We start from the raw sequence: 127,593 nt of genomic DNA, 5'->3' as shown, positions 1-127,593 counted from the left end.
CAAATCACACACATAAGTAATAAACTGTTTTCATCTATTGTCTAACAGCAAGAGGCTATCTAGACATATAAACTATCTAAGATTAACACATTCATCACTACATCAGAAATTGTATGTTTTTGTGTCCCCTTCATATAATTTTTTTTTTTATGGAATAGGAGGACAAACAAGCGTACGGGTCATCTAGTGCTAAATGATCACCGCCGCCCACATTATCTTGCAACACCAGAGGAATCACAAGAGTGTTGCCGGCCTTTAAGGAAGGTGTACGCACTTTTGTTGAAGGTACCCATGTCTTATCGTCCCGGAAACACTTTGCTTTTACCTATTTTATGAATAATGATTATTGTCATTTGTAATACTCCGGGAACATGATGGTGAATGTGTTAATTAATAAAATTACAAGTGAGCCTTAAGTACTAGTGATGATATTATTTCCTTGATTTTTGTATTCTGCGCCACACCTTTTTGGCCTCTTGATTAATTTGTTTTATAGCAATTTCTTCTCTGTTTCTTATTTCATTTTTCATATATTGCAGTACAAATGACAAAAATTCCGGTAACTGAAAGAGATTTTAAAATTAAAAATATAATTATATTCTCAACATAGTAAAGTTCAATTCTACCATAATTTTGAAATGTATAGAAAATATTACTTAAGGCTATAATGTATAATGCAGTCATATTTTCAGAATCAAATCAACTGGGAACATATATTATTATGCTCTTTCAATACAACAATAAATGGAATAACAACTTTATATATAGATACACATTTGGTTTTGATTTGACACACATTTTTATAAGTACCTACATCTTTCAATATAATTTTAAAAGTTAATTGATTTGTGATTACTCCATTACACATTTAATCTACATAAAATCTACCTACCAAAAGATCATCTTCACGTTTATTGAGTTGAACAAAGGCACAGTATGGTGAGTGACTTTTGTGCTCAGCCCACGGATCATCTTCAGGTTCCCAGCCATCAAGTTGCTTCCCGCAGAGGAAACATTTAACAGCATCGGCATCATGATCGCCAGTAGCAATTGAATAAAACCCTGCCTCGGCCATCTTACGAATATTACATTTGTTGTTATCATTATAAGGCCAATTCTTGAAGGATTTAACGCGTTCGTCTTCTAGAAATAAGTATCGGTTTTCTAATTGCTCCATTACTTGAAAAAAGTCTACTCGGGATGATGGATACTCTTATTCAAATCCAAGCTTCGAAATAGTAATTTTTGATGACTTCCTTTGCCAGACAAGTGCGTTTAATTTAATAATTACTAGACACACTCTGCTACATAAATCACAACGGGCATTTAAAATTTAAATTTGACTTAAACCTATTTTTTTTATGAACTGGTAACGAAGACATTTAAGTATAGAGAATATATTTACTAACTCTACCTAGAGATATACACTATTTACAATTAAATTAAAATATACCGTTGTTTACTAAATTTTGATATTGTAAACAATGCTGAACTGAATTGTAGATTGGTTATAAGCTACTAACTTTTTTGATGGTAGTAAAACGAAGTTTTTTAAATTTATTTTACCAAAAGTTGAACAAGTGTCAACCAATATACAGCAAAATGAAAAATTTTGTTGAGTTCTGGTGGCGAGCTTCATCATGGTCACTTAAATGTCACTGCTTATTGTGGCAATGGGCCGGGTCGTCCCCTACTCTAAAATTTGATCGTGAGAAGGGATGGCTGGCCTACTAATGGTGGCAGGATGATCCTGTTACCAGAAACTCTGCTTAAGATTATTAAAAGTAATTTTTTTAAAGTGAAACTTTTATTACATCGTCTCAAACTTTTTCGTCTATGTGTTGCATGTTGCGTGACGGTCAGGCGGCGCCTCTAGTTCGCAGCAGATGACCGTGTAGTGTATAGACTATTACTCAGTTGTGCCAGTGCTCCACGCTATTTTGTTTGTTTTTTAATATGTGTACATCTGTAACTCTGTTTTTTAATATGTGTAATCCAAATAATTGTTAAGTATTATGTATGTCGAACTCTCCCTGATTAAAGATATTGATTGAAAAGTATGGGAATCAGTCACTCCATGTAAACTGTATATCTATATATACATGAAAAAGAATTGAAAGTATTAAAATTTCATCATTTTTAATCTTTTCAATCAATATTTTTAACCAGGGCTAACACACAGAGTTCAATAAAAACATTAGTTATAGACTTAGGCTACTTTTATTATTTCCCATTATCATTCCAATTTTCCAAGTATAAAATTAAGATTGATTAAGTGATTTTTATACCATTAATGGAATATTATTCCAATTTTTTTTTATTTAAATGTCTATAATGTGATTTTTTTTCACGTTATAGACATTTAAATAATGTGTTGTGCATGTGTTACCGTGGTTTCATAAAACCACACAATCCTTTTATTTATAATCGATTATAAAATCCTCACAAAATACCCTTATTTATTAACAGTGTCTGTGGATGGGCAAGGAGCGGAGGAGCAGCAACTACTGTACTCAATAACTTCTGTTTTGTTTTAATTCACATTTACTTTTTTTACTTACTCGTGGAATAGAAATACTCAAACGTCAAATAGTCAATGCCTTACATTGACTATTTGACGTTTGAGTATTTCTGTTGCATCACGTTACATATATTGTAATTGACTAGCAGTTTCCCGCGACTACGTCTACGTATAATTTCTGATTTCCTTTGAGATTATTTTCCTGCTGAAAAGGCAATCAAACTTATCGATAAAAGTCCTACCGCTAGTAAAAACCGCACTTCATAGTTCATACCTAAAGAGGTCACATTTTACATTTTTATTTTGGAATAAAGAGCTGACAGTTCTATTTTTGCAAACTTCTTAAGAGAACACTTCTCTTTAAGCCGCGCCTAGTATCGGATTACTGGGTCTCGAAATCTCGAGCGATTGCCAATTCCGTGGCCATCTGGAGGGCAAAGCCAAATTGGCTTCGAAGAAGCTGGGCGTCAAGCTGTTAATTATCTGAAGCTGTCTGTATACCGGATAAGTCATTGTAATCGCCTTATATTGGGTCGCGTGAATTTGAAATTTCCATTCTAACTTCTAAGCTATACGTCCTCCCATTGACAGACAGCGTGTACGGATAAGATGAGCTACCGTCGATAAGTTTATTGGGACAGAAAAGTCAACGATTGTTATGATTTTTATCTCAAGCAGGCCACAACCAGAGATAGACTGAATATTGGGTATGGCCGTTAGGATATAATTTTTTTTTATTTAATTATTTTATCATTGAAAGACGTAGGTGTCAAAGGTACTTTAATTATATAGGTATATACTGAACTTCATAACAATTTCATCCAACATTTCAAACCCAATTTCACCCCCGTAGCTTCTACCTACTCCCTAAAATGGCCTACCAAACTTCAATTCAACAATTATTAAATCTTTCTCATACAAAATTTCATCCGCTATTTAACCACCTTTAAGAGGAGATTTTCCAAGATAACGTATAGGTATAGATTTTCATTATTTATAGCGAGTTACCTAAATTACGATTATATTATTACGTCTCTAACTTCAAAAACATAGGACTTTCATACAACCTTCCAACCCCCATTTCAACCCGTTTGGGGTGGAGGATTTTCATAGCATCCTTGTATTGCGCTTGCCCTCTAAAATGAACCTAAATTTCAAATTTCAAGTTGAAATAACTAAAGTTCCAACTTTTCTATACAAACTTTACCACCCTACCTACTTACCCCCCTATTTTACCACCTTTAAAAGGGGATTTCCCAAAATGACTTTTACAGATTTTTGATATTTAAACCTAATAACCTAAATGTCGATTTTCACGTCTCTAACTTCAAAAACACAGGCTCAAAAACAAGTTTCTTGCCACTTCTTCTAATAAGCTCAACCCTTTGCCTTAACGAAGTGGCAGAAGATTCAATAAGAAAATTTTAATTTGACATTCTTAAGTGTCATTTCCGTGACCTACGTATATAGTGATTTTGATTTTATTTTATTTATACACATATGAATTTAAAAAAATAATAATAATATAGCCTTTATACAGATAGTAGAGTTTACATATATACTTAGATACTATTCTTAACTAATTATCTATCACTATCTGTATGCCATCCCTTTCCCCCCCCCCCTCCCCCAACAAAATATGAGAGCGGTCTGCAAAAAGATATATCTCCGACGCTGTTTCTTCTGCATATCAATGATATGTTGAACACCTCCAACATGCATTGCTATGCGGATGACAGCACTGGTGGTGCCGTATACACGGGCCATGCAGGTCTCTCTCGGGAAATCGTCGACCAGTGCCGGGAGAAACTTGTGTCTTCTATCGAGTCCTCTCTCGAGAAGGTCGCGGAATGGGGTAAATTGAACCTTGTCCAATAACCCCCAGAAGACTCGTCTTCTTAATACTGGGTCTCGAAATCTCGAGCGATTGAGAATTCCGTGGCCATTTGTAGGGCAATGCCAAATTGGCTTCGAAGCTGGGCGTCATCAATAGAGCACGGCAATACTTCAAGCCGGCCCACATTTTAGCGCTCTACAAAGCGTAGGTCCGGCCACATATGGAGTATTGCTGTCATCTCTGGTCTGGCGCACCCCAGTATCTGCTCTATCCATTCGACCGCGTGCAACGTAGAGCAGCTCGAATTGTCGGGGACTCAGTGCTCTGTGAACGGCTGGATATCATCCCCACCATCTGGATGTGTGGCGGTCCTCCATAGTGCGGTTTTCAAGAAGCTTTCTCCCTCGTACTACAAAGCTATGGAATGAGCAGCCTTGTGCGGTGTCTCCGGGACGATACGACATGGGTACCTTCAAAAAAAGCGCGTACACCATCCTTAAAGGCCGGCAACGCTCTTGTGATTCCTCTGGTGTTGCAAGAGAATATGGGCGGTGGTTATCACTTAACACCAGGTGACCCGTACGCTCGTTTGTCCTCCTATTCCATAAAAGAAAATCAAGGCAAGACTCTAGCTTTTTAATCTGTCTTTGCGTAGGCGACAAAGTATGAATTATAAATGGTGCAGTGTGAATATGCCTTTACTAGCGGTTCCCTTTGGGATCGCTGTCGGCGTTTAATAAAGTTATCAATGAGTTATCACAACCGACTTGCGTGATTGTGATTGGATAATATTTCTTTCTCACACTAACCAATCACAGTGCAATAAAGAAAATTAGACAGACAGATCAATCTTTTTAACCTACATGCTTAACATAACATAGGTTTACAATTAGATGAGAATTACCTACCATTATTGGGTTATACATAACTAAAGTAAATAAAAATTTTGATTGATTTTTATATGATAATGTTTCTTTCTCACACTATCCAATCACAGGGCAACAAAGAATATTAAGCAGATAGATCAATCTTTTTACCTACATGCTTTACATAACATAGATTTATAATTAGATTAGAATTACCTATCTTTATTGGGTTATACATAACTAAAGTAAATAAAAATTTGGAATGATTTTTATTGTCAGCTGAAGAAAATGCACATACAAAATAACTTGGTCTTCATGGCAAAATGAGAACATAATTTACCTCACAGATGTAACGAATAGCAGGCATAATGCAAATTCTTCTCACATAGTCATTTGTGATGACCTAAAGAATATCTGGTTCAAAGTATAAAGCTTCACCATAAAGTTTCACCGTGTCCTACAACGACTGATAATATTTTAGGAGGGAGTCAGTTTAGTTCTATATTCTGACGGTGGGTGCATCAAGTTTGTACCCATCGATAAAATGTTGGAAAAGTTCAATTCAAATGAAGAAAGTTTTAAACAATTCATATGAATCATCTTTAGTATTAACATCATATTATTAAATTTTATTTTGAGGAAAATTACTTTAATATGGGGAAATTCGATCAGAAAAAATCGATTAGCAACCCTGAACACAAACTATTGCAGAAAGAGAGGCCTATTGACTTCCATCTCGTGCCACTAAGTAAATTATATAAAATAAAACTATTACCGAGAGAAAGGCCTGTGGACTCGAATCCCGTGCCACTAAATAAATTAAAAAAATATATAACCGAGAAGCAAAATCGAGCCGTATCAATTTACTCTTTGTCTTTTGGCGAGAATTATTGTGAACAAGTATTCTTTTATTGCGAATTGAATAGTTCGTGGAGAGGTGTTTAAATTTTTTTACCATTCTTTTTCAAATATTATTTGATTTTGAGATAATCATTGATAGATACTCTGTCATTGTGATATTAAATATATTCTGGACATTTAATATTCTTGTAACGAAATCGAGTGGCTAACGTATATAATTTTTTTACGATTTCACAGTAACCTTGATATTATTCATTTAAATAATTATAAATTAAGTCAAAATTGAAATCACTTCTCACCTCGTAGATTTTTTTAATTAATAAGTTCTAAGTGTTGTAACCAGGGACTTGAAATGTCACGTGCTGTTTTCTAGCATTCATCTGTTGTTTATAACATTTTGGTGAGTAATAAATTTCATGGTTTATTCAATGAATATTTCAATATATTTTTTTTGTAAACAGCTATAACCTAATGATAAATATACCTACTTACCTGTAATATATTTTTGGGTCATATACCTACCTAGTTGGTAATAAATTATCATCGAAGTTCTGTATATTCTTGTGAATTAACAATAAAATGTTGATATTTGAGGAAGGACAGTGATATAAAACAAAATTGTATTTATTATATTCTATGTTTTATTAAAGTATCCTGATACTCCAAACATATCATTAAAATAACAGCCATGAGAGATAATGAAAGAAGTTTCTTATTCTTGATAATAGCAAAAATTTCCACTCAATAATAGATATCAGCCCACAAATTTCTCATAGGCATTAATATCACATGGTTCGGTTATTGTTCCACTTGCACCATACTATCGAATAAAGACATCATTTGCGTTTAACAATGCATAGATAGTGTGATATAGCAGGTAAGGGTCATTCAGGGGCGTGCATTCCATATATGCCTTTAGGCATTGCCTACCTTGTTATGAAAGTATTAAATAAAATAAATAAGTATAGTTCCTGAATATATAATCAAAAATAAAATATTAAATAATAAAGTTGATTAAGTTTAATTTGCTTCAGTTATTCTATAACCAAACTTCTATTGAATACAGACTCATTCAATATTTCCTTACGCTAGATACATATGCTACATTCGTACAGTAGGCAGTCCCAAAAATGCCTATACGACGCAATGAGTATTTCATAGATCTTATTTAGAAAACATGGGAACATGGATCAATAGAAAGAGTATTTTGAAAGTTTTTTTGAAAGAGAGGAAGTGCATGAACAACATCCGGCAGCTTCTATTGAAACTAATATAAATGTTGATGAAAGTGAGATAAGCATGGATGAAATAGTGAAAGCATTGAAAAGTATGAGATTAGGTAAAGCTGCAGGGTATGACAGGATTACCGTCGCGATGCTGAGGGCTGGTCAGGGCATAGTGGCTAGCCAGCTGTACCGCCTCTTCAATTTGTGTTGGCGAAATGGGCAAGTACCATTGTATAAGGGAAATGGGTCACGACAAGACTGCAGAAATGACCGCCGTATAAGTCTTCTCAGCGTCGTCGGTAAATTGTATGCAAAAGTGTTGATTGAAAGAGTTGTGAATGAAACAGACGAAAAAGTATGGGATGCACAAGCGGGATTTAGAAAGGGAATGGGTTGTACGGATCAGGTCTTTTCCTTGCAGTGTATAGCCGAAAAATTTTTGGCTAAAAACAAAAAGGTCTATTGCGCGTTCGTGGTTCTAGAAAAGGCCTACGATAGAGTGGTGAGGAATGAATTGTGGTCAGCATAGACCACGAGCGGTGTGAGCAGTGTCCTCATACGAGCATTGCAATCTCTTTATAGAGATTCTAGAGCTTGTGTAAGGATAAACGGGGCATACACTGAATGGTTTAATACGGAAAAAGGTGTAAGACAGGGATGTGTAGCGTCACTGTGGCTGTTTAATCTGTTCATGAACAATTGCTTGACAGGTTTAAAAGAGAATGACAGTGAGTTGAGAATGAATGAGTTACTCATCAAATGTTTTCTCTATGCTGATGACCAAGTATTACTTCTTCAGCCGAGGAGTTGCAAGAGATGGTAATTGCTATGAATGGAGCTTTTGGTAGAAAGGGAATGAAGATGAATGTAAAGAAGTCGAAAGTGATGGTGCTTGAAAGAGATGAGGTAGTGACAGACTGCAATATCGTGATTGGAGATGAAAAAATTGAACAGGTGAATGAGTTTGTGTATCTGGGTTCTAAATTTACAAGAGATGGAAAGTATGAGAGTGATATTGAAAGAAGAGTGAATGCAGGAAACATGGTGAATGGAGCTTTGCACTCCTTTATGAACAGTCAGAAGGTGTCTAATAAGGCTCGCTTGGCTGTGCATGAGGGGGTGTTGGTTCCAACACTCATGTACGGAAGTGAATGTTGGGTATGGCAGAAGAAACATGAAGGCAGAATAAATGCAGTTGAGATGAGAGCGTTGAGAAGTATGATAGGAGTTAAACTGAGTGACAGGATAAGAAATAGTGAGATAAGGAAACATTGTGGTCTGAAAGATGTTGTGACAAGAATTGAGAAAGGTATGCTGAGATGGTTTGGACATGTCGAGAGAATGAATGAAGAACGATTGACGAAGAAAGTGTATAAGGCCAGTGTGAATGAAAGTGTTGGAAGGGGTAGACCTAGGCGGACGTTACAAGATCAAATCAGGGATGTCTTGAAAATAGGCCAGGTCAAGAGTACCCTAAACCGGAGAGCATGTATGAAAGGTATAATGAAAGTGGACGGAGCAAAAGAAGTATGTAAGGATCTTAGCAAGTGGAAAGAAGTTGTCTCTGCCTACCCCTACGGGAAAGAGGCGTGATTTTATGATATATGTATGTATGTTTGTATTTAGAAAGTATTGGTCACAGTTATTCAGCAATGTATGGGCGGCTAGGTAGGCATACCTATTTACGATTTGTAGCGAGATAAACCGATTAACCCACATCTGTCTCACTCCCTCCATATTAGGAGTTATGGCTATTTTGAGGTCATAAGTTCAAAAAAATTATATAATTTGAGTCTTTATACAAAGCTCCTCTGTGATTTGAGTTTAAAGTTATTTTTTGAAGCCACAAACATTTCAAAATAATATTACTTTATTTAGTGTTTTCAATAATAATTAAAGATATAAATATTATCATAAACACATAGAATTTTAGGTTTGACAGTTAATGATTGCAAAATGGGTGTATACCGCTAGATACCGGTAAAAATGAAAATATGTGTAATCTTAGAATTTTAATAACAAATATTTTTTGTTAAATAAACACGCATGCTTAGGCTATTGAGATAAAATAAGAAAGCAGTTTAAGGTATACTTGTTGTTCCTCGAATGACACAAACTAAAATATTAGGTTGACCATATGGTACGGAAACTACATGCGAAACACAAACAACTCCAGTATGTAGATTTCAAAACCTAGTACTGTCAGACTAGAGCGCGGTTCTACAACTAGTTAGAACTACAGTGCTTACCTTGTTAGAAAAACCAATGCACGCCACTGGGGTTATTTAAATTATAGGATGGATGTAGTAGGAGATATCACAGTTATCTGATGGATCATGTGACAGAGTGACAAGAATTTGACAAAATAATATCAATTTATATAATGGTATGGTGGAGTCCAAGAGACTAAATAGGGATCTCCTGGAGCGTTGTAGGCACGATGGTGTAGGTTAGATGCTAAAAAGAAGAAAAGTTTAGATGTTGTTACCTGTCACTGTTAGGGAGAGTGTGTACAACAATGTTTAATGTGAAAAGCAATTACAAAGGAATACTTAAGTGCCTCATATATTCATTTTGTATGCATTCCATGTGTTTCTGGTAATGGAAAAATATTAATCTGCCGGTTTGCATGGTGGGGTGGCCAAATGAAGGGGTAGAAAAAAACATCTTTTACAGCATCATTAAGCGGAGATGTTATGTGAGCTCTATTGTAGCTCCTGGTCAAAAGACTGACAATTTGGATTTGACCTATTTTTGAAAATGCAAAAAAGTCATGACCGTAAAATACACAAGTGTGTCAGATTATTATATATAGATGGTTCTTCTTAATGTCCTTGACATCCTGACTGATAATATGACAATTGTGTTTAGGAATTCCCTCAACCTCATAGTTTGAAATTTTTGGTTTGAAAGTTTGTGACTTTCCTATTTCCTTATGTAACACTCAAATTGTTAGATTATGGAATTGAACACTTTACTGTATATAATTAACTTACCTTACTCTGATGTGCTCGAGTTGTTCCAAGGATCGTTTTTTTTTTAATTAACTGATCAGCTGGACTAGATGTTCGACCCTACATCACATCACAACATGCAAGTTTGTCCTCTTATGTTATTCCAATGCACTCACATAAATCCGAAAATCCCCGCATTGGCTCCTCTATTACAATGTTTGGCACGATGAATGTTGATTAGTTGACTCAAGTTTGCGCGTTTACCACTTAAAAACCCCATTTGCCGTATCACCGCTCTTCAACAACACTTCCCTTAAAGCCTCGCCTAGTATTGGAATACTGGGTCTCGAAATCTCGAGCGATTGCCAATTCCGTGGCCAACTGGAGGGCAAAGCCAAATTGGCTTCGAAGAAGCTGGGCGTCATTAATAGAGCACGGCAATACTTGAAGCCGGCCCACATTCTAGTGCTCTACAAAGCGCAGGTCCGGCGCACCCCAGTATCAGCTCGATCCATTTGAGCTTGAATTGTCGGGGATCCAGTGCTCTGAACGGCTGGATCACTTGGCGTTGCGTAGAGATGTCGGTTGATTGTGCGTCTTCTACCGCATTTATCACGGGGAGTGTTCCGAAGAGCTGTTTAACCTGATTCCTGCCGCCGCCAATTCCACCTTCGCACGACACGCCACAAGTTAGGATATCATCCCCACCATATGGATGCGTGGCGGTCCTCCACAGTGAGGTTTTCAAGGAGCTTTCTTCCACGTACCTACTACAAAGCTGTGGAATGAGCCTCCTTGTGCGGTGTTTCCGGGACGATACGACATGGATACCTTCAAAAAAAAGCGCGTACACCTTGGTTGGGGTTATGGTGCTATTTTCATTTGAGAATTTCCTACAATACTTCAAAAATTTGTATACACTCGAGTCTTTAAAGCAAATGTCTAAATGGTGTCAGTTGGAAGTACACAATATATATTATGATAATAATTTAAATAAATATTTATAATGACGATTCAAAAGCGCTTAGTATAAGCCTATTTGAATAAAGTTTGACTTTGATCATAAAGAAGTAATGGAAGATTAGAGGCAAGAAAGAACAAAATATGTATATCATGGATGACACCGACTCCAATTACGGAACCACACGGGAAGCACCAGCTTTCAAATAAAAAAAGAATAATCAAAATCGGTTCATCCAGTTGAAAGCTTTGAGTTAACAGACATTAAAAAAAAACATTTCGACAAATTGAGAACCTCCTCCTTTTTTGAAGTCGCTTAAAAATATATTGAGATGCAACAGTAAAATGTTTTCTTTGTCTTTTAATTATTCTTTATGACCTAGGTTACAAATAGCGCGATAACCCTCTTCTTCAGCAAAGATGGTATTAATATTATTACAATAATTACTACCAGAAAAAACTAAACCTTTTTCTTGTGTTCCGCTAAATTTGTAAAGTAGAGTTTCATCTCTTTGCATGTAACAAATTTGTAGAGAATCGATAGTGACGCAATGCGACCCGTTAAAATTGTCCTATCTAGGTAGTTGCAATTTCAGCAGATTTATATATTTATTTAAAACATATTTTACTCAGAGCGTATCTATTACTTTGTATCCAATGTTTTGGTTCGACGTTTGTTTCTCCGACTTACTTTACAAATCTGACTACCACTAAAAGTCTAATTATTTTGTTTTAAATGAATACTTCCTTCGATACTGATTAACAACCACTCATTCGTTTGTTTTTCTGTACGCATGAAAAGGATTATGTTATGATAAAATAAAATTTACCTACAATTGACTTACAACAAATTTCTGTTGATCGCAATACTAAATTGGCAAGCCGAGCTTTTCTTACACTATTTCCTGTGGTAGGTATTTCAATGACCTTCGAAAGGTTGTTCTTTCATTCCATATTTGTAATGACGTATTGTTGTTTTTGGCTTAGATTTGGTAATGAAGATTGACATATTAAAATTAAATTTTCAATACAGATAAAAAAATAGAGGAGGTACTGTACTCTGTTCGATATTGGTAGGTGTACTTTATAATCTACAAGACTAATAGAGTACTCTTGAATACTATTTTTACCACATCTAATTTTTATTTGCATATGTTAGGCAGTAATTTGACGTAAAAGACTTTCTTTTTACAAAAACTACTTTACTTCAGCCAGAAAAATCGATCGCTTCTGAACGCAGCACAAATTTGTGAATATAATGTAAATTTCTTGAGCCAAAAAAGTTTTTAAATTTTTTAATAACTGAAACTGATACTCCATTTTATTAATCTATACTCTACATCTTCCAGAAAACGTTGGCAAACCTTAATACAGAGGCGAACGGCAAACAAAGCAAAAACCGCTACACCAAAGATTCAACCAATATTGACGTGACGTTTCGTAGTGCATAATGACGAATTTATAGAGTTGCAATTAGAGGCAATTGGCAGTTAAGGTCGGGCGCGCAGAAGTCTCTCGAACATTCGAACTCGGTACTTCGCTACATTACTATTTAGAGACAAGATGCGATGGTTACAAAGAGGAGGATGCCTCAAATAGGGCAGATGCTCATAACAATGAATCAAAACATGTAGAGAGACTCGATTGTTATGTTTAGAGCACTGTCAGCGTTAACTCGAGTACATATTGATACTATTTATACCTCACACCTTCTCGGAACGCGCTTTTGTAGAAACTGACGTGATAACGTGACATTGTGCTGGTAAAGAGATATAATATTAAAATCTATTTCTAATACCTATAATTTTTATATATTAAAAGATTTCCTCCTATGCTTTGACTCATCTCGATTCTCGACATATCTCGAACCATAAGGCGTAGAGACTTGTAATTTGGTAGGAATATTCCTTTCGCCGAGTAGAGAGAACGGATTTTACGACATCCGATTTACGATTTCTCGCACTTGACATATTCATACATTTGATAACGCTTAATACGATTCGCCATCCCGTTTAATACGCTTCCAACATATATTTATTACCTCTCGTGGCAGCGGTTAGCGGTCACTGAGACTGTCCATTGATGACAATGTGGCACCGAACAAAATTCAATTAATTGTAGTCTTATTGAGAATGTGAATATCACACAAAAAGAGGCATGATGAGTCAACTATGATGTTGTCAAACGATCTGACATTATCAGCTGTTAATGATTTAAGACGCTATGTTTCTTTGAATCAAAACGAAGATGCACTGCAAAATGCATCAGTAATTTCCGGTCTAACCAAAACAAATGTTTACCAATTAATTTTATAAGTGTATAATTTAAAACCTACATATACGAAATTAGAACATACAATATAATAATATGTAGTAGGTACACTTTATTTTGCCTATCCCGCATAATATCTACGCTCTCTCGCTTAAGACGTGTTTTTGGTTGGGTCCCCTGAAATCGTCTTAAACCGGTTCTACTCTATTGTATAAATTGTATTGTTTTTATACAGAGTGCGTTAAACAATAAAATTTCTTATCAGTTGAATTACGCCTTAAAAGACTGTTTGCTCGAGTTTTTTAGAGATATTTTTATGCTATAAATTTGTAATTCTTGTAATGTTCAAAAGAAGTTTGCAGAACCGTTGTCTCTCACCATAGAGTTTCCGGTTCGGTCCTCGCCCGCCGTTTTCTAATTCATATGTACGTTTATATGACGCTTTATAAGGTCGGTAATGCCCTTGTGATTCCTCTGGTGTTACAAGAGAAAAGGGCTGCGGTGATCAAATACCATCAGATGGTATTTGATCACCGCAGCCCTCGTTTGTCCTCCTTTTTCCTCTTTAAAAAAAAGTCAGCTCACAAACTCGTGTTAAAGTGTTGCTTCAGTGATGACAATGCAGCTTTTATGATCCAATACTGCTAAAGGTTAAGGGTCCTCCCACACGTTGCACGATTGACACTCAAGTTATTCTCAATAACCGTAGTTTTTCTTTTCTATCCGATGTTCATTTACATTTTTTTCTAAGTTTGTCATTTTATAACTACTTTTCTCTTAGCGAAATATGATGATGTACCGCTAACATTGAATGCTAATACGGTAATTTTTAAAATCCCTTGCATGAATGTCGGGCTGTTGGGAGATTCCTAAAGTTGCGTCACATACGTGTAATCCGCACTTTTATAAATAAAACCCAACCCGGCATTTTAGTTTCAATTATTAGCAAAGTTTAACAGAACATGTGGCACGTCAACGTCACACATTGTTCGAGACTGGCTCGAGTACGCCCACTTGGGCGTAGTATTAGTTACCGCTCTTTGCGACTACACCTGCGGTATGTAGTTGGAGCGCAGCGGAAACCTATCCTTAATCTAAGATTGCATTGATATTATTTATTAAAATACGAAACGTAACTCTCTTTCTTTCTATAGTCACTATCTTATATATCTCTCAACTCCCTCTCGCCTAGCCCGATAACACTTTTCGTAACGCTCTCGTCTCAAATTCACCAACTTACTCACCAAGTCAAGCGTACGTAAAGAAGTTTTACTTCAAAAATGAAGTTTTACGTTATCTGTGATACTTGTTGTGTGATTGTACGTTTAAGCTTCCTTCACCTCGGCTGTAAATAAGGGTGTTCTTGAGAGGGTCTTCACGCCCTTGCTAATAGGGTGACTTGGCAGTGTGGCCCACTCGTGTCTATGGAATTTTCCACTCGCAATCGGCTTTTGTATAATCGGTCAGTGTTCCGAGTTTGATTAGAATTAATTCTATTTTATACATACCTGTAATAAAAAATTAGGCGTAACTTCATAGACTTCGATTGAACTAGCGAATAGAAGACCTACAGCCCGATAGTGCGTGAACAATTTTATTCCATGTGTGCTTTAGCTATTGTTATAATATTCAAAATACTATGGAGCTCTTTCTAAGCTTGGCTGACTGCGTATTGGTCTAAGATTTAAGAGCCCGTGGACCCCAGACCTACATTATTTTATAAAACCTGAAAGTTTGTCAGCGCATTCTCACGGTGATATATTTAGAAAAGTATTTAACACACCTTTAGTACCGTCTACCTGCCAAAGCCACTGCAACCCAAACTCCATAAAGGTCCATCGTTCTTACCTGTGTTGGAAGCATGCGCTGATAAACTTTCAGCGTTTATAAAATAACGTAGGTCTGGGGTTCACGGGCTCTTGCTCTATATGACTTACCAGTCGATTCGCTTTCCTTTTCTATTACAGATGTTCCTCTCTCTCGCAAACATTGTTTGTCTGTACAATTTTTTATGTACACTAGTTACACACACAAAGACGCGGAAACTAATGACGTATAGATTACGTAAACACTTTTACGTCATCATATTATTACGATCTTTTCGGTTCGTTCAATTTGAGTTAACATACGGCTTCGATTTAAATAATATCTTTTATATTGGTAGATGCAAAGTGATTTGCGGTTAAAATATTTTCCAGACATAGATTGCGAAGCCACAAACATAATAGCTTTAATCTACTATTGAGTTTCCATTCCAGCGGGCCTACCATGTACTCTTATTGCGATTCAATTGACAACCTAAAATGAACTGCTTTGCTATTGTACCACGACGTGATTAGAGCTATCTAATTTAGGTTCACGTCAAATCAACTTATTAAATCGCAATGATGTCAATTGAATCGCAAACTGATTTAGTTCGTTCATTCATTCGTACCATGAGGTTTTCAACCTAAACTGGATAGCTTATGTGTCAAAGTGCTACTACCTTTGAGGAAAGTGAAAGTGTTGTTATTAACTTTTAAAAAATAGTGAAAGCATACAGAAAATGAAAATTTAATTGATTACATATGAGATTACTGGACTTTTTTGTAAAACAATATACTGAAAATAAATACCGAAAATGAAAATACTAAAGACGAATCAGTAAGGGCCCGGGCTATAGCCTGTTCGCAAGAACGAATTAAAATAAATGTATTCTGTACTCTTGTCAAATCAAACATCAATGGAGGTGCGTTCATTACTCGTTATTTTTACGAAAACACCTAAGCAAACATTTAATTTGATATTCAAAGAACTATATTTATTTATATTACTATTATTTAATAAGTACAAAAAAGGGCATAATGGTTTATAATTTGACGTTATAAAGCCAAAGCCAAAAACCCATGCAGTTCAGTTTAGGTACCTAAACTGAACTGTATGGGAATCACATCGCTTATTAATAGCTGATGGTATGCCCTCAGTAGTATAATTGACATCAGTCATACTATATGCAAAATCTTTCTGACCCGTTTGTCTGTCAGGACTCGATAAGCTCAAAAACTTTCGAACGGATATTCATGCGTTGTGTGCCCGAACATGAAGAATGATGGCCACATGGAAATTTTATTGTATATAAATTCAAGGAAATAGCTAAATACCGATATTTGTAGATAATAACAGTTGCATTTAGACATGTCTACAAATTACAATTATTTATCTTAATTTTGTTTAAATATCTACATTTTTAATTTTGCGAATAGAAGGATAGTATGTATCTATTTAAGTCTTATTAATACTATATTATAGCTACTATTTCTGTTAAGCTTTGTCAACATACAGCGAATGAAAGGCGACGAAAGTTCTTTTCTCTTTCTCTTTTACAGAATATTTCTCTTTCGCATTCTTCGCCTTGGTTGGGTGTATCTGGACAAGGCCTCAGCCGAAAGATTATGTTAATACATACTTTATAATGATATGGTGGGAATGTAAGGAGATGACGCATCCATCATAATTTTTTTTATTTTAAGACAACCTACAAATCCGTTTACCTTACTCCATTATTTGGATCTATATCTTCTGTATAAATATAATGATAGTGGTTATTATTTCACACAATAACTACTTGATAGATTTGAAATTTTAATCTTCATTTAATATACAGTGATTAAAGTTTTAAGAAACAAGTTGTTTTTATAAGCAGCTCGTGCTCAATCGTGTGTGTACGCGGACGAAGTCACGTGTCAGCTAGTCGTCGTTTTTTAACTTAACTAGTAATATTAATGTGAGTGGGGACCTCCGTCATGTCTCCCTCGGTCAGTCATTACCAATGAATCCCACAGCTTTTGCCAGAGACCGTATCCATGTGACCGCGAAACACACATAAGTGTTCCAAACTTGTACTTTACGTCAATGTACAATAAACAAGTAGACTACCAATCGCCTTCTAAAACGTCGTAAAGGATCTCCGATCACCGTTGTATATACATATGTATATTAACTAAAACAGATGACATTAAACATTCATTCAAATTAACACCTTAATTCGTGGCAGTAATGTTCAACATCTATTGAATACGCTCATTAGAAGTCACGCGTGAGACGGACGCGAACACGGGGCAAGAACTTTTTGTTATAACAATTGAAATGTATTTATTTAGCAAAATGATTTAAAACGTCAACTTAGTTACACAACTTTATTAACTTAAAGGGGCATTTACCTGAAATACGACCTTCCTTCCTTTTTAAGTTTGGGTATCTGTTATTTGTACAATTTTTTACTGAACTGAACACTTTGTCATTGCGTGACGTCGTATTCAAAGCGCGGTCAGAGGTCAACGAAAACTCTGCCTAATAGACGCGTAAGCAAAGTATTGCTTCAGACAATTTTTGAGCGTGATTGTGAGTTGACTAGCTGTTCGCCAATGTATATTAAGAAACGATTATTGTATTTGAAAATGTAACCTACTCTGATGACAATGATGTCATCTGCTTTTACGTTGTGGGATCTTTTTGTGTATTACATCGTGTGCATTGAATTAACTCGAGTAAAATAATGAAAGAGTTGCCAGAACTACATATTTATTATATCTACAACTTCGCTGGATGCGTCTGGGATTAGGGCTACAGTCCAGATTTATCCGGATATGTCTGAAATTTTATATTCTATTCCGGTTTGGGAACAATATTCCTGTCACCTAAGTTTAGATGTGTCACTAATCTGCAATACCCTAATTATAATATCTATCCCCATGATATATATTTGTCATCATATTAATAAAAACTGTCTCTTAATATGAATCTTCGAATTAAAGTAAATATGTTAAATATATATTATATTTAAAATTATAGTTTGATCACTTTTTTCTATAGCCTGTAGGCACTGTGGATCTAAATGTCGTAGTTGAGCTTTGGAAGTAGGAAGTAGTCTAGTATCTAGCGTAAGGAAATTTTTTATGAGTGAGTGTTCAATAGAAGATTGGTTATGGTTATTATAAAATAACGGAATCAAATTTAACTAAATCAACTTTAACAGTAGTGCTATATGTATTTCGGTTTATATCGACCTCGATAGGCAGAGAGGCAGTGCCTACCTAGGCACTGCCTCTCTGCTCTCTAATTGCCTATTGCCCCTGGCCTTAATATAAGATCAGTAACATTTTTATATTGTTGGGTGATTAAATTTAGGTGACTGATCTATTATTTTAGGAAAAAATATTATTTATTAGGTCAATGAAAATGCATTTATTATGTAATTATTATTTTAATTTTAAATTAAATGGAATACAGAAATGTTAGGCGTTTTGCCAGGACTCTTTGAAATTACTAAATGGTATTAACTTTTATTAACTATTAAAGCGTGAAGCCCCAGTGTTCGTTGTATAAAACATCGGTCTGTTGAGCACCTGAGTGAGATAACTCATCCAGACGCTTCTGTATACATCTAGATGAAAGTGTTTATTTCAATCTACACGTGGTGGCCATAAACACACTATGAAAGATAATATTGAGATTAATTGCTGATTGTCTCGAACACGTGCTTCGTGTATGCAAATCTTCCGTAATAACTGCGATTTATAGCGGAAAAATGTAAAGGCTTACGTCTAGACGTGTACCAATTGCTTTGGTTTTTGTTGCAAGGCTCCATTCACAAAAGCCTTGAGTGATTGTGCGGATTGGATGTTTCGAAAGCTCCTTATTGCTTGTGAAATAATACATAATTTTGCTTCGCTTAATGCTGTAAATTAGGGCTTTGCTTGTTAATTATTGACTCGGGTTCGGAATACTAAAAACGCTACATTACATTTTATCACTTCTGTTTGTCGCAAAACAATCATTGTGCATTGTAATTTTCCATCACAGTGGACAATTGTTTTGGAGGCAACTGACTGGAAAGTTGATCTGTTGTTATGTCGTCTGGCTGTAGTTCATATATCTGTAAACGAACAAATAAAATAAATGGTCTGGGATGTATATAGATAGGTAGATGCTTTTTTTATGCTAATAAGGGAGGAGACGAGCAGAAAGTTTGGCTGATGGTATTTGATACGCCCATTAAAATGCAGTGCCGCTCTGGATTCTTGAAATTCTTGAAAAATCTAATAATTCAGAGCGGCACTACAATTGCGCTCATCTACTTGAGACATTGATGTTGTCTCATTGCCCAATAATTTGAGCAGCTACGGCGCCTATCAGGCGAAAAAAGAGCGCCGTTGTGGTACTCATAATCTAGCCGTCATTCTGTTCAAAGAAGCCTCCCACTGGTAAATGCCCTTAGACGCCTCTTACGACACCTTTGGGCCTGGGAATTATTGGCCTATTTTTAGTGTGATAACCCTCACATCTAGGATTAATACACAAATAAAGTTTGAAAAACAAAATTTCAACCCACGACCTCTGGCGTTCCGTGCCGGTGCTCTAACCAACTGAGCTAACCACAACCTGAGAGTTGAACAAAGCTTACAATATTCTTTTTATGTCTCGGGGAAGCATCGGCTTACTGCAGATTCTAATTTCGTGACAGATGTAATATCAAATTGCGGCAGTCCGCGAAGACATTCATTAATAGTGTAACTGCGATCAGATATCGCACACTTGTGAAAATTAAACTACTCGTATTGGGACTGGTATTCTATATTCCGTCAACAAATAGTTCGTGCAGATATTCTATGATAGCTGTTTCGATCTGTATTTTGGCCAACTTTTTTCAATCTAATGCCGTATAATATGCAGCTGTTTCTTATATCGATTAAAGTTATGACTATCGATAAAATTGTATTTAAATGTCATAGTGTCATAGGTTGAAGCTACCGGCCCCAAATATTTTTTGTGAAATATTATGGAAATATGGGATTCTTTTTAACGCGAAACTTTGAAGAGTAATGTAACCGAATGTAAGTCGCCGACAGATGTAGATTATGTGACCGCTTATATACGTGTTCGTTGTACCCACGTGACAAATGACAACTTTTTTTTTTATGGAATAGGAGGTCAAACGAGCGTACGGGTTACCTGTTGTTAAGTGATCACCGCCGCCCACAATCTCTTGCAACACCAGAGGAATCACAGGAGCGTTGCCGGCCTTTAAGGAAGGTGTACGCGCTTTTTTGAAGGTACCCATGTCGTATCGTCCCGGAAACACCGCACAAGGAAGCTCATTCCACAGCTTTGTAGTACGTGGAAGAAAGCTCCTTGAAAACCGCACTGTGGAGTACCGCCACACATCCAGATGGTGAAATGATATCCTAACTTGTGGCGTGTCGTGCGAAGGTGGAATTCGGCGGCAGGAATCAGGTTAAACAGCTCTTCGGAACACTCCCCGTGATAAATGCGGTAGAAGACACACAATGAAGCGACGTCTCTACGCAACGCCAAGTGATCCAGCCGTTCACAGAGCACTGGGACCCCGACAATTCGAGCTGCTCTACGTTGCACGCGGTCAAATGGATCGAGCTGATACTGGGGTGCGCCAGACCAGAGATGACAGCAATACTCCATGTGTGGCCGGACCTGCGCTTTGTAGAGCGCTAGTATGCGGGCCGGCTTGAAGTATTGCCGTGCTCTATTAATGACGCCCAGTTTCTTTGAAGCCAATTTGGCTTTGCCTTCCAGATGACCACGAAATTGGCAATCGCTCGAGATTTCGAGACCCAGTATTCCGACAACCTGCTCAGAAATCAATTCTGTTTCATTTAAGACATCTCTGAGTTAGATTTGTATTTTTAAGCAGGGATTCATTTTCTTACCCAATTGAACCGAATCTATATATACTACTGAAAAATTGGCATTTTTGTTAGAAGTCCTCAATGAAGTGGGCAAGAGTCGCCGAACTTATTAAAAAAAGACTCCATTTCACTATCTACTAATTAACGAATAGCCTTGATAATGCTTGAAAAGTCGTAATAGAATTATTGAAAGTATATATAATGTAAGAAAAAAAACAGAGATTTTGACGGCTTGCAGCACAGATAGTGTCTTATATAATTTCCCATTTTAAATTATTACAGTTTTCTGTGAGCTTATGTTACGCAGTAACCATAAAAAAGGAGCGGATAATCCGCGTCCAGCGCGTCTGTAACTTGTATATTGTCTCACAAACTGTGGTCATTGTATTCTTTGAAATATGTTTGGGTTTGTCTGAACATATTATTAAGAAATCTTTTTAATTATGTCCCTCACCGTGAGTGTTTTTTATACAATATGTACATAGTTTCTCACCATGAGTTTTTTTTAAACAATATATACATAGTTTCCTGAAACATATTTTATTGATATCGATTAATTAAAAGTTCCGTAGATCAAAAAGCCAATTAAAAAAATAAACAAAATACATAGTGAATGTGTTCACAAAAATTTTTAAAGCATAACAACATGACATAAAATAATTCATTCAAATTACATTAATAGTACATTATAATAATTCCAGCGCGTCTGTAACAACTGTGGAGAAATTGGATGATGATTCTTTAATTTGGTCGGTCCATCTTATTGGAGAAAGACCGCGCGATCTTTTCCCTTCAGTACTTCTAACCACAATATATTTTGCCAAGCTTACGCTGCCTTTACGCGTTGTTTGGCCAAAATATGAAAGAATACGTTGTACGTATATGGTAGACCAGTAAGTTTTTATTCGGAGCTGGTTCAGTATCGATGCATTGAAGCGTGGTAAAAAAAGCACAATGAGAAACTATTGAAGTGGTGTTCTACATTGCGCAAATAACGTCTATGCGCACATCATGGAAATTTGACTCCTATGTTTATATACACAGAGCAGTATTATTGAAGATTTTGCATTGCACATTTGTTATGGCTTCTCGTTCGCAGGTTGTTATCGAATTAAATCTGCAACGTGCCCGAATTACAAACAGCGAAACATTGTTGTTTTAGTTTAATAAACACAACAGCTTCTATTTTATACAGTATACACCCAGCACTGTGTATCGTCATATATGACCCCTATGGATTGGACCGTGAGCGTACCGAGGAACGCTCGAAATTATTTTATTTTGAACTCCTCAGTGAACGGACTCACGTAGAGTTTAATATGACGCGAGGGAATTAAGCCGCCCCAGCATAGACTTACTATAAACAGCTAGACTCACAATCTCCTATTAAAATCTCGTTAAAAATGTCCGAGCGGCGTTGTTTATACATTAACTTATACAGATAGCATTAAAACATTCATTCAAATTAGCACCTTACTTCGTGGCAGTAATGTTTAAAGTCTTTTGTATACGTTCATAAGAAGCTCATTGATGAAATGCTGGAAATGTGTGAAAGAGATGACTGTCTCTTTCGCACAGTTCATCGCATTTCGCCGGGGATGTATTTTGTTTTTCCAATTCAAATGTAATTATTTAACCAAATGTTTAAAAACGTCAAGTTAGTTACGCAATTTTGTTAATTTAAAGTGGTACTTAACCTGAAATACGACACTTCATCCTTTTTAAGTTTGGATATGCTGTTATTGGAACACTGAACACTTTGTCATGTTAGGCGACACGTGTGACTCAAAGCGCGGTCGAAACACAACTGCACGAAAACTGTGCCCAATAGACCTGTAAGCAGAGTTTTGCTTCAGATAAATCTTGAGGGTGATTGACAGTGTACTTGTTAATTGTACGTCATTGCGCCCAAGTCAGGCTTCATTCCATAGACGTAAATACTCTACAATTCACACCTGTGAGTTAATAAAAAGAAAAAGCTGCAAAATGAGCATTTATTTAGTTAATTGGATAATAAAAATTGGAGAACATATGAAGAATGTATAAGTGTTGACCTTCTAATAATTCTTTTGTTAGTTCAGTTCTTTTGGTAAAAATTTGTTTCTTTCCTCGACATAACAATAGAACGCTCAACAAAAGGTGAGGCTTGCCTATTGTCTCACAAACTGTGGTCATTGTATTCTTTGAAATATGTTTGGGTTTGTCTGAACATATTATTAAGAAATATTTTTAATTATGTCCCTCACCTAGAGTTTTTTTTAATACAATATATACATAGTTTCCTTAAACAAATTTGATTGATATCGATTAATTAAAAGTTCCGTAGATCAAAAAGCCGATTAAAAAAATAAAAAAAATAGTGAATGTGTTTACAAATTTTTTTAAAGCATAACATAACATAACACACATAACATAAAATAATTCATTCATATTCACCATAATAATAATTATTAGAATTCATAGGTTAGTTAGTGGAGATAAAGTGTAAACGCATAAAATTGATATATATATATATATATATATTAAAATACCATGGACGAAAAAGTGATTGCGGAATTTAAAATCGTATTTATTCATATCGTTTGACTTATAGTTTTATAGAATAGGTACTGGGTTATCCAAATATACCTATATATTATGTCGTAGGTTTATACCGCCGTTATATAACAATACTTGTAGAATAGTTATATTAATTATAATTAACCGGTTGTCAATCGACTTCATTTCTTACAATTTAACGGCCTGGTTTTAGTGACATTTCACAATTACATTACTGTCACGGGTACACTATAGTGATATTATAATAAATCTAGTTGTATTACAAATGAAGTTAGTAGTGTGAGACGTCGAGCGTTCTGATTGGTCAATTTTTTTATACGCCATTTGCAAAACTGTAATAGCAAACATTGGAGCGTGTACACAATTTTCCATCTGAAATTTATGTTAATATAGTAGAATAGCCGATTCGATTGTGGTCAACAGTCTAAATTTGTTTTTGAGACCTATAAGTAAACAAAGGCCGATTCGCTTTTAGATAACAATTAGTTGATTACACTAATCCATACCTGATAAAATAATAACTATACAATAAATACAAGAAACAGACCAATCAGAGACGTCCACATATACTAACAACCAGTAAAATTGTCAAAATATGCCTTACAATATCACTATAGTGTACCCGTGACATTACAAATGATTAAAAAAGTATGAATAAAAATGAAAAAGCAATTGCTGGATTTATACATACATTTATATATATATTACTAGCTGACCCAGCAAACGTTGTATTGCCGATATTAAAATCGCGATACAAAAGTAACTGTTGATCGTAGATGGGTGAAAATTTGAAGTTGTATGTATTTTTTAATGCTGACTCATAATCAAACAAATTTAAAAAAAAATCGTGTGGACCACCCTTAAAATTTAGGGAGATGAAAAATAGATGTTGTCCGATTCTCAAACCTACCCAATATGCACTCAAAATTTCATGAGACGATTCTCCTGAAATTTTGAGTCAAGCCGTTTCGGAGGAGTTCAATGTTTAACATCATGACACGAGAATTTTATATATTAGATTTATTCAAATTTTGCAAACTGTGCAGTTCCAACTTGAGCGATATGATAGTTTTCGTTACCCTTAATATTTTTGAAGTTATACTTCTTTAGACGCGTTATGAAAAAAATATGAGAGTGAAATTTTAAGATGCGCCCACATCACTGTAACATAAAAGTAACACGGTGAAATTGTTTCCTAAAATTTTCTGACGTTTACGTCATTCGTTATTTTTTTTCTAGGACAGGCAAAGGGTTCATGCCCATACAGCCGTATTCGTTATTTAATAATTAATTGTCAAAGCCATCTTTGCGTGATTATTACTATATACACACATAAGTACACACATTTTTTTTAATTTCAAATTTCATTTCTGCATGAATAATTCTATGTGATATATTTTTGAGCAGTTCCGCTGTGGCATTATTTCATTACAAGAACAGGAAAAACAAAATAATCATTGTAATGGTTGAACCAAAATATTTAACATTTTGATATCAAATTTTGAATGCATTCTATAATATCTATCTATCATGTTGTCAAAGAGAATAATGATTGTAAATGACGATTAAATACAGTTTGCTCTGTGTTCGTGTAGATTCTGTAATAGCGCGGATGACCTGGTTACACATCCTCTCTGAAGTCCTTTAATGCGTTAACGTACCATCTCTTAGGGAAGTCCAATTCTTCAACCACTTAAGATACATCATCACTGCAAAAGATCTGATTAGATTCATGAAAAGAACCAATCTTAACAGTGAGTTATAGTTAACAGTGGCTATCACAATAGATCACATTGGTCGCAGTGAAACAGGGCTGAACTAAACTGTATAAAGCCATTTTACAAACCATAATCATATATTTCAGTCACAAATAATTTTCAGTGAATTCAAAATAAAATAGGATTTACGGCAAAACTGCATTGTATAGGTACCATGACCTGGGCTTCCCCGGGGCCTAAAATGAATATGGAAGTCCCAGGCTGAAGGGTGTCGTAAGAGGCGACTAAGGGAATTTACCAGTGGGAGGCTCCTTTGCACAGGATACCGGCTAGATTATGGGTACAACGGCGCCTTTTTCTGCCTTGAACCAGTAATGTGTAAGCATTATTGTGTTTCGGTCTGAAGGGCGCCGTGGCTAGTGAAATTACTGGGCAAATGAGATTTAACATCCTATGTTCAAGGTGATGAGCGCAATTGTAGTACCGCTCAGAATTTTTCGGTCTTTCAAGAATCCTGAGCGGCACTGCATTGTAATGGACAGGGCGCTCGTCTCTTCTCTTTTTGTTATAAAAAACATGTGTTTTTGTAGAATTATAAAAAATCTTAAAGTAATGTCGGTATTTCCATTGATTTTTTCTATATATAACATAAATCTTTATCCTATTAGATCTTTAAAGATATAAATATATTATCCATATCCCAAACATAACGTTTATTATTAAACCAAAGGCCTTGTTCATACCACGTGCAAGTACATTGCGTTATCTATCTCAGGTAGTTAGGTAACTTTTTTGTGTCACACATTACAAACTTATTATTTTTTTTGACAAGGCTTTATAAAAACACACCAAGTCTTGATTCAACTTGATAGACCTGGTTCAAAAAAAAAATTGTCAGTAATCGAAAATTTATAGTGTGTATAAATACATCACTTTTTTTATGTATTACATTTTTCCTACCACCAAAATGATGCTTAGTTTTTCTGATATTGATATACAGGGCACTTTATGAAATATCAACAAGTTCGTAGATGCGATGTAATATTATGCGCTTTATTTTTAACATTGTGTTATTTCTGTGTAATATTTAATTTAATGTGTTTTATTTTGTTACAAGTGACATAATATAGTAATAATAAGTAATAAGTGTCCGAATCGACGCACGCACACATACAGACGATATACACGGCTGCTAAGCAATCTTGGGGAGACAAAACTATTGCTGTACGCCGCCGAAACTGGTCGCTGTCCGATTTAAATCAGCTGCGCCGCGCCGTCCGTGTCGTTAATCTTTTTATGTGCACCAACCCTAGCGCTCCGCCCTGCCATTGTTGGCACGTTCTAGTAAATAAACCTCACTTTCAATGTAACTCGATAGGAAATGTTGAACCTAAATAGCTTTAAATCCCGAACTCAAGGAATTTAAGCTTTTCTCATTAAAACCTTTCCAACGATATATTATGGAGGTCTGCAGGGCAATTCTGTTGAATAACTGCAACTGCACTGCTACGTTTGTCGTGCAGTTGCAGTGCTTAGTTGACGTATGTCAATAATCTTCACTGCACTGCTACTGCATGAATCCTGCAACAAAACTGCTACAAGTAATGTTACCATATAATCAAAATACTTTCTACCAATGAATGATTTTTTTTATATAAAAGGGGGAAACGGGCAAGAGGTTCACAGGTTGGGTAGTGGTGACACAACCGCACATGGACATCCGCAACAACATGCGTCAAGCGAGATGCATTGCCGGCCTTAAAGGTGGAAGTATGCTCTTTTCTTGAAGTTCCCCAATTTATATCGGTTTGTTACCGTAAAATTTCAATAGATATGTGATCATTTTTAACCTTTTTTTTATTGTATTCATAAATTAATACACATTTTAAAATAAAACTTAATTAGTTTCGCGAGCCTTAGATTCATGAATCTATTTTAACACATATTTTGGTGGCAAGCACCATCCATTTGCTCTAGAATTTATTAACAACTAACGTACGTGATGGAATGTTTATATTTCTTACTTTGATTCTATGTATGCTATACGCTATATAAAACATCTATATCTAATTAGAATAAGTACCTATTTAAACTAATCTAAAGTGTGTTAATTTAATTGTAATAAAGTTTGAATTTAATAAGATTTAATATTATTTTTATATTTCATTGTTTACTATTAAAAATCCATAAAAGTGATTCTAATAAATTATATGTAACATTATTAAAATAAGTGTACTATCTATCGGCATATCATAAATCCAAACATTATAAATTTTTACTTGAAAATTCGCAAAATTACAGTGCAAATTTGCTTACGCTCTACTTCATTAAGCCTGCAAAATAACTGCAGGAGAACTGCTGTCATTACAGTTCAAATGTCAAAATAATTTAACAGAATACGATTATTTTGCAGTAAGCGTGCAGTTGCAGTGCAGTTTTATTAGTGGAATAGCTATTCCTGCACCGCAGCGTTTATGCAAAATAACAGCAAGAGGCTTGCTTAGTGGAATACCCATATGCCAAATTTGACATTTTAGACAGGCGTGGCGTTGCAGTGCAGTTGCAGTTTTTAGTGGAATATTTCTGCTGAGCCTATCTTCGTTGCTGAGGTATAACATTTCGAAAGTTGTCTTTGTGGTTTATATACAGTGTAGCACTACAGTAGCGACATTGAATTTTCCGGAATGATATTATATACATATTATGTGTTCATTTATTGTCGCCATTACAACGCCATGCTGTTTATAGATTCTTTTGTAGTTGTTTATACAAATGCCATTAGTCTTTACTCTTTACGTTGAGATAAGCTTCCTCTAAACAACTGTCGTTAGTGGGTCGATGTTAATGAGGATATTTTGTCAACGGTTTAGGCACTGTATCCCGTTCTATAGCTAGCTATTCATGCATTCGTTGTATAGCATGTCTTTAATACGCTTTCTTCTTTTCGTTTTAACACATCATTACTATAATAATTAATAATTTAATCCAATATTGTTTTGAGGCTATTCTTATTAATAACGCGTATATTTTTTGATAACCTAAGCAAAACTAAACTAAACTTGCTACAAAAGAGACACAGGTCTCTAGCAAGTTTAATGCGCTTTCGAGCTCCTTTGCAAATATTCCATCCGTTCAATTGTTCATGAATATAACAGTAAAAATACGAGCTTTGGGCATTCCATTTTATCATATCCCAAAAAAAAAAGAAATACACATTTTGTTGCAAAATCTTATCTATTTTTTTCAAATTTTCTTTGAAGTTTTTTACGTAGAATTTTTTAAAGAAATACATAAATTAATAATTAAAACAGGCTGCAGTTTAAGCTCCAATGGGATTTTCCAGCATTTATTATGTTTCTAATTCGAACATCCATACATATTCATAAATAAAAAATATCGTTATTAATAACTAGATTGATAAAATTTTGGAAGGTTGTATCAGCATTAAAATTTAATTATTTTTAAAATCAATTTAAAACTCTATTTTCAAAAACTACCATTTATTCCAAAATTTATACCTCAAGAACAACCTCCTCTTTCGCTTCCTCATATTTTTTGTTGTAACTAATTTCGTTGAAATAAAAAGCCTGAGGACGATCGTTAATCTGTGGTATCATTAAGAAAGTCATTTATGTTATAATAACCTTTACCACATAAACCGATAATAAGAACCGAAAATATTTCCGCTAATTTAAAATGGCTATTTTTTACTCTAAAGCATCCGTCAGTTCTATAGAAATACTATAATGTACGAGTATGTCGACCGGCAGATCTAGTTCGTCGGTCATCGTACTGAGTTCTCGCCATTCACACAATAAATATGTAATTCAGAGTTGTATTGGCCAACGTCGTCTCAATAGATAATCTGGCCATTAAGTAATGAATCGTCACTGTTGCGACCTCCGCTCTTCCTATCAGTGTTGTGACGGCCGTGTACACTGTCAATTGTCGTCGCATTTGTGCTCGCTCTGATTAAAACCTCTTTTCTGACAAACTTTATTCATTTACTAATAATTTCGTTCAAATTATAATAAATATCGTTCACAATGTTAGTGATGTCTTGTGAAGCTGTGTCATGGAACTGCTTGTAAATTTCCCCATGTGAGTGTTGTTTCGTGTTTTTCGTGCTGTGGATGATATTTGTGCAGAGAATGCGGTGATATTTGCTAAGCGGCTTTTGGCAAGGAGGCGATCTGTATCGAGCCAAAATGACGTTACAGATAAAGGTGAATTCTGTTTAAAAAAATATAAATTTGGATTAAATAAAAAATAAATTACTTTTCGGAGATTTTTTTCTGTAATAGCGATATAGAGTCTAGCGACATAAAGTCCACTGGGGAATTTTAATAAAACCGTTATAACGTAGCTTCTTCTTTAATAAAATTTTTTCCTTGATCGTGGTGATGATATATATTTAGTATGTATAACACGTTTAAATAAAAAGTGGCCAAGTGCGAGTCGGACTCGCCGCTGATGGGTTCCCTTGCAGCAAGTAGCATAATATAAAAGTTCTTGTAGTTTGTTGTATCTTTGATCGATGTTTTAATACTAGAGTATTTTTTTAAATTAAGTTCATGATAATACTAGCTAGGACGTATTAAAAAAACTACTTATTAGATGTCATTCAAACCAATTTTCAGTGGAAATTTGCATAGTAATGTACATCATATATTATTTTACTTTTATCATTCTCTTATTTTAGAAGTTACGGGAGGGGGGGGGGGGATGATATTAGAAACAACTTAATATCATTTTTAAAGACCTATCTATATATACCCCATATACCACACGTGTGGGTTTGATGAAAAAAAAATTGAGTTTCAGTTCATCTACTTACCAAGTTTCGACAGTATATGTCTTATAGATTCGGTATAAATAAGTGGCTGTGACATACGGACGGACAGACAGACAGACATTGCAAATCTATCAGGGTTTTCATTGTCATTTGGCTACAGAACCCTAGAAACGTTCGATTTGTTTGCCTCTCGAATCTTAATAAATAAATTTTGATAACTTTCCAAATATTGTATGTTCATTTAGTTATGCCTACACGTACACTAATCCTATTAATTTCTTACAGCAATAAACCTCGCTAAATTACACGCATTTAGAAAGGCGCGTGTTCGTTGAGAAGTTAACGGTTTCACTACTCAAGACGTACAGTGAAATAATAATATTATAGCTTTCCTAACAGTTTACCAAGAAGTAGAAGTCATAAGCCTTTTATCAAAATTACTTAATATCTTATTGTTATCACGGCTTGGTATCACAAGGCTCTTTTTTAGTTGTTTGATTTATAATTTAATTACATGAGCATCTAAGATGTTTTTTAGTATCAGTTATGTATTATGACTTCTACTTGCTATGAATATTAATTCGATACCACTTGTGTACCGTCTACTACTGTTAATTTCTCTATCCTATACATATATGTTCCCATCTCTTTCACTGTTCCGTTGGCTATGTTGCAAGGGCTCTTGAGCAGCTGAGCTGATCGGTTTTTAGTTCGATCGGAGAGATCGGAGTTTCTTATCAGTTCTTCTCTCTATGTAAAAAGCCCCTCTACGAACTATTGTAGCTTCTTGATGTTTCCCATGTGCTGCAATATATTATGTTATTGTCTCTCCCTATGGTACAAAATATCTTATATATAAAATTCTCGTGTCACAATGTTCGTTCCCGTACTCCTCCGAAACGGCTTGACCGATTCTCATGAAATTTTGTGAGCATATTGAGTAGGTCTGAGAATCGGCCAACATATTTTTTTCATACCCCTAAATGTTAAGGGTGGTCCACAATTTTTTTTTTTTAATTTTTTCTGACATTTTTTTTTAGTACTAGTGAAAATTCCTGGATTATCTTATGTCTTAAGGTGACGAGTGCAATTGTAGTGACGCTCAGAATTTGTGTGTTTTTTCAAATCCTGAACATTGTAATTCGCAGGGCGTATGAATTACCATTAGCCGAACGTCCTGCTCGTCTCGTCAGAGCTCGTCTAGTAATTCCGCATATTCGAAAATCCTAAATGGCTTATGGAGTTCGCTAGAACTTTGATAAGTTCTTCGAATATTGTTGTTGGTTTACACTTGTCGGCTTAAGTTGATTCGACAGCGGTTGTATCGATCGAACGTGGGCTAGTAAGTAGAGCAAACAATATGCGGACAACATAAACAAGTTGCGGACTTTGTAGATAAACAACTAGAGAATAGATAATATAAACGACTTAATAGTTGACAATTTTTATGAACTCCAGGCCTACAGTGATGAAATTGTTTAGAAATATCTTAGGAATTTTTGATTTGGATGACTATTTACGACTGGTCAATCAAAATCGGTTACAGTAACAATATATTCGCTTATCTTTTCTATCTAGCTGTATCTCCGTTAGAGATGTTTTTCTTTACAACACTTGTCTTATTCTTAGGGTCATCTATAACTTTATGGCGTGCTATTTCATCTTATATCATTGGCATAGCTAACGATTTATTTCTGATTGCGTTACTACGATGAATGCTTTCGGCCCCATTCGCTGGTAGGCGTCGTGTCCTTCGTTCAATCAACACATTATCACGTGTACGCGCTAGGCAACAGTTACGTAAATCTATACTTACTTACTGCGCTGTTATTGAACGATTGAAACAAATTATTCGTTTTATCATTGTAAATTATCGATTACCCGTAACTGTTAATTGCAATATGAGATTGTGTCGGAACAAATAATAATATGTTCAGCTCTTATCTAAAATTTAGATTTTATTTTAAACATTACCTGCTTTACAAATGGTACTTGATATAAAGTTATAACTGTGAATAAACCAAGAATATGTAAAATGTTGACTATATAGCTGACAATACTGTCAATACAATGATAATTCTGAAGTTTTCCGAATGTCAAGCAGCCTTGCAAATAAACGCGGGAAACGTTATACGTCCGAATAAACCAATCTTAAGCAAAATGTCTATTTGTTTGCATATTCTTGGTTTATTCTCAGGTATAACTTTATAACGAGTTTATTTCTAAAGTCGGTAATGTTCTATGAGCTACAGATATTTCTTCCGTGTACGACTACTATGTCTTACACGCGTTACGTTACGCACGATAAGAAAGCGACAGACGCCATGTTAGTGACGTCAAGTCCAGTCTTAGACAAAACAATCACAAATTGAAAGTACAGTTTGCAAGCAGACGACTCGCATTTTTCATGTCAACTGTTTTATCATGGACTTGCATTGGATGTGGGAATACGTCAATGATGTGCAATCGGTTTTATAAATTATGACACTTGATTATATTTATACTAGGCGCTATGTTACTAGATGTTTGAGGTACGAAAGATAGATTCGGGCGCACGCGGATACCTGGAGGTTGCTAAGCAATCGGTTGCCAATCGTTCAATTTGACGCGTGTGTCGGATATAATCCAGTACTAGTAACTCTTATTACTCTTTATTATTGTCCAGTGCAAAATTATTTTTCCTTTCTTTGTTTTTTTTTTGTATCTGTTGTTTATTTGAGTTAAAGTTTCGCTAAATATGGAGAAAAATAAATAGTAAACAAATTTGGCTTTTATAATATGTTGGACAATGTTAGCTAGAGAGTAGGTTTTAGTTAATTAAAACATACTTAAACATTATCAAGGTACCCAAGTAGGCAAGGTAAGTGGGTAGTTATTTTTCTGTTATAAATCCTTGACTTTATCATATTATTCATCGGTCTTACGCATTTTGTTTTTTCAAATGTACGACAAAAAAGTTCTATTCGTTTTGTTTTTGAGGTAGATTCCTTACTTAATTGCTCGCAACACAACACACAAACTGAACGTGAAAATGGCGCCTGCTTTCTTTGTCTGGCGCGTCACCCTGACAAGGTTGTCTATAAGAATGTATGAGTAGATTGTAGTGTACGACATCTGATTTATCAATGTGTTCCATCCCTTATTTTTTTATGATAATAAGGGACGAGACGAGCAGGACGTTCAGCTGATGGTAATTGGTACGCCCTGCCCATTAAAATGCAGTTCCGCTCAGGATTCTTGAGAGACCCAAAAATTCTGAGCAACACTACAATTGCGCTCGTCATCTTGAGACGTAAGATGTTAAGTCTCATTTGACCAGTAATTTCACTAGCTACGGTACCCTTCAGCCTGAAACACAGTAATTTTTACACATTACTGCTTCACGGCAGAAGTAGGCGCCGTTGTGGTTCCCATAATCTAGCCGGCAACCTGTGCAACGGAGCCTCCCACTGGATAAGCGCCAGGCTTAAGTAGATATTTCTTAAAAATATTTCAGTCAGTGGAAGTTCTGATCTATTACTCTATATTCTGTGTTGGTACGAAATAGGAAATTAAACGGAATACACACATAAAAGATTAATTTGAGAATGTCATTAGATTCCATTTCAAAATTCAATTTTGTTTTTTTAAAGTTAGGTTTAACAAACCTTTAGTCAAAACGAAAATAATATGTGGGCTGCACACGAACACATACTTGATAATAATGCTTCAGATAATGAAGTAGTATGTTATGTGACCTTTAACTATTCTGAATACGGAGAAATGTTGATGAGTTTGGAGTCATTACCCGTTACCCGATAAAAATACGACGCTTTGTTAAATATTAAAACACGATTAATTATGCCTCTTCTACTAGAGATGTTCAAATAAATAGGTAATTTAGTTGCCATTAGTATTTACTGAGAAATCACATCAAAAATATTTTTGTTTTCTTTATGAAAATAAGGGACGAGACGAGCAGGACGTTCAGCTGATGGTAATTGATACACCCTACCTACTCATTAAAATGCAGTGCCGCTCAGGATTCTTGAAAAACCCAAAAATTCTGAGCAACACCACAATTGCGCTCGTCACCTTGAGACATAAGATGTTAAGTAAAATTTGCCCAGTAATTTCACTAGCTACGGCGCCCTTCAGACCGGAACACAGTAATGTTTATACATTACTGCTTCACGGCAGAAATAGGCGCCGTTGTGGTACCCATAATCTAGCCGGCTTCCTGTCTATAGGAGCCTCCCACTGGTATAGTGTTAGTGCTACTCTCAATAGAACAATTCTAAAATAATACTTTCTATTGCTTGAATAGACCTTGAGATATATATAAAGGTAGCGACCGAATCGGAAGTAAAGCTCGTGACCTTTAACCCAACCTAGAATGCAGTGAAAATATAAATGTTAAAGCGCATTTAGTATTGAAAAGAAATCAAATCTACACTGCTTTCCTCTATTACTTTGGAAACGGTAGGCTCTAATGAGAAAAAGTGGCACGAGAAAGTCATTGGTACTCATTTAATATCAATATTTACATCATTTTATAATATTTTTACACGATTTTTATTAGATTCACCTGTATACGTATGTTTGTTTGTTTGTAACCGACTCATTCGAGCGCGATTTTGACCCAATTTAAACGGCCAGATTTCGTTCATAATTTGTAGATTTATCGAGGAGCGATGACAATTCAATAATTTGATAAAATTATTCAATTTCTCAATTCGTAAAATAGGATTTTTGTTAATTTATTGTAGAATATATTTATTTTTTCATCTATCGTCGATAAGGCATTAATTGATGTCAGCTATTATCTTTTGTTTATTAGTTTTATTAACTACTTTTTTTAAGTATAATAAACGCAACGCAATTTAAATATTTGTCACTTACTACACGGCCACATTATCTCTGGAACCTAGGTGGAACGTGAAGCCCCCTCCCGTACTCCTTTCACCGCCTCGCTCGTTTTTTTAAATAGGAGGGGGCAAACGGGTAAGAGACTACAATATTGTATGTTTTATAAAAAAGAATGCTGGGAGAGTTTCTTGCGCTTCTTCTCTCTCAGAGCGCCATTTGTTTCCGAACCGGTGGTAGCGTTAGAAATGTCAACAAAAAGAATTCTTGAGGAATCAATTTTGAGAAATTAAATGCCATTTATGCCTTTAGATTTTTGTTGTTAATAGTTCTGTATTTTCGTTCGTTATCTCTTGTTATAACAGTACCTACTGCCAAAAAAATAAAATTTATTTTACACAACCCAGATTTTTTCATTGATTTTTCATTATTATAATAATGATCAACATCACAACACATGACCTTTACATCAATCATTAATACTGAAAAAGTTAATCGTTGTTTTTATCTTTATAATAATATCCTAGTGATGCTTGTTTTGCTCACCGTACCAAAGTAACGATGTGACGTCATAAAAGTCAAAGTCAAAAATATTTTACTGACGTAAAATCAACCGATTACCCGTCAAAGTCAATCACCAAATATACATTTCAAATACAGCATGTATTTGTAATTACATAAAAGTTAATACATATATATATATTTAAAAAATTATGCAATCCAATAAAACAATACAAGGCTGAACCATAACATCCATAAAAAAGAACAGCTATAATACTATTCAATTCTACAATGTAATATCGTTTACGTAATCTTCAATACTGTAATAAGGCTTTGACATGAGTCTGCGTTTAGTAAATTAATTTTATCTACACCAATGCTTTAAATCCTCTATTAAAGATTCTGAAACAGTTAGCTTATTGCCAACATTAAAACAGCCAATGTTCTAATAACCATTACATCATCCAAACGAGTGTTGTAATGTTGTACTGAATTTCATAACAACACTCCTATGTTTTTTTTTCGATCCCTTCATGCGCAAAGAGTTTCAACAGACAGCCACATTCTTATTGCTCGATGCGTGGTATCTGTATGAATTTCAAAAAAAGAACATTTTCGTTTATGCGCGTTCCACACTCGCGCGCCGTAAAAAAAAGTAGGTTATTCGAATCCCCGCTATTTTTCTTTGATATTTTTATTGTTTTGCTTACAAAAAATGAGCGATTTATTTTAAACGCTGAATATTCGAGTGAAATTTAATTATTGCACTATACAAAATGTAAATGACTACTAAATAAATAATTGATACTTTAATACTTAGTTTATTTGTGAATAATCAGTAATGAATGATATTAGGCTACTACTAGGACTGGTGTTTTAATGTTAGCAGTAAGCTAACTGTTCCAGAATCTTTTAGAGGATTCATATTCTGGGTGTAGATAAAGTCTTGTATGCAACTGTTGATAATTAGGTATTAAAACACTCGTGTGATCCACATTCGTGTTTTAATACCCCTTATTACACAACAGTTGCATAAATAACTATTTCAGAGCCTAGTTGGGGCGTAGTGTTTAAATTTGGGTTGTCGCTTATTTTACTGTATAAATTATAATGTTTATGTACGTGCAGGAGATTGCTATAAATATATTGGCCGTACATTGTCATAATATGAATTTCTTTGAATTTTTTTCTTAGAGATTCTCGTGGGCTCATTTCGTATATGGCACGTACAATACATACAACATATGTACGTACGTATTTCTAGGCTCTGTAGGTCATATAACTTACTGGCCAAATCGCAGAACATTATTCATTCCGCTTGCTCAATATAAAAAGATAATACTTAATTTACACATGTGACTTAGAAACCTTGTTTTCATATTTTCATTTGAAATTATATATTACAATATTTTTAGATTTTAGTTTATAAATTGTTAAAATTACTGTCCTAAAAGCGTAGTAAAAATTATGAATGCTGTGGTAGCTTATAAGTGAATTAAATCTTATCCAAATTATTATTATATTTTAAGTTTGAGCATGTAAAGAGTGTAATTTGTTAGTTGCCCAAATATATATATAAATAAAAATAAATAAATACAGCTCTTTTTTTGAAGTATCAAGATATTATTTACTTAGGCTGCACTACTAGTATAATGCCATATGATGTAACGCTATGAAAATAGCTATAATAGACAATCTTGCAAAATTATCTATGTCACTAAGTTCTCGTATCCTTTTTAGAGCAAAAGCTGCTGAACTTAATTTACTAGTGCTTATTATTTACTCGACTTGACCGTCCTGTTTCATCATTAATAATTCCCATATAGTTTTATTAATCAAGGCTCAGTGATAATGTAACCAGAGATAATGGAAGTACTTCAAATTTTTTCTAAACAATATTCTTAAACATGACGTAAAAGTTTGTTTTAACACGAATACCCTTGAACTCTTTTGAGAGTCGCAAATGTCATACAATATCGCAATGTCGCAATTTTAACGTGACAATTAAACGTCTTGGGACTCTTGTAGCGTATTCTTGTTCCCGTCTGGCAGAGCGCCAACCGGCCCTAAAAGAAATTTTCTCCAAGCTGGACGCCTCATTAAACTTCTTTTATCGGATGTTTCTTCGTCGAAAATCTAAGAGAGGAAAAAAATTAATGCCTAGGTGTTTGTCAGCTACTAAACTTAGAAGTTCAGTTCTTATAAATGCATACTGCTAAACGGTTCTAATGATTTGAAAGAAATTTACTTGTTCAATCATCTATTTTCTTATTTTTTACTTATTAATTTTGCATCAAATGCAAATAATAAAATATAAAAAAAAATCGGATAAATTAGACAAGCGATTATTTAGATTACTTGTCTAAGTTGTGAGGCCTTATAAATTAGGTTTAATATTATAACTTCTGAGTATGACCCATATCTTATTGAGCCGGAATTATTGATTTAAAAGGCCATGAGAACTAAACTGTCCCAACTACATTTTTTTATTGATTTCTGACAGATAAAATTAATCATTTTTTAGAACCAGGGTGGTTTTATTGTTTTAATAAATTATAGTAATGTAAATATTACAAATTAAATAAATTTTAGGCTAGTCTGGTAATACTAAATGTGGTTCTCATGGCCTCAATTATTATAATTGCGTATCTAGCTAGTTGGTCTGTAAATATGTCAAAGGCCATGCGAATCCTGTAATTAATCAATTTACCCATTCCAAGTTAGAGCTCTTTCAATTGGTCTTGAAAATTATCCTCTCGACTTTTATCTCACTGTCTATTAAGAACTAAAGCGGTCAAATCAATACTATTCGTTAATATTTATTTTTATTTTTAAGTGATTATCCTCTTTCGGGGTCATTCACACTGGGTATACCGCGAAGTTAATCGTCCAGTGACGTATCGTTCGTAAATCTAAGCGTGGTTGGGTAAATCGGCGATTTTAGTCGTGAAATTTGGAGCATCAAGTTTGAATACTTATATTTTGTCATTGAAATTTGTTGAACATATATCACCATATTGTATCGTAAAAAAATATCTTAGGAAATACACGATTTCAAAAAAAGAAATACATAAATTTCAAATATATATTTAGCAAGTTTTTCGTTCATTATATATTCATAATACAAAGTTTTTTTTTGTTCTTCGATTGGTAGGACCAAAAATGATCCGGCTCGTTTTGGTTAAATATAAAATATTATATGCGTGCAATAGGTATATCTTATAATATCTTGAAACGAGCAGTTCTAGTATATAAATACATATTTAATCTGAATCTTAATTTCGGGGGCGAGAAATATATCTAGCTAAGTTTCAATTTTAAAAAATATATTGTATTATCCGTGTTTTAATGAGAAACAGCTACAATAAAATTAGAATACAAAAGTTAATTTCTTAAAGGTATATACAAGACTATAATAGCTCAGATGGGACATTGGCTGATCCGGAAAGCAGAAGACCCCGGTTCGAATCCAGATGTCCTGTTAGTTTTTTTTGTTCAAGTTTTGTACATTTCACAGTCGGTCGTCTAGGTACTATGTATCTATGTATAATAGTAGAAGTAATATACATACACGATCAGGCTCCTTAAGGCACAAATTAATATAAGTCTAGATATACTGTAATATTTACCAGTAGGAGGCTCCATTGCACATGATGCCGTCTAGATTATGGGTACCACAACGGCGACTATTTCTGCCGTGAAGCAGTAATGTGTAAACATTATTGGGTTTCGATGTGAAGGGCGCCTTAGCTAGTAAAATTTCTGGGCATATGTGACTTAAATTCTAGGTGACGAGCGCAATTGTAGTGCCACTCAGAATTTTTGTCGTCGTCCCTTATTTTCATCTCATATCTGTGGAAACGTGAAAAAACATTGAATTTGACAGTCAACCTCTATTTTAAGCAGTAAAACACCAACCGAAACTGACATATTAATCGCGAGTGTAAGACCTAGCTTGTCATGCACACTAAAGTAATAAACCTGGCCTGTTTTCATGGGCTGTCTAGCAGTAAGGGGCTCTATCTATACGTATCTATAAATTATCTGAGCGTATTTTATATGTCATCCCGATAAGTGATTCGCTGTTAAGCGTTGACTGGATAATACACTAAGTGAATAATGGCCGTTTAAACAATAAACCCGCCACGCGACATCTACCACTATGTAACCTCCCACGATGTTTGGTTACTATCAATTATCTTGTATAGACTTCTACTGAGCTGAGAGAAAATAAACCTGGCCATGAAATGAAACTTGCCTTATCATTACCTTGGTTGCTAAGTTAAGTAAGTCAGTATTCGGAACGACGGCTAAACAAAGGCTTTGTATGTGGACCAAGCTGATCGCTGACCGCAACACTAGAGGTCAAGTGATGCTTTGCCGGCCTTTAATTTGGGAGTATACTCTTATCTTTAATGTTTCTTAGTCGTCTCGGTTCGGGAAAATTGCAGGCGGCTTTTGATACCTCAAAGTAGCTGGGCAAGAAGTACGTCGCAAAACATGTGGATGTGGAACTATACTATGTGATACTGAACTGTGTTCTCATGACAAACTCTTTCGGCCTATCAAATAAAATTGGCATAAAGTTATAACTAAGCATAAACCAAGAATATGTAAAATGTTTACAAATAGACATTTTACTTACGAATGGTTTGTTCGGACGTATAACGTTTTCCGCGTTTATTTGCAAGGCAGCTTGTAATTCGGAATACTTCAGAATTATCATTGTATTGACAGTGTTGTCAACGATATTGTAAACATTTTGCAATTTCTTTGTTTATCGTCAGTTATAACTTTATACCAAGTTTATTTGTAAGGCCGTTTGAGTTCCTTACGCCGTAAGTGACATAGACATTGCCAGTGAGTAGTAATGTCGCAAATCCCGCGGATCCCCACTCGTTTTGAAATTATTATGGCGGGTACTAACGATATATATTTTATATATTTGATGTGGATATTTCGATCCAATTGCATGAATCGTGGTCACGGCGGTACTCCGCTGGCGGCGAGAAACAATTGACACATTGACACTTGACACTAATACTACATCAATCTGTCCACTTGGCGCCTACTTCGTTGTGGTATTGAATTCCCTAATTCACGACACACACTACTGACGACGTCCATACTTCCAGATCTTTTTATTGCATTCGTACTGCAGAGAGAGACCACGAGATTCCACGCGCTAGCCTAAAACCATCCTCCCTATTAAAATTGTTAGGATGCTTTTTAACTTGTATAGCTTCTCTAACAAGCCGTGGGATATATTGGCGTTCAGCAGAAATCACTCGTTGGTTGTTTTTTTTATTGAAATTATTATTATTGAATATTCGAAACTCAAGATGGATAGATAAGATCTTGTTACTGATCATTAAACGGTGACAGCAATGCATCCGTAAGTTAAACTAAGGATAGAAAGATTATTGAAAACGGCCGTTAGTAAACATTTTTACCTTGGTTTATTCTCGAGTTAACTTTATACCAAGTTTATTTGTAAGGCCATAATTGAGTTGTATTTCTGGGAGTTTGTCTATATCGTGCGTGTCTGGCTGTCTGTTTGTTGCCAAACACTAGAAATATTTATAGCGTTTGACGTAAACCATATGAGCGCGTGGCCGTCTGCCAATGTGTTCGAAAAGACGTGCAGCGCTCTTGGGTATTTTCCGTATTTCTTGAAGTCTTCGAGATATATTGAGACATCTGTTTATTAGCGTCGGCTGACGTAATAAGCATTACTTCTCGTCGCGTTTTGGCGACAAAACATACCGAAGCCCTTTTTTGAATTAAAACTACTTTAGGCGCGCTGGTTATTGAAATTGAATGAGCTGTCATGTTACATAGGTGATGCTCGTTCGAGTTGTTTCAACGAGCGTACGCCACTGGTCCGAGAAAAATTGAACGGAATTTAGCGTTCGACAGACGACGGTCAGCGCTGACGTAGATTTTTTTTATGAAATATATTATATTTAAAAAGCTTTTAACTTTGAACATGATTCATATATTAGATGCAGCACATTACAAACTAATTTGTTATGTATATTACAGCTACCGTAAAATAATATATTTGATTTAAAAGAATGGCCTTTGAGTTTCTTGTATGTTTTCTCACGAGCTCTACTTTTTCCGTACATATGGTAAAATCAGTTATTTCATTAAAACATTTTTATAATGACGATTCAAAAGCGCTTTGTTTAAGCCTATTTGAATATAGGTTTTTTTTTTTTACTTTGACACACTTTAATTTTTTATATTTATAATTTCAATACTAGTATTCATTTCTTATAAATGTTTAAATTTATACATTTTACCATTTACCAACACTTTTCGAAAGTGACAAGAAACTCATTGCAACTCTTTTGAATCAACAATTTACAGAGCCTGATCATTTTACGAATGACTTAAATTACAATCTATGTGTAATGTGATGCAATGAAAATACTCAAAAATTAAAATATGTTGTTTAATTAAAAATCTCAAAGTGGATACATCAATCACACGCACAGTAAAAAAATAATGGGAGCATTTCGATACCTCCGTTCCAAAGTCTGAAATTCAGTAATATTGAGATAAGTATGGGAAATGGTTCCATAAACGATAGACAGACAGACAATTACCATTGACAAACAAGTCGATAAGTAAATGCGGTTTCGCTGTTTAGAATATTTTCGTTTCAAACAATAACAACTCGAGTTGTTTTAATTTCGGAACCCCTATCTGAATTGTTACTGTTCGGAGCTGAAGTATCGATAAAGATATAGATCTATTTAATTATAATAATAATAATATAAATTCTGAAACAAAAAATATGCCTGAGATCTAAATACAAAATATTTTGGCCTCAATTGAAAATGAAATACTGTAGAATTGAAGTTATACGGTGCAATAAATATAGCGGATGGAGTTGGTCGCTGTTGTGATTAATGAAATCGTTGACCTGTATCGTTAGTGGGTCGCACCACTTACTTCAAAGTTTTGCAATTAATCACGAAGCACAAGGGAATTATATTTACTTATTTTTTTATTTAACACCAACACTACAGGATAAACCTTAATGCATAAGGGTAGATGTGTAAAAACACAATTACAATATGTCAAAGTAATAGCTACATATGTATAAGAGCTTAGTCATATAGATTATATTTAATATTAGTCACACAATGTGAAAACCAGTTGAAATAAAATAGAACTAACTGAAGTATATATAAAAACGCGTGTAATTGTAGATGTTTTTACATTAGATTTTTGCGTAAAAGTATGTAACTTTTTAATAAGAAAGCGGTGCGAGACCATAGTTCTATATTCAAATTTAAATTCAAAATAGGATGTGACATCACTTATTCAAATTAAAAAAAACTACCACCCATTCCAAAATGAATGCCTCAGGCCTGAGAAGAATGGGCGCAACAAACTCAGCGGGCTTTTTTTTCCCTCAAAAATATGTTTTACAATTAAAGTAACATTTACAAAGTAACATTGTACAATTAAACTTATTATTTAATAGCCTGAGGGCGGTCGCTCCATTCCCAATCAGTGGTATCATTAAGAAAGACATTTATGTTATAGTAACCTTTACCACACAAACGTTTTTTAACAATTCTTTTGAATAACGTAATACTTTTGTTTTGAACATTTTCTGGGATCCTGTTGTAAAAGCATATACATCGCCCCACAAAAGACTTGCTAACTCGACTTAGTCGAGAAGTTGGCATTATAAGCTTATGTCTGTTCCTGGTGTTAACATTATGGTTATGACAGTTTCTGGCAAATTCACTTATGTGCCAAGATGTTAATTTCTTTGAATTTTGCTCTCAATGGTTCCTTAGGGCCTAGGTTATAAATAGCGCGAATACCTATAATACCCTCTTCTGCAGCACAAATATTGTATTAATATCGGCAGCCACCCCACAGCAATATGCCATAGGACATAATACTATGGAAGTAACTAAAGTATACAAGTCGCGCCGTATCTATGTCAGTTAATTGTCTAATCTTTTTAACCGCGTAGAACTAAGTCTGTTCGCCATTGTAATTTGGAATCCAGAGTAATGCTAAGAAATTTAGCAGATTCCACCGATTTTACCACCTCTTCGCTTAACAAAACACTTGCATAAACATTTTTGACATTTGGTACGGTAAATTTTATATATTTCGTTTGCTTGCTATTTAACATATAGGCTATAGAGTAGTTGATTATAGTAGCTCTTTGCATTTACGGTAATGTTTCTGCGCAGAATTAGGGCACTTACGGAAATGCACGAGTCGAATTAATTCACAATGAATACTTGACCTGATTGATCTTAGTAAGCTACTTAGTAGTATCTTGTGACGGTTTTCAAATTATACAGAATTTGTATGCGATGAGTTCTCGATTTTTTAACAATTCCTTTGAAATTCGTAACAAGCAGCAGCAAACCTATCGCCATACAAAAGATATACTTACTCGGGCTAGCATAAAAAGTTTATTTTTGTTTCTGATGTTAACATTATAATAGCTATGTTCATTGTCAAGCATATTTTGAGAGGCAAACAATAACTTAATTAATTTTTTTAATTTATTCTCTCAATGATTCTTTAGTGTCAATTTTATAAAATGTATACTAAATGCATCTCATTTTAATGATGACATAAGAACTAATTTTATGTATGTGGCAATTTTAATCGTAATCGCGAAAACCATACAGGCATTTACGGATTTCTCTGTTCTTGGAATTCAAGTTCTGCATTTGAGTTGTGCGCTTTCTCAATATCACACTTGACCACATAACATAGCAATTTTCTATGTTCTATGCACTTGACTAAGATGACTTTTCATTTGCTTCTAGCATTGAACGGTCTGGTCTACTTTTAAAGTTTAACTACTCCTTGATGCAAAGCGAAATTATCATGGTAATATTTGCGCTATCCTTCTGACTACTTTGTAGTATCTGGAAGATATTAATAATTAACCAACACTTATTATCAATTGTGAAATCGTTTTAATCGTTCGCGGCAAAAGATTAAAAAATCTCCAATAGGGTTCACGTATTATCCAACTTGCAGGTGGTTTAAGCTCTGCTTTTTACGCCTTTAGATAGTACCCCAACGTTGTTACGGCATGTACAGGTCATTATATTGTTCAAAAGAATCGGCAAAATTTCGCTCAAAATTTTCTTGTGTACTTTAAACTTCTTGAATCTCAAAGTTTACTAGTAGGCTCCATGAAACACGTGTAGTATACAGTAAATTTTTAACAATAAATGACTTACCTACCTCACTTTCCACTCGATTTTCTTGCTGGCAACTGACGAATCATTATTATATGAATGACAGTCGAATATATATGTTTTATTGTTGCAGCATGAGGTCACGACGGTGGTGCGGTGTCCGCATGGAAGCCCGGCGGACTGCTGATCACGCGCTGCACACGCTGCGCGCGCAGTTACGTCGACCGTTGCCGGAATGGACCACGCGCGCTTCTCGTCGTCGCCGGATCGCGAGAACAATCGGCCGGTCCAAGGAGGACCCCGCGGAACCACTGAAAACCCAACCTCACCAGTGGAGGCCCTAAACAAAACGGAAACTCCGCGGCTAGCATCGCGTGCGCTTCCTTCGATTCCTGAAAGTGAACCCTTGATCCGTGATCCACTTAGTATTAGTGATGTGCCGCGGAAAAATGGACGGACACTTCACGTTCAGTTTGACGCTCAGTCGCCTCCTGCCCCAGTATCGCTCAGTGGATCCAGCTCGAGCTCGAGCTCGGATGATGAAGATATTTTGATAGCTGAAGCGCGTCCACCTGATGGTGGATGGGGTTGGGTTGTCGTTTTCGCCTCATTTATGGTAAATCTCATAGCTGACGGTATAACGTTCAGCTTTGGTGTGTTCTTCCCTCATTTTTTGGAGTACTTCGGTGAAGGCAAGGGAAAGACCGCCTGGATTGGTGGAATTTTCATGGCAATGCCACTATTGTCAGGCCCTATTGCTAGTTTCCTGACCGACCGATATGGCTGCAGACGAATGACAATTTTCGGATCAATCCTAGCAGCTTTAGGATTTGTAATCTCAGCCTTCGTGGATAATATGGAAACGTTATTCTTGACATTCGGTATAATGGCTGGTTTTGGATTAAGTCTATGTTACGTAGCTGCCGTAGTTATAGTAGCCTACTACTTTGAGAAGAAGAGATCTTTAGCAACAGGTATATCTGTATGTGGCAGTGGAATTGGCACATTTTTATTTGCACCATTAACATATGTGTTATTAGATGAATATGGTTGGAGAGGTACTACGCTTATATTAGCTGGATTCTTTCTCAATATGGCAGTGTGTGGACTTTTATTTCGAGATCTTCCTTGGACAACTACAATGAATGAAGAAAAGGCAAAAGAAAGAAAGCGTAGAAGAGAAAGGAAGCGAAATAAACGATATGGTTCGTCAGCTGATAGTTTTACAGATAGTAAAAGTAGTGCTGCAGGTTCTACTAGGGTAGTAGATGATGAAGACATTGAAGCAGTGACACAGACGGCAGTACCGCAATTCAGTTCGCTCGTTGACTTACCAACATATATGACCGGAGGAGAAGGTGTTTCTTTAGAAACTTTCGAAATGATGTCCAATAAAGGTCGAGCCTACGCTATTCTAGCCCAAAATTATCCTGGTGTCATGCTGCCATCGAGAAGTTTTAGTGATAGTGGTCGTCTCAATGAACAATCTCCACCAAAAGCTCTTATGTCCCCAAGTACTCTATCCCCAGGACCGATGTCACCAACTTCCGCTACTATTTCAAATACACCGACGACAAATAGTTCTAGAGTTGATAAAGCTGCAATAACACTATGGCTAAAAAGGCAAGGTACTGGGGCTACGAAACGACCTCCAGCTTTTCTAAAAGATTTGCGAATACACAGACACTCTTTGACGTACAGGGGTGCTATGTTAAATATAAATAGATACAGATTGAGGGCATCATCTTGTCCCAATATATTCCGGAATTCTATGACAACAATTGCTAAAGAAAAGGTAAATAGTTTCAAATACTTATTAAGCTTTTCAGATATTTGTTATTTCCTAGTTTTTATTAATTACCAAAATATTTTGTTGGTATCGTCTTTGCTATATTACCTTGAATCCTATATAATTAGATGATATAGACGTGTATTAACACTCAAGCAGGATTTATAAGTTTACAGTATTTTTCCACTTGTGTGGCTCTATATGTAATAGCCAATATGTAAGAGCCAGCTCAGTGCAGTAAAATTGCATTTTTGTTTTAACATTTTGAATCCTCTTAATCCCTGTACTTATTTATATTGTTTTCAGTTGCAATGGTACGCCGGCTTATGGGATCTGTGGGACCTGATCGTGGATGTGTTGGACTTCTCGCACTTCCTGAACCCTGCATTTCTCGTGTTCGCTATATCTAACTTCCTGCTATACATGTGGTACGATGTTCCCTACGTGTATATATCGGACCACAGCATGAGTATGGGATTCAATGAGTCGCAAGCTTCTATGCTGATATCCATGATTGGAATCCTGAATATGTTTGGAGAGGTGAGTCTCTGTGAAATCTTTTATATGTTCCTTTTATAAAGCAATAGTGGAAGAATAATTCACTCACATGGCGATTAAGCTTGCGAATGCAGTAATCGAATATATTATCTTGCCAAAAATCTCTTATTATTTATTTTATTAAGTTAATTTTACTTTTAATAATTTCTTGGATTTTGTGCATGTATTATGTATGAATATACTTTGAAAACGGGCTAAGGCCCCAGGTGTTTCTATACAGGTCGGTCTTGTTTGGTGACCAATATGGAATCCAAATTTGTAAAGATGAACTATTCAATTCAATCAGTTTTCTTGTGTGTTAATTCCATTAAGATTTGTCTTTAAACAATTCGACACGTATTTGGCCTCTACACGAGGCATTCTCAGGAGATGTTGAGTCCCAAGTCAAAATACTTAAGATTATCAACTGGAAAGAAGTGGATATCTGGCCTTTAAAAATATACAACAATAAGAACAGAAAAAAATAGTAAAGAAATACTCAAAATTGCAAATTATTGCAAATTGTTATAAAAAGGCAAGGTGACATTATGAAGGACTACAATGATAATGAAAATGGTGATGAAATACCAAGTATCATGAGAAAAGAAGTAAGAAGTGCGTTAAATTCACACTAGACAGAAACAAGAGTAACAGGACCGGATAACATTAGCTCAACATGCTTAAAGGTGGGAAAACATGTTGAAGATACACCCATCCAGTGAACAACAACAGAAATCTCAATAATACATGAAAAAGGTAGTGTTCGATATTTTGAAATGGACTGTATACTGTTTGGTACGCGTAATTAATACAACTATCAAAAAAGTAACTGTGCTTATACCACCTACCTTTACTGCTCCTCGCCAAAAAGCATCCACCGGTGCACTGCAATACAGGAACCAATCTAGGGGCGGCTGAGAATGTCTCGGACAGCACCTTCTCGTACGGCCGCGGCGGCTGCAAGCAGAAGAGGGGGTGTGCAGGCTAATGTCCAGATCCCATATAAGCCACGCGATTGTCGCACCTAGCGCCACCAATTTGCTACGGGTTTCAACTTAGGGTTGCGATACAGTAGCGATAGTAGGATAGCATACCCATGGCCCGTTGAATTGATGTAGAACTGCATTTAAAGCTTGTTACACAATTTGAAAGAATAGATCGTATAATACTACGAGCAACAATCCTGTATCTTTGAAATAAAAAACCAAGGTGCGAAGGTTGGGTGAAAGTAAAGGAGCCTTAGAGTGGTAAGGTAAATCTGCCTGTGATAGCCTACCTACAAGGTACTACCTGAAGAATTCTGATTTATCAACAAAAGGTGATAATTCATTTAATGATAGCGCGAATTTGTTAGTTTTAATTAGTGTTATCTCCTCTGCGAAGTAATTTTGTTGTGTGAGTTTTATGATCACATCATGTGAGGTACTGAACTCTTTAGTTGTAAGTGTACCTACCATACGATTTCTTTGATTTATTCTAGATTGCCGACAGTTATTAATAAAACGTAGACCGTAACCGTGCAAGCGTTCGCTGTAATTTAATAAAAGATGAGATTATCTAAAATATATTTTCGAAACTGTATTCGATTATACGATTTTCAGATACTAAGGTAAATGAACCAATAAGTGAATTTTGTAATTCTTTTTGAGATAATCTGGTTTCTGAAACCTGAATATTAGATTTAACTAGAGACTCTTCACTTGAACTTGAAGACGACATCCATCGCGAAGGCACAAGTGGCACTGCATATTTTTTTTGCGACATGTGTGTAGGTGCTGGCCATGCGAAATGTTTTCGGCGTCCGAGCATGTTTATGTCTCACCGCTACTGCGCCGACAAGTCAGAAAAGGGCCTTACCATCGATAAGAATAAAAAAAATTTTAACAAAAAAATATCCGACTTCAAAAACACTATTTCGAAACAAGATATAATATGCACTAAAAAGTAAAAAAAATAATTGCGTATTTTTTTACAATCTAATTCTAGTTACGTTTATTGTCATTTTTGGAATCGGTGTCCTTCCGCCGCGAATCGCTCTCGCCTCCTCACAAATCAAGCACTTCTCATCTATAACTATGTATATAGTCACAAACCTATGTTGGACGACACCGACTCCAAAAATTACAATAATCGTAACTAGAATTAGATTAATTAGTTAGATTGTATAAAAATACGGACTAAGGACTAAGGACTTAAATATCCGTATAGCATAAAAAAGATTCGGCCGAGTATCGTTAATTTGCTCCTAAGAATTGAAGAGTTCCGTTACTTTGTCATGGATTCCGTAATCAGAACCTAACCAAACTATCTTTGAAGTATATCCTTTCCAATAAAAAAAGAATAATCGTAATCGGTTGGCGCGATATTGAGTTTTCTCATGGACGCCATTGTCAGACCTGGACCAAATGACAATGGGACCACACGGGAAGCACCAGCTTTCAAATAAAAAAAGAATTATCAAAATAGCTTCCCAGCCAGTCGAAAGTTTTGAGGTAACAAACATAAAAACAATACACCGATTGAGAATTGAGAACCTCCTCCTTTTTTGAAGTCGGTTAAAAATATCGACAATCCTTGAATTATTTTAAATATCCCTTTATAAACTGTTGTTAAAAGGCATAAAAGGCATTTATTTTCTCAAAATTGATTCCTTTAGAATTCTTTTTGATGTCGTTTCTTATACTACTAGATACTACTACTGCTTCGGAAACAAATGGCGCTCTGAGAGAGAAGAAGCGGCGCAAGAAACTCTCCCAGCATTCTTTTTTGCGTTCTTTTCAATAAAAATATACAATATTGTACAGTCATTTCTATCGCAATAAAATAATCACAATCTAGTCCCAGGCTGTCCGATCATTTAGATATTCAGCAGTGGAGTAATAGGATTTACGACAGAGCCATTTTTTTATAAAACATTTAAATTTATTTATAGATAATGCCTGAACAGTGGCTGGGTATTATTGGGCTGTTAGTATCTATATCAGGAAATTTGGTTTATAAATTCGTACTCATATTTTCTTACATAAGCTTCAATTAATACAGTCAATTGCCTTCTTGTAGTATTTATTATCCGTAGCCATATCGCTTACCATCAAGTAAAAGTCTTGATCATTCCGTCGATAGTACATATTATTATCTATAGTTAAATATATAGCGTTATATTTCCTACAATCAAAGTCCAAATAGTTACAATAATCAAATACAATGATAATACTCCTCGTTATCGCTACAACAGTCTGTTATCGTTAGCTCTTAATTTGACCCAATTCAATCGTAGCTGATAATCTTAGTTACATAATGAGTAATGACAAACTCCGTTATAAAACGAACGAAACACAACCCGTTACTTAGTAATTCTAATTATTGTATTTGGTTCTTTTATTTCCGCATCGCGAATAATAACAGGTAATGGTTTACTGATTGCGTCTCGTCGATACTTTAGACCAGGTTTAAGTGTATTTTGTCTCTTTTTGCACAGCTATTAGGAGGAAACAGAGGTCTTTTTCATAATTTATGATTTCTTAAACAACATACCATACGTTAATACGGGCGAGATAATTATAATTGGGATAAGGACCACTGCATCTCCTATTACTAATCGTGAGTAAAATTTTATAAAATCAGGGGTTAGTGCTCGAAAATTTTCTCCTCCAAAAATTTATTGATCTGGGGATGGAAATGGGAGGATTTCTGTGTCGGATATGTTTTGTCTTTTATTTTGCTTATTGTTGTCGGATTTATATACTAGGCTAGGTTAGCTGCCTTTATCATTAAGCCGGTTTAAGGAATTTTTGAAGTAAACTAGCAATTTAAAAAACAAAAATATCAAATAAAGCAGAAACAGACAGACACATACAGTCGTGGACAAATAATTAGGGACATTCAAGATAGTGAAGAGAAATAACCGGTTATGTGCATATAAATCCCTATTGATTTCTCAGTAACTATTATTTGTATAATTTGGTCAAACTATTATGCAATAAATGGCTGTAAATAAAAGATAAAATTAATAGAAAAAAGTGTTTAATATACAAGGTTAAACATGTATTCAATTTAAGGTATAATTCTGTAGCTAGACATTTAATTAAGGAAAGTAAAGTAAAATGAAAAATAGAGTTAAACAAAACTAAAATTCAGTACCCAGTAGCAAAACCTTTGTTAGTTATTATCGCTAGACACCGATGTGGCATAGACATTATCAGTTTCTGACATGTTTCGACAGGAATGTTTGCCTCACAAAAAGCTTTATTAAGTTCATCTAAAAATATGGTATTAAAACAGAGCCTAAAAATGGATCTTTCTTAGCTAACCTGGTTATCTTTGTATCTTCTTGCGGATTTGTTTTTCTCGATCCTTTTTATCTGGGCACATTTAAAGCTGTGTTGTTGCGCCGTAAATGTTGCACTGCATTGCACACCATAGTTTTTTAAATATTCTGCTATCCCTCGGTATGACCAACCACGCTCGACAAACTTCATGATGATTTTTCGTAGTGTTGTATCGCAACTTTTATTTTTGCCCATTTTTCTTCAAAATAGTTCTCAAAACTTTAAATTAATAATCTTGATTGCCGCCAAAACCACCACGAAAGAATAGGAGAAGAAATAAAAAAATATTGAGATTCAGATTTTGAAAATAGAACGGAATATCTCAGTGTCCCTAATTAAATGACCAGCCAGCATATTTTGAACAAATAGCACTGTGATAATCGATCGGCTATACTGTAAAGAGTTTTAATGTTTAGGACGTTGTTATTGTTTGTATAATTGGGCACATAAATTACTAATTATACTTAAATGTAAGGGATATGAAATCTTGTTTAGACTCGTTGGAAAATAAAAAATAAATTCACAATTTGGTTTAACTACAGAGTGTCCCTAATTAGTTGACCACGACTGTATATTGATTCTTACTGTACATTGATGTTATTTGAAAATAATTTTCCTGTCCCAAATGTTTTCTCTTAACCTGCCGAAATCGGCAGTGCCCCAGGACACTAGATTTTTCAGATACACCGAAATCTAAAGATCTGAACCTTATTTTGTTTATAAGATGGTTTATTTTGCATGCTAGTTTCAATAGCTTTAAGATACGTTCACTCAAATCATCCTAATTATAAGCAATCTATTAATACACGTAAAATAATACGCTTTGACAGAAAGCTAAATTATTGAGCACAGTAGCTGCATAAATATTAATGGTATTTTGCCAGTATTTTAGGCATTTATAAAAAATATACAAACATTTAATTTTAAAGGCATAAAGCAGAGTTCTACCAGAACATCCTGCCACCACAAGAAGCGAACAGAAGGAAACAGAGGTCTTTTTCATAATTTATGATTTCTTAAACAACATAACATCGCGTTAATACGGGCGAGATAATCATAAGTGCGATAAGGACCACCGCAGCTCCGATTACTAATCGGGAGTAAAACGTTATAAAATCAGGGGTTAGTGCTCGAAAATTTTCTCCTCCAAAAAATTATTGATCTGGGCATTGAAATGGGAAGGATTTCTGTGTCGGATATGTTTTGTCTTTTATTTTGCTTATTGTTGTCGGATTTATATACTAGGCCTATCCTGCCACCACAAGAAGCGCCTGTTCACAAACATGACACATCGGCTTTAGTACAAGCTTTTACGGGCCACCTGGTAAAATCTCAATTCGGAGATTTTTATTTGCGATACTTTTGTTTCTCGTAGACCACTTTCTAAGTGATTCTAGTTTCGGTGAACACCCCTCACCCTGCGATATCTTTACTACATTCCTAAAACTCGTCAAGAAAGAATGAATCCCGCCATTCTCACCAACTCGCTGGTACGCCTGTAGACTACAGGAAGCTCGACCAGCTAAAATGTCATTTTCTATTCAATTCATCACACAGTTGTTTTTATATAGAAGCGTTGTCACTCTGTAGACGCAGCGAAATGTAATATTGATTATCTTGTATACAGCTTGTCACGTTTTCAACATGTGAGCATACAACGTGCGTACATCTATGTTTATTCATCGCTTGGCAACTGTTTTGGATAGCTGCTGTGTAAATACTACTCATACAATAAATGAAATAGGGCTGTGTTGCCTGTCGATATAATTTTTGTCTTAACTAACATTTTTATGTTTAACTAGTTGACCCAGCAAACGTTGTATTGCCATATAAAGTAATAAGAAAATAAATAAATACATTTTTGGGGTATAAAAAATAGATGATGACCGATTCTCAGGCTATATATTTATGTTATATAGTATCTAGGGTTATCATTTACGGGACTTCAAAATAGATGTCATCTGGAAACAGCTGTTATATTTTTGAATGTTGGCAAAGAAGTGCTTAGTATCATTTAGAAAGAAAGATATATAAAATCTAAATAGTTATCGTCAAGTTTGCGCGTTTACCACTAAAAAAACCCCATTTGTCGTATCACCGCTCTTCGAGAACACTTCTCTTAAAGCCGCGCCTAGTATCGGAATACTGGGTCTCGAAATCTCGAGCGATTGCCAATTCCGTGGCCATCTAGAGGGCAAAGCCAAATTGGCTTCGAAGAAGCTGGGCGTCATCAATAGAGCACGGCAATACTTCAAGCCGGCCCACATTCTAGCGCTCTACAAAGCGCAGGTCCGACTTAACATGGAATATTGCTGTCATCTCTGGTCTGGCGCACCTCAGTATCTGCTCGATCCATTTGACCGCGTGCAACGTAGAGCAGCTCGAATTGGCGGGGACTCAGTGCTCTGTGAACGGCTGGATCTCTTGGCGTTGCGCAGAGACTTCGCTTCATTGTGTGTCTTCTACCGCATTTATCACGGGGAGTGTTCCGAACAGCTGTTTAACCTGATTCCTGCCGCCGAATTCCACCTTCGCACGACACGCCACAAGTTAGGATTTCATCCCCACCATCTGGATGTGTGGCGGTCCTCCACAGTGCGGTTTTCAAGGAGCTTTCTCCCTCGTACTACAAAGCTGTGGAATGAGCTTCCTTGTGCGGTGTTTCCGGGACGATACGACATGGGTACCTTCAAAAAAAACGCGTACACCTTCCATAAAGGCCGGCAACGCTCTTGTGATTCTTCTGGTGTTGCAAGAGAATGTGGGCGGCGGTGATCACTTAACACCAGGTGACCCGTACGCTCGTTTGTCCTCCTATTCCATAAAAAAAAAATAGTTTTTTATTTTAAATTATTCTGAACGATGGGGGACACATCAAAGGAAAAACAAAATTTTTGTTTATATTTATTTTCGTCCGAGAATTTTCATATTTATTCACCTTTTAAACCTTCCCTGGACTTCCACAAATAATTCAAGACCAAAATAAGCCAAATCGGTCCAACCGTTCTCGAGATTTAACGAGACTAACGAACGACAAATCATTTTTATATATATAGATAATGTTATAATTACACTGTCATTTTGAAGTGATAACGTCTTATAAATCGATATTGACACACTTATACAAATTATCTTGCCCCAAACTAGGCATAGCCGGTACTATGGGTGCAAGACAACGATATATTTAATAAAATACACTTACTTAAACATACATAAATAGAAATAAACAAACATGACTGTAATAGTAGGTGAACTATGTGAAACACGAGAAACATAAAATTTTGATCTACTATCTTAAATCAAGTATCAAATTCATTACACCGTAATCTACGAATTTAGTCAAGCAGTCTAAATATTTTTTTCCACAACATAGCTTCCTTCTCTTCTTGTTATTATCATAATATATATAAATTACGTGACACGTTGTTTGTCCGCGATGGACTACTAAACTTATGAACGGATTTTAATGGGGATTACTTCATGGAGTGCAGTTTAGTCCAACTTAAGAGGTACGATAGTTTTTATTTCGATTTGGGAAGCATAATTATTTTTATTTCAAATATTTGTTTTGTGTGGACCAATTTTCTATGAGAGAATTTAGTGACGCACGATCTAACAATTCTACTGTGAAACCATTTCATTATAACAACAGGGAACATTATTTACGAAATAATTCTTGATGTTTTGAAATATTATTGGCAAATTCCTATAAAACGACAGATATTCTATTCAAAATATACAACGAATTAAATATTGTCAACCTAAAAATAATGCAATAATAAAATAATAACTAAGTGAAATAAAAAAAAATTATTGACAAAAATAAATCTATAGTCCGACTTGTAGACTTTCCACTACCATGAAATCGGTATCTACTCGAGTGAAACCGCGGACATTGCAAGTATTTTTTTACATTGCATTGATTGATATAAGATGAATAAAGTAGTTCTTAACATAAATTAATATGACCTTTATCAGTCAACAATGCGGGCTTCAAACCGGTCGTTATAAATTGCTTTTGTAATATCGATTGCAGTATGTACGAAATAATCATCTGCATCTGATATATTGTTTCAATTTATTTAGATTGACGTGATAAATGAAGGCAATTGTGTGGTTTTATGCAACCAGAATACAAAATAAATTTATTTTCACAATATAACATATTAATATCAGCATAACATTCGGAAGTTTTTATATAAAGTATGCTTAAATCCTACTAATATTATAAATGTGAAAGTTTGTATGTCTGGATGTACGTTTGAACTTCTTTAACGCAAAATCTACTGAATAGATTTTGATGAAACTTTACAATAATACAGCTAACACACCAGAATAACAAATAGGCTATAATTTATAAAACTATAGTATGAATTATACAAAATTTAAAAGAAGTGTGATTGTTACTAATGAATACAACTAGCGCCATCTCTTATGAACTAGCAAGCACAAGATCAATACAATTTATATGGCAAAACATCGTTTGCCGGGTCAGCTAGTAATTCATAAAATAACAATTAATAGTCCGCTGTGGGGTTCGAACTTCGAATTCATGCTACCTCTAGGACCAACAGATATTCGGGTAGTTGATATTAATGATTCAATTTCTCCTCTGCTCCGCAGACGGCTGTAAAGCGACATCCAGTAGATGCACATAAAAATTTGAGGCGATGTAGTAAAAGTTTCAATTTAAATAATAAATTAATGTAATGAACCGAGGATTATCACCTTCAGTCAAGTGAGTCCCGTGCTCATCCGTAGATTTTTTTCATTTATCATAAAAAGCCAAGTTTTATCACTATGATTACAATGTAACCTTAATCTAATAAGCAATTTAAATTTAACTTAATTTACCAATTAGAATAAAACAAGAAAGCGGCCATTAGCACTTTTCTTATTATCTCTAATAAGGGGAAGTAACTATATTCTTTGTTTTTAACAGTAAGTATATGTTAGTTTCACTATTTAATATGTTTCATTATTTAACTGCACTATATTACACTAGCTATTCACTACACTATTTCAACGGGTTTAGTTCTTTTGATTCTTCTCAGTAAGGTTTGTGTTCATCCGAAGATGTCTTTAAAGAAACCTTTAACGAAAGATAACTTAATGTCTGTTCGAATAGTAACAAAACAGGTTTTTTCCATAAAACAATGCTGTATAATGTATTCATGAGAATACTTTCGCCGGCCTAAATACTTTGAATGAAAGCGAATCACAAAAGGTCATTTATGTGTTACCATTGACGTGATCGTCTCATTACGACTCATAAGTTGGTAGTCCTATTGACGTGATTACGTCTTATAAATCGATGAACGCCGGCTGCACGTACTTAAAAGAGTCACGTTCAGCCTGAGCCGAGCAAGCAAGAGCGAGGAACAATGGATAGAGATACAACTAAAAATTTTTACGACTCATATTAACGATCGTATAAACAAATGTTTTCTTTTGCGTTATCACTTTTAAATTATATATGTAACCTTACTTTTTTTCTATAGAACGGATTAGTATAAAGTGATTACTTTATCACAGTATAATTTACTTTTGTAAAGGTGCTGTTAGACTTGCGCATTCACTTGTAATGAGCATTCTAGCGAATCTAAAGCGAACACAGGAGCATTTTAACAAATATTGTAGTGACGGACTGGCTGAATGACAGTAAGGCGCTGGTCCCACTGGCGGTTAGAGTTCCAAGTTGTGCGTTCCACGTCCGCTGTAACCAACGTGGGCCTATAAAACATAGTGATGTGCCGAGTCGATGTAGTTTTGGTGGATGGAGTCGACTCGAGTCGATTCATACGGTATTCGAATCATGACTCAAAATCCGCGGTTCGAGCCCAGTACTTGAGTTTTTGAGTTGAATCGATTCCAGAACTCTACACTGGAAATTCGAGTCCGCTACCAATTTTTGAACAAGGAAAATAATCGAAATGGAGTTAATCCAACATTTCGTTTCGTATTTTTAAACATTACAAAAAAACAAAACAAAAAATTTAACTATGTGGTTCCTAGGAACCAGAAATGATATCAATATCTATAAGTTTTATTACCCAATAAATTTTTTTAGAAGCTTTTGAAGAACTTAGGATATTATAGAATCGAGTCAGCGAGTACAAAATTGATTTTCCTGACTCGAGTACCAGAAGCGACTCAGACGTACTTTTTGTCGAAATCAAGTTGAAGCACGATGTCCAACGATATGGCATATTTTATCGAGCCACCTAACCAGTGGCAAAGATAACCTACTGAAACTGAACTCCAACCTAGACCGGACCGCTCGCAATGTGCGCAAGTAAGTCCGCGGAACCCTGAACTGGAAACTCTGACCGCTAGACCGAAAGCAGTGGGGTCGGCGCCTATAATTTCTTTTTGTCGAGTTTTTTTTTGTCCATCATCTTCTTTCTTTTTATAAAACGTTGAAACTCTTGCTTGTTGAAACAAGCAAGCTGTCAATTATTGTTCTACAAATTTTACGCAAATGTCGCAATAATAAAAGAAATAATTTTAAATAAACACGGACTATTAAAAAAAGATGGACTCCATGCCGTGATATTAGCAAGTGAAGCACCTTTATGCTAGTGTGTGTGCGGTTACGGGGTATAACAATTACACAGTTTATGTCACAGACGATGGCAAATCTCATAATGGCGGCTGATCGGCTTGTATTAGTGTAAGTGTATGAGTGGGGCTATGTATTTACACGTTTACCGGCTTATTTTGTTGCCTCACTGCTCTGTAAGGTGACACGGAGTCATTATTTTATCTGGTCCGTGTAAATAAAATACTGTTTTACTTGATCACAAAAATATGTGTTCAAGCTGTTGATAGTTGCATTGTTAAAAGATAATATCCGTTGCAATTGTAAAGTCGTGATTTACGAGATGAATATTCCTGTACTACCTCATTTGTATTATTCACTATACGAGTACACTCATTAACAGATTGCCTTTTGCAGTCACTGACATTGTAAGCATTTAATTAATATTATATAATTTTAATTTTTAAACTGGTGGCTGTGTTAATAATATTTTCTTTGAGTATTTTTAGTTTTACGAATAGGCGACTGTCGGTTAAGCTTATATGAACTTTATTTCGATAAACAATACTAAAATAGTGAAGAATTTGACATCTATAACTGCTACAAGTTTTGAAGGTTTTATAATGTCGGGAAGCACAAACAACAAAGCGTTTTATTGGAAACAAAACAAAATTTAATAATAAAATAAAAACAAAATGGAATATAATTAATTCTGTAACTGGTAGGTAAAGTTGCCGAGCACTTAATTCTGTTTCAACATAAATGAGCGTACTATTTATTCGGAAAAAGAAAACGCAGAAGAATTTGATAAATTGTTTTCTGAAATACCAAAATTATCATAGACGAAGCGAAGAATTTATTCTTTAATAAAAGGAGCACTTATGTGCCTTATTATGCCGTATGGCTTAACCTGCATGTATATGGCAAAAGTTTGTTTTGCCATATAAAGTATAATTCACGCGATAGTTTTATAAATAATAGCCTATGTGTTATTCTGCCGTATAAGCTATATTATTGTAAAGTTTCATCAAAATCCATTCAGTAGTTTTTGCGTTAAAGAAGTTCAAACATACATCCAGACATACAAACTTTTACATTTATAATATTAATAGGATGTTCAGTTTATTTAAAAAAATATAATGGACTCATGGGACGATACAACTAATATTGCTAGGAATATAGCTAAATGTACCTCCTGATCAAGCAATACGTAATATTTAGTAAATGATGTGGGAGTGTTCTATGATTTTATGAAATACAGCAAAATTATAACCATTATGTTGCCAATTTCAATACCAATTTCTGTGTTGCCTTTTTAGAAAAACATTAGCTACAACAGCTACAAATGTTTTTTTATACTTGTGTGTCATCTACAATAAATGTAGGTGTAGGCTCCATTTTAAGATTTAGGGATGTAAACGATATGTAAGAAAATTATTTGTGAAAGGGAAATATAAAATATGCAAATAGAATAAATTTTGCCACCGTTATGTTTCGGAAAAGATGTTAGAACGGCGACAGAGAGACAAGACAATGCGCAATAAACTTTCTAAGATTTTTCCGCGCTGATGAAACATAGATATGTAAATTATGGTACTATAAAACTATAATACTGGTTGTTATGCGCGGGAGCCACACGCGAGCACGATAAGGGAACAGAGAGTGTCATGATTAGTGCGCGCGTTTCATAGCGACGAATCCAATTATTATAAAAAATCCAGCAAATATTTGCGATATATATCATAGTTTACGAGGTCTATCTAATAAATCATTAGTTTTTAATTAGTTACTATTTAATTTTAATTCTAATTGAACAAAATTCTGATTGTTGATACTGAGTGATTTGGTGTGAATTTGTTAATTCAGTTATTATAAAATTATGGGATGTTGTTGTTATTAAGTTACAAATCGTCCAGAACGAAAATGTTAAAATATAACACACGTCACAGACTATCGCCACTTGAGTAAATTATATGGTACAGAGAATAAGCTTCATAGAACCACCTTCATACATATCAGGGGCTCCGCCTACTCCTTAAGAGGGAACACCTTATTAGTTAGTAGCAAGGATGCGAAATATTGTATGTATAAATTAATTTTGTTTTAACAATAATTATATTTAGTGTTATTTCTGCCAATCTTCTGGCTCCTGAAGATGCCTCCTGTAGAGGCATCTTCTTGCATCACTTGCCAAAGATCATCTTCACCATGAACTCCAGCTGCAAATAGGACTGTCTCCTCACGAGGGAACTCCTCAACTACTCACATGAACATGAAACTTTTAATATTTGTTTAAGCTTAAGTTACAAAAGCATTTTTAATGAACGGTTATCATCAATACATGATTCTTATTTCTTGCTTTCTATTCGTATAACTTATTTATTGCATTGCTCTAGCATAAGTTTCGCGAATATTTCGATTTTGAAATAAATATTCTCAATATCGGCAATGTAATACTTAAAAGTTGTGTCTTTGATATGCCATGCGATTGTTTTCTGTAAAACTTCTTAAAAAACAAAAATTACAATAAATATTATTATTAGAGTAGGCAATTTGTTAATTTATATTCATAGACTTTTTGTTAAAAATTGTTGTTGTTGTTTTAAATTGAGTATCTAGGTTTATTTAATATGGATGATCAAACCCAATTAAAAAGCAATAAAAAAATGTTTTGTTTAAATTATTTTATTTATGACAACCCTACCAAAATAGGTAACAATTTTGCCCGCTCTTAAGAAACTTTTCCTCTGTACGGTTTATTTACTCATGTGCTATCGCTATCTCATTTACATACGCCGACAGCGAATCTAGTGACAGAGATATCTTCTATGTTCGGATTGCGAAAAATTTACATTTTGAAAATTCGGCACCTTTGCACGCTCACATTTTGAAAGATTGAGGTTGACAGGAGTTGAGATGGTAGTTGCTATTGCTGTTACTGTGAAGTTCAGTGCCATTTATTAGCTCGGAAGTGGTATATGCAAAATTTGCTGTATGCCTAAAAGACATTTGCCTAATTTTATGAATTATACAACTACTAATTGCTGTTAAATGCGTTTAAATTCTTCAAAAAATATATTATTTGAATATTATGTATATTATTAAGAAATAGGTTGTCTGTAAAGTCGGTTTACGGTGATAACGTCATAAGAAAACAGCTATTTATACGATCGTATGAATTTAATTTTTTTTTTGTCAAAATTGTAACATATCCTACTGCACTCGCCGATCGATGGTGCTTTTTTTAATAATCAAAGAACAAGATGCGGCACAACCCCAACGCGTATGCCACAGTCTATGCCTCTAAGGATTCTATAGACGAGTCATCAGCGAATACACTATACAGTATGCGATAGCGAGTTTGTTATATTTGGTTAGCATCAAAAAAATACGCTTCGATATTATTTAATCTAATATATTGACAGAAAATTCGGGTATTAGATTAGAGATTTCTTGCTGTATTACATTTAAAAAAAAACAACTTACTGATGAAAGGTTATGTTTGGTTCCTTTCGTTCACTACGCCTTTTACAGCCAATTATACAACAGTTATAAATATTGCCTTTTAGAATATAGAAACAGTCACCAAGTAGTACGAATAATGTTTTTACAGTTTTTATCATAAAACTCTTTAGTGCGAAAAACGACAAAAACAATACGCAAATAGAGACAAAAAACTTATGGCTTGCCCTGCTCTTACATAGACATTTTGACCTAACATCTTCTCACTTTCGTAATTATTATTATTGGTGGCAAATCTATATACTCTACCTACGGCTTAGGCCGATCGTGCCTCTATATTACCTGTTCCTCGCTCTCGCTTGCACGCTGGGCTCAGCCGGAACGTGACTTTTTTGTGCGTTCAGTTATCACATCAAATTAATGAGGTTTTTAATTCATCAAACTATTTTATTACATTAAATTATTATTATTCAAATCGGCCTAATCGGATGGCCGTTGGAGCAGTAAAGTCCTCGAATGGCAACCACATATCGGAGGACGCAGTTAGTTGTCATAGAGATCTATGGAATAGGCCCGGAGTGGACGTTTTCCGGCCGATGGTGATGATGATGATTCACATCACATATAGATACAATGAGTAGTGCGTTGACACAAAAGATTGAATATCTTTGCAACATATTGTAGCACGTAAAAGTACATTTGAAACGCGATTAATGAGTTTTTCGGGATGTTTGCTGAATACTGTAAAACTTTATTCCAGATCCTACTTGGCTGGGTTGGAGACTGGGAGTGCGTGGACGCTATCCTGGTGTACGCCGTGTGCATGGTGCTATGCGGGGCTGTCACCCTCATCATGCCACTTCTCTCCTCCTACCTAAGCCTCGCCTCTGCCTCTGGCGCGTTCGGAGCCTTTATTGCCGCCAACTACTCACTCACCAGCATCATCCTGGTGGAGCAGATCACCCTGGAGAAGTTCACCAATGCGTACGGGCTGCTGTTGCTGATGCAGGGCGTCGCAAATCTCGTCGGGCCGCCATTTGCAGGTGTGTATATGCCTTTTTAATTCAACTTTCTTTTTTTTTCATAATTGTAGAATGGCTGGTAATATAAACACACAAAATTCTAATCATCACTGTATTTGGGCAGAGTTTCCTTCTTAGAATTCATAATAAGTAATGAATGCTCGAACTTAGCACTATAGTGCTAAGTTTAAGCTTATAAGCTTGAGCTTGGTGAGCTTTCTTGTGCGGTGTTTCCGGGACGGCAACGCACCTGTGATTCCTCTGGTACTGCAAGAGAATTTCGGAGGCGGTGATCACTTAATACCAGGTGACCCGTACGTTCGTGTATCCTCCTCTTTCATAAATAAATAAGTGGAAGATTTTTTTAAAAATAAGTCTGTATTGAAAGTCAAAAACAATCCATTCCAGTCCATTTCCAATCTGTGGTATCATTAAGAAAATCATTATTGTTAGAGTAACCTTTACCACACAAACGTTTATTAACAATTCTTTTAAATTTCGTAATACATTTGTTTTGAATCTTCTTGTAAATAAATAATATAATAATAATAGTTCAGAGCGGCACTACATTGTAATGGGCAGGGTGTATCAATTACAATCAGCTGAACATCCTGCTCGTCTCTTCCCTGATTTTCATAAAAATAAACAAAGATTATACTTATATTATTATTCCTTGCATTTTCAGGCTGGGTGTTCGACATTACTGGCTCGTACGACCTGTCGTTTTACATGGCAGGGCTTTTCATCGGTCTGTCAGGGTTAGTGCTCCTCGTCTTGCCACTGTATCGGTGCATCAAGAAATACAAGACTAAGCGGAAACGACAAACCCACCAGGAACCAAAGATAAACGGCGTTATGCCGAGTAACGGGAAAATTGTAAATTAAATTTATGGGCTTAAGATGATTTTATGTATAAGTTTCATAATCTTAGTTATGTAAGGTTTATCTGGTTCCTATATTAGAACAATGTGAGCTAGGTACTCGTAAGTACGTGCTATATATTATGTGTCGGATTTCGAGTGTTTTCATAACGCAGAGTTTTATCTATAATAAAACTATGTAACTACATATAGAAATAGTATCAAAAATTTATTGGAAACTGGTTATATTATAAGATGTATCGTAAATACTGCTTTTAAATTGCTTGCTGATTAAAAAGTAGCCCATTTTAATCTGAATATGAAGTGAATTAACAGTTTTTTTTAATATTATGGGCAAAAGTGACGGTACTAGGAAGGAGTTCAACTAACGATGGGGTGCCCTACCGACAATGCAGTATCGCTCAGGGATTCTTGATTGAACACTAAGTTATCGGCATCGCAATTGCACTCGACAACTTGAGACATAAGATTTTAAGTCTCATTAGCCCAGTAATTTCACAAGCTGTGGTGCTCTTCAAACCGTAAAACAACTAGGGTTGAGTTCGAACACTTCGTGCGCGACGGTACCAAGGGGTGACAGACGTCAGGTGGTGTTACGGAGAAGGGCAACGCGTGAAACTGGAGTAAACCGGTTCTCGCTGACTTCTTAGTAGTCACTCCGTCCCCGCCCCCGTCTGTTACCCTGTGGAACGGTCGCGCACGTAGTTGTCGGACTATAGCGCAAGTAACGCAACAACTACAAACGCAACCTAAGGTGTAGCAATCCGCGATATGACCTTGAACACACGTACTGACACGGCATCGTCAGACTTATTTGAAATGTCATGTACGTGTTAGTACACGTTCAGCAGTTGTTAACACTTCATGACTTCAATAAACCTGTACCTTCTGTCCCTGGTTCGTTGAAGTTTTCACAGCGATATTAGACTTTATTAGACTTTAGCATAACATTAGGTTCAAATAAAAGCAATTAATTAACTGGCAAATAACTTATCCACTCACATCGAAACTTAAAACATAAATTATGATAACATTATTAAGCCTTAGAAAATATAGTTTGTCTTATATCATAAGAAATTAATTACTATTTTGCGAATAAAGATAATAAAATCATCAATAGTTCAATTTCATTATTTACTTAACTAAACAATATGATGGACCATAATAACATTACTGCCAAAGTTGAAATATAGTTATAATACTAATATAAACACTAATAGCGAGTCAACTTTGGACATTATACCGATAAAGTACCATAAAACTGTCTCGACGACTAGCCCTTTAAATATGGCAGGGTTGGCATAAAACTTGCATAGGGTTTTCACTACAGCCATTTATAGTAAAAACTTTACAAAAATTTAGTTGAGTTACAAAATTTTGTTGTGAAATGAGAACATTTGGTGTTCTCATGCTTGCAAACGATTTCGGGTACGTGAAATGCCTAAAAACGAGTATTGATGCGCAATGGAATAAACCGGTTCGAACGCAGACTTCGCGGGTAGGGGAGGGACGCCGCTGTATTTTATTGCGCATCTCATTTTTGCTCAGTCTCCCGGCCAAGATGCTTCAGTCTTTGTATTTATTACGCATATAATACAAGGTTTACATAACTTTTATAACCATTTTCGTTATTTAAATTATAGTATAAAAGGTAGGCCGTGTAAGCTATTGGTGTGAAAAATATAACATGACATGATGGTTAGAAATAGACAGTTAATCGTCGGTTTCCAATGAAATATTATTAAGAAAGGATTATTTTTAGCTCCACAAATCATGTTATAAATAACGAAAACACGGCCTTAGAGAATTTTAAATACCTATAGGTATTATACTTTGTTAGGTGTAGTCAATTTGAATGTTGAGGAATAACATTATGTAGGCATTATTAGCAACTTTGAATCGTCACGACGTACCGATATTTAAGTATATAATAACTCGTACCGTAGGATTAGGTTAAAATTTAGTTTTTTAAATATGTGTACCGCTAAAGGACCAAATTTGATTATTTATGTCAAGTTTCAATTTTGATTCGATACATCGTGTATTTTGTGTGTTGATTTGCTGCTTTGTCAATATATAATACCCGGATTCATTATCTGGGAACATGACGTCACATCGTCGCTTTTTTACGGTGTGCAAAATAAGCCTCACTAGGATATTATTATTAATAAGTAAACTACGATTTATTTTTTTCTGTGTTATTGATTGATGTAAAGATGTTGTGTTGTGATGCTGATTATTATAATTATAATTATGAAAAAATTATGAAAACATCTAGGTTAAGTTCATAGAGTTTTTATTTCACTGACCAGAACTATTAAAGCGACACAGAATAACAGAAACTACTAACAACAAAAGTTAAAACATAACAATGAAAACTTAAAAACAAAGCAGTGATGTCATAAAAATATCACGACATGTACCTAACGGTAATGAAACTGTAAACCGTACTGACGCAGCAGGATGAGCGTGAGGCGGTGAAAGGGGAACGGGAGGGTTCTACATGTTCCAGCGAGGTCTAAAGATAATGTGGCCGTGTAGTATATAATATACATTATTTACTTTTACAAGTATATCATATAAGCTTTCTTTACTGTTGCAAAAAGTATCCGTAATTAGCAAATATATAGCAAAAATATTTTAGTATTCTTAAAATTATAACACTTCACTCTACAGATATTGCTTTGGAATTGATTCTAAGTCACGTTTAAATTAAAAGTCTTACAGTAACTTATTTTATAATGGATATAATCTTTGTACCATTCGCATTATAAGTAAAATATTATGAAGTATATATTATTCTCTTGAAGATTTGTGTTGTATGGTATCAATCAAATCAATATTGATATCTTCTGGTAATCACAAGTAACCTTAAGCAAATGATATAATATATAAGTATAAATAAATAATAATATGGCTTACAGTGCTCTGAACATTTTTTTGAGGTTATACTTAGTGACTCCCTGTACAGAGATTGAGAACGATCAATTTCATATACAAATTGAATGTGATTTGTTGTAACTAAATTTATAGCTGTTGGTACCTTTTAGTTGATTAATTACAGCACTTGATTTTTTAATAATAGAATATAATTAACGGTAATGTTAAGGTGACCAGTTTAAAACTCTACCCATGACTTAAATCATCTATTAAAGATTCTGTAACAGTTAGCTTATTGCCAACATTAAAACACCCAATGTCCTAATAACCATTACATCACACAAACAGATGATGTAAAGTTGTACTTAATTTCATAATAACACTCGTTTGTTTTTTTTTCGATCCCTTTACGCGCAAATAGTTTTAACAGACAACCACATCCTTATTGCTCGATGCGTGGTATCTGTATGAATTTCAAAAAAAGAACATTTTCGTTCGATTTACCAGAACGTCGCGCGCCGTGATAAATAGTAGGTTATTCGAATCCCCGCCATTTTTTTTCAATATTTTTATTGTTTTTTTTTTACAAAGAATGAGCGATTCAAGTTTTGACAGCACTCCGCCTATTTTTAATGCTACAAATTACTACTAATATAAATAATGATTTCATTAATACTTAGTTTATTTGTATATAATCAGTAATGGATGGTATTAGGTTACTACTAGGACTGGCTGTTTTAATGTTAGCACTTAATTTAATTAATGGTAGAATCTTTTAGAGGATTAATATTATGATTATATGTAGATAAAGTCTTGTATGCAACTGTTGATAATTAGGTATTAAATAACTCATGTGGTACTATTATAGTGTTTTAATACCACTTATTACACAACAGTTGCATAAATAACAATTACAGACTTCTAAGGTTTTCATGTCAGAAAATTTCAATGTTACAAAATATGACATTTAATAATACTATAGTAATATTTCTTCAAACTAACCTTTATTAACACACTTTGTTATATATTCCCATAATCAATTATATTTAATTAAAACCAATATTCAAGTAATTATTGTATTTTAAGAATTTCTCACATATTTCTTATAGATAGTTTAAGGTTATAGTTATAAATAAATAATATTGGTCAACAAAATATGCAAAAAGTAACTGTCGATAAAAGTTAAAAGTTACTGTCGATCAGAACATTAAGTAATATATATGTGAATGAGGTCATTGACCGAAATTTTTTCGTAATTTGCGACACAATGTACATACTAGCAATACGGATGGTTTGGAACAGTTATACGGATTTCAAATAAATTACCTATAAATATATTTAATACGAAAATAATGAAGATTTGAATAACAATTAGTACTTGTTGATCAATTAAATATAAGTACGGTTTTAGTGATGGGTCGAATGTGATTCAAACCGAATACGAACGTCGGCCGAAAATTAGTAAAAATCAAAACTTTGGTTCGGTTGATTTTCGCCTCGCTTTCCCGGGAGTGACAGGTCGCGTTTTGTTATCGCACCCCCGAGTGGGTATGGGCCGGTCGGTGCTCATTAGCAAATACGTCATCTTTGGAAGCTTAAGTTGAGAAATATAAATGTTTTCTTGTTGCAAGTGGCTTGTTTTATTTGACAATATGATTCGTTTAACAGATATGGCAATGGATTAACAGATATCATAATGCCACAGTTCGGTTAAGCCGAATGTAAAACAAAGTTCGGCCCATCTCTAGTTTTTTGTCAATAATTTATAAAATATTGTTCTATTTCCGACATAGTTATAAAACGGCAGTGACACCAAAGACAGCTTCTTATTGAATTACAACAGTAGCACGTTAAAATCGATTCATGTGTATTTAATATTAAATAGCGTTTTACTGAACATTGTAATAATTAACTAGAAACAAACGTTAAAAGTGCACTGTTTGATATTTGATAAGATAGTAGTTACGGCTTATAACTGATAACGTAGTTATAATCTATCACTTCTTGTTATCAAACAAGTACAGATAACTCGCGAGTTGAATGCATAGTTCAGGAATGCGATAGTGATGTGACCTAATTATAATTGATGACGATAATCATGAGTGTGTCGATAAATTTTAATTATGCTTTAAGTTTAAAATTTTAACCTAGTAAATAAATCTCAAATTTAATTCTGCCTTTCTTAAACAATCATGTCTAAAACATTTTTCGCCATTTATCAGGATTGGTAATAAATAAAAACTATTTTTTTTTGGATCGGAAAATGATGGACTCGGATCGGTCATTCCTAAAAAAAAAGTGTGTGTGTACTTATGTATGTACGCAAAATCTTATAGTTCTTTGGCCTAACGAAGAAAAAATCATTAAAATGATTTAAACCTTGTGCTATTCTACGTTTTTAGATAGAACCATATTGTAAAAATCTCACAAAGATGGCTATGACAATTAATTATTAAATAATGAATACGGCTGTATGGGCTCAAACCCTTTGCCTGTCCTAATAATGGACGAAGAAACAAAAAAAAAAAACGAATGACGCAAACGTCAGAAAATTTTAGGAACCAACATTTCTTTTGTGTTACAGTGATGCGCGCGAATCAAATTATATTTTTAAATTTCATTCTCGCCATTTTTTCATAACGCGCCTAAGAAGTATAACTTAGAAATGAGACGGGATCGCTACTTTAATGTTAACGCGATAACTCGGTATTCATTTGAATTTAGTTCTTGTGCAGTCCTCTTAGAGAATAATTTAGTAGGCGGCAAAAATCGCGTATCGAATAAATATTAAATAAAGCTTGCCAGTTTTAATAAATATTAGATTATATGATTATTAATATATAATACGTTATTTTATCAGCTATCTAATATAACGAACACCTCTAGACTACGGCACAGCAGACGTGCGAGGAGAGGCGTGCGGACAGCGGGGGGAGAACCTCCCGCTCTTCATCCCAGGCCCCGACTGCATTCAACTCGCACGATATCTTTTTATAAATAGGTACAAGTCGTACTTTATGTACTTTTATGTGCGGTTGTTGATGTAGTGTTAAGTATTTTTTAAATAATTCTGTGAGACAACTTTTTTTTTAATTTTTTATTGCAGTCATTTAGGAATCCGCCATTTTGTTTATAATAATATAGTAATAATAATACATACTCTGTCAATATTTCAGCTGTCTCACTGTTGCCACAGTACATTAATAGGACAGTACTTTAACTTCATACTAGAGCGCCCAAATCCGACGCAAGCACACAAATACACACGATTTTTACTGCCGCTAAACAATATTTTACCAGTGGGAGGCTCCTTTGTACCGGATGCCGCCTAGATTATGAGAGACTTGACAACTTATGTCTCAAAGTGACGAGCGTAGTTGTAGTGCCGCTGAGAATTTTTGGGTTTTTCAATAATACTGAGCGGAACTGCACTGTAATGAGCAGGGCGTATCAATTACCATCAGCTGAACGTTCTGCTTGTCTCGGCCCCAATTTTCATAAAATAAAAAAATATTTGTGAGCAAAACTATTGAGCCACACCGTTCGCCGCTAGTCTAGAGACTAGTCGCTGCATTTTTGTATGTGCCAACCCTACCTCTTCGCCCAGACGTAGGTATAAATATCAACCGCTGAGATACATTACTGTTCTATTACTTGTATTGTGGTATTGCAGTTCATCGCCTACAGCCTGCTTACAATAGAGAGTCTTACAATATACTAGCGCATAGACGAACTATTTGTGTGAGAGAAGAACATCAAATCAAATCAAAATCAGTTTATTCACGTAGGTAACAGAAATGACACTTATGAATGTCAAAAAAAATATTTTTCTTATTGAATCTATCGCTACTCCGTATAGGGTTGAGCTAATGAGAAGAAGTAGCAAGTACTCATTGCCACTCTTTTATATCAAGATTTACATTTAAGGAGATACAGCAAGATAGAAAAAGAAAACTTATCTATTGTTGCTGTAATCCGATTCACAACATTCAGCCATGGAATAAGCTCCTCATCATCTTGCCACATATGGAAATATCAAAATTGGTTACAAATTATCGGGCTGTCAGAACGTCTATTCGCTAGTATATTGTAGGGCTATAGTGACCGTGTTTCCTTTTTATACGGACGCTGGCCTCAAATTTAAATTTCTCTGCTGTTAACATACTGTAATCCTCTACTCTGTGACTCGTATGCGTATTGTTATATTAAATAAATAGGTATGTTTGGATTGTTGATAAGCATTCAAGTGATACGTAAGGGACATCCATAAATTACGTGACACGAATTTCATGATTTTTTGACCTCTCCCCGTCACATGTGAGATCCGCCCTTATATTTTGAAAAAAATGTGATGAACATAATTCGGGACTCCTCTCCGCTCCTTGTCATACAATATCACAATTTGTCGAACCCTCCCCTTAATGTGTGACTTAATTTATGAATGGCCCAAACTGCAACGGAATGATAATCTTATGTAAGATAAAATATTCCGTGTTGCAGTTGTACAATAGTGAATCGATTCATAGATTTTTTTTTTATATTTGATTTAAAATAATTCTGTAATGAGAACACTAGCGCGAACGACCGATTTTTTGTGTGTAGAACAATTATATTGTAATATTTGAAGGCTACAGCTGATTTCTCTTTCAAATATTTAAGGCTTTAAAGCGGCGTAGAATCTATTCGTTCAAGTCGGCTTTTAAGGTTCATTCGTTCATCGTTATTTCTTTTTTATAATGGACGAGACAAACATGAAGTTCAGCTGATGGTTATTGATACGCTCTGCCCATTACAATGTAGGGCCGCTCAGGGTTCTTGAAAAACCCAAAAATTCTGAGCGATGCTCGTTTCCTTGAGAAATATGATGTTAAATCTCATTTGCCCAGTAATTTGACTAGCTACCGCGCCCTTCAGACCGAAGCACAGTAATGCTTAGACATTACTGCTTCACGGCAGAAATAGGCGGCGTTATTGTACCCATAGTCTAGCCGGTATCTTGTGCAAAGGAGACTCCCACTGATATATGCCCTTAGTTGCCTCTTACGATACTTGAGACTTTTCTGTTCTATTTATGTCCCGAGGAAGCACAGAGCAGTTAGCCTCAAATCTTTAAAACAACGAAAATTTTAAAATTTTAATAATAGTGACAAAAATTTTGGTTATATCATTGGTGTTTCTATCATATTCTAAAATAACAACGTGTTTTGTTGGATACTTCGGGCCTAGTTTGTATATGAGTTAACTTAGTCACTGATGGCGCATTTCATTATGTATTTTGACGTCACAGTGTGCGCTATTTTAAAAATTTACTCCTATTTTTTTTATTACGCGCCAATTGAAGCACAATGGCTTCAGTAATAGGCTTTTCTTTGATTTTATAAAATACTAGCTTTTACCCGCGACCTCGTCTCTGTGGGATAGTTACTATTGGCAGCATTTTTTATTCGTTACGATACTTTGCATATATTACACACACAAACTGCTCTTTACGCTGCCGGCGCGGCGCTCTTCTACGATACAGCGGCTATCCCTTGTCATTGTGGACAGTCTCTTTAAGAGTATTTCCCTGCGAACTTCTATCTCGTATTTCATCCCCATGTAGGTCTAAGTTTTAAAAATTACTTCTTATTAAATGCCTAAGTACAAAGTATCATGGCTTTATCTCCGAAAATGATGAATTCCCATACAAACTTTCATCTCTTATTTCAACCTGTTCATGCCTTTTTTTCAACTAAAAATGGTAGCTTATGTCCTTTCCCAAAGGGCTGTATTGTACCTAATATAGTCAAAATCGGATTCGGAGTTGGGCGTGAAGGTGTGACCTTGTTTGGACTTCCATACATACGAATTTTCATCCCTTATTTCATCCCTACACCATTCGAAACTTTTTAAAAACGCTAGACTAAAATATATATATTTATTCCCTATCAAGTGCCTAAATACAAAGTTTTATGGAGTCATCAGTCATTATCGAATATTGACGAACTTCCAAACAAACTTTCATCCCCTATTTCAACCCCTCCGTTTATTAATTCGCAACAAATGATAGCCTATGTCCTTTTCAAAGCTTTATTCTATCGTTGTATTAAATTTCATCGAAATCGGTTGAGTGGTTTAGGCGTTTCACACCATAACAAACAAACTTACGTTCACATTTGTAATATTAGTAGCGGTTATATTCAAAAATGATCGTAAAGATTCGATAGCCAACTGGTATTTTTATATTCCCTTATTAATTAAATTAAATTATTAATTCCACTTTATGATAAGAAAAAATTTTGTATAGTTAAACAATAGTCATTTCATAGTCCGTATCGTTTGTGTGTTGGTAAAAGCAAATTGTTTCTGCTATAGTGACGTCACAAAATGGTGGCGGCGTTTCCAATCACGTGACATACAGATAATAAAACTATGATTTTTAATTTAAAAATATAAATAGTACTCATTATCTTTATAACAAAATTAGTATTGAATTTGTATTTCTCATGGTAAAAACTCTACAAGTAACATACTTTCGTAATTTAATTTTAATAGATGAAATTGACATGTTCTTTTTATACTACTAAGTTAATACCAAAGAAAGATTTGGTGCTTGTGTGAAGTCTGCTATTTGGTGAGCTGATACGTTTCAAGTGAATCACTGTTTAAAACACTAATAGCTCTTAGAACAATCTAAATCTCTCTTGGAACAATCCTATGCTGGGAAAGTAAACATAACTATTTCTTTTTTAATTTCTTCATTGTCTTTGGGCTCATGCATTTAGTTACTCGACGTTGACGGAGCCCTATTCAAATTTAACTCTGATTTGATTTAACATATTACAATAATGTGTTGCTGTACGTTGGTTCTATTCGAATTTAAAGAGTGGATCATAGTGACGTATATACTTAATATATAATCACATTGAATATCGTTGTAACTGGAATTTCGTACTATTAAATCAATAAAGAAAATAAATCAAATAAATTAATAATAATATTCTAAAAAACATCAACATTGACAATACTGATTGTTATTTCGTCAACTTCTTATTTTTTGTCTTATGGAACGACAAAAGTTCACTATAGTATATTGTAGTAACGTGATCCAACTTTGGTTTGATTGAAAGAGAGTACTGTGTGAATATTTAATTCGTTTACTGCAAGGATTTTGTATTATCCACTCTATATAGATATATTCCTATAATGTTTATTCTTAAACAATATTATTATAGTAGCCAAAAACAAACGGGTAACAAATGTATTATGTATAATATCATGTGTGCGTCTTTAGTAAAATAGCTTTAATTTAATTCTTGTTTTATTTGACATTTTTCCAAATACTTAGACTAACTTATCTACCGAGATTGAAATTGAAGTCTCTGCCAAATATTTTAAATATATTTAAAGAGCTGTCTAGCTTTTTGCTATTTCTATAGTTTTACAAGTTTAAGGTGGAAAAAGTGGTGGTGGTGAAAGAAGATATAAAATGCTAGGGTACAAATACTATTGTCGGAGCGATATTATGTGCAATTGATAAAACTGCGTTGGTTTGGATATCCTGAATTTTGTATGGGATATTCTAGCGGGTACCTACTACGGGTTCTATAATATTATATTAAAGGAAAGCCCTTTGCGAGGTAGTATCAAATCATACACGGCGTTTAAACCCGTTTTTTTAAGGCATTAAAGCCGTTTTCTCCACGTAACATCACGCAAGGAATTTGACTCTATTATTTAGTTGTCCATCTAAAGCATTATTTCCCAAAGCGAACTAGACCCCCAGGGGTTCACCGGGGTCTACATTGGAGTGATAAAAATGGGGGTTTACAATTCATAAGGCCAAAAATATTTTTTTGCTTTTTGACTTCACCTATCAATGTAAGCAGATAATATTTGAATAATTTCAGTGACTGTTACTTGTAATAACTTGCATATTATTCCATATTCAGTATGACGCATGTTCTTTGCACGTCAAAGGGACGAGATAGGACTTGTGAGAGATGCATGCAATCTTTACTCATTTGTTTCCCAAATTTTGAAAAGTAAATTGATGTTTGTGTTTGCCAGTGTCGGAAAAAGTCATTTACCTGTTTATTTGGTAATTTATCGTTTCTGTTTCCAGATGGACGGAAACAAAAGATGTTCAGGTTCAAACAGGCACAACCTATCGTGTCTGTTTGTTCGTGCTCGTTAATGGCATAAACGGTTCAAATCAAATCAAATCAAAACGTTTATTGAACTCATAATATTGATTAACAATGGCTTAAGTTCAGTCACACACTTAATTTCATAACAATAAATAAATAATATCAAACATATAAAATTAAATCAAACAAATCAAATAAGTAATATAAATAACATCAAACAATTAAAATCACACTTAAAAATAAATAATCTTGGATATTGTAATAGCATTTGCTGCTTAATTTACTTTTTGTGAAAATGAGCGCGTAGTTGACACAGTATTACTTAGTTTTTCAAATATTTTACTCACTTACAGGTTAAATTGATTTGAAACACCTGTTTTCATTGATTAGTGCGGCCAGCTCTCCGTAATATTTAGTATTCCGACAGGTTCTTAAACAAGAAAGTTATTAAATTATACGTCGAAATCTATTCTATAATTGCATAGATCTGGGATCGTATATATCTTTGAGGGGCGAAGTGGAGTCTACATCCCTTTTGCTAGCATACATATTATCATCTCAAAGTAAAAAAACAAACAATTTGGTATCGTATCCTTTAGTTAAAAAACAGTTTTTATGTTTAAAGTAAAAAGGTAGAGTGCATTGAATTGGTACACCCAATTAGCCGTGTACAACCTACTTATGAGCCTATTGAAATAAAACTCATCCCATATGAATGAATAAATTTAAACCAGAATTCCCAATAAGCACGACGAATCGAAAGCCCTGTTGAACAAAAGTGAATATAGAAATGAATGCTCATATGGGAATATGAATTCTGTGCATATTATAAAGAAAATATGATAAAATTCATTTTTTTTGCCATATGCATCAATATGTTGTTTCAGGTTGGTTTTGTTGTTTCATAGGTGTATTTTTTATACGCTTAGTATTTTTGTACCGGTATTTTTGAAAGTGATCTTCACGCACTTCAAGACGTGGATTATGTTTACGTGATTGTCGCGAATGTCGTATGAAGCAATAACAAATGAAGAAATAACAAATCTTTTTAAACTTTAAATTTAAATGATGTTAGTTGCCTTATTTAATTTATTACTTTTATTAATATTGTATGTTTCAGGTATTGTGTTTTTTTTGTTGTTAATTAAGTTTTTCTATTCTATTCTATACTAGTTATAAGTACATTTGATTCTGTATTACGACCAAAAGAGGGTGATCCAAAGTTCAATATCAAGCCGTAACGGGACGTTAGGAAACCATCTTTTTACAAATTATGGACAGTAACAAAAAATAAACTTTTTTCTCAATTTTTTGGTTATTGTGGTTAATGTTGGTTATTTTGGCTACATAACGTATGTTTAATCGCAATAAAAAATAATAACGCAATTGCCCCAATTTTTCTTAGAACTTTTTGCCGAACTATGAGTTCAACATTTTCAAAATATCTTGACTCTGACATAGCCATTTTTTAAACTGGTACAACAGGCTATTACATAGTAAGCTGAATTTAATTAAATAAATATAAAAATAGCTTTAATAACTCGTTATAGTATCGGTTATCTGCAGGTAAAGTCCCGTGAAAATCCGACAGATGGATACTTATAAAAAAAATCTGGTTTGCTTTATGTATTTCATGTAATCGTTCATAAAAATATTTTTTATGGTCACCGATGCCATCAAACGAATGTCAGTGTGTCAGCTATTGTGAAATGGCCGTGGGCAGGACACATAGATCGGAAACATGGCTTGTGGGACAAAATGGACTTGGAGTACCACAGATGCGATTAAGATTACTTCGTCTGGTTTAATCCGTATTTTGTCTGGATTTTATTTTAAATTAGATGGAATATAGTAATAAAACTACATGTTAATTAATATCAAATGAGTCTATAAGAGGAACGAAATCTAAATTAGACAATTTATTATGGTTTAAAGTAAAAACCCTCACCTTCTGGGATAACGCACGGAACGCGAGAGGTCGCGGGTTTGAATCCCGCATCGTTCATAAAATCTTGTTTTCAGTTTTATTTGTGTAAATGAGACAGTTAAAAAGTCCGAACTTTTATCGAATTACTAATTAATGGTAACCCTAAATGTGATTGAAGTATGACTTCCAGAAAATTGCAAGGATGAACTGGTTTGAAGTAGCGCAAGACCAAATTGTGTGAAGGAAGTATGTGAAAGAAGCACAGACCAAACCAGGTTAGAATGGCTGTTAGACAGAGAATAATTCTTTTGAATTTCACGACAAGCTTTAATTTTGATACTATAAACAGTACTTTAACATTTCAATTAAACGTATGATAAATATACAAATTTATTTTTGTACCAAAATTTACGAACGATGCGGGATTCGAACTCGCTCTTACCAATAAGCCCACCGTCCATCAAAAAAGCAAATTAATAATTATAAACACAGGAGTTATTCAGTACAGTAGATGCATCAATATATAGGTACATAGCATTATGCAGCATGCTCGCAGCGTTTTATTAAATTAAATATATAATACTATAACTTTAAGTTAATTACATGAAGGAAATAAAAAAAACATGAAGCAGACCTCCTGGTAACAAGATCATCCAGCCACCACAAGTAGCGCCCATTCACGAGCATGACGCATGCACCAGCCATTGCCTCCATCGACTATATTTTAGGGAAGGAAGCGACCCCTTACAGAGTTACAGTTGAAAATCTGCTCAACCCCAATAAGTTCAAGTCCCGCATCGTCTATAAGTTTCGTGATAACTTATTCAAACAAAACAAATCTTATAACTATATTTACAATATTACGACTACATAGAATGAAAACTATCATTACGTGGAAGGGTACCAAGAATACTGGCAGCATTTCCGCGTTGGATAGCTAGGCTGATCCGTTGACCGAGATAGCTGCCAGCGCTTGGGTTTCCAGTAGCCTTATTGATAATTATATACAAGTATATTTAATCCCGGAAGTGAGGGATATCACTTAAGAATAACAAACTGAATGATAAATAGATAATCATTCAGCATAGTTTATTACTATGTCAACTGATAGCCAGAATAAAGGTGACTGAGGTGAATTTGATAAATGTATTTAAGTGCTCGTTAAGACTTAATAACATTATTTGGACTCTTTTAATATTATTTTTATATTTTATATTAAGCTATTGCATAGCTTCTATCGCGGGCCTTGAGCGTGGAGACCGAATCCAGAAATTCCGTAACGAAAATAACCTAACCCTGGGGGTGTAGATGTATATAGATATTTCGCCACGGTCATTACTGTTGCCGTGGAACAGCGGTTACCACGTATGCTTTTTGTGTAGAAGGTCCCAGGTTCGAGTCCGGGGTACGTTTGATTTTTTTTAATTTCTTTATTATTTTTATCACGTTTTTTTAATTTTTAGTTAGTTTCACCTGTCCTGTTGTCTGTCTGTTATCAAATCTTGCAAGTTAAATTTTACTCACTTCACGTTTGCTTTTTTTTTAAATTAATTTTATCAAAAATAACCTCAATATTGTTACTTTTTTTTATTTTTATTCTTTGTTGTTTTTGAAATATGAATAATATGAAAATGCGTCAGTCGACAGTTGTGGTCCATTCAATGGGAAACGAGTGCCATCTTGTGTTAAAATATAGAACTACGATAAATAAATTTATCAGTTTCTTTTCACTTTTTTGGATCACTTTGTGTATCCAAAAAATAATCCGAGCAACTGGAGTACACTGTAGAAGGTTCGAAAATACTTGCTACGAATGGTAATAAATTTCCACTTATTTTGGCTGGCAAATTCAACATCAACTTCGCTGATAAAAAATCAGAGCGGTTGACAACGTTTCTTTCGAAGATATTGAATTTGTATTTTTATTTATGTTAATTGTCTCCCTTATGTATTGTAAAGTATGTTTATTTCACGAAATATATTTTTTTAATGATTTTTTCGATTTTTCAAAGTGAAATTAAAATATTTATATTTAAAATAGCATATAATATCACTTATTTAAAGTCAAAAACTACCACCTATTCGAAGAGGTATGCCTCAGACCTGAGAAGAATAGGCTTTTTTCATAAAAATATGAATGCAATGTAAAATCATACAATAAAATGTATAATTAAATAGCCTGAGGGCGGTCGCTCCATTCCCAATCAGCGGTATCACAATATGTGGTATAAGAAAGCCATTTATGTTATACTAAGTAACTTTACTACTCCGCCATTTTAACCATATCTTTTGAATTTCGTAACACATTTTCTGGAATCTTGTTGTAAAAGCATATATATCGCCCCACAAAAGACTTACCTACTAACTCGACTCGCCGAGTAGTAGGCATTATAAGTTTATGTTTGTTCCTTTTTACTATAATAGTTATGACAGTTTCTTGCAAATTCACTTATGTGCCCATGGGATACATAACATTATAAACACTATATTGATAGGCAACAGTCAAGATGTTTATTTCTTTTAATTTTGCTCTCAATGATTCTTTAGGCGCTAGATTATAAAATATAGCGCGAATAGCCCTCTTATGCAGTACAAAGATGGTATTGATATCGGCAGCATTGCCCCATTGCAATATACCATAGGATATAATACTATGAAAGTAAGTAAAAAAAACTACGTTTAAAAAAATGACTTCAAAATCTAAAAACTATAAAATAACTTAAAAATTTTATGTAATACACCTCTTATGCAAACCTTTACCTCTAATATTAATAAAATACTATTATTTGTATGTGCTACCTATTGACAGATTTTAAGTCGGGAGACTAGCCACAGCCTAGTCAGAAATCCACATACCGCAGGCCTCACTGAGTCACACAGTAGTAGATACATCACGAAGAAGAATGAAAGAGTCCGTACGTCTTAGCATTGAATTCTGAAAATTCTTTTAAAGCGTTGCTTATTATTTCCAATATTTTATTACTAGTCTAGTTGAATATACGTGTAGGATCCTGTTGCCTTGTTTCGTTGTAAAAAAAAGTCCAGTTGTAAAAACACAAGCTTGTTAATGACAACTCGTTTGCAATATCCTACTTTCCACCCTTGTATTCCAATGTAGTACACATAGATTCCGACAAACTATACGCCAATGCAATATTATGAACAGATTGCTCTGCTAAGTCTGTGGTGTGAGTCCCAAGCCATTAGGCATTATCCCACTACTATTATATATCTTCTGCTTAACTACTAATACTGCAATATTCCAAATCCAAAGGTTAAAGCTCAATAGATACGAAGATCAAAAAAATCTAACGAAATAGAGGCTTTTACGCCTTGCACAGCTGCAGCATATTGACAAATAAATAGAGAAGTTATGTCAGTCACGTTCCGATGGTCTCAATCAGAGCGGGGATTCGATATCCCGGCGCGGCCCGCTCGCTCAGAAATCCTCTTACGTGCCCGATAGGATTAGAAAGTTGTGTGATATTAGAAAAGTTATTGAAACTGTATGGATAGAGATGGTGTCTAACGAAGTTATAAAATTAATTCTTTGAACTTGTGTGTAAATTATTGATTTTCATGATGATTTTACACTTAAGACACTCCTTACATACCTATCTATCAATTCTGGATTTGACTTTGCTTTTGTTTGGAATAGTAGGACATACGTGTTAGGTTCGTGGCAAGCGATCGCTAGAGGAATCGAATCAATCAAATCAAAATCACTTTTGTCAAAGAAATGACACTTATGAATGTCAAAAGTTTGAGAGGGTTGAGCTTTAATGAAAAGAAGTAGCAAAAAACTCATCGCCACTCTTTTAAATCAACATTTACAGCTTCATATTTTTACAAATCATTTTAGGTACAATATATTATGTAAAGTGATGCAACAAAATTACTCTAACATCAAATACTCAACGCCTAAAATGAGTAAGTATCACAGGCGCGCATCATTTAGGAAGATACGCGGGTTTCTTCAAAACCAAGCAAAAAGGTTTATTCCAAGGCATTAAGGGGAGAGTGGTCAAAAATAGTTTCGTAAACACAACAAATGGGTTATGTGGCTAACGTGCAAAGAGACTTCTGTGTTAGCCACTGTAACAATATTAATTTTACTACTTTCCGCGACTATTTCAAGAGAGGACTCGATAGACATCTTTTTGTAATATTTGTAGACGGTCACTTTTAAGACCTATAAATAAAGGAACCGTGTTGTCTACGGCTGCTGTCAACAGGTCGACTTGCTAGGTACCTACTGAAAATCAGTGTTGGAATTGGGGTGATCCTTATTTCAATTCCAAAAAATGCTGAGTGGGTGTTCTTTTCATGACGCCGTATTTTTAAATTTGTTAATTTTACAATGTATATAATGTTTTGTGTTGTCATGAATAAATGAATACTTTACTTTACTTTACATACAAGTTTCAGATCTGTTAAATGCATTCATGAAAGAGACCTGAATAGACGTACTTTAGATGTCGTGTACACGGTATCTCGTCATCTGCCATCAGCCGATAGAAGAAACATATTGTGTAGAAAATATCACATTGCCTTGAACAAAAGGTGTGAGCTTCAACAGTTGACAATAAACAGTATGAAAGAACCCCGTTAGAAATATGTGATCCACTACTAAAATTCTCTCGGGAAGCCCATATAATGGAGTTTCGAGAGAAACTTATCATCTCAAGTCTTTTTCTCTTCCTTATAATGGTCGCTGCCCATTCACACTAGATTTTCTAGAAGATCAGTAGCCTTCTTGACAAGCGACCTGTTTAAACAACTGGAGTAAATGCAGAAATGTATAGATATATCAGTCGAAGCTTATTATGGTGTCGTTTGTGGCATATTTCAGCTTGATTTTGTATGACATGCATTGGCTATATGTATAAAACGTCATTGGTTGGGAAGCTAAACTATCCCCAGGTGACGAAGGCTATATTATATTTTCAAAAATATTAGCAATCCTTACTAAAACTCCAATAATGTAAACTTAAGGTGTAAAAAAATACCTAAAATATTCATTAAATCGCGTGCGCTGCGAAAACTTTTCATGATAGAATAAAATAATGTTTGCAGAACACAGCATTATTTACAAAAAATGTCGGAACAGAATTTGTTATAGGTTTATTTAAAAAAAAAAATAATCGGTATATTACGTAATCAGTCCTATATGTACGCGGACGAAGTCGCGGGTATCAGCTAGTACAATATAAATTTTTAGGTAATATATCATTAGTAATATATCATTAGTAATAGATGTTATTAATATCTCATATGAAATATTAATAACGTCTATTCCCTAAATATTAATAGCATCTACACTATCAGCTAATCTATAAAATTCTTCTTCAAAGAATGGCTGAAATGAATCTCAATATTATGTGAGATGTATGAATTTATGAAAAATGATTTAGTGAGATGGATAGGTATCACAAAATTGTATTATATTATAAGCGTGCTTGGAATAGTGAAACCTTGAATTATTTTCCACTTTGTTGGACAAAGCACCATTGTGTATAATCAAATAATATACTTAATCATCCTTAAATATCACGAAGCCAGAATTATATTTTTATTCCAGAGGAGATTTATACGTATATAGGCCCTGAAATAGGGCCCAATATGTCGGGCTCGGGTGTCCTTGTATTTTAATTTCTACCCGCATAGTACTGATTATGCGGGTAAAAATTAAAATACACTGTCTTCCTAAGATTATATTTGTCGTTAGCACCGTAAGTGCTTAAGGTCTTTTCAATTATTCTAATCGAAATCGAGCTGATGATTTTTTTTATGCACTGGCATGTTTGTCGTACTCCGGAAAAAATATTTGAATCAGTTACTCCTAAGATGGAGAGCAATCAAAGCTCAATAAAGAGATTAAATGTATCCTTTCCGCTTATCTCATTTCCGCGACCTCTCGGAGCCACAATCTGCGATTTGAACCAGATATGCGTACTCGAACGGTTGGCTCAGTTGGAAAGAGCGCTCAGACGGCACCCGAGAAGAGTTCGAGTCCCGCATCGTTCATAAATTAATATAATTAAAAAAATTACAAATTGTTTAGATTTGTAAGAGCGACATCTCAAGTCAATTTCCTAATATGTTATTATTGGGGTTGAGCAGGTTACCAACTCTAAAGTAGATCCTGTAGATGAACCCACAAGATGAATATCTCCCTATTTTGACCAATGTTATGATTTTCAGTCAGAACCTGTTCAGTACATATTTATATATATTTTTTATAACTCGAGCGCTTTAGAGAAATTGCTTTGTTTATAACTTTAAATCATTCTTAACATTATATTTATTAATTAAACATGTTAAGACATCATCTTTTGTTTTAATCTTTCAAAATTATCATGTAAAATTAATGAAGTGTCTATGTGATTATTATCAGCAAGCAATAGAATAAATATATAGCAATCAGTAATCTTATTAAAAGGGTTGAGATCCATTCCTGCGAAGTGATCTAATTTGGGTCAGAAATAATATTACGGATTTTGTCTCAAGTTGGTAACAAGTTATTAATTAACTGTCCTATCTTCGATATTCAACGGAATTACCTGCCTACAAAGTTCACTCGATGAAAACAGCCGATTAATTCTACTTTTGTTGGAGAATTCGATTCATGAACTTAATCACTTTCAGATAACTAGTAATATCGCTAGGAAAATATTAGGGAAAGAAGGGGCAAGAGACTTATGTGATGGAACGTAAGGCAACCGCCCATGGACACCACAACACTAGGAGTCATGCGTTTAAGTTGGGAGTTTGCACTAAGCTTGAGAGTCCCTAAATCATATCTGTTCGGGAAAACTGCTACCTGTAATTGGTTTTGTGGCTGTGGCTGTACGAGGCAAGTAATTTTTCCCAAAACTCACGTTTGTAAAATGCCAGACGTCAACATGATGGACGTAATGTCTGATTGTGGATTTCGGCCGCTTAAGTATTCTCATTATAATTTGTGATAAAAAATATATGGTGCGATTCTAAGGCTTTTTGTTAAAAATACAAAACACGCCTCAATATGAAAGAAAAACATCACAGAACGAATCATTGCTCTCGTTAACTTTTTTTTTTATGAAAATAAAGGACGAGACGATCAAGACTTTTAGCTGATGGTAACTGATACGCCTTGCCCATTACAATGCAGTGCCGCTGAGGATTCTCGAAAAACCTAAAATTCTGAGCGGCACTACAATTGCGCTCGTCTACTTGAGACAAATGGTGTTAAGTCTCATTTGTCCTTCTTCACTAGCTACGGCGCCCTTCAGATCGAAACACAGTTATGTTTATACATTACTGCTTCACGGCAGATATAGGCGCCGTTGTGGTTCCCATAATCTAGCCGCCATCCTGTGCAAATGAGCCTCCCACTGGTAAAACTACGCCACTTTATAAAAGAGTAAAGGCTAGTAATAAAACTAAATAAACCAACCCAGTTTTTATTACGTACGTAATTACACAGACGAGTAATAATAGACTAAAAGGCTCTTGGGTCCGGAAAAATATAAATGTTTTCCTGAAACAAATATTTAATCATTCAGCGAGTTGCTAAAAAAGCAACTCAAGAACATTTATCTATTTATCATATTGGGATACAGATAGAATGGCAAAAACTTCACTCAAAAGTAGAGGTTAACTTCCTTTCGTATCTAGCTTTCCTTTAGCAATGTCCTATTTTTCTATAATCTTTATGAGATGAGAACTAGACGTTAAATATAATGAAAAAAAATCTGATATGCACAGAATTGGATCAGAAAAATTAAAAAAATAGGCATCATCACGAACTTTTGGCGAAAATACCACATCACATGGAAGCGATTTACGATTTAGTAAAACACGGTGGAATTCGCAATAAAAATCATAATTTATAAATATTTTGAGTAAAGTGTCTTTTATATCTTATATAATAAGAAAATGTAACAGTTATCATATTAACATTGTTAGTAATAATCATTCGACGTTGTGAACGAAAACGGTGAAGTGCAACGTTTGATTGCTACTATATAAATAGGAGTAGATAAGGTTACCAAATATCATCATGTTGTCATATGATTATAAATTGAGAATATAATTAAAAAAAAATTGTTTAATTTGTATTAGTTGGTGTAACTTCAACGAGATAACAAAAATGAATGAATGAATTGCATGATTCACCCCATCATCATATTCGAAGGTAAATACTGAATTATCGGTTCTTCGCTGTGGTCAAATAAGCTATGTGTGTGCACTATTTGTAAATAAAAACACAAATTAAAAAATAAAATTTAAAACAAAACCCTGTAGATGGCTCGTAAAGTTCAACACTGAACCGGTTTCATTGAAAAAAAAAAAAAGAATTGAAACCATTTTAATAATACTTCTTGGTTCGTGATTTTTGTTCTGATGATTGTATTTTGTTATTTAGTATATTTTGTTTTTTCTATTGTTTTCTCTATTGTAATTAGTTATTTTTTTTTGTTGTAATGTTGCAATGTAGAACGTACGGCACTCCACACAAACCCAAGTGGTTTATGGGTGCTATTGTATTGTGTTATCCTTTATGTTCCTTATAATAAATAAATAAAAATAATAATAATTTATGAATGAAAGTAACATTCCAGAAGATTTAAACTGTCTAAAGTCTTTGGATACACTTCTTTCACTTCTAGTCACTCTTTTCACTACACACCGTGAATTTGAGTATCACTCTGGCTATAAACACAAAAAAAGTACGAAAAAATAGTAAATTTAATTAAAACACATCGTACGTATACGAGAATTTAATTTAATTGGTTTTACAATCTCGTTGGTTTTAGACATAGAAGTAGTAGCATTTCGATCAATTATTTATATCACATTTAAAAATAATCTACAAGTTATAATGAAAATTTAAACTTCTTTGATAGACCTCCTTCAATCAACCAGGCTGTACCACTTTCAGCTTTTTCAAATATTTCAATCGCCGCTCTGCCCACAGAATCAACTTTTTGCCAAAGTTGAACTTTCATAAATTCAGTAACGTAATCACTTATTGTATCATCGAACAGACTATAATTTTTGACCAGGTTTGTTTCAGTTAATCCTGGGCATATTGCCACGACTCTCACACCAGATCTCTTGAAATTGTATTGATGTCCGAGTGATTTGGTAAATCCCAAAACAGCAATTTTTATGCTTGATACACGGGACTAATCGGTTCGCTTCTAATTGCATAAACGGACGCTGTATTTGTGATTGTTCCACCTTTTCCAAATTTATCCATCCAATTGTGTTCCCAAAACATAAAAGATAATTCAATTAATGCGATAACATTTACATCAATACTTCTTCTTACATCTTTGTCCTGTACTATCCCGGCGTTATTCACCAAAACATCAACATCCTTGAAGGTATCAGTTATTGTTTTACAAAGAGTCTTGGCACTTGTTACATCACAATTGGCAAAGTATACCTTATCGTTCCCATATTTTGAACTAAACGTGTTAACTGCATTACCTCCAAGTTTTTCATTGATATCAACTAAAATAACTTTATTGGCACCTTTTTCGAGAAATCTATCAGCTATCTCGTAGCTCATGCCGGAAGCACCACCGGTAATCAAAACCACTTTATTCTTGATATCTTTCGATATCATGAACTTCAACAAGTCTAGCTTGAAATATATACAGACTGTTATTTTATAAGAATGTGCATTCTTTATCTTCAGATTAATATGACCTGCAGATAATCTTGATATATATAATTAAATCGTAATCGTGCCGTGTCTGTAGATAAAATACAAAAAATTAAACATTTAGTAGGTACGTACTAATGCCATTCGTCTGTGCGTTAGTGCATATTAATCACTTAAGCAGATTAAATAAAAATTTTGTTTCCCATTTTGTAAATTTCTTGTATTTATTGTATTAGCGACAGTAGAAGTTATTTTATCTGGATTGTAATGGTACAATTTAGGCAAATTGATTCTATTTTATCTATAATATTTAGCTGAAAAATTAAGATGGTATAATTGACCAATTAATGGGGCGTTACCATTTTGCCACAAAGAACTAGACACAAAAGTGGAATGGGGAATTGCAATAAAAAAAATATTGTTGTTGTTTGTTTGTTACTTTTGAATTAAGTTCCTGGATTTACAACATCTCCCAGTAATCTGTATTTTAATTAAGTACAAACTAAACACGTAACTTCACGTAAACACGTATTCTGACAATTCCAAACAAGGCTAGGTAGGATATTTGGTTCTATTATGGAGTCTCGACGCCAACCTTCTGGCTTCATCACCAAATCTCTTCTTTACTAGTATTTTTACGTTCATGTTTGGAAAATCCTTCACTATAACTATTTTATTTAATCAGCTGGTTATTCCGCGTAATTTATAAAAAAAAATATTCCTGAAATCACAATTTTACTTATATGATCTACCATCATGAACCACCACTACTTATGTCTCGTTTAAGAGGACCAGTAAGCTTAGAGTAGGTGTGTTTTCTAATTTTAACGGTAATGGTTGGTGCTAAGATTGAACAAAACATTTTTTCATATTATACTTGAGACAAATATGCATGCTGTTACAATATATAGACAAACACTGATGAAATTAATACTTATATTAAAATTTTCAATTCCTATGTACTTTAAAAAAGGTATGCCGTGTCATTTGTGGGCAAACAATTCAACCTGTCTTATCTATGAACTAAAAACTTAACTTTGGTTAGAGCAGACAATTCCAGCACTTGCCTGGCTACTTAACATTTTGTTTTCATAAAACAAAATGTAAGAACACTCCCTTGTAGACCGTAACACACTTAGAGTCGAGTTTCTGACTCAGGCGTTGCCTTCTCCGCCGATTTGAACAAGATCAAACAATAAAAATCAAGAAAAATGGCTGTTAATATAATAAATTTAATTCAAACACGTATGTGTCGGACGTATCTAACAATTTTATTTAATTTAATTTACAATCTCCTTGGTTTTAGAATTAGTGCGTTTCAATCTGTTATCAGATTATAAAGCATTCCAAAAGGTAGGAACGTAGGCAATTTAAACTTCTTTGATAGGTTCACCTCCTTCAATCAACCAGGCTGTACCACTTTCAGCTTTTTCAAATATTACAACCGCCGCTCTGCCCACAGAGTCAACTTTTTGCCAAAGTTGAACTTTCACAAACTCAGTAACGTAATCACTTAAAGTATCATCCCAAAGACTATAATTTTTGTGCAGGTTAGTTTCAGTGAATCCTGGGCATATTGCGACAACTCTAACACCAGACCTCTTGAAATTGTATTGATGTCCGAGTGATTTGGTAAATCCCATAACAGCAAATTTTGAAGCTTGATACACGGGACTAATGGGATAAGATCTGATTCCATAAATGGAAGCGAGATTTATAATTGTTCCACCTTTTCCAGATTTATCCTTCCGATTGTGCTCCCAAAACATAAAAGATAATTCAATTAATGCGGTAACATTTACATCAATACTTCTTTTTACATCTTTTTCGTGTACTATCCCGGCGTTATTCACCAGAACATCAACATCCTTGAAGGTATCAGTTATTGTTTTCCAAAGAGTCTTGGCACTTGTTACATCGCTATTGAAAAAGTATACCTTATCGTTCCCATATTTTAAATTGAACGTTTTTATTGCATCACTTCCAAGTTTTTCATTGATATCGACTAAAATAATTTTACAGGCGCCTTTTTCAAGAAATCTATCAGCTATTTCGTAACCGATTCCAGAAGCACCACCGGTAATCAAAACCACTTTATTCTTTATATCTTTCGACATCATGAACTTCAATAAGTCTAGTTTAAAATATATACAGACTGTTATTTTATAAGAATGTGTATTCTTTATCTTCAGATAAATATGACCTGCAGATAATCTTTATATATATAACTAAATCGTAATCGTGCCCTGTCTGTATATCAAATAAGAAAAAAATTTAACATTTAATAGGTACGTACTAATGCCATTGGTCTGTGCGTGAGTGCATATTAATCACTTAATAATCAACATAATTGAATGTGTTTTTATATACTGCGGCACCCTCCACGTGTTATATAGCAAAGTGTATTAGCGACAGTAGAAGTTATTTTATCTGGATTATAATGGTACAATTAAGGCGAATTGATTCTATTTTATCTATAATATTTAGCTGAAAAATTAAGATGGTCTATTTGACCAATTAATGGGGAGTTACTATTTTGCCACAAAGAACTAGACACAAAAGTGGAATGGGGAATTGCAATAAAAAAAATATTGTTGTTGTTTGTTTGTTACTTTTGAATTAAGTTCCTGGATTTACAACATCTCCCAGTAATCTGTATTTTAATTAAGTACAAACTAAACACGTAACTTCACGTAAACACGTATTCTGACAATTCCAAACAAGGCTAGGTAGGATATTTGGTTCTATTATGGAGTCTCGACGCCAACCTTCTGGCTTCATCACCAAATCTCTTCTTTACTAGTATTTTTACGTTCATGTTTGGAAAATCCTTCACTATAACTATTTTATTTAATCAGCTGGTTATTCCGCGTAATTTATAAAAAAAAATATTCCTGAAATCACAATTTTACTCATATGATCTACCATCATGAACCACCACTACTTATGTCTCGTTTAAGAGGACCAGTAAGCTTAGAGTAGGTGTGTTTTCTAATTTTAACGGTAATGGTTGGTGCTAAGATTGAACAAAACATTTTTTCATATTATACTTGAGACAAATATGCATGCTGTTACAATATATAGACAAACACTGATGAAATTAATACTTATATTAAAATTTTCAATTCCTATGTACTTTAAAAAAGGTATGCCGTGTCATTTGTGGGCAAACAATTCAACCTGTCTTATCTATGAACTAAAAACTTAACTTTGGTTAGAGCAGACAATTCCAGCACTTGCCTGGCTACTTAACATTTTGTTTTCATAAAACAAAATGTAAGAACACTCCCTTGTAGACCGTAACACACTTAGAGTCGAGTTTCTGACTCAGGCGTTGCCTTCTCCGCCGATTTGAACAAGATCAAACAATAAAAATCAAGAAAAATGGCTGTTAATATAATAAATTTAATTCAAACACGTATGTGTCGGACGTATCTAACAATTTTATTTAATTTAATTTACAATCTCCTTGGTTTTAGAATTAGTGCGTTTCAATCTGTTATCAGATTATAAAGCATTCCAAAAGGTAGGAACGTAGGCAATTTAAACTTCTTTGATAGGTTCACCTCCTTCAATCAACCAGGCTGTACCACTTTCAGCTTTTTCAAATATTACAACCGCCGCTCTGCCCACAGAGTCAACTTTTTGCCAAAGTTGAACTTTCACAAACTCAGTAACGTAATCACTTAAAGTATCATCCCAAAGACTATAATTTTTGTGCAGGTTAGTTTCAGTGAATCCTGGGCATATTGCGACAACTCTAACACCAGACCTCTTGAAATTGTATTGATGTCCGAGTGATTTGGTAAATCCCATAACAGCAAATTTTGAAGCTTGATACACGGGACTAATGGGATAAGATCTGATTCCATAAATGGAAGCGAGATTTATAATTGTTCCACCTTTTCCAGATTTATCCTTCCGATTGTGCTCCCAAAACATAAAAGATAATTCAATTAATGCGGTAACATTTACATCAATACTTCTTTTTACATCTTTTTCGTGTACTATCCCGGCGTTATTCACCAGAACATCAACATCCTTGAAGGTATCAGTTATTGTTTTCCAAAGAGTCTTGGCACTTGTTACATCGCTATTGAAAAAGTATACCTTATCGTTCCCATATTTTAAATTGAACGTTTTTATTGCATCACTTCCAAGTTTTTCATTGATATCGACTAAAATAATTTTACAGGCGCCTTTTTCAAGAAATCTATCAGCTATTTCGTAACCGATTCCAGAAGCACCACCGGTAATCAAAACCACTTTATTCTTTATATCTTTCGACATCATGAACTTCAATAAGTCTAGTTTAAAATATATACAGACTGTTATTTTATAAGAATGTGTATTCTTTATCTTCAGATAAATATGACCTGCAGATAATCTTTATATATATAACTAAATCGTAATCGTGCCCTGTCTGTATATCAAATAAGAAAAAAATTTAACATTTAATAGGTACGTACTAATGCCATTGGTCTGTGCGTGAGTGCATATTAATCACTTAATAATCAACATAATTGAATGTGTTTTTATATACTGCGGCACCCTCCACGTGTTATATAGCAAAGTGTATTAGCGACAGTAGAAGTTATTTTATCTGGATTCTAATGGTACAATTAAGGCGAATTGATTCTATTTTATCTATAATATTTAGCTGAAAAATTAAGATGGTCTATTTGACCAATTAATGGGGAGTTACTATTTTCCCCACAAAGAACTAGGGACAAAAGTGGAATAGGGAATTGCAATAAAAAAAAATACATTCGCTTCCCAATTTTAAAATTTGTCTACATTATTTTGAATTTGGTGAGAAGGTAAACATAAACGACGAAATTATTAAAAATCGATATACCACCAACTTAAAATGTGGAGAAAACCTTATTATTTAGTTTTGAGTTAACTAGCTGGATTTTAAACATTTCTCAGTACTTGGTATTTTTATTAATGATGAACTAAACATTAAAGATACCAAGTCCACGATTATAAACTTATGGATACATGAGTGCATGAAAATTAACGACGAATAACCATAAAAATGTATATAAATTGTAATAGAAAGACATATACAGAAAGAGTACATCTCATGACCGTTCTGAAAACTCCATACACTGCTAGGATATTTGACAAGGATCGGCTAATAGACTTACTTCTACAGTTTTATCAGATTGTAAAACATTCCACATGGTAGGTACATAGTAAAGTTAAACTTCTTTGATTGGTTCACCTCCTTCAATCAACCAGGCTGTACCACTTTCAGCTTTTTCAAATATTTCAACCGCCGCTCTGCCCACAGAGTCAACTTTTTGCCAAAGTTGAACTTTCACAAACTTAGTAACTTAATCACTTAACGTATCATCCCAAAGACTATAATTTTTGACCAGGTTAGTTTCAGTGAATCCTGGGCATATTGCGACAACTCTAACACCAGACCTCTTAAAATTGTATTGATGTCCGAGTGATTTGGTAAATCCCATAACAGCAAATTTTGAAGCCTGATACACGGGACTAACGGGATAAGATCTGATTGCATGAATGGAAGCCAGATTTATGATTGTTCCACCTTTTCCAGATTTATCCTTCCAATTATGGTCCCAAAACATGAAAGATAGTTCAATTAATGCGGTAACATTTACATCAATACTTCTTTTTACATCTTTTCCGTTTGCTATCCCGGCGATATTCACCAGAACATCAACATCCTTGAAGGTATCAGTTATGGTTTTCCAAAGAGTCTTGGCACTTGTTACATCACAATTGGCAAAGTATACCTTATCGTTCCCATATTTTGAACTAAACGTGTTAACTGCATCACCTCCAAGTTTTTCATTGATATCAACTAAAATAACTTTATTGGCACCTTTTTCGAGAAATCTATCAGCAATTTCGTAGCCCATGCCGGAAGCACCACCGGTAATCAAAACCACTTTATTCTTGATATCTTTCGACATCATGAACTTCAACAAGTCTAGTTTAAAATATATACAGACTGTTATTTTATAAGAATGTGTATTCTTTATCTTCAGATAAATATGACCTGCAGATAATCTTGATATATATAATTAAATCGTAATACTGCCGTGTCTGTAGATAAAATACACAAAATTTAACATTTAGTAGGTACGTACTAATGCCATTCGTCTGTGCGTTAGTGCATATTAATCACTTAAACAGATTAAATAAAAATTTTGCTTCCCATTTTGTAAATTTCTTGTATTTATTGTATTAGCAACAGTAGAAGTTATTTATCTGGATTGTAATGGTACAATTTAGGCGAACTGATTCTATTTTATCTATAATATTTAGCTGTAAAATTAAGATGGTATAATTGACCAATTAATTACCATTTACCATTAGTTACCATTTCGCCACAAAAAACTAGGCACAAAAGTGGAATGGGGAATTGCAATAAAAAAAAAATACATTCGCTTCCCAATTTTAAAATTTGTCTACATTATTTTGAATTTGGTGCCATAGTAAACATAAACGACGACATTATTAAAAATCGATATACCACCAACTTAAAATGTGGAGAAACACTTTTATTTTCTTTTAAGTACCTGGAGTTAAACCATGTCTCAGTATTTTGTATTTTTATTAAGGATAAACTAAACATTAAAGATAACAAGTCCACAATTATAAACATATGCATATATGAGTGTACGACATAATAGGGTGATCAAGTAGTAATTGTAGAGAGGGACAATAACCATTAAAATGTAAATAAATTATAGTATAATAATATACAGTGCGTCTCATGACCGTTCTAAAAAGTCCAAACAATGCTAGGATATTTGACAAGGCTCGGATAATAGACTTACTTCTGCAGTTACTAAGTTCTGTAGATAAAAAGATTAGATAAGCAATTGATTTGAAGACGGTTAGTTCACTTTAGTTATTTTCATAGTATTATGTCCAATGGTACATTGTTATGGGGCAGTGCAGCCGATATTAATACCATCTTTGTGCTACAGGAGAGGGCTATTCGCGCTATTCGGTCCTTATAACTTTATACCTACGTCCTAAAGAATCATTAAGAGATAAATTTAAAGAAATAATAAGTTTAAATATCTGATCTCAATATATTTTTGATAAGGCTATGTTCATAGGCACATTTACGAATTTTCTACAAACTGTGATAATCATAATGTTACCAGGGACAAGCAACAACTTATTATGCCTTCTACTCGGTTAAGTCGAGTTATTAAGTTCTTTGTGGTGCGATGTTATATGCTTGTGTGTACAAAATTTTTCTGGGAATGCTTTTTATGTTGTCATGATCCTAGAAACTGTACAACACAATTAATGTGGTACGAAATTCAAAAGAGTGCATAAAGCCTTCAAACACACAAGTCTAAAAAGGCGCGTTATATCTAGCTAATGCCTTTTACATCTTATAAAAAAATATAACTGTGTTTATAACAACTTTGTTTATAATATCATTCAACATTGAGAATATACCTAAACGGTTAAGTGCAACGTTTAATTGTTGCCATTAAACAAAATGGATTTGATAAGATAACATAATATAATTATAGAATAACATAGTAAAATTATAATAATAGAATAACATAATATAATTATAAATTATTTAATAAATTATATAATATAATTAAATATAATATAATTATGTTATTCTATTATTATAATTTTACCAAAATAATTTAAAATATTATTGTTTTAATTTGTCTTGGTGTAGCTTTATTGAGGCACCAATAATATAAATTGATTGATTCAGCCCCATTATCCTATTCGAAGATGTAAATGGAAGGAATAAAATACATTATACTGGGTCGTCAGTTCTTTGCTGGGGTCTAACAAGTGGTGTACTATTTGTCAATAAATACATATGAATAAAATTAATTTTCGAGTAGATTATGAAAAAGTTTTGAACACACTTTTTTGCTAGGAAGTCTTTGAACATCTGCCGATCTCAGCAACTGACAGGTCGAAGAATCTTCATCTACTGACCACAATTGAAAAAAGATCCGAGGTTGGAGTTTAGCTATACGTTCAGCCTTCTGTGCTGATATATACGATACTGCATTAACTGCAGTGAACGAATATAAAACATGGATGCATTTCTGACTCTTCATAATAGCGCAACTTAACAATACCGTTAGTGGGCAGGGCTTACAAACTGTCCAGGCACGCGAATTAGTTGGTTAGGCGAGTGAGTACGATCTTTTTTTTCGACTCCTTCTACTCTCATATAAAAAAAATGAGTACGTGCCTTCTTATTTCACGTTATTATTCATTAAGATTAATATAAGACAGGGGTCGTAAAGATTATGGATAAAAGCTGTTCAATTAGAGACATGGAAATGATTACTAATAATATCTAACAAGACATCTCAAATGTCATCACTTTTATTTAAAATTGAAGATTTCCAAATTTCTATTTATCCAGTGAGAAATTCACAATGGTTTCTAAGAGCGCTGTACGGATTGGTACCAGGAGAATTTATTTAGCTTTATGGCAATCCGATTCTGTTCAATGACATTAATTTAATTCCTTTAAAAAAACAGAATTTTTAAGCACACTTCTGCACTTCATTGCAAAAATGCTTCATATACTGATCTAACCAAAAATTAAGTTTATTGACGATTTTTCATCGAATATAAATAACATGCTTGTAATAAAGTGCGTCATATTAATCTTTCAAACATAAAATTATATTCAGTGTTGTAACACTAAATTTCTCTACCTTTTTCATTTTTAACCATATCAATTTTGTTTCTAAGTTTAGTGTGAATTCTTTTTATGATTTTTAATAAATATTCTGGTGTTAATTAATTTATTATTGACAATTCATTTATGATTTAAAAATAAAATAATAAATACTCACAAATTCTTAAATGAAACCTTCACCGGATATTATATGTAGCCTAGCTATTTTCTCCTAGCACCACAGGATTCACAGAAGCGTTGTCGGCCCATTCGAAAAGTGTACCTATGCCCTTTTTTGAAGGTAAACTTTAATCTAGCTAATATGTTTAGTTCAAAAATCAATTTCTTTTATAATGACTGATCCCCTCATGCATAACGCATATATCGTCCACATATGTGCTAAACATTGACAATATCTCAAGCGCGCGAACCAGTTACAATTACAGATAAGCACAATTCAATATCGACCCAGATTTAATACCAATAAATCTCTTTATTTAATGCAGTCATAGTTTACTGTTTTGTGACTTAACGGTAGATAGTTTGACAAGACTGCTTCCATGTTTTTTATGCGTATGATTAACTAACACTGTGAATTCGAGTATCAGTGTCGCTATAATTATCGTAATTACGAGAACAATAAAAAAAGAAGAAAAATGAAAGTTAGTAAGCAACCCTGTGCAAATAAATGCAATAAAGCCATTAAAGGCATTTATTTTCTCAAAATTTATTCCTTTAGAATTCTTTTTGATATCATTCAAACACATCATTCGTATTAAAAAAAATATTTTATTTATCTTCTTGGTTTTGGAATTAGTTTTTTTCGCGTTTCAATCTGTTATTTTTATCAGATTAAAACATTCCACGAGGTCGGTACATAGTATATTTAAACTTCTTTGATAGGTTCACCTCCGTCAATCAACCAGGCTGTACCACTTTCAGCTGTTTCAAATATTTCAACCACCGCTCTGCCCACAGAGTCAACTTTTTGCCAAAGTTGATCTTTTAAAAATTCAGTAACGTAATCACTTAACGTATCATCCCACAGATTAATTTTGTTTATTAGGTCAGTTTCAGTGAATCCTGGACATATTGCCACGACTCTAACACCAGACCTCTTGAAATTGTATTGATGTCCGAGTGATTTAGTGAATCCCATTACAGCAAATTTTGAAGCTTGATACACAGGTATAATCGGGTCAGCTCTGATTGCATAAAGGGAAGCAATGTTTAAGATTGTTCCCCCATTTCCAGATTTATCCTTCCGATTGTGCTCCCAAAACATAAAAGATAATTCAATTAATGCGATAACATTTATATCCATAGTTCTTTTTACATCTTTGTCGTTTGCTATCCCGGCGTTATTCACCAAAACATCAATATCCTTAAAGGTATCAGTTATTTTTTTCCAAAGTGTCGTGGCGTTTGTAACATCAAAATTGTAAAAGTATACCTTATCGTTTCCATATTTTGAACTTAATGTTTCAATGGCATCCCTTCCAAGTTTTTCATTGATATCAACTAAAATAACTTTACTAGCGCCTTTTTCGAGAAATCTTTCTGCTATTTCATAACCGATTCCAGAAGCACCACCGGTTATCAGAACTACTTTATTCTTCATATCTTTTGACATCATGAACTTAAACAAGACTAGTTTAAAATAAATACCGACTATTATTTTATAAGAATGTGTATTCGTTATCTTAAGATAAATATGACCTGCAGATAATCTTTTTATATAATTAAATCGGAATCGTGCTGTCTATACTCTACGTACACAAAAAAATTAAACATTTAGTACTTCTTGATAGTTTTATTATAAGTTTGGATGAGGACAGTGCAGGACCTATCGTCGTGGAGATCGTTGGCTTTTATCATGTTATAATAAATTGCCCAGGACCCAGTCGTCAATACAAAATGTTATTATGAGGCAGCAATCTTTATGTATGGAATAAACAGCAAGGCAAAAATTCACACGAGTATGGCCATGAATAATTTAGCTTTCGCCTCATGCAATACTTCCGTGTTGAAGCAGTGTTATTTAGAAGATTTACAGCCCATTTATTTAGATCTACCCGCATTTATATCTTAGATTATATTATGTCATGCAACGTTCGAAAGAATTTGAACCTTAAGACGCGGTCATACTTCAATATCCACGAAGATTGGTTTCTTAGACAGTCGATTACAACATAACGCAATTAACATAATATTAAACCCAATAGTATATTTATATATAATTTGAAATATCGAATAAAAAATTTGGATATTGCTCTCAGAAATTAATTTGGAGTCGAAATCTCAGAATCTGCAGCCCATAAATACCCATTTGCAGCTAAGCCACATGATCAACACAAATATTGTATCAGACTGACTAGGATTATAAGTAACCAAGTAGCGTTTACAATCCTAGTCAGTCCGCACATTAAGAGGAAAAATTAGCTCAGGCCATGTTAAGATTTTATAATTTTAAAACAATATACGGTCGCAACAAAATAATCAGTGTTAAAAGGACATCAGCTTCAGCTTCGACTAAAATCGTGAGTTAGAAACACAAAAAGGGACATACATTATGTTCTCGGCAATTTCTTCCTCCAAAAATTAACCAAATTTACTGTGTCTCTACTGCACCTTATATAATTGATCCGTTTTAAGCACTTTTTGAAATAAGCAAAAACAATAATATCACAAAACGGAACGATTCGGAATTTTGTCGATTTTCGTCTCGCGTTGCACGTTCTGTGTCTGAATGCCAACTGAACGCGCATCTAACGTCATTTTGTTTGTAAAGGTCATTTGACCGCTGCGTGGTTCAAAGGGAAGCTTAGCAGCCGCATTAATGTCTTAACGTTTTGTATAAATTTGCTTGCTGGATTTATCGTTGAAAAAACCAAAAACGCCGAAAATAAACTTATTATTGAGGAGTTCCCTGTATTAGTATAATTTCTGGTTTAATTAAAACTTATTCTAAAGCTAATGATACGAACAATGCCTATTTATATAGAACTAGGTTTTGTTGTAAAAATTGAAACACAAACAATGACAAATAAAGTAAGGCATTGTACACATTCTCGTCGCGTCTATGGAGGTTTTGTAGCACGTACAGAATTCACGACTTAACGCTTTTAATCCTGACTTGTAAAGATTCAGCACAATACTTTAGCTGAGATATGAAATAGTAAAGCATGAAATATTTGTTTTACGCCAGTTAATAGTTATTTATTTATTGCTTGTTGTAAGTCACTATTGCCCGGGTTGAAGCGTTCATCTTTTTATCAGTTTTAGTCGCCGTCTTCTAGTATTTTAAGAAAGTACATTGTGGATTAGTCAATTACAATTCAGTGCCGCTCAGAATTCGTGAAAATCCGAAACATTGTGAGTGGCTCTACAATTGCGCTCGGCACCTTGAATTATAAGTTGTAAAGTCTTATTTTCCCAAAACTAAAAACAGTTTATAATTATAATTATAAGATAATCATTTTTGCGAAGAGTTTATAGATAAATGTATGTTAATGAATGTGCCGTGCCTCGTTTCCTCTTCTCGAAATATAAAAATTTTGATTATTAACCGTTTCAATAAATATTTATTGATTTTATATTTTTTCTATAAGCTCAAGATTATTAGTCTTTGGAGCAATTAATTGACACCCATGCATTCTTATAATTCAATTAATCCTAGGATATTTACATAAGTTTTTGATAAATGTTAATGTTATTATCAAATAATAAGTTACGATTATTAATAAGTTTAAAGCCTATTAGCACTATTAGCTTTCTTTAATCGTCTTTGCTCAGTCGTTGTATTTCTTCTATCCTTCATTTGCTAATTCGTTTATCTCTTGCACTGGTCAACATTCCTTATTCTGCGCTAAAACTTAAAATAACCACGTCTTTTGTTAACTTGGTAGATTATAACGCACGGTTGATGTCACAAGTATATTATGAAATAATGCTAAGTGCATGGGGAGATAGGTACGTGTTGGGAATTCATACAGCCAGTACGCATTACTTGGATCCACACAAAGTAAACTGATATTTTTAAATTAGTTACGTTACTTATTTTACTCTGAAAGTCGGGTTAGCTCATAAGTTCTTAAGCAATCGGAACGATGTGATATTTTTAACGTTAGTTAGTTTTTGACAGCGCTATTATATATTGCTATGTTTTAAAGCAACTTGTAAGTTTTATGCATTGGCGTCATATATAGAGCACGGCAATACTTCCAGCCGTCATTCTAGCACTCTACAAGCGCAAGTCGGCCACATATGGAGTATCGCTCGCACCCCAGTATCAGTTCGTTCCATTTGACCGTGTGCAACTCAGATCTGTTATAGTCGGGGATCCAGTGCTCTGTGACGACTAGATCACATCACGTTGCGTAGAAGAATTTATCACAAGAAGTGTTCCCAAGTCTGTGAAAAAAATGCCTGCCACTGAATTGCACCTTCGCAGGACACGTCTCAAATAGGGGTACGAGTTCAACGCCACCATCTAGTGCGGTTTTCAAGAAACTTTCCTGGATGTACAACCAAGCTGTGGAAAGCTCCTGATATTCCTGGTTCTTAATAAAACTTTATAATACTTGTATACCTATTTCCTGTATAACCTACGGTTGTCGGACTTGGTGGTCTACGCAAAGACAGATTTAAAAACTAGAGACTTGCCAAAGAGCCTCGGACGGGATTATGTTGGAGCAAATGTATCACAGACTGTTATCCCAGAAACCGAAAAAGGAAACGCCCCCCCGTTTCCTTTTTCGGTAAAAGCTATGCATTATTATAGTTTTTTAATACATGAATGTACTACTATAAATATAACTTTACTATAATACAAAAACAAGTCCAAGCTTAGTAATTATAAAGATGTATTACCATAAAAAAATTAATTGAATTAAGAATATGAACACATCCCTAAAAGAGAAACTGCGTTTTGAACGCAATTCCGGCCAACTATCTATCTAAATTTATTAATACTCATAGATAATGCTTGCAGCTTTGGTAATATTCTCGTGAAAATGGTTCCTCGCCTTCATAATAATGCGAAAATACATATATTAAATACTTTAATTAATAGCACTAATTTAGCAAATATGCACTATGCATTGTTTTCCATTAGTTAAATTTGTCTTGCATAATATTTTCATGAATTATATATTATGTAAAGACTAGATTTTCTTTTTACAAGTCAATATGAAAAAAGAGTTACAGTTATCTTAATTAGATTTTAAAATCTTTAATCACTTTTTTACACAAATTAAGAACCAAGTCTAAAATATTATTATAAATTAATAAAAGACTATTTTCAAGTTTATACGCAAGTATAGGGAAGGATACTTGCGTATAAACTTGAAGTGTTCTTCAAGTATTCCGTGTGGCCAAAATGTTCTAGAATCAGATCTAAGAAATATTAACAGATCAGTTAAATCATACGTATATCTCTACTTACGATGCATAGTCGACTGCTTGGTGTTTCAATGGAATTTTAGGCAAATAAACGACGCAATAGGTACAAGATTGTTTACTTTAACACCAGCAACCACTTGACGACCTGTATAGCCGAGTGGTTAGCGATCCTACCTACTAAGCCAGAGGTCCCGGGTTCGAATCCCGGTAGGTGCAAGCATTTATATGATGAATATGGATGTATGTTTCCGAGTCGGGGATGTTTAAATGTATTTATGTATGTTTAAGTAAGAATATTGTATTCAATATATCGTTATCTTGCACATATCGTTATATAACACAGGCTGTATATGCTTAATTTCGGGCAAGATAATTTGTGTAAAACGTGTGTCAATATTAAAAAAAAAAAATTGTCTGGTATTTTTCAAAGTCAAAATAAGTTAATCTTTAAAATAATCAATCATATTACCACTGTTCGGAAAATATTGATCTTTAGTTTATTACTTATTGCATATATTTAAATTCAATGTTTAAGTCTTCATCATTTTAAAAATTATTTTAAATACAATCCTTGAGAGCTGATGCTACAAAAATTCTCGAACATCATGAAATTACATGAGTAAGTAAAAAATAAAATTATGTAAATAAAAAAAAATGTTTCAATCTGTCATTGTAACATTTTTCAACAAGTCTCATTGTGCAAGTAAAACTTACTTTATTAGAAATTTTGTGGCTAACATACATACCTTACAAGCCTTATATGTATGTGTGTTTTTGTAGCAATACCCAAACCTAATCATAAATAAAATAATATAATTTAATATAATCTCTCTGGGATGAATGATCAAATGGATTCGCTCAGCACATCACATCCAGGCATATACTTCATCCTAGAACTCATTTAGTGCTCTTTAAAATTCTTGTTCACTCTACCAACGAAGTGTCCAATTACATCAAAGCAGATATTTGATTAGCTTTATATTAAACAAGAAATTGTTGAGAAATGTTTCAGTTGAAGTATTTTAGGGGAAAATGGCTCCCTTTTGAAACGGTTGTAAAAGGTAACATGATATCTTGAATTTCTGTTTCATAATTGTATTTCAAAAGCAATGCCTACCTTTATACTTATTTTAAGCAATTATTCTTTTAAGTTAAGTTTATTTGTCCTGTAGTGGAAAAATAAACTTAAAAATAGATGCGCTTTTTGAAATGTTTGTAGGTTCTTAAAAATAATTTTTGTGTAGATTTTAAGGTTTTAACTGTTTAATTCGTTAATTTTTATCCCGATCTTTATTTATTTCTGACCCTTAATTCTTTTTCATGAATTGCAGTTGTTGCATATCAAAAATTTCCAGTTTAAATTTATAACCGCTGCTGCCTTGTTTACATGTTCTCGTAGTTTGCCCATTTTTAAGATTTCATCGTATTGATAAGGTTTTAAGTCTTTACAAAGTTTCATAATAATTGTGTAGATTGCGCTTTGATGCGGTATTTTTAGTGTTATTCTTTCCCCTGTAATCTTTTTTAAGCGAGTAATACTTTTACATATTACATATTTTGCGGTTCTTGGAATCGGCGCCCATGATTAGGATGTTAAGTGTTTTTGGTGTTCAGACTGTGATACATGGCAGATACGCGTTAAGGAAAATGCTTACTATGCGCGCGCACAGCGACACCGAAATTCGACACCCTACAACACCAGTAGGAGGCCCCTTTGCACAGGATGCCAGCTAGATTGTGGGTACCACAACGGCGCCTATTTCTGCCGATACTCATTTGTGGCAACGAAGCAGTAATGAAATCACTAGGCAAATGAGGCTTAACATCTTATGTCTCAAGATGACGAGCGCAATTGTAGTGCCGCTCAGAATTTTTGAATTTTTCAAGAATCCTGAGCCGCATTGTTTGTATTCTGCTGAACGTCCTGCTCGTTTCGTCTCTTATTGTCTTAAAAAAAACCTGACGTTAGCTGGGCAACAAGACCATTAAATTTTTGTATCATACTTCAGCTACCAATCGACTTATAATTCATAAATCTACTGAACTACGATCAATAGACCAGAATTAAATAAATTTCTATATGTTTAAGTTGTAAAAAAAATACTAATTGTATAAAAATAATCTAATGATATTTAAATAAATATCCAATTGAAGATTATAATTATGAAAAATGACATTAATTGGCTTATGAGTAAAATATCATCACCCATTTATATCTCTCATCGCCAAATCCAGACAAAACGACATTTTTGAAAATATTTTTGCGATGTTTCGTTGATGAAAGGAGATTATCTTCAGCATTTAATTCCGTAGGGCTCTTGTTTCAGATGCGAAGTAAATAATTATATTTGAATTATAAAACACAATTATATTCCTCTATAAACATTTTATCTTATAAAGTAGGGTGCATAAATCAGCGCATAACGTAATTAAAACCTTCCAACTCTCTTTCATAAATCCTTTAGTCGCGACAACTATTTCAACTTAGCGTTATTAACCCAGATATCATTACGGTATCCTGTCTAATAGTAATGAAACTTAGTTTATTTCAGGTTAACTAAAATGACAGTTTACTTGTTTGTTCGTCATTATATTTTATGTCAACATGAATAAATATAATTTATGTTTACGAATTTATGAAATCCCCTTACCTTTGCATTTTAAAGATAGAAGCACATCTTGCAAATGAAGCCATAATTGGAGATTGGTACAAACATACGAAGATTTATGAATGATGTAGGTATCTTACTATTGGATCTACAATTAATCGTAGTGGTAAGTGAAATAAGTTTAAACAAACAGACGATTTCTTTCATGATAAGTAGTGAGAGATGAGCAATACGTTCACCTGATAATGAACACAAAAATAGCACGCAATATATAATATACCAGTGGGAGGCTCCCTTGCACAGAATTCCGGCTAGAGTATGAGTACCACAACGGCACCTATTTCTGCCGTGAAGCAGTAATGTGTAAGCATTATTGTGTTTCGGTGTGTAGCTAGTGAAATTACTAGGCAAATAAGACTTAACATCTTATTCCTAAAGGTGACAAGCGCAATTATTGTAGTGCCGCTCAGAAAATTTGGGTTTTTTAAGAATCCTGAGCGGCACTGTATTTGTAATGGCAGGGCGTATCAATCACCATCAGTTGAACGTCCTGCTCGTCTCATCCCTTATTTTCATAAAAAAAATATATAGTTACTGCGCCTTTCAAACTGATACAGAAATAATGCTTGCATACACTCATACCATCAGCAACCGTTAAACCTATGTTTATTCTTATAGAATTGTAAAATTTATAAATTAAGAATAAAATGTATGTAGCTATTGGGTACCATAGTGGCTGTGGTACCCAATAGCTAATATTAAACCGAGCATAAATTCTTAACAACTGGATGGTTATTTAAATTATACCAACACCTCTTGATATTACTATATTTGGGAGTTTCCACCTGTTTGATTTATCACTAAGTAATGAACTCGAGAAACAATCGTATTAATGGTCAAAAATGACAACAGTCGGGAAATCAACGATCTCACATAATTCGTATTGGAATTAATTTAACTAAGGATCTGAACATAAAATGCAACATAGTTATTTATAATCACTGTATTTATATTATTTCGTTATCAGTTTAATGTTGCTGTCATGAAATCTGATGGTAAAGTGATGGTATAGTACTGCTGCCAATACTGGCGTTTTGTGTGGCGTTTAACTCAAATTCTATCACCATTAATGGCAGATGAAGCCACTTAACGTCAGGTAGTTCATCTCTGTGGTTCATCTGCAGGTTACGTCTATTATTCAATGAATTACGTACAGGGGCGTTCTTTAACCAGGGACGCCACAGAAAGCTCCACATAATCTCACGAGGAGGTCTTCGCAAATATCACGTAATCTTTAAACAATGTAAAATAGTGAATAGATTATTTTTTATCATATATTTTTAATTTTTATTAATAAAAACAGATACTTATTTATTATTTTTATTATTTGAACTCTTTGGTAGCCCCGTTTCATTTTATCTCCCACACACTGTAGCATGTCTCTGAAGATAGAAAATAAAGAAGAAGATCTCAAGAAAGTGTTTTGCAGACGTGACATTAGAGTTAGGGGAAGGGTGTCGAACAAAATCAAACTATCACCATCATAAGTTTAGCGAACTAAATATTTTGATTAAAAATTTGATAAAAATACTAAATTATGTTATATTTTCACAATCAATACATCACCTGCAGAAGAGGGCTTTTCGTGCCCTATATTTATAACCTAGTTCCTAAAGAATCATTGTGAGCAAAATTTAAATAAGTAAATATTTTAACTGTAGCCTCTCAATATATTCTTGATAATGTTATGAAATTACATAGGCACATAAGCGAGTTTTCTTTTGGCTGTGATAATCATAATGTTACAACCAAGAAAACATCTTAAATTGTTATTGTTTGTTATCTCAACAAAGAAACTTCTTATGCCTACTACTCGGCTAAGTCGAGTTAGAAAGTCTTTTGTGGGGCGATGTATATGTTCTTACAACATGATCTCAGAAAATGTTTTTGAAAATTTAAAAGACTTATTTAAAAACGCTTATGTGGTAAAGGTTACTATAACATTCTATGACTTTGTTAATAATATCACACGTTACTAATGGAGAGTTCGTCGTCAGGCTATTTTAATTATAACTTGGATTTTATTGAACTTTTATAAAAAAAAGCCCTTTCTTGTGCCCGTTCTTCTCAGGTCAATGTCTCAACATTCATTTCCTATCGTACTATCCATTATTTGACTTCCAATAATTGAATTTATTATTCTATTTGAATTAAAATATTTGAATGTGAAGAAGTAACAAGGAACTGATTGCCACTCTTTTTATTACTCTAAGTAGTTAAGCCTTATGAATAAAAACCGAATGGGTGGTATTTTTGGGTTTCAATTAGTGATTTCACATCTTATTTTGATTAAAAATATTTAAATAACATAAAGGAATATAGAGCAGCTCAGTCTGAATGAATAGCAAATGAAAATATCTTTCATCAAAGATATTTTAATCATCAGAATCCAACATAAATAATTCGACAGAACTGTAATCAGTTAATTAGAGTTTCTGATTCGTGTATTAATTACATCTGGTGAAAAGATTGCTTTTAGCAATCCAATGCTAAGTCAACGAACGAAATAGCTGGGAAATTTCTGTTACCTGTATTTTCTTGTGCAAATTAATATTCTTGACTAGAGACTTATATGAATTTAATATTCAAATGAGCGTTTTTAATTTGTTGATGTTTCATAGACACATAATTAATTCAAAAATTATAAATGCATAATTGACCCACATATTAGCAACTAGCTGTTACCCGCGACTTGATCCGCATTAACCAGTGTTACCTTATTAGTTGGTGTTCTAATGCTGCCACATACATAAAAAAAATATATTTATACTTAGTCTGGCCATACATACTGTTACAATAAAATATAAATAAAATACTACATTTTAATTTGGATTTTTTATAATTAATTGTCTGTCATTTTTATATTTATTTATTTATTTTAAAAGATGACTAAGGACTTGCAGCCTATAAGGGAGGTACTGGTCATGTCTTAGCCGATAGTTTAAAGAAGAATAGGGTGGTAAAATCAACTATTAGTGATTATTTTTATTTTACAACTCATATATAATAATTTATTTAACTCTCGTCCCGTTTAAGAGATTTGATAGCTGAAGTATGATACAAATCAGTTACACGTCAGGGTTTTTTTATGATAATAAGAAGAGAAGAGTGGGATGGTCAGCTGATGGTAATTGATACGATTATTGAAAAACCCAAATATCTGAGCGGCACTATAACTGCGCTCGTCGCCTTGAGATATAAGATTTCAAGTCTCATTTGCCCAGTAATTTAGCTAGCTTCGGCGCCCTTCAGATCGAAACACTGTAATACTTACTGCTCCACGGCAGAAAAAAGCACCGTTGTGGTACCTATAGCCTTGTAGCGGAACGGCAATAGTGTGCTTAAAGACAATGTAAGCAATCTTTTCTCTTTAGTCGTGTGACATCTGTAACTGTCCTAATCAAATCTGAAAAGAATAAATATTTTAAATTGCTACTTAATGGCCCATATTTAATTTAATAGACATAAGTGATATTGATATTTTAAGCAGCTGGAGTTAATGCGGCAATGTATAGACATTGCAGTCAAAGCTTTTATGGTGTAATTTGTGTCTTGTTCCATATTTCGGCTTTTTTTTATCCGAAGTGACTTGTCGTCGTTGGTTGAATGGCTTATAATAATATCAGTTTTGATTTTGTTTTTGTCCATCATAGCATATAGCCTGAGAAACATTTAGATCGATTGACCATAGATCCTCAATATAATAGGAGTGCCTCAAGGTTCTATACTGGGTCCTTTCCTATTTCCAGTTTATATCAATAACCTTTTGTGGTAAGTGAAATAAATTATGACGATTTCTTAGATTTGAAATCACTCGAGGAGAACATGAATTTTTATATGGCGATTTCAATAGCGTTGTTATCAAAACTGGGAACATCAAAAGTATTAAATTCAAGAATTGTGAACATTACTTATATCGCACCACTTACAAAACTAATAACTGGGAACAAGCAAAAGCTATTGCTCAACCAAAAAAAAATACGCGGCAATAGTCATTCGAAGAATAGATGAAATTACCTTGAAGCACTGTATATTCAGGAGGTCGGTATCAGCGTGATGGCTTGGCCATCAAGAAGTCCTGATCTCAACCCGATTGAACACGCCTGGGATGAGCTTGGGAGGATAGTCAGAAATCGCAGACCACCACCTACTACCCTCAGGGCACTAAAGCAGGCCCTGGTAGAAGAATGGGAGAATATTCCCCAACATCGGCTCCGAAACCTAGTCTTCAGTATGCCAAACCGGCTCGAAGCTGTAATCAGAGCTCGAGGAGGCAATACCAGTTATTAAAAATTAAATAACATGTAATACATTTTAGTTGAATTTTTTCACACTAAACTAAAAATGTCTATTTTCATTGTTTTATCTTTTTTAAGTTAAAAATGTTACTAATGTATAATTTTAGTTTCTAATAATAAAAGCCTATAAAATTTGCAACAAAACGTTTTTAATCTTATATCTCTACCTTCTATAGTAAAGAAAAAAAAAAATAATTTGAAAAGTGTGATATTTACTTTTGCAGACCAGTGTAGTATGCCTTAGAAGACCTGAGAAGAACGAGCGCAAGAAACTTAGCTGACTTCTTTTTTTTTCATAAAAATATAGTTACAATGTAATATCGTACAATAAAATTTATTATTTAAGAGTCTAAGGTCCCTTCATACGAAATCTATGGTATCATTAAGAAAGTCAATTATGTTATAGTTACATTTGCCACACAAACGTATTTTATCAATTCTTTTGAATTCTGTAATACATTTGTTTTGAACATTTTCCAGAAAATGTTCCCAGGTTCTTGTTGTAAAAACATATACATATTTCGAACTTGTAAGATAATCTATCCCAAGCTTAACAATGAATCAAGCTCAAGAGCCAAGCGAGTGATTAGTGTTCAAACCGCAGATAACCGATACTTTATCAAGCCAACTCATTTGAATGAAACATTGTCCTCAACAGCTATCTATTTACGTCGGGTTATGCCGTTAATAATACGCTCTACGCATCGCGAGTAATCCATTCGTAATTAATTACTCGTAGTTTGTTATTGTAGAATCCAGCCTCCAAACTTTGCGAAATTAGTTTGTATTGTATTTACAGTGCTTCTACATTACCACATTGTTTACTAGCATCTGTCCTTGACTCCGTCTGTGTGAATATTATTTGAATGGTGCTCACTAGAAGTCGAATTATAAATTCGATACGAAAGAGGGGTTGTTATTTAAATCACACACTATTCTTGTAATCACTGTGATTGCACTTCGAATTCATAATATTTAATGAATATTCGAACTTAGCACTCTAGCATATATAGGGTACGACAACTTACTGTGTTACACAAATGTTAATTGGCACTGCTGTAGAGCCAACTAACTTACAAGAATCAAATTAAAGTTGACTTAACTATTATAATTATTTATAATCATCTTTAAACAATTATATTTATATTATTTCATTATCATTATAATCAGATCATAAACAGAAATTATTAGTAGACATTATATCATCTTAATTGTATGTTGGTACTGTAGTGGAAAACTTTGGTTTATTAAGTCACTACTGATCAAAGTGTTCTTTAAACTAAAATTACTAATAAAGTAATAAATAATAGCAGTTATATAAATACAATGATTAATTGGGATATCCTATGGCGCTACATGACTTTGGTAGCGCTTGTAAACATCAATTAAGAAATCAATTTTATAATATTGCTCATAGATATAAAATGTACCTACCCTATAGAGATATCCATACACCTGAGAACGTTTAAAAAGCGTGCAACAAATCATGATGATACTCAAATCATGATCATTTTAATACTTTGGACATGAAAACGCAATAAGCAAACTGCCATAAGATTTTTAGATTTCTTTTAAGTATATAAATAAGTAGTCCCCCTGAAAACGTAATCTGGGAAGGTCTCGAAACGTCAGGCTAGCGAAAGTAATATTTAAAAATGTAAACTTTTCGCAAAATCTAATCTAAAAACACGGATGAGTAAAAAAAAGAAGGACTTCGTGTCACCTTACATAACAGAGAAGCACCAAAACAAGCACCACACACTTACACTAATACAAGAAAATACTATATATATAAAATGTTTTCATGTTACTAGTGATGCATAAAATTTATTTATTCATACCATTGATACATGCATAAGTAATATTTAAAATTTAAGCTACCAATATCGTTGTAAGCATGAGGCAAGAGTAAATAACTAAGCATGTTTAAAATTCATTGGACATTTCTCAGGCGAGGCTTTTGCATGCAAAGTCAAGAAGAATTACTTTACAAGCTTCCCGTTTTAATGTTTAATTTGTTCAATTATGTTGGATGAACCTTGAATTAAAACATAATTACTTCATCGCATTTAAGCTGCTAAGATTATTTAAATTTGATTTTCAAGTTTAAAACTATAAAACACTACAATGATTGACAGTCTTATTTCTATAAAACCATCACTTCTTCACAAAACACAATAATATGTAAAAAAAGGGGAATCTACTAGCATTATAATCGTTAATGTTTTGTAATTGGCTATGGGGCACAGGCTCAAACTCGTATATTAAAATACTGCAACGGTTCCAATTAAAAGTGGTCTGAATGATCACTTATCCTCTATGGTATATTAAAAACGAACGTCTACATCGAGAATTAAATATAAAAACAATAAAGAAGGAAGTAGTAGACTCATTACGAACTTATCAGAAGCGTATGCAAAATCATCCAAACCAACTTGCAAGGAACTCAATGAAAAACAAACCCAGCACAATTATAAAATAAATAATATTAATTATAAATAAATATCCATTTATTCACCTCACAAAGTCTGAAGTAGGTTGACCCTGTATTACAGATCACCAGGACCTCACCTCTAGATATAAGGATCACAATTATTAAAACGGTATACATCTGTAATAGTAGCTAGAAGAGCATTAATAACAGAAGATGATTTTAAATTTGTAAAGTACTAGTAATATATTGTGTGTGTGTGTGTGTGTGTTTGAGTGTTTTATAAGACAATTACAATATTTATAAGATATGAAAACACGAGAGCAACGAGATCTGATGGACAACTATATAGTGAATAATATTTGGGCAAATCACTTGATACTGCTCCAAACATGATCCCTATTATGTGTAGTATATATAGTATATGTATACTTAAAGACTAACTTAATATAAATAAGACAGACTACAGGAAAAATAAGAATTAAAAAAAAAATATAATACGTATAACGTTAAGTAACGGCAACTGTAGATTTTACTACGTTTCATAAAACAGTTGGAATGGAAAACATAAAACTACCCGGGTGTTGTGTGTAATGTAATGGTATGCTTATAATTAATAATATTGTCAAATAGCCTGGTTTATCTTCTCCAAAAATATTTGAAAATCATCATATTCTGATCCCAAGACTTCTGACTGACGATTCAGTTAAATGTAACCACCTTTGCCGCTAGACACTGTCATCTTTTTAAATAACTTAAAATTAACCACTTGATAACGTAATGAAACCAGTGCCAGAAACAAAACTAAACTAAAAATATACAATACCAAATATGTCATATTTTCATCCGATAGATATCTACATGTTAAAGATTTCCACCTATGTATTGACTCATCACGATATCTCTGGAACCATAAGGCGTAGAGACTTGTAATTTGGTAGGAATATTCTATTTGTCGAGTCTACTGGGCTGACCTCTAGGTCAGTTAAGAACTTTACGAAATTCTATCGGCATGAGTTTTTTATTATGAAAAAAACAACGTGCGTCGGGTCAGCTAGTCCCTTAAAAGTACGTAAACTCTTATCATATTATATGACAGTTAACATGAAATATTATTACCAGTGAAATCTTGAGTAATGGGCAAAAATCTTAGGCATGGACGCGTCTAAATCGTCCTGAGATCCTAAACTTAATAGAAAACTGATATGCAGCAAACTTTGAATAATATTAAATACATTAAAATGTACCTTTCCTAAGAAAGCAAATAAATGTGTAATAATGAAGAAAATATAAAACGAAACACAATAAATATATGATACACATAATATATATTGTAAGAATGTGATCTCTATGACCTAAATATACGTAAAGTATTGAATAAAATTATTTAAATAAGTTTTCATCTATCCTCAGGATAGTCCGTATTTCTGGTTTTTATAGATTCCCCCGTCAGAAGACACTTACTTATAACTTATTAGTCTCCGTTCGTTTTAAGTTTCAAATTAATCAAAAAACTTACGCTCTTACAAATAATCATGCAAATAAACGCGGAAAACACTATACGTACGAATAAACTGATCATAAGGTAAGTATATTTGTAAATATTTTGCATATTCACATTTTATTTGCAAAATTGTTACTGTTTAAATATGTTTTTATAGCGATAAATATTGTCATAACAATTATTATATAAATAAAAATAAAGATTTAATATTTATTAATAGATGTATGGCGTCAATTTTTTAAAACAGTATTCATATTAATCATTAACGTTTTCTGATATTTTCAATTTTAGTTTGTCCAATTACGTATGTCGTCAGCGATAAAATATGTGTACATATTTGATTGAAAAAAGCTTTCCTAACTCTTTTTCTCTTCGCGATATAGGTAATGAGCGTGTGAGTTACATTTGGATTTTCCTCCACTACTCGTCCGCTACGTGCCAATGTATTTCGGTTTTCGAAAATTCTTGAGATTCCTCTGAGATTAAATAAGTTTGTCCACCTCTGACTTAAACCAACCACGGAAAACAACTCTCAATAGTAAATCGAGTGTAAATTGTAATTTAATTTAAAACGCCCATAAAGTAAATTAAGACATCAGTTCAAAATAATTGAATTTCTTTCGTTTATTTAACATGGAACTCGAGGTAGATTGTCGCGTTTATAAATTGTTGTGAGTCTGCAGAAAACAGCTTTTGTCTACAAAAGCATATTGTTCGCTTGCATCTGAAATTGTTTGTAAACCTGGGTGTTTCTACTAAAACTTTCTAATAATTATTTCACTCGCTTTTATAGGAGTAAATATGTTTCTAACGATTTAAAATTTGTAAAAATTAAGTTTACTCTTTTTTTATATCTAAATTAACGACACATTTATTTAAATTATCTATAAAAAACTGCAAAACAAAGTGGCTTTTTTACAGTTTTCGACCGCGCTTTGAATACAACGCCACGCTATGACAAAATGTTCAGTAAAAAAATGTCCGAATAACAGCATATCTCACTTGAAAAGGATACAGTGTCGTATTTTAGGTAAGTCCCCTTTAAATTAACAAAATAATTATGTCACTAACTTGACGTTTTTTATCACTTTGCTAAATAATAACATGGAACTGTTAAGAAAAATACATCGCAGATGTCCGAGACGTCCGTGTCTGTCGCACATTTCGCACGATGATATACGAGTTTCTTATGATCGTAATAGATTTTGAACATTACTCTCACGAAATAAGGTGTTAACTTGTATGGATGTTTTAATGTTATCTGTATAAGTATACGTATATACAATACAACAATTTTTGACGACCTTTAAATAGGCGATTGGAAGTTTATAGTACACAAATGATTTAAGTTTTCTTTAGTGTTATTTCCGCAGACATTTGTTTTTAAAAACAATTCGACACGTGTTTCGCCTCTACACGAGGCATCCCCAGGACGTGTTGTCTCGCCAAAAGCTGGCACGAGACTGAATCAAATGAACCAGAAGCCGCTCTTTTATACCCTCGTCCCATGAAATGACGCGCTGTGATTGGTCGGCTGTTGTGACGTATTACCCCCGGAAGAGACACGTAACAAAGGTGATGGGACTAAATTTTTTTGTTCATTCAACAAAGGAAACATGTTATTTTTGTGTTTTATTATTTCTAATTGCTCTAACACATTTAAGCGACATCCATTTGTTTTAATGAAAAGATCGATTAGACGTTCGGTGCCTGTCAACGTATCGGTAATAAAACAGGATATGTGGTATATAAATCTCACCATGTAATTAGACTCAAAATTATTAAATCACACTTCGCGAAACATTTAATTCATACAGGTCACTTACTCGGAAACAATAATAATTTTAATATTTTACATACATGTGAAAATGGATGTGAAATGTTGGCGGAATTAACACTAAAGAAAACTTAAATAATTTGTATAATTATGGATTTCCGCAAAGTAACGCCTAATTCAATAATTTTTTTTTTAGTTTATAGTACGTCAATGGAGTACACCTAAATCGCATCGGTTCAGGAATACTTCAAGCGGCAGATGATTCCACAGATGGCGGCTGTATGAGGCCAGCGGTTCCTAAAAATATGCCCTGTTATATAATGTCAAAAGTTATGGAGATTTAAAGAACTTGTGTTACTACGGCAAATTTATTATTATAGTACCTATATATGTCTAGATTACTGGATATTGACATATTTTGTATAATATTGGTCTCTATTTATATTTAATTTTATATTTAATTTATATTTAATTTTATTTAAGTTCGATTTGTTGATAAAACAAATTTTACATTATAGGCTCCGTGTGAGTATCGTTAGTTTCCACTATTCTGTTCTTTGTTAATATTATTATGGCAGCGTTGGCAGTCAAACTGGAAAACAGAAAAACACAAATTAATAAGATTTTTTTTTAAAACATTTGCTGTAGTGAATTAATAGTTTTCTAAAGTTCTTAACCGTTTCTAAAAATATAATTTGTTATACAATTATTTTTATACACTTTTGGGCATATTTTGTCCGTCTTTACCCATAAATAAATTATAACGATGAGTCAATGCGGTATTTGAGGGTATTTGTATAGCTTAATTTAGCCGAATGTCGTCCAAGACAATTGGACAGAAATTCTATGAATAATTTACCGTAAGGCCGAGAGAAAGCTGCCTCAGTAATGTCAGTTAGCGTCAAGAAAATGATATGCTAATATGATAACATGTATTTATAATAATATGTATATAAAGACTGTAAAAGTCGACACAATACTTTGTTATTTAATATATGGCTGTATTGACTTAACTGTTTAAAACATCTTTTACATTAACATTTACTTATTTAACTATTAAATTAATATTGTGTTCGAAAGTATGATCATAGTGGCAGAATTTTATTATTGAGTAAAATTTATGCATATTTTTTCACAATTTTTGAATTTGTGATCAACGCTTGGACTATAAGCAGTCAAGTTGAAGTAAAGTGGAATTATCGATAAGGGCCCTCATTAGGAGCTTCTTCTCCTCTAACATCGATGCTTTATGTTTAATTTTCAGTTGCTAAATCGATCTTTGCATGTTATTTAGGCGTTTCTATGAGCTAGTGTGCCCAGACGATTTGGACTCCTTTCCAATTATTGTTTGTAGATTTTTACAAAGATAACTCTTTTAATTTGTAAATTTTGAGTTGTTTCTGAATTTCTGAGATTTTGATAAACCATGGTTGTTGTATTTAAAATGTTTTAGGGTGGTGTTATGCATTCTCTGCAGCATGTTGATGTTAGAAGCGGCAGTATAGTCCCAGAGCTGTATAGACCAGGGTCGATAATTTTTGAAACCAAAAAAAAATTACAGTAGGATGAAACCCATTAGTAAAGGACGAGAATATAACAAAAATTAAGGGAAAAATAAATTACGGGCAATCTAAGGTCGGGAAGTGGAAAAGGGGGGGGGTGTTTTAGGGTAAAAAACGGTTTATCTCGATTTCCGGCAAAACTACAAGTCTTATGGCAAAAAATTAATTAGCAAAGTTGTAGGTAATAAAGAGATCTACAACTTTTGTAATTACACTTTTTTCACATAACCTCAAAATTTAGGTGAAAAATTCAAAAAACCAAGTTTTTGGTTTTTTATATATATCTTTTTCAAAAATAAATATTTTTCTACGAAATTTGGTGAAAACTTACCTTATTATGTCCCAAATACATTGTAATTTATTTGATTTAAAATATTTATTTTTTCGCCTTATTTTAACTTAATATCAAAAAAAGCATCCTAATTTTCAATCGAAAATTCTGACGTCAAAATATTAGCTTTTTTCAAAAAGTTTGGGGGCTTTTTGTTCGCTGAAATATCTCATTTTTGATAGTGTAACAAAAATATAAATTACAATTGTAAATATTCGGAAAATTTAAGTCCAACAAAAGGCATTTCATGAAGAATTCACACCTGTTATTAAGTAGCAGCAAAAATTTGACGAAGTTTATCAACAAAAATTATACTATTGTAATAATTCTAATGTCTTAGGAATGCAATCTTAGATAATAGTATTATAAAAATAGCAAATTACCATTATATTGGGTAAAACTTCTAAAAAAACAAGGGTTCTGCGCACTCCCGCACTTTTTTCCGTTAACTATTGTATGCCAACATCCCATTGTCTTTGTTCTTATTTGTACAGAATTTAACGGACTCTTATTCTTTTATAACTTAAAAGGAAAGAAGCACTTCCTCATAACAATATAAAGCGAAAATCGAGAAATTCTCATTCAGTGACGTCTTTTTTATATTAAATATGCAGCGTTTTGTCCTTTTCAAGAAAAAAGCGTTAAATAATTTTTAACTTTAACTTTTTTTACATCAGTTGTAAAAATCTTTTTGTACTTTTTGATGATGAACTTAAATATCGATCTCATTATGAACCTACCTAAATATGATAACATTAACAGTGCTTCGTGGTTTCTTTCTTTTCTTTCTTTCTCGAGATTTATTGACTGATAATAATAAGTCAGCATAAATTGTTTATTTACACCCAAAAATACGTTATTACTCTTGAAATATGGAAGTTTCGACACCTATAACTTTCAACACATATTTTTTTCAATTAGACAAATAAATATTACTTTTGATTTTAAACGTACACAGTCAAGTAGTAATAGCCACACTTCGCTTCTATGGAAGAATGACCAACTAGCGTTAAAAAGCATAAAAGGCATTTATTTTCGCAAAAATTGATTCCTTTAGAATTATTTTTGATGTCATTTATAATATACTAGATACTACTACCGCTTCGGAAACAAATGGCGCTCTGAGAGAGAAGAAGTGGCAGAAGTAACTATCCTAGCATACTTTTTTTGCCCTCTTTTTAATAAAAATATACAATATTGTACTGTCATTGCTATTGCTATTTTTTTTAAACATTTCATTTATTTATAGATAATGCCTGAACAGTGGCTGGGCTTTATTATAAAAGTGTATTCATTTACCCTTAAAGCTATTATTATGTATCTTATGAAGCCTACTAGAATTAGTCACAAGCAATCCCTTATTTCTAGTGTTATAATAAACCTTTTACAGTTAAGAAGACCAAAATTCTCTTAAAAAAATGGACAGAAATCATGCCTTCATTGGAAAACATGCCTTATGCAGTGCTAAATGGCTTATAATTTATCTTGGATTGTATTTGCAGAAAACCACCGCGTAATTTCGTCGCAAGTTATACCTTATATTATCTTCGTACACAAATTTTAATATGTGTGTGGAATAATATACCCTATTGCTTGTTATTTTTTTGCCGACGAATGTGTGCTGGAAATAGATTGCTGGGTTTCTGAAAAATCTGTCCGGGTCACAAGACCATAGAGAAACTGTGTTTTTAACCGACTTCAAAAAACGATATGTTTCTTAATGTGCTGTGTTTTATGTTTCTTACCTCATCATAACTTTAGATTCGGTGAACCGAATTTAATGACTTTTTGTAATGCTGATGTCCCGTATAGTTGGTGTCATTTAAGGTATGTTTTGTAACAGCATACACAGTTATAGGTGAGATAGCTCATCTCATGTGTCGCACGCGCGACGTGACGTGGCGAGAACGGGCCCGCGGCGGGAGGACTCCGATTACAAAAATAACAATAATTGTAACTACATTATATTTTCGTAATAAATTGTATGACAAAAGCTACTTTAATATTTTCACTTTATATTTCTTAGGAGTACTCTAAAAATAAGATGATTATTAAGTTGTAGAAGAATACGCAATTATTTTTTTACTTTTTACTGCATATCTTTTAACTATATTTACAATACTACGACTACATAAAATTAAAACTATCATTACGTGGAAGCGTACCAAGAATACTGGCAGCATTACCGCGTTGGATAGCAAGGCTGATCCGTTGACCGAAATAACTGCCAGCGCTTGGGTTTCCAGTAGCCTTATTGAGGCGCGAAGATAGTATTTTGAACATTCTCCGCCCCTCTGGGCCCCGCGGGCCAAGTGTCTCGACACCAAACGGCACAACGATGTATGACTCACTGAGAACAACATATTTGCGACGCTTGCTGTCTTCGGCAGTCGAAGCAGCAGCCCCAGCACCTGACGTAACTTGGACATGAGAAGGAGCCAGAGTGTCGACGCAAGTAGCGTCCCACACCAACGCCCTTCCCCGTGCCCAAGCCACCAGCGTCATTTCATCAGGACGCTTGCCATCGCGGCGGGTAATACCATTTGGCTCTAAAACAGCTGGTATACTAAGAGCGGCAAATGTCCTGCGGATGACTTCATTAATGCTGGCGTGACGACTGATACGGCCTGCCGATTTTAGGTAGAATAACCCGTGACGTCCAAGAGCATCTACCAGAACGCCACATCTACATTGATGTGGTTCATTCAGATTTATATTGTATTCGAATAGTTTTTTTGGCGTCCGTTTTTTTTGTGTGAATATATTACCTTATTGGCGGCGTTCTTACTCCGTGACTTGCCTAAGTGACAGGTAACGTGATACTATACACTAGTAGATCTCATAACTGATTTCCAGATCACTTATCGACCTAAGGCGAGGCGAGTTCATGCAATTCGACATCAAACACATTGCACTAGAATGTCACTTTGAGAATTATTAATATCACGTGCTTGTTATTATAATAGAGGTTAAAGTATAAAATTGCCGTTTCATAGTAATAGGTACTTCGAATTGAAATAGAACCTTCATGGTTTGAGATTATTGAGTCAAACGTTTTTTCACATGATGTAGTTCTTCATATAAAAAATTTGCAATATTTGGTTATGGACTTTCAGTTGATTTTTTTTATTCAGCTTAGACAAGAAAGATGGATACATCGGAAATTCGAGCCATATTTGAATACGAGAACCAACGTGGAACTGGCGCGGCAGAAACAGCTTACTGGTTGCTGGTTTAAACGCTTTCGTGATGGAAACTTTGATTTGAAGAACGAACCACGTGGAAGACACCCACACAGCCGAATAAGAATGAATTGAAAGAGACGATGGAAGCCCATCCGAGCCAAACTACCTAGGAATAATCGGCATTGTTAACGTTACCTTACCAGCAATATTGAGTCGTTTGCGTCAAATCAATAAAATAAAACTTATGAAAAATATTTGCTCATGATTTTAATGATCTGCAGAATGAAACTCGATACAGAACTGAAGGAATATTGGATTGAACTACTTTACGATAAACGTAAGCGAAAAATGCAATGGCTGACCCCAGGTCAAACGCCTCAACAGTGTCCTAAAGCAAAGCTTACTAATAAAAAGGTAAAGAGACCTGTTTGGTGGTCTCAGCATGGTGTTATTCATCAAAGTTTTCTCCAATCTGGTCAAGCGATAACGGCAGATGTCTAATGTGCCGAACTCCGATCAATGATAGCTAAACTAGCAATGAAACAGCCACGACTCACGAATCGATCTTCACCATGATTCTAAACAATTTGTTATGTTTTTAAAGTGATCCCTCACTTCTAGGATTAAATCACAAATAAAATTTTATTAACGACGCGGGACTCGAACCCACGACCTCCGGCGTTTCGTGCCGGAGCTCTAGCCAACTGAGCTAACCGTTCGAGTGACGTATCGTTATAAAATCTTGTATGCTTTGTTCAACTCTCAGGTCGTGGCTTCATCTACAGGATATATAAAGAATTAACAAAGTAATCAGATAAAAATGTATTCATATAATCTATCCCCATCTTATTATCTAAAACGTCTAGGCATACTTTGAAAATGATTTCAATGAGAAGTAAATAATGAAAAAGTCGTAAATTATGGCTAAATACAAAAAAAAAATACAAAAGACAAAAGACAAAATACCAAACAGATAACAGAAACACATACTTATGTCGACTTTAAAAAGATATCTGATGAGTTAGTTAGTAAATCCATAATATTTAAAAAAGGTTGCAAGAAGGTAGAATTCAAGAGTAGGTACTTCAAGTGTTTGTAGACCTGAATATAACGTTGTAATTTTCAACTCGATAACTCCACGCGTTCCTTAGATAATGGATCTTGACAGACACACAGACGGATGTATGGATGGACAAACAAAGTGACCATATATGTCGAAAAATGAGATTGTATGTTAACTCTAACCAAGCAGTATCGTATACCGTCTAAATATTCTATACACAAATAAAAAACATTTATTCACATATTCTATACACAAATATTTTGTCTACATATTTCGTTTTTACACGCTTTTTATTAGTTTCACCTGTATGTATGTTTTTGTAACCGACTCATATGGGCGCGATTTAGACCAACTTTAAACGGCCAGATTTCGTATTATAATATTGAGGAAATTTTGTGCTTTTTATTTCTTTATTAACTATTGTAAATATTATTTATGACGACATTCAATGCTAGCTAGTTACGATTATCTTCTGTGTAAATATTTACTAAATTAAATGAAATGTTATTAAATTTCTTTTATCACGAATGGCCCCAATCAGAAACATTTACAAGGCAGCAAATGTAAGTATTACACATTATCAAACATAAAACAGAATACGATTTCGTAAACGAAATAATATTTGATAAAAGCCAAATCTCTCTTTCTTTATCTCAACGACCCTCTTTAAAGGATTTTGTATGCAATAAGCCTTCCTTATAAATACTTATTTTTCATCATTTCTTTATCATGCGGTAATATTTTTTCATTGTTATTGCCAAAACATACTGGAAAGAAGCTTCTGTAATTTTTATTACATTATAAATTATTAGTAGAAAGTTTCCAATTCCGAATTCAGGGCCTTATGTAAGATGGCGAGATCTAAATCTTAGGTAATTTATACGTATTGATAGAGCCTCTTGCTGCTAATTGCAACCAATGAAAACAGGCCAGGTTTATAACTGTCTAACAGCTGAATATCTAAGTGATCCGACAGCCTGGGACTAGGTTATGATTATTGTATAGCAATATCAATGACGGTACGATATTGTATACCTTATATCTTAAAACGAGCAATTCTTGTATATGTATATTGTATATAATCTGAATCTCGGAAACGGCTCTAATGATTTTCATAAAGTTTAGTATACAGGGGATTTCGGGGGCGATAAATGGATCTAGCTCTTCAATTTAAAAAAATGTAGTTTTATCCGTGTTCTAATGGGAAAGAGCTATAATAACCTAAGAATACAAAGGTAAATTTCACCACTATATGCAAGACTATAATAGCTCAGATGGGACATTGGGTGATCCAGAAAGCAGAAGACCCCGGTTCGAATCCAGATGTCCTATTATTCAATTTTTCAAGTTTTGTAAATTCTTAAAAATCCGAGCAAGGTCGTCTAGATATTACAGGCTATTAAATAATAAGTTTAATTGTACGATATTCCTTTGTTACAATGCAACTATTTTTATGAAAAAAAAAAAGCCCGCTGAGTTTGTTGCGCCCGTTCTTCTCCGGTCTGAGGCATTCTTTTCGAATGGGTGGTAGTTTTTGACTTTCAATAAGTGATTTTATATCCTATTTTGAATAAAAATATTGGAATTTGAATTTGAATATACAAAGTGTAAGCAATCCTGTTCAGAAAATATTGTTGAAAACCAAATTACTAGCAACGCAACACGGTGTGAAATATTAAAACGAAGAGGCAATTCTGCATTGGAGAATGAATCATTCTTAGAATAAACAAAATTCCCAATTATTCCTATTTTATTTTCTGCGTGTAACATATTCAAATATTTTTATTCAACGTAGTATTTAAAATAACTTATTAAAACCCATTAGAAAAATTATTAGTGTAGTGTAGCCTCAAAAAAGAACGGGCGCAGGAAACTCAGCGGGATTTATTTTAAACAATATGTCATGTTTTTTTTAAATTGATAGCCCTCACTTCTAGGATTAATACACAAATAAAATTTGAAAAACAAAATTTTATGAACGATGCGGGATTCGAACCCACGACCTCCGGCGTTCCGTGCCGGTGCTCTAACCAACTGAGCTAACCGTTCGAGTACCACCTCGTTATACAATTCTGTATGCTTTGTTCAACTCTCAGGTTGTAGCTTCATCTGCAGGATCTACTTTACAGTTGATAACCTGCTCAACCCCAATATTTGCATATTAGGAAATTTACTTGAGATGTCGCTCTTGTAAATCTAAACAATATGTTATGTTTTTTTTTAAGTCATAACCCTCACTTCTAGGATTAATACACAAATAAAATTTGAAAAACAAAATTTTATGAACGATGCCTGATTCGAACCCACGACCTCCGGCGTTCCGTGCCGGTGCTATAACCAACTGAGCTAACCGTTCGAGTACCGCCTCGATATAAAACTCTGTTTGCTTTGTTCAACTCTCATTTATTTTATTAATTTATTTACAAAATATGTAGTATCGTACAATAACATTTAAAATTAAATAGCCTGAGAGCGTTCGCTCCATTCTGTCCGTCAGTGGTATCATTAAGAAAATTCAAAATCATTAAAAAATATTTGGCACGCGTAAAGAAAGCCTTTTTAAGCAATACGCATTAGTCAAATATATATATATATATATTTTCAATTAAGTAGAAGCTTAAATTTATTATTTCTACTCACATTGTTATGCCTTCTTAAGTTTCTTTGTTTCTTGTAGCCATATTATAAGTTTTATTTTTATTGTTTTTTGTTCTTCAAATGAAATTGGGAAGTTTTTTTTGTACTTTTTGTGCTCACCATAATTGTCATATATTTCAGAATAACAAATTGTAACTGTAAAATTGTATTGTTTATGATGTGGTGCACTTTAATAATTAATAAATAAAAAAGAAAATCATTTATGTTACAGTAATCTTCGATACACAAACGATTTTAACCTTTAGATTTTTATAACACACTTATCACGCACGCAAAACCAGCGTGCTTTTTGAGACAAATTATGGAGTCAAAAATACAAAAATAACCTGATTGTATGAAAAAAGCCCTTCAGAATGCAATCACGACATGATTACAATTATAAACTTAAATCCAATGAATCTTCTAAATAAATAATATCAAAGAGAAGTAATACTTCGGATCCCTATAGTAAGGACAGAGTAAATTAGTTTTATATAGAACTGCCGACAAGTTTATTGGATAGCCATTTCTCTCCAACTCCGGGCTATCTTAATTGAAGGCAGATGCTGGAACTACAAAAACTTTCATGTCTGTGACGGGCCTTTGTAATCGCTTTGAATAAAGAACTGAATGTGGAGTGATACCGGCATTTTTAAATCTGTTTCTTCAATTTACCATTTTTCAACGAGAAAATAAGTTAAGTCATACGTATTTACAATTTGTGCCTGCTCACATAGACTGCTAACGATAATGCCTTAGCCGTTAGCGAGTGTGAAGCAGTCAAGGAAAATAAAAGTAGTGTTTTTTCACATTTTTTCTCATTCACTTTTCAATCTATAATCTGGCAATTATTTAACAATACTTTAACGATGCAGAGTCATTAATTCAACACCGAGTGAGACATTTATATTACGCCATCCCCTCTCCTCTTTTGCTCCTCTTCTCTACTCGCCTCAATTCACACCGCTACAGCTAGGTAGCTAGAGCCTCCTCTGCCACACCCGATTCTCACTTTGATACTACCACAGAGTAGGAATAGATACTAAGCTACGTATTAACTACTACCATACTCGGCTTGTGACGCGTCTTATGTAGTTTTACACATGACTCATAAACAGTTTTGGCATCGTCTTCATATATTTTAGTAAAATATTGATTATTTTCTGGCAGGGTTTCTATCGTCATGCTACTGCTCAATAGTGAGAGGTACAACATGACAAATAGGATAGTATTTTTTAATTCTCGTTGTAATGTATTGAAGGCCTCACCTACTATCAAGATTATTCTAACCTCATCTGCTGCTTGTTGACGTTTCAAATTCAAATATTTTTATTCAAAATATGATAAATATAGGATAGGATAGGATAGGATAAATATTATCAGTTATTGAAAGTCAAAAGGTATGGCTCAGACCTGAGAAGAACGGGTGCAACAAGCTCAGCGGGCTTCTTTTTTTTTTATATAAAAACATGGTTACAATGTAAAATCGTGCAATAAAATGTATTGTTTAAAAGCCTGTGGGCGGTCGCTCAATTCCCAATCAATGGTTAAACCGTATAGTTTACACAGGCATGAAAATAGCTTAGGTCCTCTGTGGAATTCTAGGAAAAATGAGATACCTTAAGTCATCAGAAAAAAAAAATAACTAAGTTCTAATTTCTCTTATATAAAGCCAATATATCCATTTGAATTCTAAATGGTATATCGTATCTTTTGATCTAAATTTATTGATCAATCTAGAAGAACGCTTTGATTAAAAAAATCCATATGAGATGAGCTGGAGTTCTGAGGGTAAGAAAAAATTATAAGCTCATTGAAAACTCCCTCCTTTTTATCTTGTTTGTTGGAAAAGCTAGAATTATATCCGCTTAGTTCAACTAATAGAGTTAATATTTCAAACGCTTCAGACCATTAAATTACTGCAATTTACTATCGGCTACGCTAAATCTCTATTAATTTAAGCTATAATTATTATGATGATTCAGCAACGGGCCGAATATTTCCAATCGATTAGCTTGGACTTGGCTTAACTTAACAGGCTCTCATAATGTTTACACTCAGTCTGATATAGGCTAGCACACAAGTGAATTTTCTAGAACGTTAACACCAGGAACAAACATATAATGCCTACTACTCGGCTACGTGGAGTTAGTAAGTCTTTCGTGGGGTGATTTATATGCTTTTACAACAAGTTTCCAGAAAATTTTCAATACAAAATATTATGTATTACGAAATTCAAAAGAATTGTTAAAAGACGATAAATGTGGTAAAGGTTACTATAAAATAAATGAATTTCTTAATGATATCACAGATTGGGAATGGAGCGACCTCTATTTAAAAAAGAAGATGCCCGCTGAGTTTCTAGCGCCTGTTATACCCAGTCAGTATTTTATTTTAATATTTCTTTGTTTTCTACTTTCAGAAATACGTGATTTTATATCCAATTTTGTATTCAAATATTAGAAATTTTACTTTTAAATGAATCCAAGTCCTGTCCGGTACCAGAATATTAACCTACGCGGCTAGATTACTTGGCGTTTCGTCGAGACGTTAAAGACATTTCTATATTGCGTGTCATCTACGGCATTTATCACGGAGACTGCTTAAATTGAACAGTCGTATGACTCGCCACATATATTATCATACTGACTTGAGATTTTAGTTCAAGCATTGCAACTCATAAATGAATGACTTCTCATTTAAGTTCGCAGAACCTGGAGCCCTATTATCAAAATCAAAATACGAAGTTTCGGTTGTCGTACGATCCGTCAAAATTTTTCTATTATGAATGTGTTTCGGATCCGAAGACCGATACGAAGTTCGCGATAAGACCTTATTCCTAAAGTCACTTCATTAACTGTTTTGTTGTTTGAAATTATTATGATCGTAACTACAACTACACTATGGTTCCGCAACTAAATCCGTCCGTAATAGGATTTAAATTGAAAATCTTCGTTCTTTCGTTTCGGAACGAAACTTCGGCTTTCGGTTTTAATACTAGACCTCATGTATTACATAGAAAGAATGATATGTTTATTTGTAATGAATAGTACACGAAAAAACAAGATGTTAGTATTATTAGAAAAAGACAAAATAAATTGAAATATTATATCGTACGTTAAGAACAGGTCACAACTAAGCATGTTTGCTGGTTTGAAAACCAGAGCTGATCTTCCGTTATGTTATTTAGTGACGTCGCGATAAAGATATTATATAAAATAATAACTTATTTTAGCTTGTAAACTAATAAAACAATGCGTAATAAATAATTAAAATAAAGACTTTTATGTAAACATTTTTTATTACCTATTTAATTTTACTTCCTTATATCTCGGACTGTCACAATTAGTAATTATGTGCTGTTGTCTTTCTTCCACATACAACTGAGCTGTAGAATGAGCCTCTTTGTGCGGTGTTACCAAGATGATACAACTTGGGTACTTACATGCAAATAAAACCCAATCACTTTCCTAGAAGGCTGGCAATATTTTTAATTACTTAATATTACGCGTGCGTTCGTTTGTTCTCATATTCCATAGCACGAATAAACAATAATATTTCAAAACTTGCAAAATACATAACTTTTTCTCATAAATCTATCAAACATTATAATTAGTGAAAGCGGGCTTCTAATATCGAACGTCAAAGGAACTTTGAACCGCAAATCAGAAGTTCGTAAAGATAACATTAAATTTTGCTATAAGCGTTCAGATGTTCAAATTATTCAAAAACCACCAACGGACGGTCTGTTTGAGAACTGTTTACAACTTCTGAAACAGATGTACAAAACGTATAGCTTTTATCAAGCTAGCTTTAGTTCGTCAAAAGTATAAACTTTTAACTATATGATATTAAGTAAGACATTTAGAGCAGTCCTAAAATTTTTTGTGATCGAAGGTATATTTTTGTTGTAACCTAGACAAGTTTTGTTTTTCCGTTTACAACTATGAGTTATCCTATTTATTGTCTGCGAGATAAGATATGCTGAAGACGAAGAGATTTAAAAATGTTGCAAACTGAATAATTTTTTGCGTTGCGTTGCAAGCCTATAAGGAAAATGTAATTGACGGATTCCTGTCCCACGTTTAGGTGACCAATGTTGGAGGTTGATAAAGAGGGACGACACTTTTGCCGTTCATGGCGGTTTGGTGACCTACCGCCTGTGCTTAGGTTGTGTAGCTTATGTGTGTGTTGGTGACGATTTCTAGTTCGATGATGATGTCGTCATCAGGATCGACTATGGCGATGTTGTCGTATCAGTTTACCAGTGGGAGGCTCATTTGCACAGGATGCCGGCTAGATTATGGGTACCACAACGGCGCCTATTTCTGTCGTGAAGCAGTAATGTGTGAGCATTACTGTGTTTCGGTCTGAAGGGCGCCGTAGCTAGTGAAATTACTGGGCAAATGAGACTTAACATCTTATGTCTCAAGGTGACGAGCGCAGTTGTAGTGCTACTCAGAACTTTTGGGGCTTTTCAAGAATCCTGAGCGGCACTGTATTGTAATGAGCAGAGTGCATCAATTACCATCAGCTGACCGTCCTGCTCGTCACGTCCCTTATTTTCATTAAAAAAAAAGAGTTTGACACTCGGGTACGGAGAGGACGGTCGCTTTGTCCAAGAATATTATAATTAGCAATGCTAATGCATGCTTGGTTTCAAGAGGCTCTCGTGAACAAAGAGCAGGTCTTGCTGTCCTCATATGTTGGTAATGGAACTCTTGAACCAAATTCAATTGTAATTTTAGTCCGCATGAGTTGAAGTATTTGACATGTCCGGTTTTATTGGGCATCGCGAATGGTTTTGTTATTCGTTTAGTGAATTACTGGTGATAAGGTCGGCGTGTTCACATGGCTACTAGACAAGCTTCACCGGGTTGTTTTGAGCTTGCCAGCGAGAGCTTGCAGCTTGATCATGTCTCTGTGTGCCATAATGCATGCAATTATTAATAGTATCAGTTTGACAGTATCAGTGCTCTGTAAACGGCTCGATCACTGCCCACGGCTGGCTTTGCTTAGAGACGTCGCTTCATTGTGTGTTTTCAACCGCACCTATCATGGGGAGTGTTTCTAAGTGCTGTTTGACCTGATTCCTGCCATTGAATTCCACCTTCGCATCACACGCCACAAATTAGGATATCATCCCTACTATCTGGATGTGTGGCGGTCCTCCACAGTGCGGTTTTCAAGGATCCTCCTTCCAAGTACTACAAAGCTGTGAGATGAGCTTCCTTGTGCGGTGCTTCCGGGACGAAATGACTTGTGTATCTTTAAAAAAAGCGCATACACCTTCTTTAAAGGCTGGCAACGTTCCTGTGATTCCTCTGGTGTTGCAAGAGATTGTGGTCGGCGGGGATCACTCCTCCTTTTTCACAAAAAAAAGTGACAGTGAGACGATGAAGCCACCATAGTTCTTGTATTGCGCCACAACCACTGGTGGCCAGTGCCGTTGTGCCGAGGCTTAGTGTTAACAGGGTTTGTGATCGGTATCGTCCGAAGTACGGTCTCCCTGGTTGTAGTAGTAGGAGATGCACTGGTGTGAATGGGCCGCTAACTTCATCTCTTAAAAACATCAACATGTAATATAATATCAACACGTACATTTTAATCTCATAAAATTATACGCCAAACTTTAGTATTCAAACACAGAACAGTGTAACAGAACTTCTATTTGTTATTCCACACAATATCGTCTATCACAGTTATCGATGTACGACGTGTACACTGCAATACACTGCAGCCTCTGCAGTACAAAACATACTCTCACATAAACTGGGTATGATTTTGGATGGGTAATTTTGCAATTACTATTTATTGTAAAAACAGATTTTTACTAAGAAGTACCCTGAGTCAACCCTGAGCCCACCCTGTGCTTCCCTGGTGCGTAAACAGCATAGGAGAGTCCCAGGCCCAAGGGTGTCATTGTTTGGGTGTCTTATAACGTCAGCACAAACGGGTCAGACTCGATCGGGTTAATTACCACACTCGCACAGAATACAGGCGCCTCTCCACTAGAGACAGTGGTCCTTGAACAGATTTTACCTCAGAAGAATACCGGCTGTACCAGAGTTCGAGAATCCCTCCC

General features: G+C 34.1%; 4 protein-coding genes and 1 pseudogene across 6 annotated transcripts; 1 reads left to right on the top strand and 4 right to left on the bottom strand.

Moving 5' to 3' along the window:
* The first annotated feature begins 6,081 nt into the window (after positions 1-6,081).
* On the top strand, positions 6,082-73,552 carry LOC126979140 (uncharacterized). Of its 2 annotated transcripts, none has more exons than XM_050828371.1 (5): positions 6,082-6,485; positions 44,954-46,615; positions 46,916-47,149; positions 62,238-62,520; positions 63,185-73,552. In XM_050828371.1, exons 2-5 carry the CDS (start codon positions 45,056-45,058, stop codon positions 63,382-63,384), a joined length of 2,277 nt encoding a protein of 758 aa, XP_050684328.1. In that variant the 5' UTR covers positions 6,082-6,485; positions 44,954-45,055; the 3' UTR covers positions 63,385-73,552. The 2 variants fall into 2 exon arrangements, with proteins under 2 accessions (XP_050684328.1, XP_050684329.1); XM_050828372.1 differs by lacking the exon at positions 6,082-6,485 and adding an exon at positions 29,336-29,702.
* An 11,527-nt stretch (positions 73,553-85,079) lies between these two features.
* On the bottom strand, positions 85,080-86,699 carry LOC126979171 (alcohol dehydrogenase 1-like; annotated as a pseudogene).
* A 485-nt stretch (positions 86,700-87,184) lies between these two features.
* On the bottom strand, positions 87,185-92,266 carry LOC126979173 (alcohol dehydrogenase 2-like). The gene is made up of 2 exons (XM_050828418.1): positions 92,015-92,266; positions 87,185-88,177 (listed from the first exon to the last, which is right to left on the bottom strand). The coding sequence occupies exon 2, from the start codon at positions 88,092-88,094 to the stop codon at positions 87,345-87,347; it is 750 nt and encodes a 249-aa protein (XP_050684375.1). The 5' UTR covers positions 88,095-88,177; positions 92,015-92,266; the 3' UTR covers positions 87,185-87,344.
* LOC126979172 (15-hydroxyprostaglandin dehydrogenase [NAD(+)]-like) lies at positions 89,358-95,331 on the bottom strand. 2 transcript variants are annotated; one of them, XM_050828416.1, is made up of 2 exons: positions 94,827-95,331; positions 89,358-90,350 (listed from the first exon to the last, which is right to left on the bottom strand). In XM_050828416.1, exon 2 carries the CDS (start codon positions 90,265-90,267, stop codon positions 89,518-89,520), a length of 750 nt encoding a protein of 249 aa, XP_050684373.1. In that variant the 5' UTR covers positions 90,268-90,350; positions 94,827-95,331; the 3' UTR covers positions 89,358-89,517. The 2 variants fall into 2 exon arrangements, with proteins under 2 accessions (XP_050684373.1, XP_050684374.1); XM_050828417.1 differs by lacking the exon at positions 94,827-95,331 and adding an exon at positions 91,687-92,143 and having other exon boundaries at positions 89,358-90,022.
* An 86-nt stretch (positions 95,332-95,417) lies between these two features.
* Positions 95,418-96,282, bottom strand: LOC126979174 (alcohol dehydrogenase 2-like). Its single transcript, XM_050828419.1, has one exon. The coding sequence runs from the start codon at positions 96,279-96,281 to the stop codon at positions 95,535-95,537; it is 747 nt and encodes a 248-aa protein (XP_050684376.1). The 5' UTR covers position 96,282; the 3' UTR covers positions 95,418-95,534.
* Positions 96,283-127,593: the final 31,311 nt, after the last annotated feature.

Source organism: Leptidea sinapis, chromosome Z, assembly GCF_905404315.1.
Source record: "Leptidea sinapis chromosome Z, ilLepSina1.1, whole genome shotgun sequence".
NCBI classification, from domain to species: Eukaryota; Metazoa; Arthropoda; class Insecta; order Lepidoptera; family Pieridae; genus Leptidea; species Leptidea sinapis.
The sequence above is the reverse complement of the archived record's forward strand: the minus strand, read 5'-3'. Positions and strand labels throughout refer to the sequence as shown.

What these genes read in the sequence shown, in the direction of transcription:
- LOC126979140 (XM_050828371.1), top strand. Translation starts at nt 45,056, where the DNA reads ATGGACCACGCGCGCTTCTCGTCGTCGCCGGATCGCGAGAACAATCGG. An exon ending in CAACAATTGCTAAAGAAAAG is followed by an intron (nt 46,616 to 46,915) that starts GTAAATAGTTTC and finishes TATTGTTTTCAG; the next exon opens with TTGCAATGGTACGCCGGCTT. An exon ending in TCCTGAATATGTTTGGAGAG is followed by an intron (nt 47,150 to 62,237) that starts GTGAGTCTCTGT and finishes ACTTTATTCCAG; the next exon opens with ATCCTACTTGGCTGGGTTGG.
- LOC126979174 (XM_050828419.1), bottom strand. Translation starts at nt 96,281, where the DNA reads ATGTCAAAAGATATGAAGAATAAAGTAGTTCTGATAACCGGTGGTGCT.
- LOC126979173 (XM_050828418.1), bottom strand. Translation starts at nt 88,094, where the DNA reads ATGATGTCGAAAGATATAAAGAATAAAGTGGTTTTGATTACCGGTGGT.
- LOC126979172 (XM_050828416.1), bottom strand. Translation starts at nt 90,267, where the DNA reads ATGATGTCGAAAGATATAAAGAATAAAGTGGTTTTGATTACCGGTGGT.